The sequence below is a fragment of the Cupressus sempervirens genome, chromosome 6 (genome assembly GCF_028749045.1).
Source record: "Cupressus sempervirens isolate cs-2001-9-10 chromosome 6, ASM2874904v1, whole genome shotgun sequence".
Lineage (NCBI taxonomy): Eukaryota > Viridiplantae > Streptophyta > Pinopsida > Cupressales > Cupressaceae > Cupressus > Cupressus sempervirens.
Window position 1 is genome coordinate 139028859 of NC_143123.1, and position 127327 is coordinate 139156185.

Here is a 127327-nt window from a genome sequence, read left to right on the forward strand (position 1 = left end):
CATCCTAGTTTTACCTTCTCCTTGGAGGATTTCTAGGTAACCAAATATCTTGTGTCATTCATGTGTTGAATATTTTACTTTCATGTTATGGATGTATATGCTTAATTTGGTATTTTAGTTTATATGCATAGATTGTGAGATGGATGTGTCATGAATAGTTTTAGAGGTTGAAAGTCAAACTACATGTTTTAGTTGTTTGAAGATTGGTCACATAAGAAGAAATTGTCCAACAAGGTCAAGGGCACCAAATAGTGAGGTCAACAAAGGAAAAGGAAAGGTAGATGTTGAGAATGTTAGAGATGAAATGAATAAGACATGGAAGAGAGGAAGATTGTAGCACATCAAGTATAGAAGGGATCACTCCACCCAATGGGTCAGGTGATCACATCTCCTCCAATTAAGAAATCAAGAGGTATGTGGGACTAATATCTAAAATATATAATTTACATCAGTTCCAAGGATTCACTTCTAAAAATATTACATATGCATGAAAAAATATGCAAAGTATTGCTAAGAATCAAGAAGGAATCTTTAAGTTTTGTCAATTTTCATGTTATAGTCGAGCATGAAAAGTTTCACTATGGTTTCCATGTGAAATTTTAGTTGATGCCAAGCTATCAAAATTGTTAGTGTTGACCAAGCTCATAGTGGTTTCCGAGAGGAGACTTTATGGAAGTTGAGTGAGTTGAAATCTTTATTGAAGCCAAGCTTATAGTTGTGTAAGCATTGAGCATTAATTGCAAGGTTTTGAGTTCTATATGATCGATTTCTCATCATTTGACATCATTCAAATTTGAAGGAGAGCACGAAGAGCTAAAGAAAAATTGAATAAATTGTCCTAATCATTTGCAAATAGATTTAACAATTTTTTGACACCATCTTAGTAGGATTGAAAAGGTATTTATCATGTGTCAAGCTATGTAGTTTAAGTTTTTGCAAAACCTAGTTTTATGAAATGGCATCTAGTTCTTTAGAAACCAAGGTTGTAGAGGGAAAGGAAGTTTTGAATGTTCAATTGATAAGTAATGAGATTAAACAATCTTATTTTAGAGCTATTCCTAACATAGCTTATAAAGAAGATCCATCAGCTACATTGTTAATGATACCACCGCAAGTCTTAATGATTCAAGATGTTAGATGTTTCTATAAATATAGGGTTGGAAGCATGGGAGACATGAAAATTAGGGAGACAAATGGGAAATTGTGTGAAAATAGAGCGTTGAAGGAGGAATTCATAATTGTTGAGAAGAAAGGGTTAACCCATGTCCTAGATTTTTGCAATGTTTTCAAGATAGAATGGATAAAGATAGTTTTGAGTAGGATACATGAGAATTTTTTATGGTTAGAGAATGGACCAAGAAGATTGTGCATAGAGTTATAGTGTATCCAACCCTAAATCAGCCCAAGACAATGAGAAGTAAAGAAAAAGAGGTAATTGAAAGGAATACAGGGGCTGTATGGAATAAATAAGGGATGACAATAGATACAATCATAGATCCCGTGATTTCTTTTGCAATGAGGATTATAGAATGTAAGTTCTATTAATCTAGAAAACTTAATTGTGTTCCATGTATTGCAATGGATGTGGGATACGAGATAGTGAAGAAATATCATACTTATAATCTTGTTGAGTTGCAATTGCAACAACTGACTAAGAATTTGGGAGCCATAAGGAAGACCAAAAGTGCACAATGCAAATTTGGATCTATTCTTGTATGTATAGAATACATTTCCTACTTTTGGTAAAGTTGCATGGAAGGTAAATAAACCTATTGTAGTGAAAATAGGTGAATTCATTAAGCAGCTAGGTGATAATTTTGAGTCAGTCATGACAAGCTACTTCAAAGACTTCAAGAAGACAATGAACAAAAGACTAAGGATACTAATTTCACTAGTGGAGAAACATTTTGATGATGTTTTCTTACTAGCTGACACTGACTTTACATATGTCCAAGCAGCAGTTCCTAGAGTTAGATGGTTAAGACCATTGGGATATGAAATCAACATTGATAAAGCCTCTATAGAAATCAAAACATTACTTATAGAAGAAGTGGACAAGGAGGATACAAATTTTGGGAACTATGATGTAGCTAAGTAAAAAATCATAATGGACTTGAAGATTGCTTTGGTCATTAGGAAGAAGAATAAGATGGTAAGGAAACTGACAGGGAAATTTAGTGAAGGGGTAGAAGAAGAGAATACACCTATCCAAGCACCACTTGCCATCACCCAAGATCAAGGAGAGGACCAAAAAGAAGAGGAAGTAGAAATTATAAAAGGTTTTGAGGGAGAAGAAGCTAGCAAAGCACCTATGACTACTGAAAAGAAAAGCTAAAGCACCAGTAGTGAGAAAACTAAAGAAGGTTGCAAAACCTACTTAGCCTATAGCACCTGCAACTAGGGCTAGCACAAGAGCCACTATACAAAAGGATAAGTAAGTAGTCAAGCCAAAGGAGAAGAGAGCTAGTCAAGCTAGCAAGGGTGAAGAATCTTAGAAGAGACCAAGGAGAAAATATTTTTCTCTAGCTAAATCTGATGAAGAGAAGACTGAATCTGATGAAAACAGCTAGTTTCAAGTGGTAATTCATAGTTCTTCTTTAGATTTAGATTATCAATGTGAGAATATTATAAATAATGTTGATTTATCTAGATTATTGAAAATAATCAAGTTGAAGAGGTAGCATATGGCGTAATGGAAATATTTAAAAAGGCTCCTCTTTAACTTGCCAACCCCATACCTAAAAGTTTGTATGAGAGAGTTGAGTAGAAGTACCACTATTGTCTAGATACTAATAAATAAATAAGAGAGAGAACACTTGCCCAGGTAAAGCCAAAACTAAGTAAGGGTGCAATGGAAAAAGCCATTAAGAAAAATACTGGAAAATTTGCACCAAAATATAGGGCATTCAATATATTGTGGAATAACATTGAGGATGTTGTATAAAAGAGTAATTTGATGTGGAAATAACTATATGGTTTTACAACACCCTAGGCACTATTGCAGGCACCTATTGAAGTAGGTGAGGAAAAAGAAGGAGAAAAAGAAGAAGGCACTAAAAAAAATATAGTTGAGGGAGGCATGAACATGAACATAGAAACACACGCATCAGCTGAGGATGAGAAACAAATAGAACAAAGTGTGTTAGATACACTAGTGTCAAGTGTCAGTCCTTCACATAAGGTGAACATAAAAGATGATACTATAAAGATAAAGGATGTTTTGAATAATTCCACTCAAAACATCAATCCTCTCATAGAGGATTATTTGAAGAAAATACTGGTGGAATCCACCACCCAGACTAAACTTTGTGAGAATGCTATACTGGTGAGTGTTGATGAGATTGAGAAGGAAGACAAGGTATCTGTGGGGGAGGAAATACAACAACAAATTACACCTTCTACCCCTCCTCAATTGGAAATGATATAATCAAAATTACCCCTTGTGGTATATCAAAGGAAGGAGACAGCTACTTCTACCATCAATACATTAGCACAAAGTACTTCGATCTTAGTCACCATAGAGGAAAGTGAACATGGAAAGAGTGAGACAATTGGAGAGAAAAAAGATGAGATAGAAAAGACTAAAGGAACACAAATTCAAATAGGTTAGGATGTCACTCTTGCACCTCCAACACAGAATCAAGGTGTTACTAGTAATATAGAAAAAGAGAAGGACACAACTAAAGAGTCAACTTTGACAACAAAGCCAGAGGATCAATTATTAATACAAGCACTGGTAACATTACCAGAAATAATTTTCAAAAAAAATAACAACTAAGTAAGAAGAAAGAAACGGGTGGGATGGGAGCAAATGTTCAAAATTCAAATCTAGAGATGGGCGGGAAGTCACAGGGAAGCAGATCTCAAACACCAGGCACGTACGAGGGGATCCAGGTAGGTAGCAAAGAGGAGTTAGGTGATGGGGACCCATGTGAGGACATACCAAGGAATCTCCCAATGAAATGGGACTCACTCTTTGGTGTCAAGCCATCTAGTAAGTCCTCTTTCCCTTCGGTTAAGGTTGTGTCAAGTCTAGAAAAGGGTTCTTGTATGATTGTTATTCCAGATGAGATTGTTGACCATAGTATTGCCTCCATGGCCTCTACACTCATTGGGAATTTTTTTGGCCTGAGACCAAATATTGATGTGGTTTGGGCCTACACTTGAAAAAATGGAGCTTGAAAGGTCAAGTTAGTGTCACTGCAATGGGTAAGGGTTTTCTCTCTTTTGAGTTCACTTTTCAAGAGGACATGGCTGACATTCTCTGTAAAGGCCCTTGGAGCTTTGGGAGGGCCACCCTAGTGCTACAAAAGTGGTCATTTAAACTAGACTTAAATGAATCCTTCTTACAGCATGCTCCAGTTTGGGTCAGACTCCCTGAGCTGCCATTGGAGTTTTGGAATGAGGATGTCTTTAAGGGTGTGGCCTACTCTTTCATTGAGCTCCTCTCCATAGACCCTATTACAACTTCTAAGAGTAGGCTAACCTATGCGAAGATCTGCATAGGTGTTAGGGAAGGGGATGATATGGCTGAAGTGGTTTATTTTTAGTCAAAACTCGACATTCATATCCAGTAGCTGGACTTTGAGAGTGTCCATTTTGGGTGTTTTCATTGTCTTAAGATAGGTCATAAGGCTTATCAGTGCCTGAAATTTAAGACTGGTAAGAAGAAGAATCCTCCTTCTTCTTCTCAATCGAGAGTGAAGAAAGTTTAGAAAAAGAAGCCCCCCAATCAAGGCTAGAAGGGCCCTTCTCTGGTGTCCCTTAAGGTAGCAGATGCTCCAAAGATGATCAACCATGAGTCTTAGAGCATGGCAAGAATAGAAGAGGCATTACTCAAGTCAAGATCGAGTTCCTCTTTACCTTTAGACACCTCTCAATAGGTTGACGAGGGCCAAGTTGAGGAAAGGCTCCTCATGCCTAGAGAAGCGGAAGGTAAGGCTGCATCATAGATAGGTTTGTAGGAGTCTAGGATGGACAATTTCCCCAACAAGGAAGAGCTAGTTTTGGGTTCCATAAAGGAGGAAAAGGAAACAAAAAATATGGATATTATCATCTTTCAAGACCTAGAGGAAAACCTGGTCTCGAACAGAGAAGGAGGGATCAGAACAGGTAATAATGAGGACTTGGTGAAAGATCTGGACCAAAGAGTAGATCTTCTTAGCACCCCAAAGAGTGGTCACAAGGCATCTAGATCCTTGAAGTTTGAAAAGATGGGAGAGACATCCAGCAAGAAACAAAATAGAGTTCCATTTAAGGCTTCTCCTATGACAACCAGGAGTAGCTGCAAACCTGATGTGGACTCTACTACCAAAGTAGGTAGAAAATCAGAGAGGGATTCCAGAGAGGAGGAGACCATAAGAAGCTTGGCAAATGGGCACTAAAGTACTTTGAAGGATTTTCCTAAGAATAAATAATGAAGATCATCTCTTAGAACATAAGGGGCCTAAATGGTGCCCATAAATAGGAAATTATTAGGAATCTGATTAGAGACCAGAGACTTGACATTTTGATGATCCAAGAAATAAAAATGAAAAAGAATTCTTTGAGAAATATTAAGTTCAGTAACCTAATGAGTGCAGAGGCTTCAGACTCTGATGGAGCCTCTGGGGGTCTGCTAACATTATTCAAGACAAAACTATTCAGGGTGGAATCAGTTTTCAATGAAGGTAACATTCTTTTTTGTAAAGTGTTCCATATTCATTCCAATGAATTTTGGTTTTTGCTCAATATTTATGCTCCCAATAACAAGAGAGATAGAAAGTCCTACTAGTCTAGAGTAGAAGGGCTGGTATAGAATAGTAACATGAAGAAAGGAATCATTATGGGAGACTACAATACCCCTCTTCTAGACAAAGAGAAGAAGGGTGGTCTACCTCAGGACTAGGATAGCAAGCATGACCTTTCTGACTTCATCAATGGATTGGCTTTTCTGGATCTGGATCTAATGGGAGGTGACTTCACTTGGTCCAATAAATGCATAGGCAAGGATTGTATTCAAGTTAGACTGGATAGATCTCTCATTTCTCCTGATTAGCTACAGACTTCCTCTTCCAAATTGGCTCTTTTACCTAGAGTTGGGTCTGACCACTCCCCCATCTCCCTCTCGATTGTTCCTTTTGATCCCTTTAGACCTCCTCCCTTCCATTTTGAGAAAATGTGGACTTCCCACCCTGACCTTTTAGAAAGAATTAAGGTCTGGTGGAGCATAGATGTGGAAGGCACTGCAATGTTCAAGGTGGCTAGAAAACTCAGCAATGTTAAAAGGATGGTTAAAGCTTGGAATAAGTCAAATTTTGGTCATTTATTCTCTCTTAAAGAGGATCTCTCTACAAATCTCTCTTCTATCCAAGCCTTGATTCAGGTAAATGGGTATGATGCCTCGAATAGGGAAGAAGAGCTATCGATCCTATCTAATTTACATGACATCATTTGCAAAGAGGAAAAGTTATGGAGGCAAAGATCTAGAATCAACTGGCTCAAGGAAGGAGACTAGAACACAAAGTTCTTCCATTTATCCACTCTTAAACATAGAGCAAATAACAAGATTTCAGGCTTGAAGAAACACCAGAGTGTGCTGACAAAGGAAGAAGATATATCAATTGAAATTGTTTCTTTTTTCTCCTCCCTGCTATCTTGGGATCCTTTTCTCTCTAAAGTAGACTAGGATGACATTGTTTCTTGTATCCCTCATATCCTCAAACTGCACCATAATTATCTACTCTAGGCCATTCCTTCTGATTCTAAAGTTAGAGAAGCTCTTTTTTCTCTTCCTGCAGATAAATCTCCTAGACCCGATGGTTTTCCCACCTTCTTTTTCCAAATGTATTGGCCCATCATTATGAAGGATGTTGTAAAGGTAGTTCAAGAATTCTTTAGAGCCAGAAGCATATGGAAGAAAATTAACTCTACATTCTTAGTTCTTATTCCCAAAGTGCTAGGAGCTGACACTCTGGATAAGTTTATACCCATCAATTTATGCAACTCATTTTATAAGATCATCTCGAAGGTGCTCACTTCAAGGTTGCTCAAGCTTCTCCCCCTGATTATTTCTCAGCAACAATTTGGTTTTGTCCCGAGCAAATAGATTTTAGATTCAATTATTATGGTGCATGAAGTGATTCACTCTATGGAAGTTGGAAAGAGAGAAGGGATGTTACTCAAACTAGACATGTCCAAAGCTTACGATCGAGTGGATTGGTCTTTTTTGGAGTTGGTGTTGAAGGCTTTTGGCTTTGATGTCAAATCGTGTAAGCTAATCTCCCAGTTGGTCACCACCCCCTCTCTAGTTGTTTTAGTGAATGGATCCCCCTCTGATTTCTTCAAACCTACCAGAGGCCTACGTCAGGGGGATCCTCTTTCACCTATTCTCTTTATTATCTTGGCAGAATGCATTGGCAGACTCATGGAGAAGAAAAAGAAAGAAGGGAGTATCAAAGGTTTTAAACCTTCTTCCAAATGCACCCCCTTTACGCATCAGCAATTTTTTGATGGCACTATTATGGGTGGAGAGGCCTCAGTCAAGGAGGCAAAGGCTATGAAAGACACTTTGGACACCTATTCTAGAAGGTCAGGGCAGCTCATCAATTGGGACAAAAGCTCTATTTTCTTTATCAATACCCTGGAGGAAAGACAAAAGAGAATCTCCAGAATCCTAGGATGTCAGGTGGGGAAGCTTCCTTTTACCTACCTTGGACTCCTCTTGGGAATGTCCCCATCTAAATCCTTCTAGAATGGCATCATGGAAAGGTTTGGTAAGAAGTTGGCAGGCTAGAAAGGAGCCATTCTTAGCCAAGCTGGAAAATGTCAACTAGTTAAATCCATCCTCCAAAACTTGTCGATATATGCTCTGAGCCTTTTTACTATACTGGTGAAATATGTCGAGAGGATGGAGAAAATCCAAAGGGATTTTTTATGGATGGGAGCTAAAAGGAATAGAAGGCACCCCCTTGTTGCATGGGACAAAGTTTGCCTCCCTAAGAAGAAAGGAGGTCTAGGAATTAGGAAGCTCATTCACCTCAATAAGGCCCTCCTGGAAAAGCAAATCTGGCACATCTTTAGTAGCATAGGGGAATGGAGAGACATAGTGGTAAATAACTATATAAAAAGGCCCTCTATTTAGTTCACCCTATTCAGTGAGGATATCCCAAGAGGCTCTGTTGTTTGGAATGGTTTCTTAAAAGCCAGGGATTTGGCTAACTCAAAAGTCTCCTAGAAGCTAGGTAATGGGGAGAACATTATGTTCTAGTCTGACTATTGGCTTTCGCAGGGCCCCCTTATGAACAACCCTAGCTATGGTCTATGGGCTAATGATTGCATCAACCTTTATGGGCACAAAGTCAACAATTACAGGATCGAACTGGGGTGGAGGGACCTTTCCATTATCTCAGAGGACCTCAAATCAATCATGATCATGCTTAATTCCTTATCCCTTAGCAATAATAAGGATGAACTAGTTTGGAGGGATAATGCCAATGGGCTCTATTCAGTTGCCTTTGGGTACTCTACTTTATGGAGCTTAAAAGAGTCTCCCCCTTGGTCGAGGGCTTGGTTCCCTGGCCTCACGCCAAAAGTCAACATGTTTTTTTGGTTGGCTCTTTAGGATAAAACTCTCACCCAGGAAAATCTCATCAAAATAGGTCACATCATGCCTAGCAGATTTGTTTTGTGTAAAAAAGAGTAAGAGATAGGTAACCATATATTCGTTCACTACTCTTACTCTGGGATAGTTTGGGGCTTCCTCACCTAGGACTTAGGCCATAGTTGGTGCTTTTCTTCTAACCTTCTGGACTTTTTCTATCAATGGCATGGCATGTTCAATGGTTCTGCGTTGCAGGAGATTAGCTCCTAGATCCTACCCCATTTTTGTTGGAGCATATGGAAGGAGAGAAATAATCAGATTTTCAGAGATAGGGAGAAGCTGGCTTTAGTTGTTGGGAGAAAGATCTTTAGTAACTTAAAGGAAAAAAAATTTGTGAGGAAGGGGGGTGATTTTGAGATTGGAGTCAGGAAAAAGGAGAAGGTAAAAGGCAGAGAGAGGAAAAGACAGGAAGCCAAGTGGCTCCTCCCCCCTAAAGGCTAGCATAAAGCCAACTTCGACGGAGCCTCCAAGGGCAACCCTTGATCCTTGGGTAGTGGAGGTGTGATAAGGAATGAAAATGGAGATTTTATTGTGGCTTTTTCTCTCCTACTAGGATTCCAAACAAATCATTTTGCGGAAGCCAACACAGCTTGCAATGTAGTAAATCTAGCTTTTGAAATTGGGGTTACCAATTTATGGCTCAAAAGGGACTCAAATAACATTATAAAGTGCATCAATGACAACTCACATCCACCATGGATGATTGCAAATCTTATTGATGAGACTCGTGTGATGCTCACCAAATTTAATAGAATCCATGTCACTCATACTTTTCGAGAAGCAAACCCAGTTGTCGACAGATTTGCAAATATAGGGGTCGGTACAGACCAAAAAATGACTTGGATTCCTGAAACTTTTTTGCTGGTGGACATTAAAAGTTTGATCAACTTGGATAAAATCCAAGGAAGTACAAAGAAAATCAAGCTATAATTATGAATATGAAGGTTTTAAGAAATAAGGGTACTTTTCAAGATGGAAGCATGAGAAATCATAAATGCAGTTTTCCATTACTGATTAATCAACACTCTTTGTGGGTTGTTTTTCACAATCGCTTCTGGGGCAATAGTAGGGTTATTTTTCTCTATTCATTGCTAACTCTCAGAGGTCCATTTCAAACACAGAGCGAAGAGCACATGAGTAAAGAGGGTGTGCAGTGTGCAGAAATGGTAGGCGAGAGATGCAGAAAGGAGTCGGTGGGAGATTTTTAAAAATGGAGAAGTAGGCCACAAGTGTGGGAAAAGCTTGAAGAGGGTGGGGTTACCAATTATATCATGAAGCTACATGGATTCAATCAAGAGGTGACCAAAATTATGGTGGGGTCTTGGAAGGGTGGCAGGGTGAAGGTGAATGGTGTCTACTTCTGGATAATGAAGCAGGTGATTGCGACTGTCACCGAAATCCCTATCGAGGGTTTTAAATTCTTTAGGGATAAGAAGCTCTTGGCCAATGTGGTTAAGGACTTTGTGGAGAGTGAGAAGGAATTGAAGGCGCTGAAAAAGATTGACACCTACTATGTCCCTGACTCCGTGAAGAAGCAATGGAGGTATGTTTTGAAAGCTATTATTGAGTACATTACTTTGGACCCTAGGTTCAATAGAGCTCGTACCCACCACTTTTTTATATTGAACCATTTCTAAAAAAATGCCAAAATCTCCTTTCCTTTTTATCTGTTAACCTCTATGAGCAAGGTGGTGGACAGCTTCAAAAAGAATCCCACTACAAGCCCAGCTCTGCATGAGGGGCTACTGCTACTTATTCATGAGCACTTCAAGTCTCAGACTATAAGTATCGCTCCCCCTCAGGTAGAGAATGTGGAGTCTGGTAGTATCTCTCTAACTCGGATGAAATTTAGAGCCTCAGCTTTGAGAAAGGTGGGATCTTTTCTTCGGGGAAAGCAATGACTTACCAAGCTAAAAAATCACCCTCCCCCATTACCCTTAGCAGAAAAATCCCTAGGGATCTCAGGAAGAAGCCTCCTGAGAAGGCTGACGAGGGAGATAGTGATGATGAGGAGGAGCCAGAGACTAAGGAGGTGGTTAAGGAGATGCAAGAGGAAATTAAGGAGGAAAGTGGAAGGAAGAAACGCAAGAGGGAGAGTTTGGAGGAAGTGCACTCTTAGTTTGAGGATGTGTCTGTGCTACCCCTATCTCCTGTCCATCTCCAACCTGTAGAGCAGAAAGAGGAGAAAGTTGGGTATGCAGAAGGGGAAGTGTAGACCAATGATAGGAGGAAAGCTTGGATAAACTTCAATGTCAAGACTTTGAAGATGGGCATCTTTAAGGAGGCCATGAATCCCCAAATCCTCATGGAAAATCAAGAAGAACAACTGCTGGAATAACTCATTGACCTGATGATTGTGGCTATTTTGGACAGAGCCAGGGAGACAAGGATGAACCTCTTGAATAATGCTCACAACAATATGATTGATAATTTTAGATCAATCAAATGGCTTTTCCATGAGCTGGAGGAGGTCAAAGATCAGGTGAAACATTTTAAGGCAATAAGGAAAGGGATGGATGCTAACAGGAGTACGGATTTGGCTAATAGGCTTAGTCTAGCAAAAAAAAGGATACATAACCTAGAGAACTACAATCATAACCTAGCGAATCAGATGTTCTCTTTGTTAAGCTCCATTAACAACAACATCATCTCTCTTATGGGTTGGATCAAAGATAGAGAAATGCAAGATGATGAGGAAAGAAATGATAGGGATGAAGCCAGAATGGAGGATGACTCTGTAAAGGATAACTCCATTCCTGATTAGGACCAGGGGAACCAAAGGGTGCAACAGCTGGAAGTGGAGGAGAATCAACTGGCCTTCGAGGCTACTTAGGTTATGCAAGAGCTGGAGTGAAAGAACGAGGAATAACTCTCGCCTGTTCTTTTATTTCTCATTGTCTTTTGGCTTTTTGTTCTGGCTTTAGGCTGTGGTTTATCATTTTTTTTTCCTGGTCTTTTCTCAGAACTCTACTTTTTGGATGGGATTTATCTAATCAAAAACATTACCAGAATCTGCTACTCCTCCTAGTCAAATTCTTTAGAGGCTAAGCATAGAAGCTACACCATTACAATCTTGAAGGTCAAGTCCAAGCACATTCAAAGAAGCTAAAGTTACATCATTTTTCGATGTAAATCTGGATGAAGTAATTGAGTTGCCCAAGTTTGATTATGCAACTATTACTATTGAGCAAGTGGGCATACTCTAGGAAGCCCTAGCAAAGAAGAAGAAACAAGAATTACTTAGACAAGAGCATAGGCTGAAGTAATATTTGATTGATATCAAAGACATTTTTATTGATGCATTTAGTCTATTAGCTCCAGAGGAAAACAATCCAATAAGAGAATAGTTAACCAGCTTAGTGGAGAAGCTAAGAGACATGGACCTAGATTCTAATGTCAAACTACTTGAATGGTTTGAGAGAAAGTTCCAACATAAGGTTGATGAAAGGATATCAAGTGTTATTGCACTAATACGGGTTGAATTAGCAATCAAAATAGAGAATGTGAATAAGAAACTAGAGAATATCTTCTTTTTGTATACCAAATTGAATAATACTACACTCTTCACAAGAGAAGTTAGGAGTCATATCCTAAACTTGGAGAGAATTATGCAAACATTTGGCATAACTCTACCAAAGTCTCTAGCCCAAAGTGAGAAACATGTCGGCACCCTCCTACAATCCCAAAGTTAGTTAGCAACATTACATGTAGATGAAGCCAACATCAGGGCTAAACTAATATGCATTCAGTCTACATTAACTCCACACATGGAGATACTGCACAAGGAAGTAGCATATGTTGAAACTCTCATGAAGAAAGATTCTCATCTTTCTACACATGATGGCTTAGCAAATGTTGCTCCTAAGCTAGCCATCCAAATCAAGTCATTGGTGGTAGCTTGTGATAATTGGAATGTAGCTCTAAAGATTATACTAGAGATCCACAAACCATTGTTGAACAAACACACTATTAGTGTATAACCCATTGACATAAGTGTCAAAAAGGGGGAGTAAAAGAACAAGTAATGAGAAAGAGTATAGGGGAGATAAAGACAAAGATAGAGACAAACAAACAAAAAATCTACTTAATAGGAGAAAGATTTTGGTTTAGATACAAAGTATAGCACAAAAAAATTAACTCAGAGGGAGTCATGAAATTTTGAGGTATGACTGATAAATCATGCATTGGAAATTTTTGATATTTTGAATTTTTTTATAGAATTGAAATAGATAATAGATACCTAATTTATGCTCATAAGGATAAGATCATTAATGCATGACCAAGTATTTTTGACACTCATGTCAAAGGGGGAGATTGTTGATCTCATATTGGTTTTGACAAATGAGTGTCTATACACTTAAATCATTTACTTAGTTTATGTCAAACAAGTAACATATGTTGAGTAATTAGAGAGTGTTGAGCCACTCAAGTGTTGAGTCACTCAGATGTTGAGTAGATAGTATGTGTCAAGTGATTCAAGTGTCGAGAAAGTAGTGCATACTGAGTCATTCAGATACCAAGTGACAGCGTTGAAGTCACAATTAATGTTGAGCACTAGGGACTTTAGATGCTGAGTAATATAGTTTTGACATAGTTGATTGTATTAGCACAAACTACTATGTAAACCATTTTGAGCCATCTTAAGTATTGTTTTATGATCTTTATTGATAAGGATGAATTGTAATTGTGAACCTCTATGCATTACATGCATCCAATTAGACAAGAGGAAGGTTTAAGCAGCAATATGGGTGAACCACTATAGTTGATTCATAACTAACCCTAAATCATCTAGGTCTTCTTAAGGAAGACAAACCCTAAACTCTCTAATGAATGCTAAGGAGAATTGAAGAGATTTTTCATGCAAAAATATAGCATTTATGGTGATTAAGGTGTTATGAATTGAGTTACATTGTAGAATCAATTAAAGGAGAACATAGGAAAGGAATCAAAGGACAAAAAAGGTACATCAGATCAAAAAGGATCAAGTACACATTAGTATAGAGGTGATCTGACATCAAGCAACAAAGTGCTAACTGGAGGATCATTGTTGAGACATTTTAATAAGTGAACCAATTAAATCTCTTAACCAAGTAGTCTTAACAGGGTGCCTACTTCATTGTAAGTTAAAGTCCTCTTACCAAGCACACTTTTAGTAGGGTGTTTAAATCCTTTAACTGGGTACAATCTAACAATCTTGTAAGCTTTTAATAGGGTAGACCTTTTCATGGGGTAGATCATTTTTCATGGTCAAACATTGTAACCTTCATTAGATACACTTTATTACTGCAACAATGAAGATTTTTGGGTGTCATCCCCGCCCTAGTTTTACCTTCTTCTTGGAAGGTTTTTGGGTAACCAAATATCTTGTGTCATACATGTGTTGAATATTTTACTTTCATGTTATGGATGTATATGCGTTATTGGGTATTTTAGTTTATATGCATAGATTATGAGATGGATGTATGGTGAATAGTTTTAGAGGTTGAAATTTTTAAGTGTTTAATCACCCCCCTCCCCACCCCTCTCAGAGTTTACTTCCCTATTGTATTTCCAACACTCTATTTGTCAAATTGCCTTCATTTCCAAGGCAATCCCTTTAACTTCATTGCAGTCTTCTCTAGTTATACTAGATTCCTTTAAGATTGAATCAATATTTTTGTCAAATTTCCTTTTAATATCCTTTCTATATAGTTCTCTATGAAATCCTTTCATCTTTTCATCAAAGATACCCCATCTAGGACAATCCATGTCCTTCTCTAATTCAACTATGATCTTTGCATACCCTTCAATTACGTCTTTACTCATTTCATAACCCATGGGATCTATGAATTTGACTCTTGGTTCTACAACCTCCATACAAATACCATTTGTTTCAACCATAAAACATATAGCATTTTTGTATTTGTCATATTTGAATTATTTTCTTCATTGCTGATTGGAATCTCTTCATCATCCTTATTATATCAGTTGTTACCTTTTCTTATGATTTCTTTTTGTAGTAATGTATCACCAAGTTCATGGTACATTGATTGTTTTCCCATTCCCTATCTAGTATACTAGGGAATTGTATGATTACTTAAAGAATAGATATATCAGTAGGGCTTCAAATCTGAACATCACATTCTTTGTTTTTTTTAGTTTCTCAATGTTGTCCAAAATTTGTTGCTTCACTATCTCACAAATGTTCACCTTTTCTCTCATTGTTTTCATCAATTATGATGCATGGATAAATCCATCAGGTATAGAATTGGATCTTGAACTATGGTTCATCTTATATCCATAATCTTACTAATTACTCTTACATTTGTTTCAACTATAAGTTCAATCCTCATATTCCTTCCATCATATTTGGGTTTCAGATTAGTCTCTACCAATTTCTTCATGTTCATCTCATTCATTGGGTTAATGTCTTCATTGCATAGACCAATGACCTTGTGAATCATGTCATTGTAAATCATGATAGGTATGTCTCCTACCCAAAACATTCCTTAATGTATTCTACTTAAAATGATTCTACTCCATTCATGGTTATCAAACTCTATATAGAACATATAATTCACAATGTTCAAGTCCTTCAAGTGCATAAACTCTTGTTTCAAGGATAGCTCTCCATTACAAACAAGGTCTAGGTCCTTATGAATGTCACTATCACAAATTCTATCAAATTTGTGGTGTATATACAATCTAATGTCTTCCACATGCAATATGTTCTCTAGAACTTGTGAAAATGCTTCTAAAGGATCATCTATTAAAGATACAAATGGGTGCTTCTTGAATTTATACCTTGGCCTCTCACTTACATCACCTACAATGATATTTTCCATCTTTAACTAATTCAAAGATTTCAAAAACTTTGTAAAATACTTGGTAAAGCGTAATTAGGGATTTCTCAATTTTGCACTTGAAAACTCTTTCAATTTGTTGTCTTTTCACTCTCAATCACTTCTTAATTCTTAACATGATCGAATGGTACTCATAATCTAGTTTGTGTCCTTTAAATATTTTCAAATTGAACTTCACATTGATTATGCAACTACTTAATTCATAAAAGTTTTTGTTTGTTTAACCAGTAAACTTATTTTTCACTTGTACAGCCTAGTATGATCTCCAAATGACTTGCACTCTTAACTTGATCTTTCTTGCTATCTACTAATCCTATTTCCAACTTCACAACCTCTTACTCAATCTCTAACTTTTGATCTCACTTTCTAGTGCTTTGTCTTTAATAGAAAAGTTTCTAATTCAAATCAGATGAATCACACACAATGGCTGACTTGAACCTCTCATCAAGTGCATCGAAATACTATTCTTCTAAAACCAGATGTGAACTTGATGGATCTTTTGCCTTCACAAATACTTCCTTGAATTCTTCAACATGCTCTTTGAGTGCCTCCTTTTGACTACTATTACTACTATCATTTATTATGTCATTTCTATAATTGTTCCTTCAGAATTTTGGGATCATGTTGATGTTTCTCATATCCATTCTACAAAGTCTTGGAATGTGACCAAAGTTATTGCATAACTAACATGCAGGTGTACTCCTTCTTTGATTAGGTCCATTTTGATTGACTAGTGCTCTACACTTCCTAGTGATGTATCCAAAATTGTTACACTTATAACACATAATGTTTATCCTTATCTCATTAGCTCCTTCTCCATCATTAGATCTACTTAAGGCTCTCCTTCTTTCATTACCTACAAGGTTAGTATCCCTAAACATTCTACTATTTCCATTATTACTATCAAACTTAGGTTTCCTACAAACTATTGCTTTATGTCCAAGACCATGAAAATTATAATAATAGAAATTAGTAATAGGTTTGAAAGAATTACCTATACAATCTCTCTTTATATGACCAACTTCATTACATATAAAGCATCTACCTTTGAATTCATATCTTAATTCTTTAGGTGGTTCAACTTGATCTATTTGTTTAGGTTCGTCACATTTCTCAGCTTGACCTACTCACTTAACTCCTTTAGGTACTTCTGTAGACTTTCTTGGTTCAATCCTATTTTGATCATTCTCCTTAGGTTCAAGGGTTTCAATAACTAGACTGTTGGCTCTTTTCTATCTTCAAATTTCTTTATTGAATGTTATCCAATAAGATATCCAAGATCTATCTTATCATAAGAAGATCTTTCATAAAATATTTGTTCATTAATTTTCTCACTACTGGAATATAACTTATCTAACTATTGCTTAGCCTGAGTGAATTCTCCTTTCACATTAGTGTTGTACTTCTCTAATTTTGCATGCTCTATTTTGATAAAATCTAATTTATATGTCACTTGTGTCAAATGGGATCTTAGATCTACATTCTTAGATTTCAGATATGATTCAATCTTGCTATCATCTTTCTCAAGCTCAACTTTAGTTCAACAATCTTCAATTCATGTTTCAAAATCTCATTTTCTTTCTAAAGGGTTGCTACCTCATCACCATCACTAATCTACTCTCAAAGTTCTTTTCTATATTTGAGATGATCAATCTTAAGTTTTAGCTTTTCAATGTAGTCTTTTGTATCTTCACACCTTTCTTTCTAGTTGTCTCTTTCTTCAGTAGGAAGATCAATTTGGTCAAGGGCTTCTTCAAGATTCTTTTTTAATTGTTCCATGTTCATTGAGATCTTACTCAAGCTATTAAGCCTCTTCTAAGTAATTGGGCTCCAATACCAATTGTTAAAATGTAAAATCCACCAATATATAATTGAGAGGGGGGGTGAATCAGTTACACAAAAATTATAAGAATTATCAACCATAACAAGATACTCATACACAATAACACCAAATATGTTAACCAGGAAAACCCTTGATTAGAGGGAAAACCCCAGTGCAGATGATACCCATAAGATGATGTACCAATATAAATATTTAGTGTTAGAGAATGTACCCTATTAGGAGTCCTTGTTATGAGACTTTGAATCCCTATTAGGAGTTGTAGAAGATAGATGGACCTATTGTCCAAATAGCTTTAGGGGCAAGACTAATGAACCCATTATCCAAATGATCTCTATATTATTCTATGTAGAATAATAGAATGAATTGTACTTGTAGTTCCTTTTTCTTGTCAACCAGACATCCTCTTTTGATCTTGATACCAGATCACCAACTTTGCATCTAATAATCCCTTGGATCACTTACTCACATTTTCCAAACACTTTTCTCTTTCTTTTACTTACTCAATTGGAATGCATTCCTACAATCAAAGAAAATACCTTCCTTTATACTAGTCCTCAAAATAATTGTTTGAGTCTTCCTTGAGGCTTTCCCAATAAATTATAATAGGACCACATTAAGATAATTAATTATTTCACAATCATAAAACATTGTCGATTCGTTGTCCTTAAAAATTCTCACACATGTGACTCCAGGCCTTGAGCACTCGTTGACATCACCACTAGACTATCTACTATCACTATACAACTTCATATATCACAATTTGATCTCTATTAAGAGATATAATCCAACCATAAAAAATTTATTATTAGGTACTATGCCTGTAAACTGCTCTTTGTAAATCAAGCATATCTTCAACTTACTTGATGGACACTTAACCTTGTTATCAAGATACATCATAGAACACATCCCCAATCACACGTCACTTGATCTAGTGCAGGGCACCTCAATGACATGATAGGTCATCTCATCAAATTGAAGGAGATTCATGATGGGGCAATCATCCACCTCAATAGTGTATTGGTTTTTGGTTGTTGTAATAAGGTTGATCCTTGTTTGTGAGGTTAAGGAACTTAAGGTGTCATATAAGCCTAAGTTGCCTTAGTCCTAAGGATCTTGATGTTTGATTTTTTTAGCTAATAAATTGACTCTAAGAATGTTTTTTGAGTTATTAGACCTTATATAGGTCTTAAGTGTTGAAAATGATTAAGTTAAGAAAGCCAAAGGTGTGAGGTGTACGTTTAGCAAGTTTTTCATACCAAATATATAGATTTTCTGAGCATTTTGTTGTTGTACAGAATTATACAAATTGGGATACCAAATTCAATTTCATGATTTAAAATTTTTTTGAGTCTAGATTACATTGCATTTGATTTCATCTTGATTGGTTGAGTCTAAAGCAAGTTAGAGCATTTTCTTTTCTAGTAGGTTTTGAAACCCTTAAATTGAGGGTTTCAAGATAGATGTTGCCCTAACCTATGGTTCTAAGGTTGGTTTCTTATGGCCTTCTATGATTTGCAAGGTTAGGGTGTGTATTTTAAGATTTCAAAGTTATATATTTTTCTCAGGTGATCCAAGGGGTAAATGAACATGCCCTACACTAAAATTACTATATTTTTAGTCATAAAAATGTTGATTTTGTGGATTGAACTTGGGAGGAAGCTATGGAACTTGGAAAGTGGTCATTTCTTGGTGGAAAAGGTTAGAGGAGACATCCTGCAACAAAAAACTAGTCCTAAATACCCATCCTTGCTCATTTCAAGTGTTCTCGGCTTGATTTAGCTAATTAGGTTTGTGAGGCTTGCATAGGTTTAGGGGTGCTAGAGTAGGTTGGAGAGTTGGTATTTTAGGGATTTGTGTAACTTCCAAAAGGGTATCTAAAACCCTAAATTTTTTTCCAAGTCTAGGGGACAAAAACCAAGTTACTATCCTAAAACCTTAAAAAGGGCTACAAGGGGAATTACCCCTATTGAGAGCAAATTTGCAAAGTAGAAGTTGGTGGAACTTTCTCCAAAATGAAAGAGTAGAGGAAGAGAAGCAGCCCATTTCTACATAGAAGAGGATGATGGTGGAGATCATAAAATAGTTTGTACTTGAGGATTATGAGGTGATACTCCATAAGAAGCTACATAGTCTCGAGCAAAAGGACATGGATGTAAGTACCTACACTCAACAATTTCATACCTTAACTCTTAGGTCTAAATTGTATGAGAATAAAAAACAAAAGCTTGCAAGGTACATTAATGGGCTCAAATATAACATTCAAGATGAGTTAGCTTTGGTGTTAGTGGAATCAGTCCACAAATGTTACCAACTTGACCTCATGATTGAGGAAAAGAAAAAGAGGAAAGGTGAACAAAATAATAGAGGAGGAAGAGGAAATACTTTTAGAGGAAGAGCCAAATTCTTTGGAAGAGGAAACTATCCTATGAAACAAGGAGAGTCTAATAGCAATCAAGGGATAAAGAATGACACTAGTAGTAGAGGTTCCTTTAGGGGAAGGAGACCTAATCCTAGAGGTAGATTTGGAGGTAAAGGAACAAATGTGTTTACTGGAAGATGCTTCTCTTGTAACCAAGTTGGACATCAACCTTTTAGGTCTCCAGAAAAGATAGGTGCAGCCAACCAAGGTCAAAGGAGGATTCAAATTCTCCAAGATGAAGATTTTCCAAAGTACAACTTCATTCTATACTATTACATCTTCTTCAAAACATGTAGGCCCTAAGACAGGAGAGATTTTGATGTTCAATGGATCACTTTTGGTGCCACTTAACCAAGAACCTCCTCAAAGAAAGTCAATCTTTAAAAGAACCTGCACAGTGAAAGGAAAGGTATGTAAAGTCATTATTGATTTAGGCTCCACTAAAAATTTAGCTTCTAGTGAAATGGTGAAAAGAAAGTCAATCTTTAAAAGAACCTGCACAGTGAAAGGAAAGGTATGTAAAGTCATTATTGATTTAGGCTCCACTAAAAATTTAGCTTCTAGTGAAATGGTGAATAAACTAAGTTTACAAAGAATCCCACACCCTAATCCTTATAAGATTTCTAGGCTAAGTAAGGAGCAAAAGACCTTAGTAAATGAGTAGTATTATGTTGAGTTTTAGATTGGGGAATATAGGGATAAAGTACTTTGAAAGATTGTGGGTATGGATGCTTGTCACCTCCTCCTTGGCAGGCCTTGGCAATATGACCCAAATGCCCAAAAAGATGGAAAGACTAATGTATATACCTTGACCAAAAATGGGGAAACCTATAACATGACATGATTGGTAGGAGAGCCTAAGGATAAGAGTGTACCTAGTACACTCATGCTAGTAGGTGAAAAGGAATTCTTAAAGGTGCTAAAAGTGGACAAAATGTCATGCTTTTTTTTTTTAGTGAAACCTATGGATGATACATCTAGAAAAGAGAAGCTAACACAAGAGACTTTGAGGAAAGTTGGCACACAATAAGTTGCAAACCTATTGGATCAATATAAGGGGATAAGTGTTGATGAGACCATAGATACATTACCACCTAAAAGGGAGATAAGCCATTATATATACCTCATTCTTGGCTCCACTCTACCTAACAAGGTTGCATACAAATTAACTCTAGAGTAGAATGTTGAATTAACAAGCCAAAATCAAGGATTGTTAGAAAAGGGCTTCATAAGGAAGAGCATTAGCCCTTGTGTTTTTCTAGAAGTACTAGCTCCTAAGAAGGAAGGTACATGGAGGATATGTATGGACTCTAAAGCCATCAACAAGATAACTATCAAGTATAGGTTTGCAATGCATAGAAAAAAAAAGATCTTATGGATTTTTTTGGAAATGCAAAATACTACTCCAAGATTGATTTGAGGAGTGGCTACCACCAAATAAGAATTAGAGAGGGGGGTGAGTGGAAAATTTTCTTCAAGACCAATGAGGGATTTTTTGAATGGGTTATGATGCCTTTTGGCCTTTCCAATGCTCCAAGCACCTTTATGAGATTGATGAATGAAGTCCTTAAACCTTTCATAAAAAAATTTATTGTTGCTTATCTAGATGATATCTTGATTTTTAGCAAGAATAAGAATGAACACCTAACACATCTTAATATGGTCTTGAGGAGGCTGCATGAGTAGCAGTTGAAGATCAATTTGGAAAAGTGTGTGTTTTTGCAGGAAAAGCTTATGTTTCTTGGGTTTTTCATCTCCAAAGGCAACCCAAATATGGATCCTTCTAAGAATGAAGCCATATTGAATTTGCCTACTCCAAAGTCTACTGGTAAGGTTAAAGGTTTCCATGGCCTTGCTAGCTTTTATAGAAAATATATAAGGAATTTTACTGGGATAAGTGCAACAATGATTGATACTATTAAGGGGGGAAGGAAGCTATAAACAATAAACCAATCCTACATACCCATCCTTTCTCATTCCAAGTGATCTAGGCTTGATTTGGTCAATTAGGTCTGTGAGGCTTGTGTAGGTTCAGGGGTTTTGGAGTAGGTTGGATAATTGGTGCTTTGGGGATTTGTGTAACTTCCAAAAGGGTATCTAAAACCCTTTTTTTTTCCAAGTCTAGGGGAGAAAAACCAAGTTACTAACCGAAAACCTTAAAATAGGCTACAAGGGTAATTAGGCCTATTGAGAGAAAATTTGCAAAGTAGAAGTTTGGGAAGTCAAACAATTGTAGAAGTCCAATCCTTGATTGTTCCTTGAAATGTGCTAATACTGATTTTGAACCAAGGAATAGGTTGGAGTCCATTTCTCAGTTTTAGCCAAATTTACCATTGTTCATCCCTAGAGTTACTAATAGGGAAAGATGTCTTGAAAACTTGAAGAGTTGTGTGGAAGATTGTAATTATGCTAAAACCTATTGTGAGGAGTTTTTAAGGTATTCATACAACCTCAATCTATGTCTACTATTATCCTAGTCTTTACAGAAACCATACTATGGTGTCATCAATGAAAAACAAAGTCATGAATGCAAAAAGTCAATCATGCTAACAATCTCCACATGCTCTAGAAATTCTTAGGATACTCCCCCAAAGGAATATCCTCAGCATTCATGCTAACACTTAATATTCTTAGTATGTTGATGCTCTACTAGGTTGCAAGAAATGTGAATGACAATGATTATAGAACTAAAGCATAGTGGGACTATCAAGAGGAAACCCAAACTTAGTTATTAGTTGTCGAAGCCACAAAATCTCCTCACTAGCTAACACCATTTCTTGGTACTCAGCCTCTATAGATGATAATGTAATAGAAGATTGTTTTTTGAAGGACCATATGATAGGACTAGCTCCAAGAAAAAAATGAATCTAGAAGTAGACTTCTTATCATCAACACCACCTACCCAATCTAAGTCAATGAAGCTGACAATGTGTGGGGATCCTGCAATGTAGTAAATGCTAAATTGTGTAGTGCCTTGAATGTACCTCAAAATAAATTTGGTTTTATTCCAATGGATTCCATGAGGATCATGGGAAAACTAAGAAATAAGGCCAACCACAAAGGAAAGATAAGCACGAGTGTATGTTAGGTACAAAAAACTACCAACCAATTGTCTACATAATGTGGTATACATGGAAGTAGTAGTGCAAGTGGCAGACAAGAAAACATATGAATGAAAAGGTGTGGGAGCATGCTTATTATCAAAATCATACTTCTATTGATAGATAGAAATACCATGTGAAGTCTAAGTAACCTATAGGCCCAAAAAATAGTGCAAAAAACCAAGATCTGTAATCTCAAACTGCTCCATAAAAGTTCTCTGAACACTCTAAATCATGGAGGATGAGATACCTATTATAGACACCTAAAATTTTGAAAAGACCTAAAACAACAGAAATTTTGATCAAATGGCACAAATTAAGGATAAAATCAAAGGAAAACAACAAACTTTGAAATCAATCAAATCACCTATCAAATAAAAAAGGACTTGAATCACTTTTAAAAGAGGAAAAGAAATTCATGAAATCATAAAATAAAAGGAAAAAGGAAAAAGGAAAAGATGAAAGTTGAAAATAAATGGAACATTTAATAAATCAACAAAATCCATTTATCCTCTCACAAGTGAAAATCCTCATTTTTAGATTTAAAAGAATTGAAAAATCCTCATTTATCCTCACAAACCAAGTCTGTTGGACTTTTCCTCTTGGTGCCTTATGAGATATTTATAGTTTCACCATTACCCTCTAGTCAAAAGTGAAATCTTGATCCTTACTCCAATCCCTTCTAAAATCCTATAAATAGGAGGGAAATTCAAGAGCAAAGGGCCCAAGTTTTAGGCATCTATAATATAGGCACATTTAGAGTTATTATCTCATTTAGCATTGTTATTATAGTGAATTCATGTCATTTTGATATCATTTAGCATTCGTTTCATGTTATTCAGTATCACTTAGACTCACATATGCACATGTTTTTAACATTCTAGTTTACTATCTTCACATAATCTGCATTTTCATATAGATCTAGCCTAGATTTTGATAGATTTGTATTCATAAGCATACTCATGTTCTAGAACTATCACTGAGATGCTGGTCTGAGTGAAATCTTAGTGGTTATAATTAGGGAAATATGGGATGATCATGAAGTGCTTGTTTAATAGTGATTTCTTGGGTTTAGAATAGGTCATTTTTGTACACTTGATTTGTGTCACACTCTAAACCCTTCTATCCAAGTGATTCCATGAGTTTAGAATGCTTGGATGTCAGCTTAGAGCTCCCTATCCACAGAGTGCAAGAGAGTATGATTCAAGAATAAGAAGGCTCTTAGTTGAGCCTTAGAGAAACTCTTTTTGCAAGTAAACCATGCAATGGGAGGTTCCAAAGATGAGATGTAAGAATTCAAATGTCCACAAGAAGTTCATCAAGGATGCAATGCAAGTATGAAGTAAGCTAAGACAAAATGCAAAATGAAACTATAGTGATAAGAATGAAAGTGTTAAAAACCAACCTAGTTATGCTATGTGATCTTAGATTATTGAAAAAATAATTAAACTATCATGAAAGGTGCTTCTAAACTAGTATGAAATGGTGATGATAAAATGAGACAAGGGATGAGAATTTCTCCACAAAGCTCCAAGGAAACCTATTAGAAAACTTGCAGCATAACAATACTCAAAAGATGGATGGATCCTTTGACAAAGGGAGAGCTCTTTCTTTTCAAGTCATACAGACGGTAGAGATCAAAGTCAATATGATGGAAGATCAAGGGTGGAGTTGAAAAATAGGAGTGATCCAAGTGCACACACAAGTCAACCAATAAAAGAGAAGTTGACTTCCCATATAAGACAAAAGTCACAAAGCTTTTTCATTTAATTTGTAAAATAGTAAAAGGACTTTATACATGCACTTTAAGTGGGTTAGAGGAATGGGGTCTTTTATTTAATTAAAATGGGACATGTTCTTTTAATAAAATAATGAACTTGGGATAGCATAGTCAAACTATAGGTTATAATCAAATTAATTGATTATTTAGCAATTTGGTTTAGGTAAATGATTAATTAAATTAGCCAAAATGCTGAGAAGGGGGCTAATGGTCTAGATGATTAGTTTTAGGTGATTACATTTTCCCCTCTATGACTAATGTGTGATTGATTTGGGAACACATGACATCAAATAAACAGAAGCCAAGTAGGCAACAATTGATAGAAATGTCTAATTTCGAAGAACAAAATGCAGAAAGATATAGCAAATCCTAAATGCATAGTCTGATAGTGGTAGTACTAAACACTAGGGAAGAGATGATGTAAGAATTAAAAAGAATGCTAACATCAATAAAATTAGATAGATCGAGAGTAAATGAAAAGATCAAACATATGCTCCTGAGAAATAGATAGTTGTAGCAAGCAATGACGGAGTATTTCTAACCCCTTAGGATTGAAATCAAAATGAGATAAGGGAAATACACAAATGATCTAAATATGAGTAAATTGAGATATAGAAATGTCCAAGATGATAGATAGATGATTAAAACTAAAGTGTGGCCATAAGGAAATGATAGAATGCCCTAGTTTGACCAAAGTTGACCATGAAACATTAAGCATGAAAATTGGGTCAAATCAAGTAGAAACGTGATTTTAGACATGAAAATGTGAATTGGAGTGGATATGAAGTTTATAAATGATGAAGACACGAAGAAATGAAGATTCCCAATGATGATTTAAAGATTAGACCTCAAGGGGTCAACTAACTGCATAGAAGAAGATAGAATTTTAAAATGTGATTTTGACTATCAAGATGAACTCAGATTTCAATTTTGATCTCAAAAATGAATCTAGGACATCAAAATTATGGAAGAGGTAAAAAATTTATATAGATGTGATGATAGCAAAGAGATGAAGTGAAAGATCAAGAAGGTGAAAAGTAATGATGAAGAAGAATAAAAGAAGGTATGTAAGCAGTTAATCAACATGTCCAAAAAAGATGAAGAGAGAGCTCTCCCCATATGTAGGAATGCAAGACTAAAAATGAAGCTAAAATGCAAACTAATATGCAAAGTGGTTTACCAGAAAAAAATGCATAACTCTAATTTCATCATTGAGCATTTGTTAAGGACATCATGAGATCATACAATCATCACTAGTATAACTATGAAGAAATGAATATGATCTAAATCAGATAGGTATGTGGAAATCCAATCTAAGCATCATAGGCATGTAAGTCAAGATAACTACGTGATTAGATTCCTTAAGTTTAGTGTAGCAAGATTACACCTATATCAAGACATAAGTGTCAGGATAACCTCTAGTGTGGTCTTACAAAAATAGTCAAGGATAATTCATTGTAGGTCCAAAGTGTAATGTAGGATAAGCATGAATACTCTAAACACTTTAGACTAACAAAGTATACCCACAAGTAGAAAGCAAGAAAACATGTCCCCTACTCCTAATCTTCTAGTCCATGACATCCTCGAAAGAATATTAGGGATGGAACATATAGAAAATAAATCTTCATAGACAACACAAAATGTAGATAAAGCTCATCATAGCTTAGTCATTTAAGTGTTGGGGTGTGTGTGTGTGTGTGTGTGTGTGTGTGTGAGTCACTTGGCCACTTCTTCAAGACTTGATTCTGATAGTGAGAAATATTGTGACATCGGAGAATGTAGGTAAACTATCTAAAAAGTATTAAGAAACACTTGATGTCAAGTTGAGGGGTAGTGTTGAGAAACACTATTTGGTGAGTTTTCAAAGAAACCTTAATGCATAAGGACACCTCAAATAGGATAAGCAGCTATGCCCCTGAGATAAGGACAAGAAACAATATCAAGCTAGGAAATGTGTTGTGAAGTGAATGAGTGAGACTGATAGACATAGGTGCAAGGGTCTCAAGGTGCAAGGGTCTCAAGCAACACCTATTTCCAGGTTTTCACCACTTGGCAGATTTTTTTAGGACTTTTTTCATTTTTTTTGAATTTTTTAAATCTTTTGATTTTATTTTTTGTGATACATCAAAGTGCCTATTGCTAGGTTTTCACTAAGATGATCCTTTTTTCAAGACATTTTCTAATTTTAGGACTTTTTCAACATCAAACATAATTTTTTGAATTTTTTAGAATGATTTAGAGATCACTAGTTCTCAAGCAAGATATCATCATTTTCTCCCAATGTCTAGCAAGGTGTAGGAAATGATGGAGCAACAAGTTGGTGGATCAAATGGATAAGAAAGGAGTGTATGAAGCAAGTGAAAGTGATCATCAAGGACTTACTCCTCCAAAGTACCCAAGCTAGGGAAAGATAGTCATATAAAGTAGGTTTTGGATAAGCAATGGAAGTAATGAGAAAGATAGCATGAAGGATAAGAAGTGAAGCTAACAAGTGAGATAGCATATGGCATAAGTAATGGAAGAAAATAAGTGAGATAACATGAAAGCATGTAATCCAAGAGAGAACACATGTCAAGAGGTGTAAGAACCGTGTTTTTTCTTTATTGTGATCAAGGCCAAGGAGTGAACTAGTTAGGATAGTCATGGGATAGGGAAATAAGAATGAAGCTAGATATGAAGGCTATGAATGAATGAGAAAGAACAATAGGGAAGCTAATATATAAGATAGACAATGTGCTTGGATAGCTCAACAATGTCAAGATCAAAGAGGAAGAGGGAATGGATGGATTATGAAAGAATTACACATGATACCTATTTGCTAGGCTTTCATCATCGTACTTATCTAAGGTTCCAAAAGAAGTAGTTTTATCCATAGGATGAATTTTATTTCTCTTTACTTTCTCTACCAAGGTGACACAAGAAGTGGTTTTCACCAAGGCACATTTTCTTTTTTTTCTTTTTTTTAATATAAAAAGAGCTCAATTTTTTTCAAGTTAGATAGCACTCTTATAGGAAGGATAAGTCATTATAAGAAAATATCATAGAAAGATATGCTCAAAGATGCTAATAGGTTAATCGAAGGGAGACTGTAGGAAGAAGAGAGGTAGATGGAGGATAAGGTTTTAGATTTTGAATAGATAGATGAATGATGAATAATAGGAAAGTGTAGGCTTCAAAAGATTGTAGAAGGGTAGGTGTTAAAGCAAGAAAGGTCATCAAAGAAACACACCTCAAAGGGTCGTGGAATGATTGAGAAGTTATGGATGAAATAGCTTGAAGTTGAGATGTATGAAGTAGTGAAGTAATTTTGGAGGAAGATGGAGAGGAAGGCTTCAAAAGATTATTATGAACATGTTTAGAAGAAGATGAAGAGGAAGCTTTTGGAAGCTCGAATATCAACTTTGAAGTATTTTCAATATTCAATTGCTTTAAAAAAGACTTGGGAATCCATGTAGATTTAGAGTCTTCATTGGATGTTTTAGAGTGCATTTCTTTAGTAATGGATTTAGGAACTCATACTTTCTTTGGTTTAGCTCTCTGAGTAGTAGACCTTTGCAATCTCTTTTGCACATTTTTTTCTTAACATTCACATGTCAATTAGAGGAGACATAGCGAACATTGTAAGATGGATTCATGCTTTTTTTTTGAGTTGATAATCCAAATTAATTCCAAAAGACTTGGGACTTGTGGATGAATAAAGCCAATATGATTGGTTTAGATGGAAAGGTAAATGTAGAGAATTCAAGTATGCATGTCTTTGTTGACCTTGAGGTGTAAGAGGAGAGGTGGAAAATGATAAGATAGGAGAAATGGGTGATGAGCTAGAAGTGAAAAATTGAGATGAAGGAACATAATGTCATAATATGGAATGAAGTTTTGAAGGCATTGGTTTAGATGGATAAGGACCAAGGTAATGCAGGAGCATCCTAGGCTTGCTTGCAACCCTGCATGTTTGGAGGGATTTTGGTTAAGTGTTGAGGAGTATCGAGCTTGGATGTTGGTGGAGTTATACTTTTCATGGTTATGGATGTGTTGAAGACACATTGGATTATCTTTCCTCATGATTGCATAGAGATTGGATAGATTGAGGTTAAGTTTAAGCCATTTTTACCTTGCTTTTGGAACTGTGTTTTCTGGTTTTTGGGTATTTATTGCAAGCCATGTAACTAATTTTTTGAATTCAGTTATAGGATAGGAATTTCAAGGATTGAAGAGGACCTAGATTAATATCTTTCATTAAGTTCTCTATTCCTAATTCATTATAAGTTGGGACATATGGAAATTCTCTTGGAGTATCAATTTTTGGCAATTTTGCACAAAGGGGTTCTATGCATGACTTCCAAGATGAATCTAAAGTTATCCTTAATGAATCAGCCTTAGTGAGATTAAGAGGTTATAGAGGACCTAAATTTATAGCTTTAATTCAAAGAAAAAGTTCTACTTCAATCGAAGCTAGGAGATATCATGATTTTTCTAGGGTATCAATTTTTGAACATTTAATTTCTGTTGGAGGCCAACTTGTGGCTCTTCAAGTATTTAATGTTAGTTTTTGGCATTCTAGTAAAACTTGTGGCTTGGATTAGTATAAGAAGGGGTCTTTTGGATTATTTTATTCATCCACTTGGGGGATGGAATGAAGTATAGAGGCGAATTTGAAGAGCTAGAGTTGTTGCTTAGGAACTAGAGGATCCCTTGGTGGAGCTCAGGGTACAAGTGTGGATTCTTCAGGGTGTCCTTATCTAGTTGTGTATCTGGTCTAGCTGAGATTGGTTTTATAAGTTGGATCTTATTGGATCTTGTAGAACTAATTTTGTAATTTTTATTTGTATTTGGCTCTAACTTGAAAGACCTTACAGTCGGGCATATTGTATGTAATTAGTTATATTTTATGAACAAATTATTGTAATTTGGTATCAAATATTGCATTGTTTCTTCTTATTGTTGTGTTTCTATTATGTGGTTATGTTTTTGGGGGCTAGGAAATATCCTTTGGGGATTTTCCTACCTTGCACTACATCAAGTGGTATTAGAGTGAAGGTATTTCCTAAGTGTGTAGACCGAGTGTCGAAGTTGAGGCAGTTTGCACCAGGGTTTTATGAAGTGGATTTATTAGGGTTTGCAAAAATCTTGGAAGATGCCTCTAAGAATATTAGAACCTAGATCTATTGATGATCTTAATGATGCTATGGAAGAAAGGATCTCTGAGACGGTTTAAGTAGATTTTAGATTTGAATAGAGAAGGTTAAAGCCACTTTCAGATCTAAGATGGCATTGATGAAGAGTGATATGATCGCTGAGGTCATAAGTGCTATAGGTGGTGTACCTTAGAATATGGGTACTAAAGATGGTTATGAGATAGTTGTTGAAGCCTTTGAATTTTCTAGATCAAGTGGTGAGGCCAGAATTGATCGTGTAGAGAGACCTATGGGAAATAGGTTTTTCAATTTGCTAGACATGGATCTTAGTTGAAGTTGAACCATAAGATGGAGGTTTCTAATTTCTCAGGTACTTTGAATCTTGAAGACCTGATTGATTGGATTGGTGAATTGGAAGACTACTTTGAGCTTGAGGATATTGAGGATCCACTTAGAGTGAGGATGACACAAACTAAGTTCAAGGGACATGTTGCTTTTGGGCAAAAGGAATTGCAAAGAGACAGAGAAGAGGAAGGTGAAATGAAGATCTCTAGATGGAGATTGATGGTGACTAAACTAAAGGTTAAGTTCATTATTGTTGATTATGAACTTGATTTATTTAAGAAGTTGTAGAATCTAAAATAGAAGGATATGATTGTGAAGGATTATACCAAGGAGTTATACAAGTTGACTATTTGGTCTGGGCATAGAGAATTGTCAAAAGAGAAGGTAGCTAGGTATATAAATGGTTTGATATTCAATATTCAGAATAAGATTGGTATGCTAAATATTCCTTCAGTTAAGGATGCTTATTAGTATGCTTTGAGAGAAGAAGAGAAGTTGAAGAGGAAACATCAAGGAAATCCTCAAGGAAAGGAGAAGCAGGATAGTTTGGTACAAGCTAAACCAAAAGCAAAAGGTGAACCAAAACCTATTGAACAAAAAAGAAGGATACGTGGAGGTGGGTTCAAAGGTAATTATTTCAAGTGTGTTCAAGAAGGGCATAGATCTTTTGAATGCTCAATTGGTAAGATGGTTGCTATTGTGAATGAGGTTGAAGTCTAGGGTTGTCAACCTAAGCAAGGAGAAAGTTTGCTAGCTTGACGAGTATTGGTAGGTCAAATAACATTGGATTCTTGTCAAAGGACTAGTTTGTTCAAAATTTATTGTAAATCTGGTCCCAAAATCTACAAGGTGATTGTGGATAGTGGTAGTACTCATAACATTTTTCTGAAGAGATGGTTCAAAAACTTGGTTTGAAGAGAGTGATGCATCGTTATCATTATAGGATTGGTTGGTTACAAGGTGAGTATGCTTTGGAAGTAAGGGAGTAATGCCTTGTTGATTTCTAGATTGGGAAGTATAGCGATCAAGTGTTGTGTGATATTGTGGATATGAACAGTTGTCATGTATTACTTGGCAAACCTTGGCACTATGATTGTAGGGTTGTGCATGATTGTGTTAGGGATGTGTTTACTATTGAGAAAGGTGGTAGAAATTTTTCCCTGATTCCTTTATAGAATGAAGATCTCAATAGGAAGAACCTGAGTATTTGCAGCCAAATTGACTTGGCAGATTCTGAGAAGGTTGGAGATCGGCATGGAGAGTAGACCTATGGAGCACCTGTGGTGGATGTGAAGAAGAAGAAGAAAAATTGGAAAGTATTGGAGGACATGTATGTGAAGAACCAGTTTAGGATTTATGTGTTGAATCCTAGAAGATATTCTTCCAATTACTCAAACATCTTTTCAAACCTGGGATGTCTAATGTAGGAGCATCCTAGGCTTGCTTGGAATCCTACATGTTTGGAGGGATTTTGGTTAAGTGTTGAGGAGAATCAAGCTTGGATTTTGGTGGAGTTATGATTTTCATGGTTAGGGATTTATTGGAGACACATTGGAGAACCTTTCCTCATTATTGCATAGAGATTGGATGGATTGAGTAGTTTGAGTCATTTTTACCTTGTTGCTCGAACTATGTTTTCTAGTTTATGGGTGTCTATTACGAGCTGTATAACTAATTTTCTAAATTGAGTTAGAGGATGATAAGTTCAAGTATTGAAGAGTATGTAGATTAATATCTCTAATTAAGTTCTCTAGTCCTAATTCATTATAAGTTGGGAGATATGGAAATTCTCCTAGAGTATCAATTTCTGGCAGTTTTGCACGATGAGTTTCTGTGAATGACTTCCAAGATGAATCTGAAGTTATCCTTAATGAATCAACCTTAGCAAGCTTAATTGGTTATAGAGGACTTATATTAATACCTTTTTTTTGAAGAATGAGTTCTAATTCAATCAAAGCTAAAAGATATTGTGATTTTTCTTAGGTATAAATTTTTTAACATTTAATTTCTGTTGGAGGTTGACTTGTGGCTCTTCAAGTATTTAATGTTAGTTTTTGACATTTTGGGCTGACTTGTGGCTTTTATTAGTATATGTAGGGGTCTTGTGGAGTCTTTTATTCGTTTAATTTGGGATGGAATGAAGGATAGAGATGAATTTCAAGAGCTGGAGTTTCAGCTTAGGAACTAGAGTATCTCTTGGTGGACCTAAGGGTACAAGTGTGGATTTTTCATGGTGTTCTTATCCAGTTGTGTATCTAGACTAGCTTAGATTGGTTTTGTAAGTTGGATCTTATTGGATCTTATAGAATTTATTTTTTAATTGCTATTTGTATTTGGCCCTAACCTAGAAGGCCTCACAACTGAGCATATTGCATGTAATCAGTTATATTTTATGAATAAATTATTGTAATTTGGTATCAGATCTTGCATTGTTTCTTATTGTTGTTATGTTTTTCTATGTGGTTATATTGTTGGGAGCTAGGACATCTCCTTTTGGGATTCTCCTAACTTGCATTGCATCACTAGGATAGACTTAGGAGATGCAAATGGATAGCGAAAAGGGAAATCATCATCTTTAGAGTGAGCAACATGGTCAAAGTCATTAATAGACTCATGAGTAGCTTTGATAGGAGCAATATTTTTAATAGAAACACTTGAATCTTAAGCATAATTTTGAAGTGGATATGGAGAAGTAGAACATGAGGGGGTGCTTTGATCTTGAGAAGTATCTTTGGATAGCATAGGAAGAGAACTTTTCTCATAATTTTTATTAAGCTGAAAGGAAATAGTGGAAGTTGTGTCTTGATCATACTTAGGAGGTGGATAAGACATAGGATATGGAGGAGTGGCATTTTGAAGGAGATGAAAGGGTGCTTGATCTTGATCTTTCTTAACATTTATAGGATTTTCCTTTTGAGAGTCCTCTTGAGATGGAACCACTTCTAAGGATAAGGGAGAAAGTATGGATTGCATGCTAGGACCTTGAAGATGTAATGAAGGACTAGATTAGAGTAGGAATAGCAGGCATAGAATTGTATGAAGGTTGAGAATTTTCAGTTGTAGTAGCATGGAAAAGGTTTGTAGCCAAGTGAATATTAGCTTGAGTGTCTTTTGTGGAAAGAATTAGGTTCTTTATTTGATGGAGGCATTCTAGAAAGTTTTGAAGTGTTGGGAGATACATTAGTGTTGGAAGAAATAGGGGTGCCAAGGAGACCATTACTAGACATAGGTTCATCAACATGATCTTGCTCAAGAGAAGTATCCTCATCACATGAGTCATTAGAGGTATTAACAATCCTATCATCAATAAGATCTTAGATTTTATGTTTTAGCTCAATGCAATATAAAGTACTATGCTCATTATGTTAATGATAAGCACAATAGATATCCAAGAATGGGTTTTCATATGAGCTAGACTTAGGTAACATGATGAGCTTGGTGTCAATAAGTGTTAGCAAAAGGACATTGCAAGAATCTCCCAAGGGAGTAAAAGTTCTCTCAAAAGTATGTCTAGAGTCCTTTTGTTGTTTCTCAATCAAATAACAAGCTTTCATGTCTTCATAATATTGGTCAAAGATAGGCTTGTCATGAAATTTTGTCATATGCTCCAAGGATGTATCATTTTATAGCTCACTTAAAAGGCCTTTAGATCTAGTAGGAAAAGATAATTGATGTCTTGAAGTAGAGCATGTAGACCTAGAAGAAGAGGAAGACCTTAAAGAGGGTGACTTGTGTACATATAGAGAACTAAAAAGAGAATCATCTGATGATGTTTTTTGTTCCTCAACTATTTTCTCAAATCTAGCATATGTTTTTATCATGCCCTTAGTGAGACTAGTGTAAGTAGGGTTAGGGGTCTCTTCAATTTTATTGTATTGAGTGCATAGGGTTTGTAATTTCCTAAAGAGCTCAAGCAACTCAGGATCATCTAAACTTGGTTGAAATTTGATACCACAAGATTTAGATCCCATAGTTGCAGATGAAAGGCCAAGCATGAAAGAGGCTAGAAGATAACTTGATGTTGAAACTATAAGAAGTAGAGTATTCAATTGTCAACTAGAAGATAACTTGATGTTGAAACTATAGGAGGTAGAGTGTTCACTTGTTAATTAGAGGGTAGAAATGAGAAAATGACTTGTCAAACAATGTGTCCAAGAAATTTATGACATGAATTACTCAAGTCAATAGCTAGGAAAGAATCCTAAATAGCCAAGTAGATAGAGCAATCAAGAACAAGTGAACAAACTTCCCAACCTAAGAGTGTAGTCAAGAAATCAAGGTAACCATTTCAGAAAAAAAGATAACTAGCAAGTAGACATAGACCATGAAGATATAAAGACCAAGAGCATTAAGACCAAAGAGCCACTTTAAGCATGTTCAAAAACTAGAGACATAGAAAATCAAAGTCAAATGATGAAACTCCCCTTATTAAGCAACATAAGAAAATGTTTGCACTTAATGTTTTGACTTGGTTGACAAAGTTTGACAATAGTTGATAGCATAGCAAGTTTGATGTTCAAAAGCAATTTTTTTTTCCAAGAAAGATAATGACACATGGACTAGTCTTCAAACAATCAAGCAAGGGACAAAGAAACCTTGCATGATACAAGAATATGTGAGGTCTCAAAAGAAATCCCTAGAACTATTTTCATGTGTATGTTCAAGAGATTTTCAAAGGTCTAGCACATTCAAAGACACATCAAGAACATTCTACCTAAAGGACACAATTCATTACTCAACAACTTAGCCCATGCTAAGTTCTCCTTCACCTCACACAAAGTGATTTCCCATAAGATATATTGGCTTTGTCATGGAAATTCCATAAGCATAACCAAGGGAACAAAGATGGTGAGTATAAAATCTTGGGGTGATCCAAGTCATCCACGAGGATCGATCCTTGTACCAAGAAGTTGAGTGAAAAAATAAGGTAACTACTAACCTACGGTGTTTAGAAAGGATTTCCATTCATATCACTCCTCTTGATCTTGATACAAGACACCTCACCTTGCAATGAGTAAATGGTCTCGCGACCACAAGAGTACCTTAAGCATTCCTCCCTAGTGATCTCCTCATGGTCACAATCCCACAAGAAATCACACTAGGTAAGACAAGTGCTACATCTACCAAGTTTTTATGTCCTCAATAGCCTTGAGATTATAATGAGTTGGAATAGTCAAGTTTACTTGTCCTCACTTGGGTAGTTCCTCTTGATTGCTCAAGAGCGGGCCTGCTAAAGGATTCTAACTACCATAGATTGGATCCACTTTCAAGAGTCAGGATTTTTGATTCACCATGTGGATGATGAGCATACTCTCCTATCTTGATCATTTCACCAAAACATGCCAAGAAGTTTCAATTATCCCCTTTCTTTCAAAATCCAAAGGCAAGTTAAGATTTCTAATTCACCACAAGGGTGAAGAGCATACTCTCCTATTACCAAAGAATCTCAATCACAAGTTTAATGTGCCTAGAAAATGAAAGCAACTAGTATAATTTCACATATGGAATAAAAGAAATACAAGAAAGCGTTTGGTTTTTATGCATTGGGAAGCCCCTGCAAATAAGTGTTAGTAGCCCTTGCGCATATGAAGCTTTGACATGCATTCTTTTTTTGCTAGATTTTTATTTTTTTTGTCTTTGACATGCGTTCCCCACTAAACTATAAGTTAGAGAATAATAACCAAGAAAGACCTACAAGAAAAAGTGATTAGTTTCCTCAAAGATCCAAGTTGTCTTCCAATCAAGCATATGTAAAAATAAATTTAAAAAAATGCAAACTAATCACAAATACTCTCTTTTTTACTTTTTGTTTTTGAACTAGTCAACAAGATTTGATTTGTTTGCTATTATTTTGGCTCCAAAAATAGAAATGAAAAGAAGATACCCTTACTAAAAATCAAATAACTTTCCAAAAGTGTAAGAAATTTAGCAATATCTCTTCATTTGTGCCCTAGGGACCTATTTTTCAAAAATAGACTAGTTCTTGCAAATTGAGTTACTATGCTCTCATATGACCTCAAAATTCAAAACACAAAGAAAGTACCCCATATAGAATTCAAAAAAAAAATCAGAAAATGTAATTTATTCCAAAAAATTCAGTGATTTGTGACTAGAAATGACTTTTTATGAAAAAAAAAAAGAAAAATATATAACTAACGCAAATCAAGTCAAAATGATCTAAAAATTGGACTGAAACATCTTAGAAAAATTCTCAACCTATGAAAAAAAAATTGGAATAAAACTACAAGTGGTTTAGTAGATATGATCAAATCTTCAAAAATCTAGGGTTTTGGCCTTCAAACCAATCTGCATATGGGTTAGCCTTAAAACCAAAGTGATAACTCTACAAAACCACTTGATTAGATCTAATATGCTACTGTAAAAAAAACTAGAAATGAGAAATGAAAGAAAATGGAGCTAAAAACTTGATCCAAACCCCACAATGGACCCCCAAAAATGTACACTCAATTTGTGTCACAATCTAAACCCTTCTATCCAAGTGATTCCATGAGTTTGGAATGCTTGGATGTCATCTTATAGATCCCTCTCCATGGAGTGCAAGGGATTATGATTCAAGGATAAGAAGGCTCTTAGCTAAGCCTTAGAGATACTCTTCTTGCTAGTAAACCATGCAAAGGGAGGTTCCAAAGATGAGATGCAAGAATGCAAATTTTCATAAAGAGTTCCTCAAGGATGCAATGCAAGTATGAAGTAAGCTAAGATGAAATGAAAAATGCAGCTATAGTAATAAGAATGAAAGTGTTACAAATTAGCCTAGTTGTGCTATGTGATCTTAGATTATTGCAAAAAGAACTAAACTATCATGCATGATGCTTCTAAACTAGTATGAAATGGTGAGGATAGAAGGAGACAAGGGATGAGAAGTTCTCCACAAAGCTCCAAGGAAACCTATTAGAAAACCTGCAACATAAGAATACTCAAAAGATGGATGGATCATTTGACAAAGGGAGAGCTCTTTCTTTTAAAGTCATATGGACAATACAAATTTAAGTGAAGATCAAGGGTGGAGTTTGAAAATAGGAGTGATCCATGTGTAGTCAACAAATAAAATAGAAGTTGACTTCCTATATAACACAAAATTCACAAAGCCTTTGCTTTTAATTTGTAAAATAGAAAAGGGACTTTATGTGTGCACTTTAAGTGGGTTAGAGGAATGGGGTCTTTTATTTAATTAAAAGGAGACATGTTCTTTTAATCAAATAATGAACTTAGGATAGCATAGTCAAACTATAGGTTATAATAAAATTAATGGATTATTTAGAAATTTGGTTTAGGTAAATGATTAATTAAATTAGCGAAAATGTTGAGAAGGGGGCTAATAGTCTAGATGACCATTTTTAGGTGATTACAATTGTTACTTTGATAGCACTCTACATTAAGGTCTCATTAATACATGATCATACTGTGTACAAATTGGTGCCCACAGTGGGGCTCCATCTTAAAGCCTCTTTGTTTTTCAAATATTCTTATCAATCTTGTATTTTTCTCCTAGATTTGTATTTTTCTCTAGTTTTTTGTGCAGATCTAACTTATTGCAGGTTTTCCAACATTCGGGAAGATCTTCAATAGCAACAATGAACTTTTGAAGACATTCCCAATCTCATGAACACCGGATCTAAGACTCCTCTAATGCTTCGACACTTCTGAACATTGTTTTAGCACTTTTGCGTAGTCTTTTAATGCACTTAAAGTGTTTTGTAATGCATTTGAAGTGTTTTGTAATGCATTTTCTTTGTTTTATAGTGCATTTAATAGATTTTGTAGTGCATTTCAATGTTTCAGTAGTGAATTTGATAGTGCATTTACACATTTCTATAATGCATATGCCATTTTCTATAGCACATGTAGATCTTATTGTGGACTATTTGCAGATCTCTTTTGGGCTAATAGGAATTCACAGATCATGAAAACTTGCAAGAAGGGAATGAAGACACTCAAAAATGCACCTAGCTTTTGCTAGCATCGAATCAGGTAAGCCTAAACCCTTTTTGATTAGATTGTGGCATTTCTAGATTTATAACCTAGTTTAAGTAGAAAGTTTTGTTTTATTGATCCATCCAAGAGTAGGCCCATGCTCTCAACTCATCAAGTTGATTAGAATGCCAAACTTTTGTGAAGGATAGTAGCGATCAAGTGGGGAACAAACAAACATATAGAACTAACTAGGAGCCTCATGCTCTCCATAAGTAAAGGCTCATAATTGAACAATATTTGTTTGTTATGTTTGGGGAGATCAAAGTGGTAGCGATATGTTCTCACTCTTTTAGAGTGATCAAACTCCCAAACATATTTCTAATTCCTATTTTTCCTACTTTTTACTAGCTAGATTACTTAGCCATAGAAGGGCTACCTCCCAAGATTTTCCTTAACAGGGCCAGTGAGAGGGATTACCTTCCATCTTTCATTCACAATTGAATGCAAGACAATTGTGTTTGAAATATAGCCTTCCTCTAGTAGTCTTGCAAAAGATTGCACTAAACCTCCTTAGTATTGGTGGGAAACCCTCAATTACAAGAGAGGTAAATTCAAACATTTTTGGTCAAACATTAAAACCTTGTAGTCATTAGCTTTTGCTAGCCATTGTTAGGAAGCCATTTCTTTCATTTTCTAAGTGTGTGTGGTTTTATTTCATTGTCATTTTTGTTGTTATTGTGTCTAGATGTGTCTACTTTAATACATATTAATAATACTTTGAATCACAATCCTTCCAAGAAAACACAACTATAAATTGATACAAAATTGAATACAAACATTATTGTTTTCCTTGAAATAATGCATTCAATACTTGAAACAAAGCATTTGACCCTTTCTGTGATGCATTTGCCTCCTGTAATAATGCATTTGACTAGAACTACAATGCATTTTGAAGACTTAAACAACACATATATCCTATAGAAAAATACTTGGCATGCTATAAAATAGTGCATGCAAGAAAAAAAAATAGTACATTTAAAGTTTTCTATAGTGAATTTTAGTTAAACATTAAAATAGAGGCTATCTATACCCATAATATTCATAAACGAACAACAAATTTAGATACCCTTTTTCTTAGTCAACATTCTGTGCAACTAAAGATTTATGTCATTGACAACCACCCTAGACACAAGCCATGTTCCAACTTAATATCAGATATTTTATCCCATAGTTATCGTTTCTTCAACTTCACATATCAAGTCAAAAATGAACAAACACACACATCTATCCCCTACCTGACTTCGCAAAATTGAGTTTATCATCATCAACATTACTAAACACTTTCTTGTTGAAATATAGCTTGCTATTCCCATAAACTCTAGTCTAAAAGAAATCTTTATACCACTGAAATGTAGGAAGTTTAAGGGAGTCTCATCCATATCTCATGCCACTATGTAAGACTAGTGTAGCTGTGAAACAGAAAGATCCCAAAAGATCCCCCATATGGGTAAGTGCTAGGATAGAAAAAAACAAGGATCAAATCTGTGAACATTGTTGAGCCTGTTACACCCATTGACCACTCCTCAAATTCCACTACCAATGAATCACCTTTATCTAAATAGAACTCAAAGCCCTTTTTAAAAATGGGTTCATCTAACGTATGTACTGAAAGGAGTCTTGAAACTAAAATCAAGGATTTCCAACAAAATCTTGAGCTTGTTGATATAATGGGAAAAATACTCGAATGCCATAAAGAATGATACCTACTATCATTGGTACAACAAGATGCCAAATTATTGTCTGACTTTAACATAACAAACCTTAAGTGGGACAAAGAAGAATCACCCTTGGAAGTAGTAACACAAAAGCTCCAAGATTTAAAACTAGAAATGTAAAGAATGAAAAGAGGCAAGATCCAAACTACTGAATTCAGCCTTAAGAAGGTATGTCCCCTCCCATTTGACAAAAGTGTTATCTTCACACCCTTTCCATAGAACATGTAACTACCAGAATATGACAAGTATTTTGGCACATCCAATCCTCAAGATCATCTCAGATAGTTCTATACTTGAAGTATGGAATTTTTCCATGACATAACCTACCTACTGCAATTGTTTCCTAAAAGCCTAGGACGGAAAGCCATGGAGTGTTTCTCCAAGCTACCCTCCAACATTAAGTCATTTGATCAGCTAGCCTCAGTTTTTATCACACAATATTCATACAATATTGAAAGAGAAGTTACTATGATCAATTTTTGCAACACAAAACAACTCTCTGAAGAGTTCTTTAAAGTTTTCTTGCAAAGGTGGAGATACACTTTCACTAAATACCACTGAGACATCCCAAAGAAGGAGAAAATAGACATATTCATTAATAGCCTCTCAAAATCTATGAATTATTGGCTCCAACTTCAAGGGCCCAAATACTACAAGACTAATTTAGAAAATGTTGCTAGAGTAGAAGAAACCCTAATAAATAGTGACATCATTAAGCTATCAAAGGATGGAAAAGGTTTCTCGAATAACTTCTCATAGACACACAACTCATCTGATTGGTCAACTGATAAAAAAAAATTGTGGTGGTGAAACAACAACAAAAACATACTCAATGATGAGATGGTCGAGGCAAATCATGTTAAATCACAACCTCACCCTTATCCAAACCATCAATATCTGACTATTAACAATACCAATGTAAATACTAGACAAAACCTACCCAAACAAGACAAGATTCATCTATTTAACCAATGAAACATATATACTCCTTCAACTTCTAATCAACAAGTAGCCTACAATCAAGTTCCACCCCCGAGAGGATATCAATCTTCCAACATGTCCAAAGAATACACCCACATCTGGGTGTACTACAAAAGCGTGTTGCAAACACTCTTAGCAGTTTAACTTATTACCCTACTAGAATCTAAGCCCTACAAACCAAAGATTAAGCCTAAATGGTGGAGTGACAAAAACTTTTGCATCTACCACCAAAACAGGGGGCATTTAACGAATAATTGTCACACCTTTAAAAGGGCCATACCAAAATTGATTAATGATGGAACTATCAAAGTAAATAATCTTTGTAATAATGAAGACCCCATGACCTTCAAAAACCCTTTCATGAACCATATGAAGGGAAAATCCTCTAGAGCCAACCAGAACACATCTTCCAATGATAACGTCAATTACATCCATAATTTTTATAACACAATAAATATGATCTCATGGTTTCAAAATTTCATAAACATCATCATAATTAAAGATAAAAACAAGAAGCGGTCATTAAATGTTGTTACCTGGGGTCAAGCCTCCAAAGTCCTTCTACCAAGACTAATAACTAGTTCAGATCATGTAACCACGAGTTCCACTATACCCAAATACACTTTAGTCAACCAGTTATTGAAGACTCCCACCCACATTTCCATCTTTGAATTGCTTCAAATATCACTAGAACATAAAGGGATTCTTTCCAAAGCTTTAGTTCCAAATGACATTGATGTTAATAGGCTTCAAAAATGGTAAGTAACCTTGTTGCACCCCATTGAGTATCCTTCTTAGCCCAAGATAACATGTCTATCATACATCCACAAAACTCTCCATTACACATTGAGGTCTTCATCCAAAGAAATAGATTCAAAAGAACTTTAGTTGATGGTGGAGTAGACCTAAACATTTTCATTCTAAGTTTGATAAAAGCCCTAGGGTACATCACAGATGCCATTGATCCCAAAAAAAAAACCATTATCAAAGCTTATGATGATGAGGAGAGATCCTCTAAAGTCATGGTCATTCTACCAATAAGGATTGGCCGTGTAGTAAAAGAAATCATCTATCAAGTCTGAGATTTGTAGTTGGCATACAACATTCATGACATGTAAGTTGTCCCCTCCATCTACCATCAATGTTTGAAATTTTCATAGATGGGAAAAGAGGTGATGATACTAGGAGATCAAAACTACACACAATTTTTAACTCCCTCATACCTCACAATAACAAAGAGATCAACATTCCAACAAGTGTCATTAGGCAACCCCAATCAAAAGATACATCAAAATCCATAGGTTAAGACAACAACTGCTTATCTACATCAACTAAGGCTAAAGAGAAGGTAGGTTGTTCTATTTCTTCCTCTCCTTTACCATCATCATCAAAAGACTCTAAACAATCACATTATTAGAAAATGGATACCTTGATGATAGAGTTCAATCATAAGTATAAGTTAAAATGAAGAGTTTTAGCCAAGTATTCCATTTCATTATTTGATCCTCCCCTATCTCCAAGATCTCATGGAAAACCATCATCAACTGATAGACCTTATCATGACCATTTTGTCAAAGAAAGTGGTGTGTGTTCAAGTTTCATAGAGGAAGCAAGTGAGCGGATACAAAATATTGACATCTCCCCTCATATCTTTGGCAAAGGCTTTGATCTAATGAAGAAGATGGGTTACATAGGTGATGATCCTTTAGGGAAAGGTAAAGGTATTGTTGAACCCCTAGTAGCGCAATTGAAATCCAACAAATAAAAAATAGGGGTAGGATATCTAGAACAAGAAAATGAAAAATCCATTTCTAGATCTCTTTCTAAACATGGTGATTCATCCTCCTCCTCCACCTTGGTATGGGTACACAAAGAAAATGATGTCAACAACTAGAGAGTTGTCGATGGTAAGAATGTAAATCTATCCTTCCCTAATTTACGTCATATAAGAGAACTATCCACAAATGTCCCTAGTAAACAAGATGATGACAATTCCACCAAGTGGGAATTTGACTTGTTATCTGAAGAATCTATTCATGATAAAGAATGTGGTTTTTTCACATTCTAGCACTCAACAGTTCCACAACACAAGGATCTACTTCTCACCCAGACCTTACTTCACCATCAAGTGTCATTACAAAGTAGAATGGTTTAGAAGAGAACACATAACAAATACATGAAATCACATCACATGAGGATGGAAAACCTAATGATGGGTTCCAATTTCAAACATTATTTCTAGACTTATTTCTAGAAGAGGTCAAAGATCAGTATCATGAGCAACTTACAAGCTCTACTTTCCCAAACACTTTAGAGGAGGTACATGTTATAGATCTAATTGATAGGGCATATAAGTCATCAAATGAGATCATGTCTTTGAACCCTATTGAATCTCATCCACACTATGAGTCACTATCCTTAATCCATCTCGATCTCATCAGTTGGGACACAACTAAACCTCACAACATACCAATTTTTACCACTAACCAAGATATTTTTGTATATGTTAACATGGTTGAACCATCTCATTTGTAAAGAATAGGAGAAACACATATGGGTGGGTCTAATATCAATCATCTCAGTCATACAAGAAAGAGCCAAACATAGTAGAGAACCAATGACCCAAACCACCTAGTGGTCAACCTTGAGGAAAAAATTGAAACAAATACAAATGATGCATCCAATGATGAAAACCCAACTGTGGCACCCACAAATGAGATGATTGATACCTTACCCAAAAATTTAGAGGAAAGGTCATATATTCTAATTGAACCTATAGAGAAAGTTAATATTGGGATAGAACAAGAGTCCAAGATAATTCATTTGGTATAGTCCTTAACTAGACAAGAAAGAAGTCAATTCATTTGCTTCTTCAAAGAAAGGCAGATAAATTTTCCATGGTTCTACACTGACACGCTAGGGTTAGATCCAAATCTAATCCTCCACCATCTCAACATTTATTTGGACGCAAAGCTTGTTAAGAAAAAACTCAAGAAAATGCATCATCACATAGCATTATTGGTCAAAAAAATTAGAGAAACTACTCAATACCAACTTTATCAGACCATTGGCCTATGAATCATGGACATTAAATATTGTACCTATCTGAAAGAAATATGGTAGCATGTGGATTTGTATTAACTTTCGTGACTTCAATAAAGCATGTCCTAAAGATAATTTCCCCCTTCCAAATATTGACACAATTGTAAACTTAACAACGAGACATTCCATGTTCTCCCTCATGGATGGGTTTTCAGGATACAACCAAATCAAAATAATACTAGAGCACTAATAGAAGACTTTTACTTGTGCATGGGGCACATTTTGTTGGAATTTCATACCTTTTGGGCTTAAGAAAGTAGGGGCTACCTATCAGTGGGCCATGATCACCATTTTCCATGATATGATGCAAGCTTTCATGGAAGATTATGTAGATCATCTTCTTTCCAAATATCATACCTAGGAGGATCATCTTCCTATTTTGGATAAGATATACACCTACTTAGAAATCTTCAAAGTTAGGTTAGACACTAAGAAATGTGCCTTTGGTGTGAAATCCAAGAAGCTCTTAGGGTACATTATCGCAACCAAAGGAAACAAGGTTGATCCTAAAAAGGTACAAGCCATTATATCCATGTAGTGTAGGGCACCAAGGAAAATAGACAGGGATCCTAGTTGTAGATTAGGAACAAGGTTGCAAAATGATGTAATAAGACCCAAAATGTAAGGTTAATTGGACTCTAGGTGCCATTATAAGCCAAAGTGTCAAATTGAACCAAGGGGTCAAAATTAAGAAAATTTGGTGATTTTTCATCACAAATAGGATTTTTTAGGAGGTTTTAATGATCCTTGGGGTGATTAGGTCAAGTCATAGGTGTCTAGGAGGTCAAATGTCAAAAATTGCAAAAATTGCGAAAAGTTGTCAAACAAAATTGCAAAAATGCTGACAACTTTACAATTTTGTTGAAAAACCAAGTGAACGTTGCAACCACCCTTTTAAATGTGGTTATAACCATCTTAATGGAAGAATATATGTATGAGATGACCCTACAAGCCTGGGGGAGAGATGGTTTTATGGATTTGAGTTCTTTTGGAGCAATAAAAACCTAACTTTCTACCATTTTTCCTGTGTTTTGTTGTTGTACAGATGCGTATGGATTGGAACATGTGAAAAATTGATATGTTTGGATAGTTATTTTAAGTATCTTTCATTTTCATTTGGTTTGAGGGTTTTCTCTATTCATTGGTGTGAGATATTGCAATTTTACTGAGGGATGCCTCATTAAGTTTGAAATTTGACTAGTTTACACTTATGGCCCTCTAACTTGCAAGCCAACAATGGGATCTTGATGTATTTTGGAGGGAAGAAAGGTAGGGGTATATTCTTTTAGATGGTAGAGTTTCAGGGGCAGGAAAGTTGGTTTGTTATTTTTGCTTGCAGGCCCTAGGTTGAACATCCTCATGTGTTAAGCCTAGTTTTGAAGAAGAAGTGGCGTAAAACTCCCAAACTTGTTGTAATGACCTAGGTGAAGGGTGGAATGTATTTTTGGCATGGTGAGGAAGAGTCCCAGGTGGTTGTGTTGATTCTATGAACCCATCTCTTGACACTTGCTTTGGAAAGCCAACCTAATTAGGCCTATTAGGTCTATGAACCTAGTTGATGTTTGGGTATGCTAGAGTAGGATCAGCCCATGAGACTTAGGAATATTCAAGAGCCTTGAAAAGCGTATCCTAAAAGATTTTTTTTTGACACATTTTTTGGGGAGTTCGAGAGTTAACTTTGAAAAACTAAAAATAAACCTACTAGGATTTCTAGGCCTAGATTTGGGAAATAGGTCTTTTGTTGATGTTGGAACCCTGAAAGTGGATGGATCCTAGTGGGTTAGGACTAAGAATGACAAAAAAAATCTTTTTTTGAACCCTTGAATGCATTTTTTATAATTTTCCCTATTTGGCCTAGTTGAGGGCTAGTGTCCCTAAAGCCTTGTTTTGACCCAAGTTTGCTAATAGCCCAAGGGAGAGGGTGAGACCTTCGAGAAGTGGAGTTCACTTCGAGAGATAGAGGTCAAAATTGGGTAGAGGCCGGTAACCTTGCTTGGCATCTTGTAGTAGATTAGGTGCTACTAGGCACTTAAGAAGGTTTTAATGGATTGAGGTTTTATACTCTGCATCAAGTGGTATCAAAGCCACTAAGAACCTATTGAGGTGGAAAGATGTCTAAAAATTTAGATGGATAGAGGGAGATAACTCTTAGAATCACTAATGTGGAGTTGGCCAAGTTAGTCAAGGAGAAAATGACACAAAGTAGAGCAGTAAGGGAGGAGAATAGAAATATGAAAAGAGAGTTGGAAAAGTTGAAGGGCAAGATGACTAGAGGAGTCATAGATGACTCTGAAGGAGAAGAAGAAGGAAATGATGAAAGAGAACCAAGGCAAGAGAGACAAGATACCTACAGATCAAAGAGCCATGTTGGAGGCCCTAGAAAGGGTAGGGGGAAAAGATCAAAGATCAGACCTACCTATGTTTAGTGGCAAATTGAATCCAGAGGAATGCATGGATTGGATTGAAGCACTTGAAAAATCACTTTGAGTGTGATAATATGCCTGAGAGCCAAAGGGTAAAGGTGGCTAAGTCTAGAATGAAAGGATCTACCCTTAGCTTGTGGAATTTTCTTCAAAATGAAAGGATAGAGTAAGAGAAGGAGCTCATAGCCACTTGGAAGAGGATGAAATCAGAGGTCAAGAAATGATTTATACTAGAGGACTATGAGGTCCTAATGCATAAAAAGTTTCAAATTCTAAGGCAAAATGACTTGGATGTGGGGGCATATATAGAGGAGTTTCATAAACTCACTCTAAAGGCTCAAGTTCCTAAGAATGAAAAGCAAAAGTTGCCAAGATACTTGAATGGGCTCAAATATTCTATCAAGGATGAACTAGTTTTGTTCAATCCTAAGACTATCCACCAATGTTATCAAATGGCCCTCAAGATTGAGGAGAAACTCAAGAGGAAAAATTATTCCCATGGTAGAGGGAAATTAGGAGATAATAGATGTGGAGGAAGATTTGGGGGTAGAGGTTCATCAAATAGATCTCAAGGTGAACCAAGCAACAACTAAGAAAAATTAGATGGAGAAGCAAATCCAAGAGGGGGATTTAGAGGAAGAAGGCCTAATGGAAGAGGTAGATTTGGAGGGAGAACTCTAGGGGTCTTCACTGGTAGATATTTTAATTGTAATCAGACTGGGCATAGGTCTTCAAGATGTCCAAAGAAAATGGGCAGCAGCAGTCAAGATGGAGAAAGAAGAATTCACTTGGCACAAGAAGAGGATGCACAAAGTGAATAAGGGGCAAGAGGGAATGTTGATCTAGAGAAAGGAGAATATCTAATGTTTAATAGGACCCTACTAAATATTGTGGCAGAGCAAGAACCTCCCCAAAGAAAGACCTTATTCAGAACTGTATGCAAGGTAAAAGGTAAAGTTTGTAAGGTAATTGTTGACTCCAGTTCAACTAATAACATAGGATTAGTAGAGATGGTAGAGAAGCTTGGATTGAATAGGTTACCTCATCCTAACCCTTACAAAGTTTCATGGTTAAATAAGGACTAGCAAGTTGTAGTTAAGGACCAAGTTAATGTTTAATTTCAAATTGGGGAGTACAAGGACAAAATTGTTTGTGATGTTGTAGAGATGGATGATTGTCATTTGTTGTTAGGTAGGCCATGGAAATATGATGTCAATTCCAAACATGATGGAAGGATCAATTTCTACATCATCTCCAAAAATGGGAAGGAGTACACTATGAGACCATTGCCGGAGGATGGGAAGGAGACCCAACATGCATCTAGTGTGATGGTGGTTGGAGAGAAGGAATTTTTGAAGACCCTCAAGGTGAAGAATACACCATGATTTTCCATTGTAGTGAAGCCAAAACTTGAAGACAACGGGAAGGAAGGCATATTAGAGGAGAGGAATGTGGAACCCAAGGAAGTGAGGCAGTTATTGGACAAGTATAAGGAAGTTATTATAGATTGTACTACTGATACTTTGCCACCATTTAGAGAGGTATGTCACTTTATTGATTTTATACTAGGTTCTACATTGCCTAACAAACTAGCATATAGGTTGACACCAAAACAAAACAAAGAGTTAGTAAGACAAGTTGAAGAATTGCTTGCCAAAGAATACATAAGAATGAGTATCATCCCTTGTGCAGTCCCTGCTTTGTTGACACCTAAGGAGGATACATGGAGGTTATGTACTAACTCTAGAGCCATAAACAAGATAACCATCAGGTATAGGTTTCCAATGCCTAGGATGGAGGACTTGATGGATCACCTAGGAGGAGCAAAATTCTATTCCAAGATTGATTTGAAAAGTGTATAGCATCAAATTAGAATAAGGGAAGGAGATGAATGGAAAACATCCGTTAAAACTAATGAGGGACTTTATGAATGGATGGTGATGCCTTTTTGCCATTCAAATGCCCCAAGTACATTCATGAGACTCGTGAATAAGGTCCTAAAGCCTTTCATTAACCATTTTGTTGTTGTTTATCTTGATTATATATTGATTTTCAGTCATTCTAGGGAGGATCATCTCACAAATTTGGAAATGGTATTGAAGAAACTCAAGGAGAAGGTGTTAAGGATCAACTTGGACAAATGTAACTTCATGAAGGAAGAGTTGGTGTTCCTAGGCTTTGTAATCTCTAAGGCCAATCTCAAGATGGATCCAACAAAAGTGGAAGCCATTCTTAATTGACCTACACTCAAGAATGCAAGTGAGGTAAAGATTTTTCATGGCTTATCAAGTTTTTATAGAAAATTCATCAAGGGTTTCAGTAATGTGTGTGCTCCTATGATTGATACCATCAAGGGAGGAAGAAAATACAAGTTTGCATGGACTAGAGAAGTAGATCAATCCTTTTACTATTTGAAGAAGAAGGTTACAAAGGCACCTATCCTTGTTTTTCTTGAATTTAATAAGGTGTTCACCATTGAATGTGATGCAAGAAATAGGGCCATAAGAGGGGTCCTAAGCCAAGAAGGTAAACCGGTGGCCTTCTTTAGTGAAAAATTGAATAAGGCAAAATAAAAGTATTCAACATATGATTTAGAAATGTATGCATTGGTTCAATATTTAATGAAGTGGAGGCGTTATTTGTTGCCTAAAGATTTTGTACTTTATACTGATAACCATGCTTTGGGTTTTCTAAATAGACAAGATAAACTGAACCATAGACATGCCAAGTGGGTGGAGTACATCCAAGCATACAATTTCATTATCAAGCACAAGAAGGGAGTTGCTAACAAAGTAGTAGATGCCCCTAGTAGGAGGAGCTTAACCATTCAAGAAACTAGATTGGAAAGCATGGGAATAAATGCAATCAAGGATATGTATGAAGGAGATGAGGATTTCTCTTAAGCATTTCATGTATGTAAGGAAATGACTAATAGTTACCATACTAATTTGGTAGAATTTATATTGTAGGAAGGTTTTCTCTTCAAAGGCAGCCAATTGTGTGTCCCAAAGGGGTCCATGAGAGAGAATATAATAAAGGAAAATCACTATGGGGGGCTTGGAGGATATTTTGGTCTAGACAAGACCTTGGAGTTGGTCAAAAGGTTTTATTACTAGCCAAGAATGCAATTAGAGGTTAGGAATTTTGTTGAGAGGTGCATGGTATGCCAAAAGGAAAAGGGAATAGCATCAAATGTAGTTCTATATACACCACTACCTATTCCAAACAAGCCATGGGATTAGATTTGCATGGATTTTATACTTGGATTGCCTAAGACTAGACAAATGTATGACTAATTTTTGTTGTAGTGGACAAGTTTTCTAAAATGGCCCATTTTCTTCCTTGTAAGACAAGCAATGATGTTTCACATATTGTAGGGATATTCTTCAAGGAAATAGTGAGATTATATGGTTTTCCATTGTCCATAATATCTTATAGAGATCCTAAATTTTTAGGACACTTTTGGAGAACCTTGCAGAGGAAGTTAGGAACAAATTTGGCTTATTCATCAGCATACCACCCATAGTCAAATGGAAAAATAGAGGTCATAAATAGGTCCTTGGGGAACCTATTAAGATGTCTTACAAAATACTATGGTGTTACATGGGATGTGTTTTTGGCACAGGCAGAGTTTGCCTATAATGATTCAATCAATAGGAGCACTAGTTTCAGCCCTTTCCAAATTGTTTATGGAACTCATCCCAAGTGTGTATTGGAGTTGAGAGATGTTAGTAAAGTTGCAAGGAAAAGTGCACAAGCAAAGGATTTTTTTTGCAGTCATGAAGGAGTTACATCAAGAGGTCAAACATAGGTTGGAGAAGACCACTAAAAAATACAAAGAAAGAGTAGATAAAACTAGAAGGGATCTGTAATTTAAAGAAGGAGACATGGTTATGGTTCATCTCAAGGTTGAAAGGTTTCCTAAAGTAAAATATACTAATTTGATGATGAGAAAAATGGGACCTTTCAAAGTCTTGCAAAAATGTGGCACAAATGCCTACAAACTAGAGTTACCTATTGATATTGGTTTTTCCAATACTCTTAATGTTTCTGATCTTTATCCCTATAAGGGATCTTTTGTTTGTGATACAGTTCAGATCCATGGAGTGGAAGTACCTACAGAGCTTCCTAAATAACCCCAACTAGATGTGGAATACATCCTAGACACCACGGTGTTAAGGTGGACTAGAAGAAAGATCATATATCAGTATCTTGTCAAATGGAGAAACCAACCTATGGAAGATGCAGCATGGCTAAGGCAGATTTGCTCAAGCTAGGGCATAGAGTGAAGGATTTTTCAACTCAAGAGACTTGAGTTTTCTTGGCCTAAGGAGTACAGTGTAGGGCATCAAGGAAAATAGATAGGGATCCTAGTTGTATATTAGAAACATGTTTGCAAAATGATGTAATAAGACCCAAAATGTAAGGTCAATTAGACTTTAGATGCCATTATAAGCTAGAGTGCCAAATTGAACCAAGGGGTAAAAATTGAGAAAATTTGGTGATTTTTAATCATAAATAGGATTTCTTAGGAGGTTTTAATGATCCTTGGGGTCACTGGGTCAAGTCCAAGGTGTCTAGGAGGTCAAATGTCAAAAATTGCAAAAAGTTGTCAAGCAAATTTGCAAAAATGCTAACTTGGCAATTTTGTTGAAAAATGAAGTGAACATTGCAACCACCCTTTGAAATTTTGTTATAACTATTGGAATGGAATCATATATGTATGATATGATCATATAGGCCTAGGGGAGAGATGGTTGTATGGATTTGAGTTCTTTTAGAGCAATAAAAACCTAATTTTCTGCCATTTTTCTTGAAATTTTCTATTGTATAGACGTGTACATATTGGTACATGTGAAAATTTGATATGGTTGGATAGGTATTTGAAGTATATTTCATTTTCATTTGGTTTGATGGTTTTATCTATACATTGGTGTGAGATATTGCAATTTTATTGAGGGTTGCCTGGTTAAGTCTAAAATTTGACTAGTTTGCACTTATGGCCCTCTAACTTGCAACCCAATGGTGGGACCTTGATGTATTTTGGAGGGAAATAAGTTAGGGGTATAGTCTTTTAGATGGCATGGTTTTAGGGGCAGGAAAGTTGGTTTACTATTTTTGCTTGCAGGCCCTAGGCTGAACATCCTGATATGCTCAACCCAATTTTGAGGAAGTGGTGTAAAGATCCAAACTTGTTGTAATGACCCAAGTGAACGGTGGAATGTATTTTTGGCATGGTGAGGAAGAGTCCCAAGTGGTTGTGCTGATTCTATGAACCCATTCTTGACACTTGCTTTGGAAAGCCAACCTAATTAAGCCTATTAGGTCTGTGAACCTAGTTGGTGTTTGGGTATGCTAGCTTAGGATCAGCCCATGAAACTTAGGAATATTCAAGAGCCTAGAAAAGGGTATCCTAAAAGGTGTTTTTTTTTGCTACATTTTTTGGGGAGTTTGGGAGTTAACCTTGAAAAACTAAAAATAGACCTATTAGGATTTTTAGGCCTAGATTTGGGAAATAGGTCTTTTGGTGATGATGGAACCCTGAAAGTGGATGGATCCTAGTGGGTTAGGACTAAGAATGACAAAAAAAGTCTTTTTTTTAACCCTTGAATGCATTTTGTCTATTTTTCCCTATTTGGCCTAATTGAGATCTAGTGTCCCTAATTTGACCCAAGTTTGCTAAGAGCCCTAGGGAGAGGGTAAGACCTTGGAGAAGTGGAGTCCACTTGGAGAGACAGAGGTCAGCATTGGGTAGAGGATGGTGAGCTTTCTTGGCATCTTCCAGTGGGTTGGGTGCTACTAGGTGCTTAAGAAGGTTTTGGTGGATTGAGATTGTATACTCTGCATCATCGTGCCACCTCCTAAGGACTTGAGCCAGCTACACTCCCTCCAAGGGAGACTTCAATCAATTCACCACTTCATATCCTAGCTAGCAGAAAAGTGTGTTCCTTTCACCTATCTCCTCCACAAGGATATAATTTTCAAATGGGATGGTCAGTGTCAGATGGCCTTTGATCTTCTTAAAAATTACTTAATGAATCCACCTATGTTGGTATCCCCTGATGTTACACAAACCTTTGTTGCTCTATATTTCTCTAATAAAAAAATCAATAGAAGCCCTCTTGGGGCAAGAAAATCATCAAGGAAAAGAAAGAGCTATTTATTACATCAGTCGCACCTTCGTCAACTATGAGATAAATTAAAATTTTATTGAGAAAGCTTGCTTAGTCATAGTTTTTGCTTTACAAAAACTACGACACTATCTTTTGACACACAAATTTAAGCTCATTCCAAAAATTGACCCTCTCAAATATCTTCTCAACAAGACAACATTAGTAGGTAGATTGTCCAAATGGGTGATGATCCTGAGTGAGTTCAACACTAAGTACATTGATAGGAATGATATAAAAGGACAAGTCATTGCCAATCAATTGGTAGATGCACCCATAGAAAGATCAAATCCTATCCTAGTAGACTTTCAAGACACACCCATTCTCTAGATAGAACCGATCACATGGAAGTTTTACTTTGATGGTTTCTACACACACCATGGTTCAGGTTTCAGTATATTGTTCATCACACCTCTAGGTGTCACTATCCCCAATTCTTACAAACTACTCTTTTGATGCACAAACAATATGGCAGAATATGAAGCATTGGTTTTGGGTCTCAAGTTGGTGTTAAAATGGAAGTTAACAACATTTGAAGTCTATTGGGATTCTCAATTGGTCATCAATCAAGTCACAGACATGTATCAAACCAAAGATGAGAAACTATTACCTTACAAGCATATGGTTGATACACTTAAGGCATTCTTCTTGCATATCACTTTTGAACAAATCCTAGAGACAAGAATAAGGTAGTGGATTCCATGGCCACCTTGGTTTCCTTACTTTAGCTACTAGATCAACGTGAGGGATATGAGTTCTTAGTGGAAGAGACGGTTCAATGTGCATTTATTCAACCCAAATTCTACATTATTTTCCATTTAAACACCTAGACTCCCCTTGGTATGACTCCATTACCACCTATCTCCTCAATGACATTATGCCTTCTGACCTCTCACAAAGCCAAAAACAGAACTTCATATAATAGACCTCACATTACACTTTGGTGGCTGATACATTATATAGGAAAGGTCTTGATAGTACATTATTTAGGTATCTTGAAAAGGATGAGCCTAGGGTTGCTTTGCGAGAGGTTCATGTAGGTATTTATAGGTCACATTCCATTGGATTCACCTTAGCAAAGAAGATTCTTAGAATGGGCTATTTCTAGCCAACCATGGAAAAGTATTATATTGATTATGTAAAAACTCGTAAAAAAATGTCGAATCTATGGCAATCTCATTCATGCACCAGCATAAATGCTCAACCCTTTGACCAAACCATAACCTTTATATTAGTAGGGTTTTGATTTGATTGGTCAAATTCACCAACCTTCCTCTGGTAAACATAAATGGATCATCATTGTAACTAAATATTTCATGAAGTGGGTCAAAGCGGCACCACTTGCAGACTCTACCAGAAAACAAATCTCTTCATTCATATTGAACCATATCATTTGACAGTTTGGTATCCCTCATGCCATCCTAATGGATAATGCCTTATATTTTAAAAATCAAATAGTTGATGAGTTATGTAAGAAGTTTCACATTATACATCATTTATCATCAATCTATTGTCCCCAAGACAATGGCCAAGCCAAGGCCACAATTGAGAACATCATCAACATTCTCAAGCAAATCATCAATGATACCAGTAGAGATTGGAACTTACAACTAAACCTTGCCCTATGGGCCTATAGGACAAGTGTTTGAACACCTACAGGTGCAACTCCTTTCTCCTTGGTCTATGGCAATGAGGCCATTCTTCTGTTAGAAGTTGAGATCCCATCTTTGAGAGTTACACTCTATGATATCCTATTAGATGAAGAATATAGAGTGGCCCATTTAGAGTAGCTAGAACTCTTAGAAGAACATCAATGTACATCACATGATCATCTCAAAGTGTTTTAGAATAAGCTATCTAGACACTACAACAAAAAGGTCAAACCCTATGTCTTTCATATTGGAGACTTAATCCTCCAGGAAATCCCTCAGAATGAAGTAGCTAAGAAAAAGAAAGGAAAATGGAAGGCCAATTAGATTGGTCCTTACATTAGTACAGAATCCTTTGGGACTGGTACTTACAAAATTTTAGATTATGATGGAGAAGAACTAGCTAAACCCATCAAAAACATCCATCTCAACTGATTCTATGTCTAGAGCTTTAAGGAAACACCTCATTGATGGACCTCTAAAAGGCCATTATTTTAACTACTTTTTATCTTGTTTTTAGTATTTATCTTGCAAGAAATAGTTTAAGACTCTATGGTTTAAGAAAAAGAACTTATGTTTTATGAATATATTATCTATATGTTAAGACATGGATATTGAAGTATAGATTAATCAATTGTGTTTGCTTGAATCTATGGTTTTTTATGTTTTAATGAAGGATATTACATGTTGATAAATATTTCGTCATCCATGCTATGTTTGGGTAGGTTCCTTCCTACAGTCGTAGGATTCACAAGAGTGATAATTTGAACATTATACCATTTCTAACATTAATGATGAAATGAATACATGTATGTGGAAGTTATTGCATTTAATGCTTTGCAGGTGTTTGTTGCCACACATATTGGAGACAACATTTTAGTACCAAGTGAAAGCCAACCAAATGATTGATGAACCACCGTGTAAGCAAAAAATGGTTCAAATTTGGTTATGGCAGTGCATAAAGATAGCTTCTTCAACCTACTAAATTCCTGGAAGAGTTCAGACGTAGTTAATAATATTTCTATTATAGACTTTATAATCTGTAACTGATCCTCATTGATGGATTGATCATAGGAGTAGGAAGTTGTTAAAGTTTTCCTTTAATTAATTTCCATTATAACCTTGAAAAAGGGATTGATGATTGATTATTGATTTTGATATTTTCCAAGTTTTGACTAGAAGGAAATAGAGTAGAATCTTGTTTTCAAATGTAATTCCTTATAATGAATAAATAAAATACAGAGTTCAAGTTTCCACCTTCAGACTTGATTATTTTATGTTCACTAATTCAAGGGGGCCCACTTGGTGAGTGAATTCCTTTGTTAGAATAGATTTCCTTTCTTAGTTTGTTTCCTTGCAAAGTAGACTTTTTTTGTTCCTATAGGCATTGATAACAAAATCATTGAACTGTTCCTACAGTATAGATGTTTAAATAGACTTACTATTTACAGCATTACTCTAAACTTTAAGGTAGATGTTGTTTCAATTTCTAGCTTAGTTTCCTTTAGAATTTCTTTCATATTATAAGTTGTAATGACTTAAAGAGGAATTGGAGCATATACTTTGTAGCCACCCTCTCAAGCTTACGCTCACAGGTTGACAAACAAAATGAAGTCACTATGATATTCTTAGGTAAATACATGATTATGTCTAGTCATGGAGTCAATGTAAAAGGATGTCCAATCCTTTATTGCTAAGGTATTTAGCTGACCAACCATTTTGGTGTCATTGTCAAGGAAGGTGTCAATCTAATTCAACCCTGAAGTCGTTATGTTAGATTAGATTTTGCATTATTTTGTAGGCATAGAAGAAGAGACCCCTTTAGGAGATTTCTTCCATGTAATATTTAGGAAGACATTTTTAATCCTGAACCTGAAGAACCACACAACAAGAATGAAGAAGAACCTTTTGAAAATCCATTCACTATTGCTCAAGAAAAATACCATCATCCTTTGATGAATTCTTGCATCTAAATGATCTTTTTGCTGAACCTAAATAATAAGATAATCCACTTGGTCTTGTCATTTATCAAGCACCATTAGTAGTACCTCCTCCAGGAATGGCTAAGCCTCAACCAACATTTCCCTTTCCTATCCCTCCTCAACAAGGTAACTAAAATTTAAAAAATGTACCTATTGTTGCACTTCCCAAGTTTTATGGCTTGATCATTGAAGACCCTGAAACCTTTCTCTTTGAGTTTGACATACTATGTAGAAGCTATAACTATATAACTAATGCCCACAAATTGATGTTGTTTCCTTCTACTCTCAAAGAAGCTACTCTGAGATGGTTCATGGGGTTGGGTGCTAATACTGTAATAGATTGGCCTACACTGAGCAATTTGTTTCTCACAAAGTATAAGGAATATTGCAGGGGTTAGGATTTAAAGGGGGGTGACATTTTTAAAATGTCCCAAAATGATGATGAAACATTGCAAGACTATGTTTCGTGGTTCATATTCAACCTACAACGTAATACACAACAATAATTGAATGAGGAGTCAAAGAAACATCTTTTTCTGAGAGGTATAAATGAAGAAAGCATTAAAGCTCTAAACCTTATGGCAGGAGGAGACATTACTTAAAAGACTTGGACTAAGATATAGAGCATATGCCTAAACTATTACAAAGCTATTGTAAAGAAAGGTATAGGACTTAGAGACCTACCACATAAGTCCAATGGCAATTTAGGAGTATCCAAGATGGAGTTATCTAATTTGTTATTAGACTTCAAGAAAGACATTATTAATGATGTAGCTACTCAGCTGGACACCATGTAAGCCCAAAGACAGATAGATGAAGCTAATGCCATGTTGACTAAATTCTATCCACATTGTAGAGAAAAGAAAAAGCACTATAGATGTAAGTTTGTTGCAAGTATGGAGACACAACCAATGTCAACTGAGTTCAAAACTATTGATGAAAATGGAGAGGAACTCTATTTTTCTCAAAGAAGGCCATGGGCTTAAATACAAGGTATGCCACAAGATCCTCTTCAAAGTTATCATAATAATAATCAATGGCAAAAATTCCAAAATACTAGTTTTAGTGGAAATCATAGTTGACAACAACCCCAACAGGGTTGGCAACAACCTCAGTAGGGTTCGCAGCAACCTCAGTAGGGTTGGCAACAACCTTAGTAGGGTTGGCAACAACCTCAACAAGGTTGGCAACAACCTCAAAATTAAAGTCACCAATCTAGTCAACCAATCATATTACCACCAACTCAGTAGCAAGCTCTAATGCCTCCTCTTGTAGCCACTAATACTCCTTCCAAACAAACCCAACTGCCAGTCCAACCTAACCCATATCCAAACAATACTAGATAGTAGCCTCAATAGAAAAGCTATGCTGTCTCATTTAATGATATTCACTTAAGATCAAACATCAATCTTCCTACACCCCATAAATGTATAATAACTAAAATTGAGGATCATCCAATTGAACATACAGAGGAATGAAATTAGCATACTTCTCCTATAGATGAAGAACCTCCATTTCCCCATAGGTTGATAGAACAAGGCCAGTCCAAGGAGAACCATGTAGTCACTGATTTTCTTAATCAGCTAAAATGAATGATAGTAAAAATACCATTATTAGATGTTATTAAAGAAGTCCCTACCTATACTAAAGCTATTAAGGAAGCATGTAGTAAGCAGCTAGGAAGAAAGGGGAAAGATCCAAAAACCATTCGTGTCCTAGAATAGTTGTCTGACCTAATGTTGGAGAAATTAGTTGTACCCAAATACTCTAACCCTGGACTATTCATGGCATCCAAATTCAAAATGCTTTGGTTGACCTAGGAGAATCTATTAATATCATGACAAAGGAGGTATTGTCTTGGTTGCATATTACTGGCCTTAGAGAGACACCCACCATCCTTCAACTTGCTGATAGTTCTACCATTAAACCAGATGGGATTATAGAAGATATTATAGTCACCCTAAATTCATGGGAGTATTCAGTTGATTTTGTTGTTCTCTCTCCAAAAGCTAGTATGGGAGGATATCCTTTAATCTTAGGGAGGCCATGGTTAGCCACTGTAGATGCTTATATAGTTTGTTGATCAAGGAAAATGACAATATCTAATGGAGTTCATACCAATAACCTGACTTTATACTCCCCTACTCAACCATTGTTACTAGATGACCAAGTAGTTTGACCAAACTTGGGTGATGATGATCCAAAAGCTAATTCCATCCATTAGTTGATGATGATAAGAAGAGAATCATTCATAGCTACTTAGGAAGAAGATGAAATCATTTCATCCATTATTTTGAATGAATATGGAACACAATCTCCAATATGTCATCATGCTAAATGTGTCTTGGAAACTATTGTACCATCTTTGAATTCACTACATCATTCAGAAGCTTCATAGTCTCTCTATTCATTATTACCTTAGGAGATGGAGTCTTCTCCCATTGCTCAATTATTTATGGAAAATAAGGTTATTAAGATGGAAATTGGTCTAGGTAAGGAAATGAATGTAAACAATGCCTTATCACACTCCCAACAAGAAGTTATGTTGTAATTACTATAGGAAAATCAAAATGCATTTGCTTGGGATTACATGGACATGAAAGGATTAGATCCTATGCTCTATACTCACAAGATTTATATTAGCTCTAATTTCAAACCTATTAGACAACCTTAGAGGAGAGATAATCTTGTCTTAAAAGATATTGATAAGAATGAATTGCAAAAATTGTTAAATGTTGTTTTTATATATCCCATCTTTGATAGTCAGTGGGTCTCACCTTTGGCCATAGTGCCCAAGAAGGGAGGAAAATGATGATTTTGTGTAGACTATAGGGAGCTTAATTTAGCCACTATAAAGGACCATTTTCCATTATCATTTATAGACCAAGTCCTTGACAACTTAGTTGGTAAAAAGTATTTTTCTTTTCTGGATGGTTTTAACGGTTATAATCAAATTCAAATACCCTAGAGGATCAAGAGAAAACAAATTTTACATGCCCATGGGGAATTTTTTCCTATTGAGTATTACCTTTTGGCTTGTGTAATGCCCCAGCAACATTCTAATGAGTTGTTATCAATATTTTTTTAGATATTTCTATTGATTGTATAGAGATCTATATGGATGACTTCTATTTATGGTGTTACTTTTGAAGAAGCAAAAGAAAATTTAAAAACAATACTTAAAAGATGTTAGGACTATAACCTATCTTTAAATAGTAAGAAATATTTTATGATGATGGAGGAAGGAGTAGTCCTAGGCCATTTCATTTCATCAAAGGGAATCCAAGTAGATACAACAAAGATTGAAGTTATCAGTATCTTGCCAACACTAGAGAAGCAAAAGGATGTACAAAGTTTTTTGGGACGTGTTGAATATTACACAAGACTAAAAACTTTAGTCAACTTGCAGCACCTCTCTATAACCTACTCAAAAAGGATTTTGAATTTGTTTGGGATTCTAATTATGCAGCATCCTTCTTGTAGCTTAAGAAAGTTCTTACCACAACACCTATTTTGAGAGGACCCAATTGGAGCTTACTTTTTCACATTCATACAGGTGCCTCAAACTATGTTATTGGTGTTGTACTAGGATAGAAAGTAGACTCTATTGAACATGCCATTTATTTCATCAGTAAGAATTTGCAAGGTGCAAAATTTAATTACACAGTCACTGAAAAGGAATTGCTTGTAGTTATTTATGCTCTCAATAAATTCTAGCATTACATCACTAGGTATGAGATATTTGTTCACACTTACCATTATTGTATCAAATATTTGGTGAACAAAACTACAATTTTAGGGAGATTGGCTCGATGGCTATTGCTCATGCAAGAATTCAACATCATCATAGTTGATAAACCTAGTAAGGCCAATGTGGTAGCTGACTTTCTCTCTCACTTACATCTCCCTGATGATCTTGAAGCTATTGAAGATAGTTTTCCAGATGAACACCTATTTTTGTTGGCCACACAAAACTCATGGTATGTCAATATTTCTAACTACCTCACCAAAGGAAAAATGCCAGTATACTTCTCTGCTTAGGCCAAAAAGCTCCTAGCTAAGAAGAGCTTTAACTATTCATGGGTTGTTGGATTTATGTTTTATATCAGTCCTAATCAAGTCATGCATAGGTTTCTATGATAAGATGAAACATATGATGTCTTGAAGGCCTATCATGATGAACCATGTGGAGGTCACTTTGCAGCCAAAAGAACATCCTTCAAAATCTTAACAACTAGATATTATTGGCCAAGCCTACACAAGGATGCAGCTAGAAATACAAAGAAATGTGACAAGTTTCAACAAATGGGATGACTCGTTAAGTCAGATGAAATGCACCTACAGCCTCAAGTATTTATCACACCCTTTGACAAATGGGGAATTGACTTTGTAGGACCTATTGAGCCTACTTCACAAGGAAAATCCTACATTCTGGTGTGTATTGACTATGTCACCAAATGGGCAAAATCTAAACCTATAAAACACCCAAGGGATATCAACGCGCAAAAGTTTTTATATGAATCCATTTTTACATGATTTCGTGTTCCTAGACAATTGACATCTAATCAAGGAGCTTAGTTGACATCAAATTTGATAACTACTCTTATGAAGGAGTATACAATTAGGCATGGTAAATCATCATCTTATCATCCTTAAGATAATGGTCAAGTTGAAGTTTCCAGTAGGGAGCTAAAATCTATTCTCACCAAAAATGTAGCATGTCATAGGAAGGATTGGGCAATACGCCTTCCTGAAGCTCTTTGGGCTTACAAAACCACCTGGAAATCCACAACTAGTTTTACTTCGTTTGAGCTTGTCTATGGTAAGTCAATCATGATGCCTATTGAGTTCAAATATAAAACATTGAAGACTACCTTGGAGCTTGGAATAGAACTCAATATTTCCCAACACGAAAAAATCTTAAGTTTAAACAATCTTGATGAATGGAGAAAATATGCATTGAACAATACTGAGCTCATTCAACACCAAAGGAAAAAATAATATGATAAGTTTATCGAGTAGAAAATGTTTGTTGTAGGTGATTGGGTACTCCTTTATGACTCAAGATACTAGAATAATCTAGAAAAGTTCTAAATGCACTGGTTAGGACCCTATGAGATTGTTTTTGTATTTTCAAATGGTGTTGTCTAGTTATCTACCATTGATCTCATCTACTTCAAATTACTTGTCAATAGGCATTGCCTCAAGCTTTACCTTAAACTAGCCATCCATGAAGAGTTCTTGTCATAATTCCATCACAATGAGGATATTGTCATTCCTATAGCCACTAAGTCTGGGTCTTCTACCCTAACTCCTACTAGTTCTTGACTTTGATCAAGACATTCATAATAAACACTTCTTTTTGAAGTACTTTCTTTGCATCCATTCCACTTCCAATTTTCTCTCTTCCATCTTATGATTATATCCCATCACTCTATCAATTTTGATGATCATTTTAGAACATCTTTCCTGCAACAATTCCCAAGTACCTTCAACAAAACTCTGCATGCATTTTACTTTATTCATGCTTTGTTACAAATTTGGTATTTTTTATATTAATTCACTCTTGCTTATCCTAGCCTGGTGGGACCCATGCCTTCATTTAGTTGGGGGTAGGGAAATATTTAAATGGATGTTTTATTGTCTTTTTAAAATACATTGGGATGACTAGAAATAAGTGCATAGTTAATATCACATGATGGTGAATTATCCTCCTATGATTGCATCATTATGCAATTAAGGACATTGCAGTGATAATTTAACTTTTAATGATGGTTTGCAACATGTTTGGGTGAAAAACCTACACACACATGAAAATCATGAAAATTGATGCAATATGGTGCATTTAACTTTTCAAGTACACACCATTTTTCTAAAAAACTAGAGCCAACATTGTAAGCCTTGATTCACTAAGCTTTGAATATCAGAGTTTTTTCTACAATTTAGCTACAATTGACCATGGGTAGAGGTATACAGAGGAATGAGCCTATTTATCATCAAGTTCTTTTGAGAGATGCAACCAACTATGAAATGTTTCATAGAAGGAGATGGTTGGATTATTGCCTTAAGTTGAATGGATTTAATGAAGAAGTAGCTCTCCAAATTATGACCACCTTAAGAGATGGAGTTGTAGTGGTTAAAGGTATGAGAATTGAGTTCTCAAAGGAAGTAATAGCTGAAGTCACTGGGTTGTCCCAAGAGGGTGAAAATTGGGAGAAAGAGTTTGACTTGAAGATGGCTAGGGAACAATTTAGCATACACCAGGACCCGCCATTGGACATTGATAAGAAACAAGGAACTTTGAGGCTATACTTACTAATGAAGTTTACTCAACCTGCTACATTTATCATTTGATATTTCACATGTGAGGGACATTACAAATATCTCCATGCCTTGCATTTCAAGCTGTTGGATCACCTATGAAATGATTACAAACAGGTAAACATTCCCAACTTCTTGTTCAATATTATTAAGAAACATGCCTCTCTGGTATAATTGGGTAGTCATTGGTCAGTCTCTCATCATGGCCTAATAAACTTAATTGTAGAAAGAGAGTTAAATAAACAAGCAATTGGTTCATGGGAGGAATTCTTGTAGTTAAAAGAAGTGGAACCTAGGTTGGTTGGCCCTAGAGGCCAGGGTGTAGGACGTAGGGAAAGAACATCTACAAGATTCTGTAAAATTGTCCCTAGGGTTGAAAATGCTCCTAAGGCCTCTCCTTCTGGTCTTAAGCTAACTAAGAAATGGATTTATAAGGCCAAACTCTCCATGGTTAGCAAGAAGAAAAGCAAAGACATAGAAACTACTAGTGTTCCTAAAGCCCCATCATTTGTTAAAACTAGGTCTTCCACTAAGAAGGATAAAAAGAAAAAATTTAGAACCTAAAGTAGAAAGGCTACAACAATTAGATGAGGAGAGTAATCCTAATGAACCCTTGCATTCTCAAGAGGAGAAAGACCTACAAAAAGCTCCTAAAGCACCCATGGTAGAAACACCTGTAAGCAAGCAAAAATGAAAGAGTTCCCCATGCCTGTCAACACCACCTGTGAGGTGAAGTGCAAGAATCTCTAAGAGTAGGGTTCTAAAAGCCTCTATTTCCATAATTACCCTTGAAGTTTCTAAAAGTAAAAAGGAGCCCTCTCCGGGGGAAAATTTTCCACAAATTGAAACTAGTGAAAATGAGAGTAAAACTCAAAATCTACCACCTGAAGCAGAGTGTAGTATTAATTATGTGCTTATCAATAGTGATAAGGAATCTAATGAGATTAAAATGTCTAAGCAATTTGAAGAAAACCCTGCTATGCAATACATTACTAAAAATTCTGTAGAACACTCTTCAGAGAAATGTCCATAATTTACACCTAAAATCGTTAAAGAATATTAGAATAACTGGATCAAGAAGGGTTGGATACATTAGCTACAGCAGCCAAAAAATCTGGTAAGGAGGAAAAAGAGGAAATAACTATTGTCACAAGGAAAAGTGGGTGCTCCACATTATAGAATGCCAACAAAACTCATCAATTGGTACTTGAATGGATAGACCTCTTTCATCATGAGCTATTGCTACCAACAGACTTATCTACACCTTTGTTTATAGGAATTTTTTTGTTTCAACAATTATCATGGGAAAGAGCTCAATGGGACTTAGAGAGAAAGAAGTTAAAGTGTGTTATTGATGAGTAGATCTACCAGTTGAAACAAAGTTCAGATCAAAATTAAATTCTAAAGAGAAGAATTAATTAGATTATAGGATTGATTCCTGAGTTAATAGAATGTAGGTTGCCATCACTAGTATATGCTTTGTTTCTTAAAGAACAATTTTCCAATTATAAGTTAACTAGAACTGTAGAGGGACTAAACCCCTCTATCTCTACCCTACATGAATTTTATGATGCATTTTGATCTATTCCTATGGCCTTGAAAATTTTACTGTGTGAATTGTATCTTCACAAATTGGCTATGCCTAATGATAATGAATGGAACCCAATCTTCTATGTAGGGGATGTGAAATTAAGGGCAGCAATGTCATGGATTCAAAATGAAATAAGTAGAGAACATCAAGTCATACCCTACAGGGAAAGTGAGATGACAACACCATTGTTCATGAGGCCAAAAGTCCAATATTCTAGATGAACATATGTAGATTTATCTATTTTGGGCAATCCCATAGGACTTGGTAAGGTGAGTGCAGTTAGAGAAAGGGCTTTTACATATTGGGAACAACATTTTTCTCAAAATGTTGAAACAACAATCATTGCCTCAAGACAGCGATGGGTGAGGATGTCACATGATTTAAAAATTAGAGAACCCCACTCTCCACAAAATCTAAATCTTGCTACAATAATGATTTCTTGTGTAATGTCCCCATTTTAGCAGTTGACCAAGTGTGTGTGTGTTAGCCTTGTTCTACATGGTCTCGAGGGCTAACGAAGGGTTTAATGGGATCTTGGAGTGTTTTGGCCTAGTCATTTCCAGTTTGGGCCAAAACGAAGTTGATTTACTCAGTTTCAGGCATACTTACTATTTTTAGTAAGTCGGCAGGACACAGTGCAGGTCAATTTTGGTGATTGGATTCGATACTCCTCGATGAGAGCTTTCCAATGAGCTATCACTCACATTATTCGGAGTCTGATTGCTAATACATTTTAATGCCTGAAGTTTTATTAAAGTAACATCTAATTTAATTGTAAAATATTAAAGTGTTACTTTAATATTTATTTTATGGTGATGTGTACCCAAGGGAGACATAAGGGGTATTTTAATATATGTTTTATATTACACATCTTTTATCCCACATTTCCCATATGAGTTGAGCGGACCCGTGGGAATAGAATAAAAGGAAGCATTTGTGGCTTCATTAGACAGGTTGAATATGAGAAGAAATTGGTGTGTGAGTTGTAGCTTTGTTCTTGGCATTTGAGGACATCTATCCTCTCTTGTAACATTCTAGATGTCATTCCCTTGAGGTTTGGCCTTTGGAATTCTTTCTTATTGGCTTCATTATCAGGCAGTTTAGTTGCATTTCCGACTACAGGCAGATTTGATATTTTGCTCATATCTTCTTCACTACTTGTCTGACGCTTATGCCGCTTGGAGGGAATGGTATTATGAAGGTAGTGGACTGATTGGAGGACAAAGTATTGTAGCAGCAAGTTCGTAAGCATGGGCTGGAGTATTATGACAATATTGCTGAAGTAATTAGTGAGTTGATAAATCTGCCATGTATTTGGTTTTATAAATTCTGAAAATAACATTTTATTAGCAGCAGTTCATTTCCACTTTGCATATTATTGTAGTTTCTTTCTTGTTTATGTTTTATGATACCAATTCCATGCATGAAACATAACAAATAAATAAACGTTTGATTTTCGGAGTTATAAGGGGTTTTAAGAAGTTGAATGCAAACTGTTTGACATAATTCCTTTCAGCAATTTGGTTTAGTTTTTTGGGACATCCAAGGGTGTCCATTACAGTGGTGTCAGAGCTAAAAGTCCTACCATCCTGTGGAGGTCTTATAAGGAATTTGGAACAGCCGGATAGAGGGAAAAAGTAAGTAAAAAATATAGGCTAAGCATTTATGTTTGAGCATGCGACAGGGGTCTTATAATTTTTGCGATACCAGAGCAAGACAAAATAGGATTTCAGACTTGCAAAGCAAACAGTCTAGTACATCCGTGCAGGGGGACATTGAATCCAACCATACAAACACAGAGGAGATATTTTGTGATCAGGACAATAATATGGGTGATCGAGATGACAAGAATACAGGATTAGGCAAAGGCAGAAATGCTGGTCCAGATCAAGGGGAGGTACTGTTCCGACAGTTACTGGATACATTAGAGCAGGGGCAGCGTATGCAGCAGGAGCAGAATAGGCGAATGGACATGATGTTGCAGCTCATGGCTAGACAGATGGGTGTCAATATTAATCCAGGTGATGCCAACAACAGAAACAATTACAACGAGGGAAACAATAAAAACGGGGGAAACAATAACCATGAAGGCCAAGGCAACAACAATGGTCATGAGAATAATTTTAATGGTAATAATGGACACGGCAACAATGGGAATGAGGCTGATAACTTTAAACATGTTGCACGCCCAGCACGGACTGCGAGCTCGAGACCTCTTCTACCCACTTTCCTACCCAGAGATCCGGTTCAACCAGTAAACAAACCACAGATTACCAAGTTACAAGATCAGTTCGAGAGGGACTGGGAGGCTAGTGGACCAGAGTTTCAAGCGGATATTTCTCTTAGAGATTATATGGACTTGAGGATGAGACACATGCCTAAAGCAGGAGGGAGGAATCAAAACTTTGAGCTGAGGAAGAAAGTTGGAAAACTTTCTTTACCTTATTATGATGCTTTAAGGAAGATGACTGCACGAGCTTGGGTGCAGAAGGTAGATACATACTTGCAGCTAAATCCTATGCCTGAGGAGGAGGCTATCAAGTATGCGGCTATGCACTTGGATGGTGTTGCACATGAATGGTGGTATCATTTCATGGTGACTTTGGGGCATAATCAGATTACATCCTATGAGGAATTTACCGAAACATTGATTGGGAGATTTGACACTAAGGATCCCAAGTTACATTTCAAGGAGCTAGCACAGTTAAAACAGTCAGGTTTTGTGGATGCTTACATTGCCGAGTTTCAGCGCTTGTCTGTACTTGTTACTGATATCTCTCCTAGGAGATTGGTGGTGTTATTTTTTGATGGTCTTGCTGATCCATTACGAGGTTGGGTGAAGGGACTTGATCCACTCATGTTAGCTGAAGCAACTAAAAAGGCACGAGATTTAGCCCCTTCAGTATACAAAGAAAAAAACCATTCAACAAATTCTTCCTATCGCAAGGACAAAGACAAAAAATCATTTCAGAAAGAGTATAGCAAACCCAAAGAAGGATCAAAAGGACTAGACAATGAAACCTTGAATGAACTTCGAAAGAAGAAGTTGTGCTTCCATTGTAGAGAGCCTTGGGACTTATCTCATAAATGTTCTCTCAAGGCTAAAGCAAATCAAATGGAGTATTTTTCATCAGAAGAGTCAGAGTCAGAAGGGGAGGATCAAAACTCTAATTTAGATGAGGGTAACACTATAGAGGAGAGCAACATTCCTAAGGATGATAGATCGTTGGCACGCTTGACAGGGGCCCAAAAGGCAATCACATTTAAGGTCAGGGGTACTATCCAGGGGCAGAAAGTGATATCTCTTATTGACACTGGGGCTACACATAACTTCATAGATGCACAGTTGGTAGCCAGGAGAGGGTTATAGACAGAGGAGCATGATGGGTTTAGAGTCATGGTGGCTAACGGTGATAAGTTATTATGCACTCGGAAGATATCTAATCTTCGCATCAGGTTTGAAGATGGCTACGAGTTGGAGGATGAGTTCTATGTTGTAGACATGGGAGATTATGATGTCATCCTCGGCATGACATGGATGGCTTCACTAGTTGAGTTCACACTCAATCTAGCAAAATTGGAGATGAGATTCCAGCATGAGGGTAGAACTGTGGTACTTAGAGGGCTTTCAGATGGAGGTTGCAGAGTAGTGTCCTTGAGGAGAATGCAGAGACTTTTTCGTCATGATGACATAGAGTGGGCGGCAGAGTGCCACATTATGCCAACTTCACCAGAGCCACAAGAAAAGAGTCATCCACTAGATGTCCAGAAGATACTTGATAGACATGCTAAAGTATTTAGCGATATTCCTCATGGGGTTTCTCCTAACAGAGGGATGGAACATGTTATTGAGCTCAAGGAGGGAGCCAAACCAGTTATGATTACTCCCTATCGTCATCCTAAGAAACACAAGGATGAGATAGAGAAGGTGATTAAGGATTTGTTGGAGATGGGGCATATCAGGCCCAGTAAGAGCCCCTTTTCTTCAGCAGTAGTATTGGTAAAGAAGAAGGATGGGACAATGCGCATGTGCATCGATTACAGGGCACTGAATAAGAAAACAATTAAAAACAGGTATCCCATTCTTAGGATTGATGAGCTGATTGATGAGTTGCATGGGGCATGCTTCTTCACCAAAATTGATTTGCGATCCGGATACCATTAGATCAGGATGAGAGAAAAGGACATTGAGAAAACAGCCTTTCAATGTCACTATGGCCACTTTGAGTTCATGGTTATGCCATTTGGTCTAACCAATGCACCTGCTACATTTCAAAGTTGTATGAACCAGGTATTCAGGAAGTAGCTGAGGAGATTTGTCTTGATCTTCTTTGATGACATCTTGGTCTTCAGTAAGACCTAGGAGGAGCACTTACATCATCCAGAGGAGGTGTTATCTATTCTGGAGAGAGAGTCATTGTATGCCAAGGAATCTAAATGTGAGTTTGGCATGACTGAGCTCCTTTACCTGGGGCATATCATTAGTGCAGATGGCATTCGAGTTGATCTCGAAAAGATTAGAGCTATTTTAGAGTGGCCTACTCCCACAAACCTTACACAGCTTAAGGGATTCTTTGGTTTATGTGGTTTTTATAGGAGGTTTGTTAAGGGATTCTCACAGATTGCTACACCCTTGACAGATCTTACCAGGAAAGGAGCCTTCGTGTGGACAGCGGCAGCACAGAGGTGTTTTGAGCATTTCAAGCAGGTAATGTCTTCATGTCCAGTTCTAGCTCTACCGGATTTCACGAAGCCTTTTGAGCTTCATTGTGATGCATCAGGTGATGGGATTGGAGCAGTATTGGTGCAGGAGAAGCATCCCATTGCATTCGAGAGTAGGAAGCTCCGAGGAGTTGAGAAAAGTTATTCTGTCTATGACCGGGAGATGTTGGCCACATAATGCATGCATTGGCCAAATTTCGATCATATTTGGTAGGTGGACGTTTTGTGATCAAGACTGATCACAACAGTATTAAATACTTCATGAGCCAGCGTGATCTTAATGACCGGCAACAAAAATAGGTGACTAAATTGCAGGCTTATGACTTTGACATAGAGTTTGTCAAAGGTAAGAAAAATGTGGTGGCTGATGCCTTATCTCGGAGACCTCACTTATGTGCTCTGGCAGAGATTTTAGGAGATTGGAGAGATCGGATTATAGCAGAGTATGTCGAAGATGCTTGGGCTTCTGGATTGATTTCAGGTACCATACAGGATGATCGCTATGAGGTGATAGATGGATTGATCAGAGTTCAGGATAGGGTTTATTTGATTCCGTCATCACATTTGACAGAGGCGATACTAAAGGCATTTCATGATGCACCCACAGCTGGACATCCGGGGGTCTTCAAGACCTACAGGCAGATTCGAGAGCGGTTTTCAATGCAGGGAAGGGATTGCATCTATGTGGTGGTGGACCGCTTGATGAAGTTTGCTCACTTCTTTGCTATTCCGTCCACTTACACAGTAGCACAGGTGGCAGATCTTTTCTTTAAAGAGATATTCAGGTTACATGAGCTTCCCAGATTCATTGTCAGCGATCGGGATAGTAAGTTTATGAGTGTTTTTTGGCAAGAGTTGTTTAGGTTGTGTGGTACAGATCTTACACCTAGCACTAGTTATCATCCACAAATAGATGGGCAAACAGAGATTGTGAATAAATGGGTGGAAGGATATTTGAGAAACTATGTAACTACACAACAAAAGGCTTGGATCAGATGGTTGCATATGGGAGAGTATTGTTATAACACCACTTATCATATGTCCATCAAGATGACTCCTTTCATGGCACTCTATGATTATGAAGCACCTAGCTTCATGGATTTAGTTTTGGGGGACAGTAGAGTGCCCAAAGCCAAAAACTTATTGCAGGATAGTTAGGACATCCTGAAAGTGCTCAAAGAGAATATACAATAGGCCCAGAATCAACAGAAATTATATGTTGATCAGCACCGAATAGAGCGTAGCTTCGAGGTAGGGGATATGGTTTACTTGAGGCTACAACCATATAGACAGTCATCGCTCAAGAAGAGCGGAGCTAAAAAGTTGAAACCTAGATTTTATGGTCCATACAGGGTGATTCGCAAAGTGGGCAAAGTCGCCTATGAGCTTGAGCTTCCAAAGGGCAATCGAGTGCACAATGTGTTTCATGTGTCTAGGCTTAAGAAAGCCATTGGTCAGAGTGTAGTGCCTTCTGTAGATTTACCCCCTTTGGATGAGGAGGGGAAGCTTGTGTTAGTACCTGAGGCTATTCTGGATACCAGAGAGAGGAAGCTTAGAAACAGGATAGTGAAGGAGTATTTGGTCAGATGGAAAGACCTGTCGGAGGAAGATTCTACATGGGAGAGTGAGCAGGTTATTCAGCAAGCTGGACTGAGATTGCTTGAGGACAAGCAATTTCAAGGGGGGCGGACCGTAATGTCCCCATTTTAGCAGTTGACCAAGTGTGTGTGCGTTAGCCTTGTTCTACATGGTCCCAAGGGCTAACGAAGGGTTTAATGGGATCTTGGAGTGTTTTGGCCTAGTCATTTCCAGTTTGGGCCAAAACAAAGTTGATTTACTCAGTTTCAGGCATACTTACTATTTTTAGTAAGTCAGAAGGACACAATGCAGGTCAATTTTGGTGATTGGATTCGATACTCCTCGGTGAGAGCTTTCCGATGAGCTATCACTCGCATTATTCGGAGTCCGATTGCTAATACATTTTAATGCTTGAAGTTTTATTAAAGTAACGTCTAATTTAATAGTAAAATATTAAAGTGTTACTTTAATATTTATTTTATGGTGATGTGTACCCAAGGGAGACATAAGGGGTATTTTAATATATGTTTTATATTACACATCTTTTATCCCACATTGCCCATATGAGTTGAGCGGACCCGTGGGAATAGAATAAAAGGAAGCATCTGTGGCTTCATTAGACAGGTTGAATATGAGAAGAAATTGGTGTGTGAGTTGCAGCTTTGTTCTTGGCATTTGAGGATGTCTATCCTCTCTTGTAACATTCTAGATGTCATTCCCTTGGGGTTTGGCCTTTGGAATTCTTTCTTATTGGCTTCATTATCAGGCAGTTTAGTTGCATTTCCGGCTACAGGCAGATTTGATATTTTTCTCATATCTTCTTCACTACTTGTCCGACGCTTATGCCGCTTGGAGGGAATGGTATTATGAAGGTAGTGGACTGATTGGAGGACAAAGTATTGTAGCAGCAAGTTCGTAAGCATGGGCTGGAGTATTATGACAATATTGCTGAAGTAATTAGTGAGTTGATAAATCTACCATGTATTTGGTTTTATGAATTCTAAAAATAACATTTTATTAGCAGCAGTTCATTTCCACTTTGCATATTATTGTAGTTTCTTTCTTGTTTATGTTTTATGATACCAATTCCATGCATGAAACACAACAAACAAATAAACGTTTGATTTTCGAAGTTATAAGGGGTTTTAAGAAGTTGAATGCAAACTGTTTGACATAATTCCTTTCAGCAATTTGGTTTAGTTTTTTGGGACATCCAAGGGTGTCCATCTTGGTATATTGACTTGGGGAGAAATCAATGCAAACATTGGTTACCATCAAGGTACCAACCTCCAATTCTCCTGCAGCCACTACTAGCAGTAAATGATAATGTAGAAGATTATGATATGACTGTTGAAGTTTGGCATTGGAAGAGGCTCAAGGCAAATTATGGTTGCTTTAACTATGTGAAGAATGAGCCAGGAGAAAGGACACTGAGTGATTGGGGAGTGTGGACTAGGATCTTTAACTTCATGATTTCTAGGGACCAGCAATAGTTTAGTTGTGAAGAATGATGAGCCTCTAAAAGACCATTATTTTGATTACTTTTTATTTTGTTTTTAATAGTTATCTTGCAAGAAAAAATTTAAAACTCTATGGTTTAAGAAAAAGAACTTATGTTTTATGAATATGCTATCTATATGTTAAGACATGGAGATTGAAGTATAGATTGATCAATTATGCTATGTTTTCTTGAATCTATGGTTTATTTTATTGTTTAATGAAGGATATTACATGTTGATAAATATTTCCTCATCCATGTTATGTTTGGGTAGGTTCCTTCCTGCAGCCATAGGATTCACAAGAGTGATAATTTGAACATTATACCATTTCTAACATTAATGATGAAATGAATGAATGTATGTGGAAGTTGTTGCATTTCATGTTTTGCATGTGTTTTTTGTCGTGTATATTGAAGATAGCATTTTAGTACTAAGTCAAAACCGACCAGATGATTGATGAACCATCATATAAGTAGACCATGGTAAAAATTTTGTTATGGTGGTGCATGAAAATAACTTCCTCAACCTGCTATATTCTTGGGAGAGTTAAGATGTAGTTAATAATATTTCTATTGTAGACTTTATAATTTATAATTGATCCTCATTAATGGATTGATTGTAGGAGTAGGAAGTTATTAAAGTTTTCCTTTAAATAATTTTCGTTATAACCTTGAAAAGGGGATTGATGATTGATTATTGATTTTGATAGTTTCCTAGTTTTGACTATAAGGAAATATAGTAGAATCTTGTTTTCAAATGTAATTTTTTATTATGGATGAATAGAATATAGAGTTGAAGTTTCCACCTTCAAACTTGATTGTTTTATGTTCACTCATCCAAGGGGGCCCACTTGGTGAGTGAACTACTTTGTTAAAATAGATTTCCTTTCTTAGTTTGTTTCCTTGAGAAATAGACTTATGTTGTTCCTATAGCCATTGATAACAGAATCACTGAATTGTTCCTATGCATAGGTGTTTAAATAGATTTGTCCTTTACAGCATTACTCTAAACTATAAGGCAGATGTTGTTTCAATTCCTAGCTTAGTTTCCTTCAACATTTCTTTCCTATTATAAATTGTAATGACTTAAAGAGGAATCAAAGCATATACTTTGCAACCACCCTTTCAATCTTACGCTCCTGAGTTGACAAATAAAATGAAGTCAATATGTTATTCTTAGAAAAATACATGATTTTGTCTAGTCATGGAGTCGATGTAGGAGGATGTCCAATCCTTTATTAATAAGGTATTTAGTTGACCGACCACTTATTACTAAAAAAAAATCCAAAAGCATCCAATAACCAAAAAAAAACAAAAAAACAAAAAAAACTAGAAAATATTCAAAAAAAAAATCTTGTATAAAAGGATGGAGAACTACCACCTTGGGTTTAAAAGAATTGAGATATACCACCTTTGGTTTAAATAGAGGAGAGATAACACCTTTGGACTTTCCTAAACAACACAAGTCCTTCAATGTGGAATAACAGTAGGGCATGGCCCAAACAACCTTCTTTAAGACAATTTTTTCTTGTTTGTGGCCTTTTTACTTCATCTTCCCCACTACCTTGCACAGTTGAGTTAATTTTACACATACCCAATTGAGAAACACTTGTCAATTATAGTTCAGTGGTTTCTTGGCATCAATGACACTTCATAGTAGTAGAGATAGCCAGCAAAATAATGATATAGGGAAGACATGCAACTCAAAGGAAATGTGGAGTCAGATTATGTTCTAAGATATCACAGGCATGAATTACAAGAAAATCAGTGCACATCTTAAAAAAATCTATCGCAACCAATCATTCCCAACATCCATTTTAGCCTTCATAAAATCCATTAGAAGTCCCAAAGATCCATTTTTTCCTCCACTGTCTCAAATATAGCTCTCCAAGTCCACTCTTAGCTTTTTTAGCCCACTTTTGATCTCCCTAACTCTTTATGTGTTCCAACAAGGCCCTAGATATCTCTGTATTCCAAAAAAGCTCACTCATGTCCACCTTTTCCTTTCACCAAATCAAAAAGTATCAATAATTGTCAAAAAAAATCAAAAAATATCAAAAATCGTCAAAATAGTCAAAAAATATCAAAATTATCAAAAATCATAAAAAATTCTCAAAAACAGTCAAAAAATCTTGCAAATATTAAAAACAACCCAAAATAAAGGCCAAAAAATGACAAACTCATCCCGAATAGGCCATTTAATTTTGCATAAATTATTTTTGTATTATTCAAACTGATGATCCATTGATTTCATGTCGAACTAGTGTCTGTCTATAATTGCTACTCCTTTGGGATAGGTTTGCATACCTTGACCAATTTTATGTGAAATCAATGGTGAGGCCCACTACATTGAAAAAGATTTAAATATTTTATGGCATATTTTATTGCCTTATTACTTTTGGAAAAAATAATAAACAAGAGCATCCATTAATTAAGAAGCAGTGTAGTTATGTCTTTAAACATCTCACTGGGCTTTGGAAAATCTAGCACAACACAGATAGCTGAAATGGTTCTGTCAGTGTCCCTTTTCTTCCCCCCACCATCAAGAACAACAACTCCCAATGGATTTCCAATCTTATTTATGGTACAGAGACCACGATTAATCTAGCAACCCTTTCCACAAATATATCAATGCTATCCCAAAAGGCCCAAATATCTGTTAGACTCTTTCATCATCATCTAACAAGGGCTCAAAATAACTAACTGTATGTTTGAGAGACCGCAAGGTCCTCAAATGCCTCCATCAACCCCTATCACCTTTTTTAGGGTCCCATAATGCCTTTTTAGGCTGAAATGCCTTTTTAAGGCCCCGTTAACACCTTTTTAGGCCTCAACGCCTTTTTCAGGCCCTAGTAGCGCCTTTTTGGCCTAGATGCCTTTTTCAAGGCCCCTTAGCACCTTTTTAGGCCCTAATGCCTTTTCCAAGACCTTGTTCCACCTTTTTAGGCCTAAATGTCTTTTTCAAGACCATGTTTTTACTTTTCAGGCCCAAATGCCTTTTTCAAGGCCCTTCTAGCACCTTTTTCGACCATCAAAGCCTCCCATAGGCCCAATGCCTTTTCATAGGCATCGTGGATATCTATCTCAACATATAGCTAGAGAAAAATTCTAACTTTGGCCTTAAGCTTATCTGTAAAGACTATCAATATATACAGAATTGTGCCTTGCAATTTGTGGTTTAGCACTTCTTGCCTTTTTCCATCTTGAACACCATAGCTCTCCAAATGTTACACAAGTTTATACTCATCTTTTATTGAGAGCCCACATTGACATTCAGTTCCCACTCATAAGTGAAGGTCAATCTTCCTCTACATACCTCATTGATCCCACTTTAATGGAGATTGACAACCTTCTAAATATTCCCAAAAAATTCCAAAAAAATCCAAATATTCCCAAAAAAAAATTAAAACATCTAGATATTCCCAAAAAATGCAAAAAAATCCAAATATTTCAAAAAAAGACATTAGAAACATCCAAAACCTGTCAATAAAATATCAAAAGATATTTTTAAAAATGGAAATGACAATGTTTATCGCCAGCATTTTCAATCACATTGTTCATTAATACGAGCCACAATTACCCCTTTTTCTTGCCACAAAAACAACACTTTTTATTATATTATGATGGCAACAACAATATTACATTCAAAATAACACTTGGCAAGTTATTTATTTTAGCCTCCCTTGGGGAGGTGGCAGGACAAAATGTCTAATTACAAGCATTTCCGCAAACCAAGTCCCAAAGGATGAGGCCCCTAGTATCAATACTCCTCACACCCAACAACATCCATGACAATTGGAAATATCCCAATGCGCAATTGAGCATTCAAATTTTGTGTAAATTCCCTATCTACAAACTAAGTCTCATGTCACTTTTCATTGGGAAGTGACTAATGATAAAGCCCCATATAATAGGTGGCTTCCTGGTGCACTTTTGTAGTCCTTTACATATCCACAAATACATTTTCCACCATCTTATTTATGCCCAATATAGTGATCACTCATTGGGCCACATCCTACTCATGTTGCATCTTATCAGTTGTCATTCTCCAGTGCTCCACATCTACTTTCACTTCATTCAATCACTACTGTAACTACCTCACCTCTGACTCTCTCAATGCTAACCGCTCTTGTAACTATAGTGATAGGGTGTTCGATTCTTCAATTGCCTCCCTAAAAGACTTGGACTGCACTTGCAACAACACTAGTTAATTCTATGCACTTTCCAAACCCAATTGCACCATTCTTAGTGACTCTTACAATCTTTGTGCTCATGATCTCTCCACCCATAGGCCCGCATCATTTCCCTCTACTCATGATTGTTCCACTCACAGTTCCACTTCCAATGATCACACTAGAGACTATTCTAAAGTCACCACCTGGAGTCACCTTGCTTCTATTTGTGCTCCATCCTCGCAAGTTTTCTCCATCAATCCCAAAAAAATGTGATTTCCTACTCTGTATTTTTTGCTCAAACACTCTTCTTGGCTAGCATTTTCTGTAAATTCTCTTCATTTGACACTTGTGCTTCACCCTCTACCTCTAGTTGTGGATCCACCATGCTCAATCTACCCCCTCCTTGTTTGACTTTTGTCCCAGAATCCTGAGGCTAATCAATTGAGTTACTGTACTTGTCACCTTACCCATGTTGATGTCCTCTGTCTCTCTCTGAGATTTTCCTATGGTCTTCTCTAGAGAGTCCATCTCTATTGCCTCTTTCGCTACTCCTGACATGCTCTTCACCACCTTGAGAGGATTACTCTCCATCTACATCATAGGATCATCACCCAATACCACCTTCAATGCCTATTGTGTTGCACTCCCAAACAACATCCTCAATACCGATGATGGTGTTTCTTCCACCCTGACTCCCAAACCTTCAAGTCATTCTTACATCAATCCTGCATGACTTGATTCACCCCACTTGGAACTCAAGTTGATACACCAATTCCTCAGAGGTTTGCCAAATACATTTTTCCCTTAGTCCTTGCACTCATCCTCCCTGGCTAACATTACCCTCCTGTTGTGACTGATCTAGTGAGCCTGACATGCTTTTAACCACACACTTACTAGACCTTTCAGAATAACTAAACATTTTCTCTATCTCCTTCAACGTGCTTCCTTTCATGGATATGTGCCTCATCTATTTATAGTCATCCCTCACCACACCTTACATTTTTCCTACCTTGCCATGCATTCACTCTATACATCTCACTGCACCAGTACCATGTACACTTGCCACTCAGCTTGGAAATTCAGACACCCTGATCCCCACTGACACATATCTTTTACCACCTACTGACACATCTTCTGCTTTGTTACCAAACTCATACAATAGTTACATCCACCAAGAATTGAACAAACTTGACACTATTGCACACAACTATTAGCACCACTGTTCAAAAAATAATGATTTTTCTATTATTCTAAGTTTCTATTACCTTGATGATGTATTTGACTAGAGATACTAGGATGAAGCCATGATCTTTTATTTTGCCTTTGGTTTTTCATTGTTTTACTCTAGTGATCCTTTGATTTTATGCATTCCAAGTGTCCATTTGTAAGTGCCTCCTCTTGTCTAAAAATCCATGTGTACCTTGATCAATTTTTCATGATATCTTAGGTGAGGTTCTTTATCTGACATGTATCTATTTGCATGCTTGTTTTCATTTACTATAGCTATAGTTTCTATTCTTAATGGTTGTCCTATCTTTCATATACATTGTTTTTGGTCACAATTCTTGTTGTGATATGGAGCCTAATCAAACTTGAAGGTTTATTCAGCACAATTTTCTCCCCATATTATTTCTATAGGGGTTGGAGGTAGAACCCTCAAGATGGGGTCAAGGGGCAGTGCCCTGTGTGTGCTCTCTATTGTAGTACAAGGTGGGGTCGAGGGGCAATGCCCTCATAGGGGTTTTTGAGGGTAGCACCCCCAAAGCCAAAAGTGACCTTATATTGTAAAAGGTGTTGACTTCTATTTTCCTATTAGATGACTTATTCTAGCCATAATTTTGTAAGCGATAAAAAGCTTGTATAAAAAGGCTTAGGTTTAGGGATTTCATAATGTAATGGTGATATTATAGCTTCTTGCGGTGGTATTGAGCTATAAGGGATTGTGGATTGTAATCAGTTGATAATAATAATATTGGACTTGTTGTTGGTAGACGTAGCCTAGGGATTGGGTGAACCACGTTAAATCTCGGTGTCTTGTATTCTCTTATGTGTGATCTATTATTTTTTGATATTGTTTATATTTGCATGTAACTGTTATTTATGTCTAAGGTATATTAATCCTAACAATTCTTAGCATGATACAGTATTCATATCACCACAGCTAAGCTAGTGGTGGTTGTACTATGTAACTTTTATTTAGGTGCTCAATGATGACATTTAATTTTGCATCTCTTTACAAAAAATGACAATTAGCTACATTCATCTAGTTTGTATTTCATCTTGGGTACCTTAAAAAAAATGGTTGGCACACAAACAAGGATTACACAAGCAATATTGCACAACATCATTCAAATCGAGAACACAATTTAGGATTGGTTATCAAATGGTAGGCAACAACATCGACATCAAGGCAAGCTTTTAACATTCAACTCTTTTGGACTTTGCCTCATCACAACACCACCACCATGCATCACACTTCGTTATCCCATTATATCCATTCCACCTATTGCATTGCATGACCTTTGAATCTCAAAAAAAATTGGTCACTATTTACTCTTAACATATTTCATTCCCTCATTATTCTACGTCCCTCATCTCATCCATTGCATTGTGTGACCTTCAAATCTCAAACAATTTTGGTCACTGTCGCACTTCTTTTTCTCCCATTTTTCCTCATATTCTATGTATCCACTATTTCACCCTACTCATTGGGATCTTGAGGTTCCTTTGTGGCTTTCGAATCTCAAAAGTGGAATTACATCTCTTCACATCATTTCACCCCTAGCATCATTATTTCTATGACATTTCTCATTACATCCTCATTTCATTCATTACAATTCCTCATTTATATTTCATATTCATTCTTATTCATTTTCATCTTTATTTCTATATCATTTCATATCCACTTCATTAATTTATTTTTTATTTTTCATTTTTCATTTTCCTTTTCTTCTTTCATCACATTTCATTTTTCATCATGTATCAAACATTAAATCTTTGCTCTCTCTTCTTATCATTTCCTTCCATGTTTTACCTTCAACTCACTCAACCATTTTCAATCTTTTGTTTATTTTATCTTTGGTTTTTATCCCAGTCCATTATTATCACCATATCATTTTCCTATCATAAGTCCATATTTTCATTATATTTTTACCATTTTCATTTTCATATTCATTCTTCCTCACTTACTCATTTATTAAACACATTTCATCATTGTTAGTTTCTTTTCATGACATCATTTAAACCATTTTCATTATCATCTATTCCATTATTCTATTTTTCATATTAGTCCATTACATCACATTTCATTCATACACTTCATTACATTTCATTTATACACTTCATTAAATTTACTCATTACATTTACATTACATCTCATTTCATCATCACATTTAATTCTCATCTATTCTGGTATTTTATTTTTCATATCATGTCATCACATTTCATTCTCATTACATTTCATTTCTACACACATTTCCTTTCATTACATTTCATTGATCTACTTCATTTCTACATTCACTTTCCACACATCATACATCTCTATGCTACATTAATCATTCATGTTACATCAACATCTACAACTATCATATAACTTAAATCACAACATCACATACATGCACCCATCCATGCAATTAGATATATAAAGTCCATGATATAACAAGTACACAATTCCAAACATCAAAAGGCTCGAATAATCATATATCAAATTATCAAATCATCAAGATCAACATCCAAAAATCATCAATATCGACATCAAAAGTTCATCATAATAAATGACACATATGACATGCCAATAATAGTGCAATACGACATGATACACAACTCAACCATGTGTCTCACCACCTGCATCATTTGTATGTGTCTGATTGGGAGGTCTCTTCTTGTTGGGGGCACTCCTCTCATCTTGTGGTGCCTACTATGTCACATCTATCACCGGTGTAATAGGAACAACAGTCACCATCTGACTCATGGTAGCCCCATCTATCCTCAGTAGTGCTCAGAATCACCCACCATATCTCTGTCATATCCTCGCTCCACCTCTAGCTCTACCTCTAGCTTGATGTCGACCCCTGCCTCTCCCTTGTGCACCCTCATCATCCCCATCATCCCCTCCACTCGATTAATCCTCAATCCCAAGTATGAGCTCTTCCAAATCTATGTATCTCAGGAATGGATGCTTGCACAACCATCGTGCATAATCTTCCTCCATCCCTACATCTCCCTCCCCATCTCTTAGTGCCCATACCTGCAGTGTCTAGGAATGCCTTGCAGAAGGCCTCATACTCCAAGGTTGACCCCCACACTGGCCTCTCTAACTACACTCATGCATAATATTTTGATCCATGTAGCATGCCCTGCCACTGACCAAACTATCTCACTACCCTTCTGAAGAAAAATTTCTTGATCACTGAGGGAATCCAACCAAGAAAAATTTTTAGAAAAAAGAAATATACTAGCTCATCATCATCCACAACCCATGCCTTAGTAAACATGTATGTCTTCCATACTACCTCAATAATGTCATTCAACATCTGTCACCAATACTCTGTCTTGTCCAAATGGGGTTAAATGTTCACACCTAAATAAGTATATATATATATATGACATCTCATGAGGCCATTGTTGCACACATATCAGGTAGGTAATGGGAAGATGCTCCCATATCCATATTTGTAATAAGACTACACATGTTGATAGTGATGAGGCATTAGAATACACAACCTGATGCAAATCATGATATAAATGGGCCAATATGCAGTTGCCCCATGAAAACCTATGGATGTTCAATCATATCCTATACAAGGAGACCCCATCCAATTGGACATCCCCGTCCTCATTTATCTAGTAACAAAAACCCTCCTATCAGTGTAGCCAACATAGTAGGTAATAGCTTGTACTGTAGCATCTGAAACTAGGGTACACTGTCATCCCCAATGCTGTCATCACCAAATACATTCTGATCATAGTACACAAGATCTCCCACTATAGGGATTTGTAAAATCTGATATACATTGTCAAGAGTAATAGTCATCTCCCCCAAGAGCATGTGGAAGTTGTTATGGTATGAGTGTCACCACTCAGTCATAACCATCAATAAACATATGTTCACTTAGAACTAAGGCATCTATAAAAGACAAGTGAACCTGCATCTGTCGATCACCTAATGCTCTATCGCAAACAACTTGCTTATTGACTCAATCCCCTAACCATGAGCTTGCACCCACATACCTATTTCATCAAACAACAAACTAGCAACGTCAACTTTTAACACAAGTGATCATTCCACATCAACCATTTTTCATCATCTATCTATTCAGCTAAAGGTTCTATTTTAGACCAATTATTTTTCCTACTCTATATCTAATTATTTGTGCTACAATATTCCATAGTGCTATTTTATCAATCATAAGCGCTCTTCTATCACATGGTTGTGCTACAAAAATCACATGCGCTATTAAATTTATCGATCGTGCTAGTATTCCCTACAAAAGTGCTACAACTGCCATATGTGCCTTTCCACTACGCACACATGCCCCTATAATCAACGAGTGCACTATACTAGGAAAAAGTGCTACTACATGCATTGCAGGCACTATCCTAACACACAGTTGAGCTACTCCATTCAAATGTGCTAGGAAAACTATCATAAGTGCTATAACCCATCCATATAGCATGATATTTCCCATTGTCTAGACTCAATAAACCCTGAATATTAAATGTGTTATTTCATGCTTCATATGCACTACAAACTACCTCATATGCACTAAAACATACAAAGGTGTTATGGAAGCTACATATGCACTATTGTTTTTGTGTATGCATTGATTCACTAGTCAACTAGGGTTTTCAAAGTGTGATTCTACCTTGTAGATGTTGTAGTAAATGTTGCAAATGTGCTGCAATATTTTACATGCACTAAAACAAACATCAAAAGTGCTAAACTAGTCTCATCTACACATTCATGAAGAAAATCTGTGCAAAAATTAAAATACATGCAAAATTCACAACTCTTCAATGACAGAGGATCTAGATGACTCACTAGGGCACCGTAGTCTATCAGACACTCATATCTGTGACCCTTCTTGAACCTATGCTCTCATAATGGGACCACCATCATTACTAGCTCCAAGCTGTAAGTCACCAAAAGTAAAAAGGGGGTGTACAAATGAAATGGGAAAGAGGTCTTTTGACCTATTTAACCCTCCCTTAGGAATTTTATGACATTTTCAAACATTATAAGCCCTTTTTTAAGCCTTGTGACCCATTTTCACGAACTAGGTATTATTCAAACATCACTTAGCTGACCTACATACACTCAAATCTCCTATCAATTGTTTCATAAATAAAATTGGACTCTCCATATTTTTCAACATCCATTTTTTCCAATTTCATTTCTAAGGGGGCAGTATACTCATATCACACTGGGGCATCAAAATTTTTCCAAATATGAAAAATGTTCTACCCCAGCCAAAATTCCAATATCAAAACAAACTAGGGCATCCAAGAAAATCATCAAAAACAAAGGATTTTTAATCATCAACAATCAGACATCAAATTATTAGCAATGAGAGATCAAATTATCAAAAATGAGACATCAAATTATCACCAATCAGGCACCATATCAACCTCAAATCAGCAAAACACTATTAATTAGACATTTAGTCATTAGAATTTGACCTAAAATTAGAAAAATCAAGCAATCTTTGAATTAATATGCTTCGCATATTAGCTCAAAGAGGGACATTTGTAGACACCTAAAATTGGCAGACCCAAAGCAATGCAAATTTTGATCAAATGATGCAAATTAAGGATAAAATCAGAGGAAAACAATAAACTTTCAAATCAATCAAGTTATTAATCAATCAAATCACCTATCAAATCAAAAAGGACTTAAATCACTTTAAAAAGAGGAAAATCAATTCATGAAATCATAAAATAAAATAAAAGGAAAGGGAAAAGGAAAAGATAAAATTTGAAAATAAATAGAACACTTAATAAATCAACAAAATCCATTTATCCTCTTAAAAGTGAAAATCTTTCTTTTTACATTTAAAAGAATTGAAAAATCCTCATTTATCCTCACAAACCAAGTCTGTTGGACTTTTCCTCTTGGTACCTTATGAGACATTTACAATTTCACCATTACTGTCCAGTCAAAAGTGAAATCTTGATCCTTACCCCAACCCCTTCTAAAATCCTATAAATAAGAGGGAAATTAAGAGCAATAGACCCAATTTTTAAGCATCTACATTATAGGCACATTTAGATTTATTATCTCATTTAGCATTGTTATTATAGAGAATTCATGTCATTTTGATATCATTTTAGCATTCATTTCATGTTATTTAATATCACTTAGACTCACATATGCACATGTTTTTAGCATTCTAGTGTTACTATCTTCATGTAATCTACATTTTCATATAGATCTAGCATAGATTTTGATAGATCTACATTCATAAGCATACTCTTGTTCTAGAACTATCACTGAGATGCTGGTTGTGAGAAATCCCAGTGGTTGTAGTTAGGGAAACATGGGATGTTCATGGAGTGCTTGTTTAGTAGTGATTTATTGGGTTTAGAATAGGTCATTGTTACTTTGATAGCACTCTGCATTAAGGTCTCATAAATACGTGATTATACCATGTACACCTATAATGATGAGATTATAAACATAGAGAAAAAGTGTCATAGTACCAACCCCCTGACATTGAATGTAAATTGTATAATTATAATGATAGTGTGTAAATTGTATAATTAGAATGATAGTGTGTAAATTGTGTAGATATCAAGAATGAATCCATCTTCTCACACCAAGCTTGAGGGGTTTTTTTAAGACCATATAATGAACATCAAAGCCTACAAACTAAAAAAGTTTCATGAAAAAATCCCCAAGGATTCCCCATATAGATCTTTTCATGAAGATCCCCATGTAATAATGCACTTTTCATATCCATTAGATAGACTAACCATCGTTGTGAAGCTGCTAATGAAAGTAGAAAGCAAATGGAGCTCATCTTGGTGATAGGAGAAAATGTCTCAAATTAATCAATATTTTTGACCTGAGAGAATCTCTTCACAGCAAGACACACCTTATACTTATCAATAGAGTCATCTACAACATACTTGGTATGATACACTCACACCAAACCAACTTTCTCCATTTTGAAAGAGAAGAAAGTTATCAAGTATTATTCTTCATCAAAGAAGAGTACTCCTCATCCATAGCCAAATCCTACTCTGGGTGTTCTATCACCTTTGAAAACTTTTGAGGATCTATGGAAGTAACATGACTTAGAAGAATGGAATCAGATATTTGAGCTCAAGTATGATGTGTAACAAATCAAAGACCTGTTAAAGAACTAGTTGCCTCAATTGCGACCCATGCCCACTTAGGAAAATATAAAGAAAATGGTCATGGGGGTGGATCATCATCTTTATTATCATCAATATATGTGAAATCCTCAAGACATGAAGATGGAGTAGGCAATGAGGAGAAATTTTGTGATAGAGAATCTGTAAGAGGAAAGAACTCATCAAAACTAGACATGTCACTGAAATAAGAACTCCCTGGAATTAGGATCAAACAACATGTTCACCTTCACATCCTCATAGTAGCCAACAAATATGAGTTTTGACTCTTCTTCTCCATATATTTCCTTTGAGCATTTGGAATAAAATCGCATGCCTTGCTACCAAAAACTCAAAATGTATAAATATTAGGCTTGACATGAGACCAACCCTCCTCAAGTGTCATATGTCATAATGCCTTATGAGATATAATGACTGCTTCAACCCAAAATGAAGACTACATGTCTTGTGACTGAATCATGCAATTTTCCATTTCTTATAGTGTTTCATTTTTTTCTCTCGGCAACACCATTTTGCTAAGGAGTATGAGAAACTAAAAAATGGTGTAGTAAACCATGCTTAGTGCAAATGTCTCTAAATGTATGATTCACATACTCCCCCATTATCTATGTATATCTGTCTAAAAGAAAAACTAGGTTGATTCTCCATAACCATCTTAAAGATTCAAAAGGAATCAAAGGCATCAAATTTGTACTTAAGGAAGTTACACCCATGTACATCTGGAGAAGTCATCAATGAAGGTGAATATATAGAGCCCCCCTAAAAATGAAAGAGTGGGAAATGACATAAGATCATTATGGACCAACTCCAAGGGTGCCTTAGCACATGTGCCTTTCTCCATAGGAAATAGATGTCGATGATGCTTTCTAAGAAGATGCTTTCTAAGAACACAACCATGATAAGAATCATTAGTGCAAGAGATCTATGGGAGCTTAATAACAAGTACATGTGTGCTTATCTATTGTAAATATCTATAGTTGGCATGGCCCAAATTCTCATGCAAGATATTGCTCACAAAGTCTACATGAGCAATAAGAGAACCACCCAAATTGTCTAAATTATCAAAGCCATCAAACTGATATAAGTAAGAATAAGGATCAACACTACCAGTAGCAATAATAGAATTAGGATCATTAGGGTCTTGAATAACCACATGATGTGGTGAGCATTGAAAAAAATTATTCAATTTTATATTTTCATTGATGTTACACAAATGTTACACTCTAACTGAGCACTGCTAGTAGTAACCGAGCTCAGAAGACTTCAGTATCAGCTAAGAAAAAGTTTAGAAGAAGCCAAGTTCAATGATCAAGTGCAAATTGAGCTAGGTTAGTCATTGAAGGATTCTTGTATAAACTAAGTCAAGTCAATTACCAAAGGGATTTAGTGTAAGCCAAGTCAAGTTAGTTACCAAGGAACTCAGTGGTAACCTAGTGATCCAGTTTCAGTATCAGCTAACTTACAATAGAAAATTTTTGTTTATTATTTTATTTATGTAAGTTGACTTAGTGGATGTTAATTGTTTATTTGTAAAAGTATTCAAGCTAACTTGACATTGGGATTCATATATATAAAAGGTCAATTTGTGGATTGAAATATGGAAGTTGTGGAAGAAGATAAGATGTGAATAAAGAAGGATATCTGATTAAGAGAAGAGCATCCAAAGAGCTGCAAAGATTATTCTGATCAGGGAGGATCTAGAGCATAAGCCAAAAGAGTGATTTGAATCTAAAAATCAGTTGCTTCATTAGTTAGGTCAATCATTGTTACTCTCTAACAATTGTAGCAGCAAAGAAATCTCTTAACAGAGTTGACTTAACGGTCATTTTGTAAATCCTCTAACAAGGTGGTATATCTAGATTGAAGTGTCTTAAGACCTCTAACCATGCCACTCCTAATAGGGTGATTCAAATCAATTAACATGGTCACACCTAACAATGTATTTTTTAACCTTCAATACGGTTGGCTCTTAATAGGGCTCACTTCATAAGAGTGAAAAATTGTAAGTAGTTGCATTGGTGGTTTTCCCAAATTGGGTTTCCATGTTAAATCTTGGTTTCTCATATATTCATGTTATTTTCTTACTTATTTATCTTTCTATAACTAAGTTACTAAAGATTAATATACATTCATATCTCAAGATTGCTTTGTTGATCGAGTTACAGTGGATATCTAGTTCTAACTGAGTTGTGCAAGTATTTGAGTTAATAAGAAGTTTGTATTGACATCTAAGGGATTTGGAATTGTTTTAGTGGTAACTAATTCACCCCTCCCCTCTTAGTTACTCCTCTTATATTTAAAATAGTGAGAACTCTCACTAGTACATTTGACCTCATTTTTCGATGAATATTGGTCAAAATTTTGACCCATGTTGGTCAAAATTTAAACCAACTAGTTGGTCAAAATTTTGACCAACATGTTGGTCAAAAACTTTTAAAATTCTTGCTGAAATTTCTACCAAGCATTGGTCAAAATCTTGACCAATGCTTGGTAGAAAACTACTAGGCATTGGTCAAAATTTTGACCAATATGTTGGTTGAAACTTTCAAAATTCTTGGTGTGGTTTCTAATAAGTATTGGTCAAAATTTTGACTAATGCTTGGCAGTTTTCTACCAAGCATTGGTCAAAATTTTGACCAATGCTTGGTCAATTATTATTTTTAGGCATTCTATAAAACAGTTCACATGCCTTGCCTATGATTTCACATTTTTCATGCATCCTACACTCTCTCATCCTGATAATGGATTACACAGAGTGACCTAAAATGATGATGCTAAAAAATGCACACAATCAAATCCAAAATGAGCTTGCATTACAAATGGATTGTGGAAATCTGATATTGTTAATTTTGCATGCATGTCTAGCACGACAATCACAACTTGTGTGTGTGTGTGTGTGTGTGTGTGTGTGTGTGTGTGTGTGTGTGTGTGTGTGTGTGTTTAAGTTTTGATTGTCCTGGTAGACATGCATGCAAAATTAACAATATCATATTTCCATAGTCCATTTGTAATGCAAGTTAATTTTGTATTTGATTGTGTGTTTTTTAGCATCATCATTTCAGATCACTCTCTGTAATCCATCATCAACTAGATGAGAGAGTGCAGGATGCATGCAAAATGTCAAATCATAGGTAAGGCATGTGAATTGTTTTATAGAATGCCTCAAAGAATCTAAGAATATTGAAATACTTACAAGGGTGTGAGGCACTTCATATTTGTTGATCACACAATATGGTTTAAGAACTCATCCTCACTGATTAACTTGCACCAAGACTAACAATCTTCATCTTTGTTGTGGACTCATATCCCCTATGTGAGTATTGATGTAGAAGCTGAAGCAAAAAAAAAAAAGTGAAAGTGTGTTGAATAAGGTTTCTAATCTCAACTTGGTCAACATTGTTTATTTAAGGGCTATGGATTGGGCAATTCTTCAATGTCCAGCAATTAGGGGTAGCATTGCATGATTTCTTAAAGAAAATAAATGTTGAAGAAAGTTCAACAATGGATTAGAAACACAAATTGATGCTTTTAAAATAGTCGGCCACTAGATTTGACAAAAGATATGAAATACATTGCATTTCATAACCAAAATTATACTAAAGATGCATCATTTCTTTGATTTTGGTCATTTTATTATTTGGATATATTCTCGAACTATCTTGATTAGTAATTTCGCAATGCTTTAGAAATGAGTAGGAGTTTCCGTAACATATTTGCAATACAGACTATAAAATAGATGATCAAATCAATTATATAGCAAAGATCATTATGTATCAATAAAATTTTCATTTACAAAAAATAGATTTATAGAAAACATTAGAAGATGATCATGGAAATGATTCAATTACATAGAAATACTTATCCAAGGTCTTTTGAAGAAGCTACGGACAAATATGAATATAATCTGTACTACCTTTCTTTAAGAAATGTTTGTCTATAGGGATTTTATAATTTGTAATCATACATCAAGAATTTCAGGCCGCTCCTCTAGACTGATTTTTGAGGTCCTATTAGGTCCAGTAAAAATGGCCAGATTTCAAACATTAAATATAGGCATATCCTAAAGCTCCTAGAAATTAGTACTTTAGTTAGATCATTATGGTCTATTGATTTTTCTTTAAGGATGCATATACCTGTCGAATCATTTCTTCAATCTTCCGTTGTGCATCAATATCAAAAGGATCCGCATTAAGAAGTGCCTACTAGATACAAAGCCCTTATAGAATTAGAAAAGAAAAAAAAGGCAATACCTTAAACAAGCGAAACTTTGTGTGTCTGAAGCTAAAGGTTAGAATTAATATAAGTATTGATTACAGATTGCTACACATTCTAAGTAAATATAAAAATCAAAAGAGGATTTTCATGATAAAACAAATTCTTCAACAAACAAAGAAACAAACAATCAGTATCCTATTTAAGTGACAACATCACTTATTTAATTCATCTACAAGAATACATGAAAACTTGAAATGAATTCATTAAGTACAATAAGCACTACCATGGAAAATCTAAATGCCAAAGCAAGCAAAGAATTAATTTTTCCACCGGGAAAACCTTCATTAAGACAAGTACAGCCTAGAAGTTCAAAACCATAAGTAGAATGTGCAAGGTCAATAAAGAATAAAAAATTTACTTACTGATTCTTCTTCTTGCATACATTGTTGCTACAACCTTTCTTGATAGTGTCTTCTAAGAATGTTTTGAAAATCATCTAAGTTATCCCCGAGAATAGCCTCTGTAAATTTTGATCTTTCTACAAGATTTTAAAGTTAAAATGGGAACTAAAAAGATAAAATTTCTTTCAAAATGCAATGCAAGGAAGGCTCTGGGACTTAACTTCCCACTTCATAGCTGCTTCCAACTATAAATTAGAGATCAATAACATTTTCCTTAACAAAATACCATACACAAACCAAAGAATACAAAATCTCTATGCAGCACATGCAGTATGTGCATAGCCTCTTGGAATTTAACTTTCAAGTGGTAAGATTTTAGAAATGGCATTATAGGCTGAATGAAAATGCCTCGACCTAGACGAGAACACTTATCTCAGTTCTCTATGATAAGTCCAACACTAGAAACAACATTTAAAAGTGTTGAATTCAACAAGAAGAAGAAACCAAGTGTAGCTTTACATTATTCAAAGACCTTACAAAAATTGATTTGCAATAATTTTAAGCCTCTCGATCAAATAAACATATAGTAATTTATTTATGGAAGGAAATTTTATCTTGAAATAAATGTTAATTAGATAAATCCATGAAAGACAAAAAAATGATTACCAAATGTGGGGCAATAAATTAGCCCAGAAAACTACTAGGTTCAACATTACATGGGAAAACTGTGAAAATAATAATTAAGATTGATTCATATCTACAATCATGAAATTATATTCAAAATCAATACAGTTTGAGCATAATAGCTGCTAGCAGTAATAGAGAAAAATTGTAAGGTATCAACTATATATAGGCTAGACTACAACATACACAACCTATTTAGAAGACCTCAAATGACAAAAGGAACCCAATGCTGACCCAGCTTCAACTACCTTCATCCTCCATATTAATTGAGAAGAAACATTGCCCAACTTTTCTTAAAATTTTAATATATCCCTAGCTTCTTCTCTTGAACAATCATCCAGTGTGGAAAGGATGGAGGACTACAACTACTAGTTTAAAGTACATTTTTTTGAATTCATGAGGATAAATTGTACTTAAATTCATCAAAGATTGTTAAGTCATGGGCATGGACTACTAATTGCCACATTATCTATTGATCTAATCTGATATAAGCCATGTGCATTCCATAAGGGAAGTCTTCTTCAATTGGAGATCACCCTGGTTAGATGAAACTACCAAGTTTGTTGCTTATTTAGATTGTTTTACTTCTGCAAAAGATGGTGAAGCTACAGTATGCCTATTATAGCATTGCTACATATTCCCCTATTGTTGGGTCATTTGAAATCATTAGATAACTTCATTGTCTTATGCTTCACCCTCAATTGGTAAGCATGTAATCTTGGTGAATTGTTGCCACCTAACATGTAGCTCTTGATCCTAGCTTTAAGAATGATACAAATAATTTTGGGTGTGCCTAGCAATCAAACACTAATGGTGTTAATAGCCTCAATGGAAGCAAGGTGTTGTCGACCTAGAATCTAATAAAGAGTACAAATCAAGCTCATGATTATTTCTTAGCTCATTTGTATCAAACTCCTCTTACATTGACTTCTAATGTAGACTATGAGTATGTTGATAAAAGGTTGCACTACAGGCTTTGGTTTCTCACCTTGCAAAAATTGATTGAAGTATTACTGTTGTTGGGAAGAAAGTGTTTGACATTATTTTCAATGGCATCAATTTACACCGAATAGATATCTTCAAGGGAGTAGGAAGCTTCACTATATTTTATTGGCAACAGACTACTCACAACTTTACCAAACCAATAATGAGCATAATGTTAGCATCTCTTACTGGAACTCTAATAATTAGTGGTCTTGAGAACTATGCATTGATTCCAATGGATTTCACAACTAAAACATCAGAGGTTTTAACTATGAAAGCATTGAAAGAATCTTTTCAAAATCCTAATTGAATGTGATGTAATGGAGATCCATCTACTCCTTCTACATAGAATGTATGGCACTAACAAGAATAGCTTTGCTCTTGTTATAATGTGCTTTGATCTTGGGAGTCAAGGTTTAAAGATTTAGATTTTCATTAGTGAGAAAATCACCACTTTCTCGACCTTGATAAGCCTGAACTTTAGCTCTTACAGTTTGAAAGGTAGTATTTTTTTGGAGCTTGGATAGGTATCTCTTAGAAAAGGGGATTTGTTGAATAAACACAGGCATGATTCTGAACAATCTAGGCTTTTGACAACTTCAGTTGGTATTACTTAATGGCGATGAGATGGAAGGATGAGTCCCTATGGCTTTGTAGGTCATTTAATGATGGATCCATCATCTCACAACACACTAGACCAATCAATCTTAAAACATTGCATGATTTGTGTTTTAGTAGTTCTAGGCATATTAATGCATGAATCAATAGAAGTGGCTATATTAAAAGGCATTTCAAACAGCTAGTTATTCCCTTTGTGTAATTGGGTGTGAAAAGCAAGAAATGATGATTATAGAGGTGCACTTCACAATGAGTAGGGCTTGTGTCATGGTAAGTGCTTAGTCATTGCAGTCAAATTTATTGCAGGATTTTTTTGGTAGGGGAGGGGTTTTTTCGCTCTACTGGGGTTTCTTGCTTCATGCAAACTTGCAATTTTCTTGCATATGACTCTCTATCTGAGCTTTCCTTCTATAGTCTCCACTTGTCACACCGCATTTACTACAGGAGCTTTTAGGCTAGGATATAATGACCCTGGCCAGCAATGAACTAGTTGTTTCTAGTGTTCATGCTACTATTTTAGATTTCCATGGCATTGCCATAGAACAAATGCCCTCACAAATTTGTCCCGAAGCTATCTCATGAGGTAATCTTGATATTATCCTTCCTTTACAAGAATTTGATGTTGCATGTGACTGGTTAGAACAACATACCTTGATAGGATATTTTGTGGGTAGGACTCCTCCTGAAGCTATGCTTCGAGAATGGGTTAACAAGAGCTAGACTTCTCATGGAGTTTTCTTTGACATTGTGCAAAACCTTACCGAAGGTTTTTTTTTATTTTGCTTTGCTAACCTATCGCAAGTAGACATAGTCTTTAACAACAGACCTCGGTATGTGCATTTGTCAGGCTGCTTGTTTTTCAAAAATGGTCATGAGACTTCACAGTCTCTAATGATAAAAAGCTTAGGGTTCCTGTGTGGGTCAAGTTCCTAGGTTTACCCTTGTTGTGCTAGCCTTTCATTGATTCCATTGCCAAAACCCTTGGCAAAGTCGTCACAAAGGAGCCTTAGAATTTTTTTAATGCTCACCCATAGTGACATGTTTGCTTCAAGGTTGATCTTTCCAAGGATCTTATGGATTCTATGGAAATCCAAATTGGGGCTCAAACCTTCTCTTAGAAGGTGCTCTATTTGAACCTCCCCAACACCTGTTATAGGTGCTAGTCTGCGAAACACAAAATTAGCGATTGCCCTTTGGCTATGCCTAGGGTTAAGCCCACGCCTAAAGAAGCAATTTCCAAGCCAGTCGAAGGGAATAAGGAAGAGAAAAATGAAGAATGGGTTATTGTTGGGTGCAAGGGCAAGGCTACCTTGAATCCCTATCCCCCTAAATAGTCTTACACAGTGATCATCATGGCTCCTCCTATCCCTATAGGAGCATCAATTTTAGCCAGCATAGGGACAAAAGCGATTTCCACAACACCTATTTCAAGGGTATCGCAGGTTTTAAACCCTACTAGTATGCAAGGGATTAAGGTAGATACCATCACTTCTACCTTGGTTGTGGTTCGTACCCCTCTTGATGCTTCTTCCATAGTGCCACAAGTGATGCAACATTCTCGCAGTCCTCCTGGACGTGCAGAGATACCAGAGATGAAATGGTAGGCTGTAAGTTTAGAGGATTTTCCTTTTGACTTCCACCAAGTTTCTTTCTTCTTGAAAAATAGCAACTCCTCTCTTGAGGATGAGGATGATATAGAAGAATTTTTATGAATTTTTTTATCATGGAATGTTCGAAGTCTTATAGACCTCTCCAGAAAGTACTATGTCTAGGATACCCATCATAGACTTGGTAATTTAGATTTTCTTTGTCTACAAGAAGTTAAGATTTTTGGTTTCATGCTCTCTTCTGCATGCTTCATCATTTGATAGGATGGAGTTATGTTTTCCTCTTAGCAAGATGCTAGCCGAGGTGGTGTAGTTACTCTCTTGTCACCTTGTCTTCATTCTTCTATTATTTCATATGGTTCTAACCCCACACATAGAATTATTTGGCTTTTACTTTCCATTAGCAATCATTCTTTTGGAGTCATTAATGTTTATGCTTCCAATGATGTTGTGGAAAGATCCCAGTTGTGGGCTGGCAAGCTGACAACTTGCCTCTAGCTACTTGGGTCATGTATGGTGACTTTAATATGGTTGAAGTGGCATCTGACAAAGATGACATGCTGCCCTTTCACTAGAAAATTGAGGAAAGGGAAGCCTGATACTACATGCACAATAAATTGGGCCTTTTTTATCCCAATATCAACTACCACCAGGATAGTGGGGTTTGGCACACTTGGTCCAACTTTCAAGCTGACTCTAACTGCATTTTAAAGCATCTTGATCGTGCCATAATTACTACACAATCTTTTTTTCTTTTTTTGAGGATCAAGATATACCTATCATTCCCCTGCCATATGTGATGTTATCTAATCACTATCCCATTTATTTTGTCATTTCATGGCAAATAGCTATCCCAAAAGTTGCCAAGTCTCAATTCTTCCTCAACATGTTTGTGTTGATGCATGCTTCTACCATCACACATATCCTACATGTCTAGAATTTGGAGCCACGTCTATATTCTCAGAAGGGATGGATTCAATGGTGGAATGATGCCAATTTCCAAAACTACTCATTTTCTATGCATCTATAGGTGCCAGTTGGTAGTTTTTAGAAAGTGATCATATGAAGCCAACACTTTTGCACTCAAAAAAGCCTTTGAGGCTCTCAACCTTAATCCATTCGATGTGGATTTTCAAATTCAGTTGGCCAAACTTTTCCATGACAAACAAGTTGTTGATAACTATGTCACTCGAAGAGCCCAAATCAAAGCCTGTCTCCATTGGTTGGAGGTTGGTGTTAAAGCTTCAAAGGAATTCTTTCAGGCTCTTCATTCCTATCATACCAATGTTGGGATTAAAAATATCAAACAAGGAACTATTGTTCTTTCCAGTCTCCTTCATATCCTACAAGAATTTGTTCATCACTATGAGAACATTTATGCTTCATAGGGAAATTTGGTTGCTCAAGAGGAAGCTCTCAAAAAGTGTATCTCTGTTACTCCAAACCACCTAGCAATTGAGAAAAGTGCTTTCTGTGAGCAACTTCTTTCCCTCTAAGACCTTAAAGAGGTAGTCTACTCTATGGCTAATGACAAATCCCTTAGGTGTGATGGGTTTCCTTGTGAATTTCACAAACACCTCTGGGAGCATACAAGTCCTGATTTGCATAAATTTTATCTTGAAGCCTATCATTCTAAAAGCCTAGAGCAATTATAAATAATTGAAATATCAAATTCATACCTAAAGCCAGAGGAAATTTCCAATTAGAGACCCATTACCCATCTGAATGTGTCTTATAAGATTATTTTCAAGGCACTTTCTCTCAAAATCTTGCACATGTTGCCTTTAATTATGTGCCCTAAGCAAACTGGCTTTATTAAGTCCAGATATATTCTTGATAACATTATTGATGTCTAGGAAGGCATGGAGTGGGCTCGCAAGTCCAACCAGAAGGCCATGTTTCTAAAGATTGATTTTGGTAAAGCTTGTGATCACATTTTGGCCCTTTATTTTGGCTATGCTTCAAGCTCTAGTTTTTGGTCTCCATTTTTTACAGTTCGTGGAGATGCTCTTTGGTGATGCTAATGCTTGCATTACCATCAATAATTTGCAATCAAAGGCTTTTGGCCTTTTTTGCTCAATCAAGAAAGGTTGCCCTTTGGCTCTAGTACTTTATGTCCTTGTTGCTAAAGGTTTTGGCTATTTGCTAGCTCATTCTATGTCTTTTGGACTGGTTTGTGGCATTTCCTTTCCTGAATCATCTTCCCAGTTAGTCAATGGTCACTTTGCAGATGATTCCTTTCTCACTCTTTTAGAGGAAAAAGAAAATATCAACAATTCTTTAAGTTTCCTAGACACATTTTGTCAAGCGTCTAGATCTGCCATTCAATGGCATAAAATGCTCTATTTCTACCAATCATTCTTGCCAGCTCCACCTTGGCTCAACAAGTTTGAATGGAAATGAGTTACGCATGGGGAGATTTTCCACTTTCTTGGCATTCCTTTTGCTTTCCATGCTTCACTTGTTCAACTTTGGAATATTGTGCTTGCCAAGATTACTAAGAAGCTTGATTATTGGATTATGAAACCACTCTCCCTTACTGGCAAATTTTAGATTTGCTCAAAGGTTCTTGCGGCTACTCATGTTTATTATTCTTCTTGTTGGGCTCCCTCCAAAGCTTCTTACAATAAATTAGAAATATTTCTCAAGGATTTTCTCTAGACTTTTAGTTCTGATCATCATGGGTTTCACAAAGTTGCCTAGGATTTTTGTTGTCTCCCAAAAGAATCTGGTGGTCTTGGCCTATTTTCCACATAGAAACAAGGCCTTGCACTTTGTGCTAAGTGGATTATTCATGCTATCACTGGAGATGAAGCTTGGAAGATTTTGGTTCGACATTGCATATCTTCTGGCTTTCCTATCAACAAGCCTGCTTGGAAGGGGATTGGTTTCCCCACCCTTCTCATCAGGCATGAGCTAGTGACCATATAGGGCTCATTTTTCATCAAGAGCATATGGAAAACCTAGGAAGTTATCAAGCCTTGGCTTCAATGGGATGGGGATGAGTTCCACAATGGCCTCTCCTTAAATCAGCAAAACATTTGGTGGTTTCCCTTGTTTGCCATTCAGGGTATTCCCCTTGCCAAGACTCAAGGTGCTAGTGCTTTTCATTTTTTCAAATGGGGCATCAGAACTCCCAAGGACCTCTTCTCAAGGGTTTCCATGAGTTTTAGGTCTTGGGAAGATATGCAAGTCCAGTATCACCTTATCTGTTCAGATTGGCAGACTTTTGACCTATTGCTTTCTTCAATTCCAGTCCACTTAATTCATAAAGTGGGTATTCAGTCTATTTAACCTTGGTGGCATGATTGGAAGTGGTATCCTACGACTCCATTTTCCAATTATAAGCCAAGTCTGAGATATCGATGGCTTTCGCCCCATCTTCCAATGGTGGACACGCTCAACCAGAGATGACATTTGCAATCTTCTCTTTCTCAATGGAGAAAATGCTTTGATACCATTTGGAGCGTTATAATAGAACCCAAGATTGTTGATTTTGCTTGGTACCTTATCTTCCAAGGTCTTCTCCTAGGGCCTCAACTCAAGCATATTGGGGTTCCAAATCCCAAATGCCCTTTTTGTGGACAACCAGAGTCTTTCTTGCATATCTTCTAGTTTTTTAGACATGCCCAAAATTATTGGCATTGGATTCATGATTTTTTCAAGCCTTTCAGGCCTAAAACTTTTTCTTGGCACATGATTTTGCTGGGTGATTCTCCCAAAATCCCTTGGAATTTCACCTCGATTTGGCATACTTTCAAGATGCAAATTTTGTTTACTCTATGGATAGATAGGAATGTTGTTCTTTTCACACACAATTTTTTGGATATCAATATTGCCATATACACTAAGGTGTGTATTTGTAATAATGTAATTATGCAGATTCAAGTGCAAGCTAACAAAGTTTCCCTTGAGGTAGCTCACTTGTAGGAGATGCTAAACCACTAGAGAAATACCCCCTACACTATTGCCAAAGTTCCTCTTGATGCCTCAACAGAAACCTTGACGCCTTGTGGTCATCATCTACGGTGCCATTCCTCAAGTCGCCACTCACACACCCCACACTCCCAGGCTTCCCGCCATCAATCTCCCAGTAGTGGCGATGGTGGATGGAGGTGCCACTCAGCTTCCCTACCCTATGGTGGTTCTAGTTGGTCCCCAGCTCCTCCTCCTAGTGCTTGTTGGGCACTTTTTGGGAAATGGCCTCACCTAGATTTGATGATTTCTCCTCCGCGGCTAGAGATCAAAGATGTAGAGGTTACCACTATTCCTCTTGCTGCTGCTATTGAAGATGGCTAGACTGTTCCTAGCCCACCCCCCAATCCCAAAGATGATTAGAGTTCCATGATAGAGATGAACCACCACCCTCACCTGGCACTACTTTGGCCACCTGAGGTTTCCTTATATATGTTTTTTTCTTATGAATAGTGTCTGATTCCAGCTGTGGCTATGTGTTTTTGCTCTAGCTACAACTGTGTGAACTCATTTGCGAGGTGATCTTGTATCCCTTGGCCCTTTTTTTTTAATTGTATTCTTAGTATATTTTTATTTATAGAAAATGACTATTCATCAAAAAAAAAAATTATTGTAGTACACCTTAGGAATGAACCCCTTGGTCAACCAGTGCCAGAAGAGGAGGTCCTACCCTCCTCAATAATTGGTCCTAAAGGACACTACTTGGTCATAATGTGGCAAGTATTGGACCTAAGTTTGACATCCCCAACACTCAAGAAGAGACCTACCTTAAGAGATTTGGTACAAATACCCTCAACTCTCCTTGGGTTACTGCCAAAAACACCCCACTCTAATTCTAGGGAAAAAAAAAAAAATCACTGTTAGGCCATCCCATAATTGAAAAGTAGCCACTTTTTATTTCCTAAATTTTTTATAGTAATATTTAATATTTGAGAATGTTTAATAGTAATATTTTATAGAACAACTTTCCATCAGTTTAAATCTACTTTTGTACACAATTGTCTGATATATGCTTGTGTATGTGATCAAGGTAGCGTGTAATTCTCTACATTTTTCTCTCTTAAAGCTTATTAGGAGAAGTGTACACAGAAAAAGCATTTAGTTCACTAAAAATCCTCTATATTTCATGATTTCTTCAATCTGCCAAGTGTTTGCCAAATCAAGGTGCTAACTCCAAGTCTGGTTTCAAACTCAGCATGCCACATATGTTCTACAGTCAAATCCAGCAAGTATGATCATGACTAATTTTTCGTAGGGATTACACATGTTTCAAACTCATGTCTAAACTTTAATCTTATTATACTAGTTATTTATTTCCTTTTTTCATTTAGTTTAGGATGGGAGAATAAAGCGTCGATTGTTGGAGGGGGATAGTGCTTGGTCACATAACTTATTTCTTATTCTCTTGTACAGACCATTCCTGTGCATAGAAAGTGAGTTCAACCATTTTCACTTAAAAGAACCATAAAGAAGTTGATGATACTATCATCATCCCACCTGGCTAAATGAAAATCAAAGCTAAATAGTGAAATGATAATTAATATATTTAACGTAAAGCATCCAAGTTGAAATCACCATATCCAAATTGTATAGAAGTTATTACTACTCTCTGATAATTATAAATCCAGTTCAATAAGCTTCTTTATGATCAACATTATACGATTCTTAGGTTTAGAAATAGTTGTAGGCTAGTGCTCATAGTCAAAATGATGAAGACAGATTTCAGTGTGTCTCTATCAGATTACTCTAATAGAATAAATTAATCTATGTAATAAAGTTAACAAGATAGAATGCAAAACAAGTATTATTTAGACAAAAATACACAAGAAGGTAGGTATGAGTTCTCCTTTCAGAAGTCTATTGATGAATCAGACAATCAAGGCAAATATTACAAAAAGCTAGTCCACGAAGCTAGCATGAGAATCTCTTGCAGGTACAATCTTGAATTTATAAAGGAAACATAAGCAAACAAAAAGTGTCAATTAAAGCCTCAATCACATACATATACAACAGATAATTTTATAATATGGTAATGTAATTTTTGGCACATAGAATTATATACCTGTATGTAAAAGTAGAGATTGGATAAGAATAACCACAGAAATAAAATGCATAACAAAAATAAGTTATTTTGCAAAAAGTGATGAATTCCAATATTATTTAAAAAGACATAAAGTACACATATACAGAGCTTCAATACCTCTAGTATTAGCTCTACTTTCTTTCCAGCTTCCATTTCAAAGGCACAAACCTTCATGATAGCAATGACAACATAACCCTACAGTAAATTGACAAAGACAAATCAAAATGCATTAAATATTACTGTCAAAATTTGGAAAACATGAGAACATTTGTATGGTTCTCTACTAGAGATATTCTTTTATTAATCTCAAAGCTTACACACATAAATCTTATTGGAGAGGAATATCAATGATCAAATAAATTGCAAACAACCAATATAATCCTATCAAAAGTTCCAAAACCAAATATCCACAGTTTTCCCTTCAAATTCTATGTCATCTCCAAATCTTAGAAATTGGATGACCCTAATTGCACAAATGCGTACCAAAATCAATAAAAGCATGTATGGGAAAGAGCTAGAATCATTTTTCTTTACCTCTTTTGAAATGTTTATTACAAAAAGATAACTAATGACTAATTTGAAATTTTATTGCTTAAACAACTAGTAACATCTAAAGTGGAGAGAAGAAATTTAGAAAAAATAAATATTCTGAAGGGCTGTAGTTTTTCAAGGTTTTGGCTCTAGCCACATGGGCACCTGGCCTAGCTCAATCTCTTCACATCCCTCACATTTTCCCTCTGCTTACTGATAGCAACTATATCACTTTGCTAGGCCTATGATGAGACTGCAAAACTAAGTGAATGTTTGATTAGAACAGATTAAGTAAACCTTTTTTTTGTTACAGTAGAATTTTAGGGTTGAAGATCATTTTTTATCCACTTTAGCTCAAACTACAATAGCATTAATTTCATACCTCGTGAATATTCCAAAGAGCACCATGCCAAAATTTTCGATTAACCTAGTGAGCCCAATGCTCCATTCCAACCTGTATACACAAAAATGAACTTAGCAAAAATTATGTCAAAGCCAACCGCTATCATAGGAAGAGATTCCAAGATTCATATTAGATAATCTTGTTGGAAAATGGGGTCATATTTGAATCAAAGGTTAAGTGGTGGATTTCTTGTATTTGTATTCAATAAAAACTAAGGTATATAGGACTAGGAATGACAAAACTAGTCTTTGTTTGAAGCCTTGAAAGCATTTTGCGTAATTTTCCATATTTGGCCTAGTTGAGGGCTAGTGTCCCTAAAGCCTTAATTTGACCCAAGTTTTCTAAGTGCCCTAGAGAGGGGGTAAGACCTTAGAGAAGTGAAGTCCACTTGGAGAGATAGAGGTCAACATTGGGTAAAGGCTAGTAACCTTGCTTGGCATCTTGCAGTGGGTTGGGTGCTACTAGGAACTTAAGAAGATTTTGGTGGATTAAGGCTATAGACTCCGCATCAGTTGAGGCAAGATATGAGCACATATTTTGGGCACCTTACAAGTTACACTACATCAACTTGGTGATGCAAGAAATTGGCATCAAAATAAATTGGGTGAAAGAAATAGTGCGCATTATTCAAGCACATCATTCTTTTCTTTGGAGCATTATAATTTTAGGATATGCAGATGATGAATTGATCAGGCTTTAGACCCTTCCAAATAAAAGTGGCAGAAAAGATGACTTATTGGGATGAGAAGATGAGAGGTAGATGGATTTGGGTTTTGTGATTCCTTGGTATGTTAGTTTGAGCTTCACTTGGTTTCAAGAATACTATAATATTCTCTACTTAACAAGGCCAACCACATGAACGTGGAAGCTCATCTAGCCTCACCCCCTCCCCCTAACATCAATCTATGTTACCCATTATCATCTAATTACATACTTCATTCATTCATTCATCCATTTATGAACTATAACATTCAGTCAATACAATCACTTAACATTCATTAATATGATATAAAATTCATTAATACACAATACTAATTAAGACTTCATTAACACATAACAATATTCATTAACATAAAATAAAAATCAATTTTAATATGCATCATTCATAGATAATTACTTAAAACAAAGTTCTTTCATTATCCAACAAGGTTTATCAAAGAGCATTTTTAAAACATCATTTCTTCTTCTTGTTTTTCTTAGCTTTCTTAAGAAAAATGCTCATAGGATCATCCATATCTTCTTCATTCTCCTCTTCTAGCACATGTAATGTCAAATTATGATGGCTCCTTCTCTTTGGAGGAGCAGGAGGCTACTGCACTAAAGGGGGCTCTATTGCAAGAACAAGTAAATGGGATAAATTGGCATACTCATTTTCTTTTTTATTAACTATTACAAGTCTATAATTAAGTACTAGTACAACATAACATGCATTTTTCTTACCTAACAATGCCACATCATGTAGATTAACATTTTGATCTGCCACCACGTCAACATGTTGAACACTTAGAACATGCTCCACTCCTTCACCATGATGTTCAACATGCTTTGAAATATTCAAAAAAAGGATACACATCAAATTGCAATTGAAGATATTAAATTGTATTCATAATTTCATAATCAATTTCCAACAGTAAATTAATACCTCCACCACTATAATGCACATCATGGCCTTCATCACGAGCAGGTTCTATGATAGGATATGAAGGTTGCAATAAAATGTTATGCAATCAATTTACATTCAAAACTAACACCAAAAAAGAATCTTCTCAACTATTCAATTTAATTTACTTTTCATCTAACCAATTTACCTATAAGATATCATTTGCTGCACTAGATTCTTGCACAAGGCTTTCAGATTCTTTGCGTAGGCATGTAACCATGACTTTATAGCCTTCCTTCAAGGCAATTTTTCTATCTTTATCAGTGAGCTCCACATTGAATTTTGTGCCCTATATTTTTTACTTAATATCGTCAATTTTCCATGTATGGTTTCATTAAATAGTATTGTTTGCAACATTATATAAAAAAATTAAGATGAAATTTCATTGCTCCTACTTATAAGTCGAGACTAGAGATTCATATAGCCACCACAGCCAAGTTTGTGTTGGCCAACCTTTTGTAGTCTCGCTTTTGTAGCCATGGATGTGTCCTGTAATCTATGAACAATTTCAAACATATTAGATTATATATTTACAAATATCACTAATTAGTGCATGACTAAAATCATGTAGTTAATACTATCATGACATACCATTTTTTTCCCTGTGTTGCTTCATTTACTCTATTTTCACATAGCCTTTTCTCCTTTGCATCTTCTATTATTTCATTCCACTCCATCGGTAGAATCATAGGAGGATAGTCGTACTTTGGGTTCTCCTTAAGACCCCTTCTATATTGATCCCTCACAATCGTTATATGCTTTGATGCTCTTTTTAGAAGTAGGCCAGTGTCAAAACTATTTTTTTCCAAATTTCTCCTCAAAAGATGTAATCAGCTGATTTTTTTAATTCTGCAGCTTGTTAATTCCACCTTTAAAAAATAAATAGATTATTAGATCAATAACTTTAATATAGTAAAATAAATGGAAGAAAAGAAAAATTATGTAACAATTATATGAAACTACGTACCTTTTATGTATGGTGGGTCCAAATAGTCTCAATGTCATATCAGAAAGATGATCAAAGAAAACATTATTACCTACAAAAGCATAAAGGGATTATCAGTCCAAAACAAGTAATGTAAAAGTAAACTAAATTTACACTTTAAATAATAACAATTTTAAATCACCTAGAAGCTTTTGTAATTTTAACGAAAAAATAGTTTTCTTGTTCAGCAACAATGTCCCTGCATATGAACCAGTACTAATCACATAGACTACTCCAAAAAATGGATCAGCTTTAGTAGTACTACTATCTATTGTTCTATTAACTAAAGCTCTAACTATTAGTGCACAAAATAGGACTACAGTAAGATCTATCTGGCATAACTTTTATCACTAGTAATATCTGTTGATGAATTAGGACAAACATTTACAAACCATACTATTCTTTTACTATCATTCCTCATGACGACTTTGAAGATTTAAAATATTTTACTTCATTGACATCCAATGACCCTTAAAGTGGAATTAAATGACATGGTTTTGTAGCTAAAATGACATCTTATAAGATAAAATGCATGGTTTTGTAGCTAAAACAACATGTGAAAACACATTCTAACCAACATTTTACCTACATTGACATTTTCTCCCCTAGCTTTTAATTTGTTTATAGTAATTTAATAGCTGCTCCTGCCAGTTAGCTCATCGAAATTTAGGAAACCTTTTGCAGGTTGTATCACTACATCCCCTCATTCTAGAATTTTAGATAAACATTGGTGAACTTATTTAGCAGTAGTGGTGAATAAGTGCTAATATTGATTAAACACCCCTTTTGGCCCACTCAAACCAAACAAACAAAAGGTTGGAATGTTTAATGAATCTTCTATTATGTTTTGACATTTAATTTTTCCAATTAGTTAAGTAAAATTTGTAGGGTGATTAATATTTCCTATCACTACTCATTCTCCTTGTGTTGACACGCAATAATGCTATTACTTCTCAGCACATATATTATGGAAAAGAAAATTTTCTTGAGTAGAAGTGAAGCAAACCTCATTATGTTGAAAATATGTTCCATTGAGTGGAAAGTTGCCTCGCATTGTTGTTCAGCAAGGAATCTGACATGTGACCAGCAAATGTAAGTTTCAAATGCCAAGTAACCTTCGAGGCAAATAAATGAGTGACCAATTTGTGAATTAAGTTTGAGATTAAAAAATTATCCAAGTCTCAAGTTATCTGTTCATTACTAGTATTGTAAATTAAAGAAAGTTGTCATAACTAGTATTGTGAATTAAAAAAAGTTGACAATAGTGGAATAATTTAATCTACAAGGAGATCAGAGCAACTTGATGAACTGGCTTAAGTCTATGTTTTATTAGCAGTCTAGGTGAGTGGAGGTTATGAGATTAGCTAAATACGAATGTAGGTTGAACATGGGCTATCCAATGAGTATGTTGTTTGCAAATTCATTTTTATGGTGGCAATGATTCAGAAATCACTGCTTTGTGGTTTTTACAAATTGAATTATTTCATATTAATACATAATTATGATTATTTATGATGTAATATGTGACTTCTTTGAGTTTTATTGTTCTATTCGAGTGGTCAGCATTGAGTTGCACATCATGGTAGCATAGCATGTAATTTCCTTTGGAATGCCCTTGGTCAAGAGCTTCTATGTTAGTTGGCAATTGAACTTTGGAGCGATCAGTTAAGTTGTGTTTTGATTTGCTACATTATAGTAGAATTGAATATTTTAGCATGAGTGGTCAGAGTAGTGATATAGGTAGAGCTAGAGTTGATAAAGATCGTGATTGATCATAGATTGGCATTGGTGGATGCATGTAGTATAACAATTCTAGATCTGATATTGACATAGTTCATTTTACACATACAATAACATATAATGGTTTCATTTTTAACTTCTATTTTATGTGTGATAATAGTTTTTTCCATAAGCAAAGGGCAACTAATTCTGTGATGGTTTTGTTAGTAGAGGTTTGTGATAGATCATTGGAAATGAGCCACTTATTGTGGGGTTAAATACTTGTAATGTTAATCGGCCTCATTAGGCGTACACTTTAACATTTATACAAAGCAATGAAGTGCCAATGACAGAGTGCGTACACTAACAATCTATTGTCAATTTCTCTAATTCAGGCATCTATTATTGTTTACAAGTATACAATAGTCATGTAAAATAATGTTTTGCCTACTCCCTGTACATGTAACAATAGTAAAAGTATTCTAAATTGTTCAATTGAACAGGTCTAGCAGTTCACATAGGTCATGGAATATAGAATCTATCATTGCAAGAACAATAGAAGGCAGTACACAAATGGGTGAATATAAATCATCATTTTAATAGTGGGCATGAGCTTTGCACAATTCATATAGCATGTGCAAGAGTTTCATAGAAAAAATTGTATATGTATTTTGAATTGATTGTTTGGTTTGCAATCACTGATCCATCATCAAGAAGGGAAAAGTTGATTCAAAAAGCATATACAGTTTTTCCCAAAAACTGTTTCGCATAATTTGAGTTTTATACCTCAAGCATGTCACTATAGGAGACAACATATTTAATGTTTCATTTAATATGACTTTTCAAGAATTGAAACAGTTGATTTACATTGCATCTAGAGTACTTGGGTTCCTGAGAAACATCCTTTAAGCATCATTGTTCTCTCTAGTTTGTGACTAGAGTGCAGGGATAACACACAACTTATGGTGAATTTTACTGTATCTCATTTTTTTTTAGTGTAGTTTCTTTTGTCAACATCCAATACTAATATTGTTGGGAGAAACCTACTTTGGTACTTTTTTTTTCCAATAGATAGATTTGACTAATAGTGTGCATGTGAAAGAAAGTAATTTAATATGTGTTGATATCCATACTATGAGGCAGTGGAAAGCATCAATGATCTATAGGTTTACAAAAGTTCAATAGGATTTTAAATGCATAAATGAAAGCTACCATTGAAGATACAAATGAAAAGCCAAAGAAGTATGTTCTGCATGCAAGGCTTAATAGCTCAGGTTCACAAATCCTAATGTCTTAAATACAATTCACCCCAAGCTCTTATCTATGGTTATACATAGTGATATATACATAAGGCTAAAAATTATAGTGATGAGGAATGCTTTTTTGGTGGTGGAACTAAAGTAATAATTACACAGACTGCTCCAAGAAATGGATCAATCACATGTACCAAAGTACTAATCACTAGATTTTGTACTCTGGTACATATGATAGGTACATGAGTACAAAATCCACACAAAAAAAAAAAATGCATGATTAGCACATTACAAAATATAGAAAAACAAGTTTTTACCAGTTGTAGTGGGCATAGATGAGGATGTTTGCATGGATCTTGTTGCCGACAATGCACAAGGCAATATTGGACCACCGATCGAAGGAGGCGTCTGCACTTCATAATGAGTTGAAGAATACAATATTGTTAGCAAAGACATTTGAAATGGATAAAGATCGAATGGGATACTAGCTAGAAGCATCCACAAAAGAACAAAAGGTAAGAGTTATAATGTTGATGAAAATAAACAAACAAAGTGTTACTTACATGAAGGTTGTGCACTACAACCCTCACCATGTTTACCATGTGATGTCACAACTGTCACATATTTCTATACAAGAAGACATAAAATTAGAGATCATCATCCATAAAATACTATAAAATATTAACATCTATTGAACTTCTATTATTGCTTTAGTCGAATTACTGCTTACCTTCAAAGATTGGACCCTATGGTCCAATTCTTTTCTTAGTGCCTCTTTCTCCTTGCTTATGTCACCCTCAATGATGATGTTAACAATTTCATTAGTGTATCTTTGTTTGAGTTACTGGTCCATGAACATAGGGTCATCACTAAGGGCAATGCCATGCAGAAATGACACCCGTATTTTAGATCACATTTGATCAGCTATCATTCTAGCTTTTTCCTATCATTTGTGACATCAAATATCAGTAAAATTTCATCAAAATAACTCCAAAGCCATAAAGAAAAGAACATAATAATACAACTTTTTTTCTATATTAACATTAAAATTTACAATAATTAATGTTTAGCTCCACTAAAGGTGTGTGAGATGGTGCATCCATGTCACCTTGTGAAAAAAATTAGTAAGTCTTAGAAATTAGCATCAAAATTAAAGTAATAGACTTACCAAAAAAAAATATTAATAATAAACTAGATTTTATATGTAAATTATTTGTCTTAAGTTAGCCAAAAATTTGGTGTAACTAATGTGTATATCTAAAAATATATTTGACATGCTCTACTTAATGTTTATATCTACACATATGGTTTGGAAGAAAAAAATTGGTTGTACATGACCCCATCATAGTTGGCATTGATCATTGTTCATCATGATCTTCATCCATGTCATCATCATCATCATCACCATCATTATACTTGTCACTTTGATCATCGTTCTCACTGCCACCATCTTCATCACCATCATCATCATCTTCATCACCATCATCATCATGACCATCATCTTCATGATCATCACCATCTTCATCGCCATGATCATGATCATCATCAGTATCATCATCATTATTATCACCATTATCATTAGCATGACCAAAATCATCACCATCTTCTTCTTCTTCATCATTGGGTAAGTGTCGTTCTTGATAATCATTTACTTCATCTTGTGCTTCTTCAATATCTTCTTCTTCCATCATATTATACTTTACCGGCCTTCCTCTTGGGTCATGTCTAACAACAAATGACCAACCTGATTTGTGTGAAACACCAAAGTAAAACACTTGCTTGCATTGGCTTGGAAGAACATAGGGCTCATCTCCGACTAGCTCAAATGACCTTGTATTAATCATAGTAAATCCACTATCATGTTCAATAATAAACCTATCAGAATCATTTTGATTCAGTCATAGCTTGTACCATTTGATGACTAATAGAACTATTTTGAATGAATTAAATTCACACTGAAATATATCATCCAAAATGTCAGAGTATCGATCTTTAGATTGTTAAGGATGTATGTCAGTTCTAGATGAAATATTGGTGACCATGAAGACAAAACTTATCCGAGAATCGCATGTTTTCTTCATTTCATTTGACTTTTTTGTGTGAAATTTATACCCATGGTAGTACATAGCTTTGTGGTGTTTGACCTGCAATTATTCAAACATGTCAAGATTATTTGCATTGATCTGTGAGTTGATATTAAACTTATGTCTCATGATTAGTAATCTTATGCATACCTTTTTATCTCTTAAGTCATATACTAGATCAAGTACCATTGGCATACCATTGGGATCTCCATTACGATGGGCTTCTTTAACCAATGATGCAACACCATCCCATGTTAATGAGCGACCATTTTCTTGACATTGTTCAATCCATACTGTCATCCAATCAAGATTGTTTGCAATATACAAATGTAGTGCATCCCACTCATGACCAACTATAAAGAAGACAATTACACCAGTTAGAAACAACTTATATATATTGATGATGGATAAGAATTATTAAACTACAAAAAAAAAACTTATAATTACCTCTCACTCTGCTCAATCTACCTTTCCCTGTCAAGTACTCCCCTTTCTAATTTGTCATTAGAGTTGGGATCCCAAATGCGATCTACATGGATATTTGTTGCAAACTTTGGAAGATATTCACTAATGTGCACCATGATCTAGTATACCATATATCCCTCTACCATAGAACCCTCAGGATGTGCTCTTTGTTGAACCAAGCCCTTCATAAATTTCAAGTGCCTCTCAACCATCCACATTGACCTAATTTGTACAAGTCCACACAATTCAATCTCCTCAACTTGATGTATGAGGTAGTGTTCTTGAGCATTGAAAAAGGTTGAAGGTAAACACTTTTGCATTTCACACATAAGCTGCAAAAAAAATTTCTTTCAATATTTTATATTTTTTTAATCAATTTCTTTAGATGATAAACACCTAAAAGAGATTCAACGTACAAAAACACATAAACGAGATTTTAAATAAAATTATAAAATAGATTTTAGATAAAAAGCTACAACTCTAAGAAAAAATACATTCAACCTCATGTATTTTTCATGATCATATATAACTTGTTTAATATTGTTGTCAAACTAGTGTGGAAGGGATAGAGATAGAACGTACTACAATTATTAAAAAATGATCCTTTCAATATATTATTAAATAATGTGATAGGTAGTAGATTCAATTTTACAAATATATTATAAATAGAGAACATAACTTACCTTGAAGAAGGTATGCCAATCATGTGTTTTCAACCCTAGCCCAAAATCATCTTTCTTTGATAGAAGAGTGCTTATATTTGCAGCAAATCCTATTGGAAATTTTTCTTTTTTTATAATTGCTTTTAATGCATCACTTTGTTGCTCTGTTAATAACAAAGGAAGGGCATTTTTATTTATAAGGTCTCCATTGCTATTTGATTCAATGAAACTTTTTAGTGCATGATTGGATTCATGAATGTCAGTACAAATTTTGGCAATTTGTTCTCTATCACGCCTTCCATCCAAAATTTTCCATAGTGTCTCTATTACATTCTTTCCAATATACATAGCATCAAAAAAATACATGAATGGGTGATCCTTGTAGTATGGTAACCTACTAAATTGAGTAGGATAACTTTGCATTCCTCTAGGAAGTTTCTCATTGATGCCTTGACGACCTTCATGGGCATCAATTACAGCATTAGTAAATATAAGACAATATCAAAATATAAATTTTAAACTTCAGACAATAAATTGGGCATTACCTCGATGATTTAGTCGATTGTATTCCTACTTCCATAGATTATATGTCATTCTTCGTGGCCTTGATGATGTATCTTCTTTCCCATTGAAAAGATGTTTTTCAGCAATTTGATAACTATGATTATTGTGAAGAAAGTACCTAAACTCATTGAACACTTGCTTTCCTAAACTTCTTGAATGACGAGATTTCATCTTTGGACCACAAACTTGACATGCAAATTTTCCCTTTGTCTAAAGATGTAAAAGATCATGTACAATTGGATCATGGACAATTATCATGCACAACTTAAGCATACAATAGTAATGTGTAAGCACTATAATATACTAAAAATATGTGATCTTAACAATATAACATACCACAAAAATGAGTTAGCCCAGGGGCATCATGTATTGTCCATACAAGCATTGCATGGAATTGAAATTGTCGATGTCCTATTGGTTTAGAGATGTCATACATAGTGATGCCATTCCATAACTTCAACAACTCATCAATTAGGGGCTCAATATACATGTTCATATCTTTAACTTGGTACTTACCTAGTAATTGAATGAACATAAAGATTACATAATTATTATGACCATTTTCATGCAATATTTATAAATTAATTTAGATAACTATAAAATGAAAAAATGCTTGGCACAATCATTGACAACATTATGTGCTCCCTCTTTATGGATATCCAAGGAGGAATGTTATTGTTAATGGCAAAAATAGGCCACACTTAGTAAACAGATCTCATATCTCCATATGGATTGACACCATCCACTGCTAATGAAAGCTTCAAATTATGAGGTTCTTCTTTAAAGTGTGACCATGTTTCTTCTATCTCTTTAAATGTAGAACCATCGGCAGGCATTCACATAATGGCATCTTGACTTCTATTACATGCATGGTAATCCACAAATTGTGTCAAGCTAGTGCACCTGAATAATTTTTGAAGACGTGGAATAATGGGAATGTACTGAAGAACCTTGTGAGGTATCTTTTTTATTAATTGATCTTATCGATATCTACTAATATGACAATCAAGGCATTCTATTGCAAATTCATGTTGTTTATTATATAGAATGTGATCATTGGGACATGCATGTATTGTCTGATACTTCATTCCAATCTGATTCATAATAGTAGATAATTCTTGGTATGAATGAGGCAAAATGTTTGATGGTGGTAACAGAAACTCACCTATCAACCTAAAACAACAAATATGCATTGTTAATATGATGAATAGTAATTGTATGCTAACACTGAAGATGAACAAAATGGCATATCTTAACATGCGTGATATTGCTACATTGGATAAACCATTCATAACCTTTAAGTTCACCAACAACACTATAGTGAAGAGTAGAGTTGTTTGGGAGCTTTCATATAAGGTCTCATGTGCCTTCTCAAGTAAAGGTATATCAAGACCATCTTCATCGTCATTATCAGATTTGGTAGTACCATCATTGTGAGCTCTTCATCACCTGCTCCAATACCATCTTCTTCAATCATGTCCTATGGCACATTATCATCTTCTTCCATGGGAGTGTTATCCTCAACTTGGATATTCACACCTCCATGTTCCTCCAGTAGGAAATCCACATTCAACAATGGATGAAAATCATGGCCCCCTCCAATGTGACCATGTTGCCTACAATGACTCTAGGCTGTTGTGATTAGAATTCTTCAATTTTTTAAGCCCTTACACTTTTTGCAAGGACAATAACATTTGTCAGGTTTTCTTCGGAACTAAGACCACAATGTAGACATTTTCTCATTATTTTGTTCTGGGTTTATATTGTCAGGTGTGGTCTTTCTTCATAGGAAAATATATCTGCAAATAAAGTAGACATGTTGCAATTAATGTTTATATTTGCACATATGGAAATTGTTGACTAATGTTTTCAAATGTAACTAAAATGATCCTATTATTTCTAGAAGGCTGAGATGTTTGAAAAATGTGGAGTTATAGACAAAGTATCTTAATTATTTGCAAAATGCCTCAAAGAGATGTCACAAGGTGAAAGTTACTTAGGTGCTATCAGCAGCATGCCTTGACTAATCTTGATAGCAATGACTAATGTGATTAATGCATCAACTAATGAAGATGACTAAAAGATTGAAACATATTTATGTATAGCAATGTTTTCCTCCAGGAAATATATGCTCTTCAGTAAGATATAAAAGGAAATATGAATTAGATGTGATCCATGTGTGTTCCAGGAAAATGGACATTAACTTTTGAAAAAATTTCAACAGGGGCATCATATTTTCATCAATTTATTAAGAGGTTTATACAACTTGAGACTGGAGTAAGAGATAGTTATCATTGTTGCTGAAGACTATTATCCTAAGGACTGCAGACTAAGTGTAATCAGACATTTCATTATTTATGGTTTTAAAAACCTTGGGAGGGTAGCTAGGAATAGGAACTACTCTAGGAACATTTTGTGGACAGGCTTTTGGAATGAGACAATTCAATATGCTTGGCATTTAAATGCATCAATCTATTGTGATACTTTCAGCAACTATAGTTCTCTTGTTTATACCAAACATTTTTTCAAATCCTATATTCAAATTATTGGGACAATCCACTATCATTGTTGCTACGTCTAGAGTTCTCTTGAACTGGATGCTTCCTCAACCATTTGCATTTGCCGCAAATTTATTTGTCCAAAAGTTTTTACATGAATAGGATTTAATTTTACCAATAGTCTAGATTTCTGGAAAAGTGCTAATCTTCAATTTTGTGGTTTGTTGGATAACTTCTTTCACATATATATTAAGTCTCCCTAGTACTGTTATTGCAAGGAATATATCATGTTGATTTGGTGTTATCGGATCCTGTTATTTGGTGGGACTATTGCTAGGCATACTTATTTGTTTCACTGAAAGAGTATGCCTGAAACCTCACCAAGTTTTTTGCAAAGACTCAGCATGTTTGTGGAAAAATCTTGCCTGCATCAATAAAAAAGGCTAGTTACTCTGCTATCAAGTTTTTCACCATTCATTCAACATGTACTGACATCTTCCAACATGAAACAAACCCCTTATTAAGGCCGGTTGGCTTCAAATTCATTAGCTTTCCTTGTCAATTCTCTTGGTGTACACCAGTCAAACCACACTTCCTACATATATTAGGTTAGTAATATCTTGTTTATGTTATAGATGGACTATTCTAGGTGAAATGGAGACAACATTCAATGCTAACATTAACATTAACATTCAATGGTAGACCATCTTTGTTGTCAACTTATTTGAACCAAAATGTGGGTGGTGTTGGACCCACATTAGATTCAAACCAGAATGGAGGACCTACATCATATTTGAACCAGCAACAATAAGAATATCTATCTCACCCTAATTATCAAAAGATTGAGACATATCCATCCCTTCCTTACCATGGGAACAACAATCTACAGATAGGATCATCTCTTTGTAACAATTCTTGGAATAGCCATTCACAAATAAGAGATTTCACTTTTCCAACTACTCAAAGAGGAAATCAAGAACCTGTTGTGAATAGATATGCATATGAGCAACAACAATCCTCTTTTCTAACATCACAAGGAACTTTTCCAAGTACTAAAATAGCAAATCAAGATCCTATAGTGAATGAGTATGCATATGAGCAATAACAATCCTCTTTTCTAACAATAGGAGGAACTTTTCCAACTCCTCAAGGAGCAAATCAAGATCCTATTGTGAACAGATATGTATATGAGCAACAACAATCCTCTTTTCCAACAACACAAGGAGGAAATCCAAATCTTCATATGAATGAGTATGCAGCAGTATCAACATCTGTGCAACAACAACTTTCTTTTCCAACTTCACAATGAAGAAATCCAGATCTTCATGTGAATGGATTTGTAATAGTACCAACATCTGAGCAACAACAACCCTATTTTTCAACTTGACAAGGAGGAAATCCTGATCTTTGTGTCAATGGATCATTTTCAGTAGTATCAACATTTGACCAATAGCGACCCTCTTTTCCAACTTCTCAAGGAAGAAATTCAGATCTTGGTGTGAATGATTATGCAGCAACATCGACATTTGGGCAACAACAAGAGTTTTTTAGTGTGGATCATTCCCATCAACCATGGTACATGAATAACCACTAAAGAGGCTCATTGTGACTTTGGATTATATGATTCATTCGACATTTATGGCATTATCCTACATGTTAAAAACCATGTATGCTATATGGTGAAGATATCTTTTCATTTCCTTTTGGTTACTATGGTTGTGATTTCATTCATATACTTTATTAGCTTGATTTGTGACTATGGTTTGATCTAGTCTTTAAGGGATTGCTATGGCAATTGATTGGCCTATAAAAGTGAAGATACTAGTTATGCATCCTAGCACCTTGGGTCATATTATGTAAAAGGATTGATGGTAGTTAGAGACTTTTGCTTTGGTTTCATGTTACTATTGAAAAAGAAACATATATTAGGAACAATGTATTCATTAAATTATTAAACCATTGAGGCTAAAATGGCTATTATTTTTTGGTATATGTTTGTTTCTGATATTCTTGTATACTTAGCTTACTATTTTATCACATGTTTTCAAATACTATGATTTCAATTAAGATTAAGCCTATATATCAGCTTCTATGTTCACTTTTAAAGAATTTTTAATTAAAAGTATGTTAATTTAATCATAATTATTTATTTATATTGCCCCTTTGCACTCTTAATAAGAATTGAGACATTTAGGACATATTCATAGGCTTAGGGATGTACCCAAGGTATATCATGGCCATGCCCAAACTAAGATCAGTATCCAGTATGAAGGTGGTCCAAATAAGCAATATCAAAGCCATGATAGAAATGGTTATGGGTCACTAGACAACATTTACCATAGTATATTCTATAAGTGATTTCAACATTTTAATTTTGTTTATGTCAACAATAATTGATTGGCAGATTTAATTTCATTATAAGATAATTACTGCAATCCCTATTTAATTTCAATTTAAGATAATTACTGCAATCCCTAAACTTAGAATATTTGAGTTTTCATTTGCTATCTTTGGTATATATATATATATATATATATATATGCTAAAAAGAATTAATACTTCTTGCACTTAGTGGAATGATCCTTGCTATGTCAATTATGTCAATATAAACTATATGCAATGGAGATGTAATGGCATTGCTTCTACCAATGCAAATTGTTGTCACTAGTATGACTTTGATAACATGCAATATCTAATCCTTATTTATTGCTAATGGTGATACAATTGTATTAATGTTGTTTCTAATATAATCCTTCACTATTTGCAATCAAATCTAATTATTGTTTAAAGTGAGATTTGATGTTTCCAATTTGCTAATAGGCTTATGAAATTCTAGAAATGTTGCTATGTCTGATATGATCAAATAATTCTTGCAATAGGGGTGCTATGTCTTATATGATTGAATAATTCTCGCAACAGGGGTGCTATGTCTGATCTTTCTTTAAATGTGTGCAACTAATAATGCCAAAGGTAGTCGTTCAACATAACATGTTTATTTCAAATTGATGTTGAAATAAATAATAAAAAATGTCCTTTTATACCATGCACTTGGTGTGAGAAGTCATGTAGGATAAAGAATGCTCTTTGTCTCTTTGTAATGTCACTCTTCATAACAGCTAATTGTAACACAACCTTGTAATTACCTCCTTTCATTATTAATTACTTATTAAAACATATCATAATTCATTGTCTTAATCTAGATCAGGCTTGATTACCATCATCAAGGTACCTATTCATGATTAGTAATTGCTGAGAATGGATTAACATTTTGTCTTTGCATAATGACATCAGTTTGTTAACAACTCAATGCTAACACTAACATAAACTATCATATTATGGATAAGGTAGTCTTTTTTATTTTTATCGATCACTATTTATGATATTGATTATGGATGTTATTCAATCATTAATATTCAAAAACATTAGCCTGTAATGTAATTGGTTCATGCCTTAGCCAATACTAGTTTCCAATGGCCATCATTGATTCTTGAAAATGTTCTCCATTAATTATTTTCTTTGATGGCGAACATGGATCCTCCTCTTAGTCAATCTATTAATCTTTCTCTTGCTTTGTGATTGTTTAGTTATTACATAACTAAATAGATATACTGATATTTGCATTCACTTTTCAACCCTTGATATTATTTGTTGTTCCTTATCAACCATTGATGCTTCTATCAACTCCCTTAATCTTGTTTGTGATTTCTAACACTTGTCTCAACTGAGGTTCTAATCTTGCTCATTACTCTGCAATGCATTTGTTTCGAACAGGTATCTGATCAATATCTTCAATTGATATTGATCAATGTAATCTTATCAGTATCTTCTTTTTGATGCTCACTGACCTTCTCTATTGGTTAACTCCCTCACAGTATTAATTATATGATCAAACTCAGTAGGATTCAGATGAATCATCAATATGCATTGATTCTGACTGTCCTTTGCAATTGTTGATCAATTGATCTACACAATCATAGTCTATAAAATTCATGATGATGACTTGAATGTGTCAATGACAATGAAGATACATACTTGGTATGATTGACATGTTGCCCACTTTCTTGGAAAAATCATCAAAATCTTGGACTAATCCTTATTTCTCTAATGCAACTAGGAAAAACATCATATTCATAAGACTTCACAGTTTTCCAAACATCTTATTCTTCTACTAATACATATGTACATCTAATTTTAACTATTAATGTGCTATTAGTGTCAAGGACTACCACTCCTTGTCCACAAAAGTACTTTATTCTTTGGATGTTATTAGTCCAATAATGGGTACACCATAGCAAAGTAGGTATGTCAATGTCTCTATTTCTTTTGGTATATGGCTAGGCACAGAATCTGTTAGTTTTCAGTTTTGTTACACATAAGTGAATATTGTTATATATGGAAACATAGGATTTTGTTGTGTAATAAGCCTTAGTTCCTCCTTCTAATTATCTTTCATTGCATTACTCTTATATAACTTATGAAATGAAGACTTTGCACTATTGATGTTTCTTCTTTCAATTTCTTGGTTATATTCAACTCTATACTACCATGACTATAATGACCACCCTTGATTTTTTTCCTTTATGATAAATGAAAGAAGATATATCTATTGCTAATTATTAGCTTTAGATTGCATGCACACTAATTAAACTCGCATATACAAATACTTTAAAAGATAAAAAATTGGTTGAGTGGGGAATGTCTGCTCCAACTCAATCAGTGCAATAATATGAAACTCACAAATACAATGCTCTTGAGTCCTAAAGATAAACAACTTGATGAGTGAAGGATATTTTCTCCAACTCATTTAGTACAATAACATGAAATAGGGACTAAGCATGCAACTATCTAATTGAGCAGGGGTTGGTCGCTACTTTGAGAATGTTTATAATATAAAATAAACTTGGAAATACAATACAAGGATCACACTTGAAATACTCAGTGAAAACCAATTAAAATCGTCTACCTAACATACCTAGTTGTTGAAAAATAAATTGACATACATGCAACAAAAAAACCAAAGAATGGGTTTCAAAGCCCTAACCATCTATTGTTGGTCAAAAGAATACTCTTGACAATTGAGTGTCAACACACTTAACCATTTTCACTATATATGCCAAGTACACAATGGATGTCGAGCTAGAATTTCAATAAGTGTCGAGCCACAATGGGTGCCGAGCAATACAAAACATACATGTGCCGAGCAAACTAGGAAAGTTTATGTGCTGAGTAATCTAGAAATGTTCAGATGCTAAGCAATACAAAATATACATGTGCTGAGAAAACCAGGAAAGTAACATGTGTCGAGTAAACCAGGAAAGTAACAGGTGCTGAGAAAATTAGGAAAGTAATAGATGTCGAGCAATCTAGGAATTAGTTTATGCCAAGCATCAGTAATGAATGAGTGTTGAGTAACTCAAGATCAACATAAGAGTTTGTGCCATCACAAAATAAGATGTAAAATAGTTTTTGCATGACTCATGAAGGGATAATAAGATAAGATTGAATCCTTATAATTACCTATGAAATCAACATGCAGCCAATCAGGAAATTGGAGACAACATGCAACTGATAGGTGAAAACAAAGGATTTGAGCAGGAATTTGAGATTTAATATGGATTGTAGAGCCATACCTAACCCTAAGTCTTCACATTCTTTAAAAGGGGGTCAAAAACCCATTGCATGTGTGGATGAGAACAATGTATGGGGAGATTATAGCAAAATTTTAGTGTGAAGAAGGAAAGACTTAGAGGAACAAAGCAGCAATTTCATATAAGTTGATCAGAATAGTACAAGGGACAAGGAGCACATACAAATATCAGATCAAGCAAGGATCAAAATGAGAAGAGTAGATCTAGTACCTAAATCCAGCAATTTGAGATTGCATTCAATCAGGTCAAATGTTCTAATACTTTCTCATAATTGTATTAGATGTTGAAATCCTATATTGATAGGTTAGCTTAACAACTAGGTAGGAGAACCTTTAGAGAAGGTGATTGAAAAACCTATGTATTAGGTGGGTTTAACAACCTATTGTAAATCCTTTAACAGCGTGACACTTCATGTAAGTGTTTGTAAATCCTCTAACCAGGTCACTATTGACATAGTGTAAAGCCTTTAACAAGGCAGGCCTTTCACAGGGCAAACCATCAGAAGTGGTTGAACATTGATTGCTATAGTGATTTTTGTGGGTATCATCCCCACCCCAGTTTTACCTTCTTATTCATGGAGGGTTTCTGGGTTATCAATTCTGGTGTTATGTGTTATTGCATGTGATGGATTTTATGTTCTTTTATATGTTTACATGCATGCAATTTGTTTTTCAATTATGTGTTAATAAGGACATTAAAAAAGGGTTCAAAGTTGGTACTTCTAATTCACCCCCCCTCTCATAAGTACTCTTCCCATTTGAATATTCCAACATCTACACCAAGAACTCTAAGATGAATGACTAGAAATGTTCAATAAAGGTAAATGAATCAAATACCAATGAGGCAAACTCTACCTCAATCTGAAGTGCTCTAAACTCATTTATGGTACTAAAAATCCCCCAATTTTTGTCCATATAGCTCGAGAAGTGAGATAACCATCTACATGAAAGATTAAATTGTTAGTGGCACACAAAGATAAAAATCCCATAGCCTAATCCATGTTGTTCATGTACTATATGACCTCAAAAGCATGTGTCAATTGAGGTTGAACCACATCCAAACAAGACCATAACCCTTGTGACCTTAGAATTTTTGTCATACAAGCTTTCTAGAGATGATAATTTGTGGAGTTAGAGATTCTAATGAATGCTATTTTGGAAAGGTTTAAAAGTGAAAAGTTTTAGTTTTCTTATGTAAATTACAAATAGTAAGAAAGAAACTTCCCCCACAATGAAATATCCCAACCCCATAATTAATTGAGACACTTAATTATGAATTAGGAGTTCAAATTGTGATTTCCTAGTTTACTTAAGACACTTCAAAGGAGCCAAAGCATTTGAATCAACATAAGATCATGGCCCTTCAATTTCATAAATAAGAAATCATCCCCCAAAATGCACAGTTATGACACTTTATAATAGAGTATGGCTACAATTTCTAGTTGTAAAAAAAGAAAAGTGGGATTTGTTTTTGTTATGATTACAACTTCCAATATGAAGTAATGTCAGATTCATTAAAAAAACACTTAGATCACAAAAGGACCTAATGGAGCACAAGTACCAAAGAGGCCAAATAAGGCAACTTTTAAAAAGTGATTTTTTTGCTCAAAGAAGACTATCATTTGAAAGTGGATCTGGATAGAGCTAAAAAAATTAAGCACTTACAAAAAAGGAACTTAAAAATATGCTTGTATGAGCCCATATGGAGCTTTGTAAGTTACAAGAATGAGAATTGGGAAAGTATAGTCATAAAAACTATTAATAACTCAAAATACGCACTTCAAAATGTAAAAATAATTTAACCATTACAAAATTTGGGAAATTCTACCCCAAATTAAAAAAGAATGCATTTGATTTGGAGTCTAGATGACCAAGTTACGATCTCCCAAATTCAAACTTCCAAAATCTAAATGTAATTGGTGAGGGTGCAACCAAAAAATCATGAGATTAAAATTTGACATACATGTGGCTATCAAACATAGCAAAAAATAATACTGACAACATGCATATGCCTTTCAAGTTTAACATAGAAAATATGGGTTGGAAAGTGGAAACACTTAGTCCCACATGCACCAAATAACAAGTTTTTTATCACTTTATAAGTGGTTAATTACAACATCAAAGTAAACAATTCAAAGTAGGTTTTCTTTGAGCTTGATGTGCAGGACCAATTAGGTGACTTGGCAATGTGGGTCCATGTGGCAAAGGTGAGGTGATATTGTTAATTTGGCAATGTTGACCTTGGTGTGCATGAAAAAATGCCCAAACCAACCTTGATTTGTGTGCCAAAGTGTAGTTCCCTATTTAGCATGCCAACACCCACAACTGCCTTGTAATGCATCCCAAAGGCCTGTGGGCTAAAAATATTTCCTCAGATTTTGACAACATCCAAATGAGATCTATTTTATATGGAAATGGGGGGTTTTGGGTTCTCTGAATCCAATGACGAGGTCCTTTGGGGCTCAAGGTGCTCCTAAAAATGAGACCCCTCCAAATCCAACAAAGATAAGGTTCCTCTAATTGCAACTTTATTCGAAAATGGACAAACTATATATGAAAATGGGGGTTTTTGGGTGCTATGAATCCAATAGTGACATATATTTGGACTCAAAGTACTTTGAAAAATAACTCTTCTCTTGATCCAAATAAAAGGGATATTCAGAACTAAAATCCTTCTAAAGCTTCAAAAATATTCAAACAAGAACAAGAATCTATAGATGCATGGCTTTGATACCATGTAGAAGTTGATAAAAATACAACTTCACAAATCCTAGAAATAACCTACAAGTAAATACCTGTTAGATTATGGTGACTGATCAGGAAAGTACTGTACATAGCTGACATATTATGGCCGACATATGGCCGACATGTTATAACCCTAAAGCGGTTTAATACTTGTATAAAAGGGCTTAGGGTTGGGTATTTTTCATTATGTTGTGATGCAAAATTGGTTCTTGCGGCGGTATTGAGCTGTAAGGGATTACGGATTGTAATCAGGTTGTAATCACTGGATTGTAATAAGATCAGACTTGTTGTTTGGTGGACATAGCCCAGGGATTGGGTGAACCACGTTAAATCTTGGTGCCTTGTGTTCATTTCTGTGTGTTCTATTATTTTTCCTTTTATTGGTTATATTTGCATGTAGTTTTTATTTCTGTCTGTGGTTTATCCTAACAAGTGGTATTAGAGCGAGGTTGTTTTTCAGTTATCCTCTGCAAGAAAGTCTCACAGTTAAGTGGGAGTCTCACGGTTGAGTGGGAACGATGGCAGATGAGGGTAAGCTGAGGGTTGACAGGTTTAATGGGCAGAACTTCCAGTTATGGAAGATGCAAATGGAAGACTATCTATATCAGAAGGATTTATGGAAGCCATTGGAAGGCAAAGCCAAGAATTAGGGAACTATGTCAGAGGCTTAATGGGATCTTTTGGATAGAAAGGCACTTGGAAGCATTCGCTTATGCTTGGCACCATCAGTGGCATTTAATATTACAAAAGCAAAGATGACAGAAGATTTGATGAAAACCCTAGCGACACTGTATGAAAAGCCCTCCGCTTCAAACAAGGTATTTCTCATGAAGCGTTTATTTAATATGAAAATGGCAGAAGGTGGATCTGTTGCAGATCATTTAAATGAGTTTAATACTATTACTAGTCAGTTATCTTCTGTGGGTATTAATTTTGATGAAGAAATTAGGGCTCTCTTGATTTTGTGTTCTTTGCCTGAAAGCTGGAATGGCTTGGTAATGGCAGTGAGTAATTCTGTTCCAGGATCTAGTACCCTAAAATATGATGATGTGATCGGTGTTGTTTTGAGAGAGGAAACTCGTAGGAAATCCTCAGGTGGATCTACATCAGGAAGTGCTTTGAATACACAAAGCAGGGGCAGAACGACTGAAAGAGGAAGTAACTCTGGAAATTGTGGGAAATCAAGAGGAAAGTCAAAGGGGAGGAGGTCTCAATCAAGAGGACCAAATGATTGCTGGTACTGTGGGAAACCAGGGCACAAAAAGAAAGATTGTTGGAATCGAAAGAAAAATGAAGGAGATAAATCAGATGGAGACAAGGAGGCAAATGTGGTAAGTAACAAATCCGAAGAGGATGCTTTGCTTTTGTATTTAGAGAGTGTTGATGATTCATGGGTTTTAGATTCTGGCGCTTCATTTCATGCTACACCTCATAGAGGTTATTTCATTGATTATGTCCAAGGGGATTTTGGGCTTGTTTATTTGGGGGATAATGAACCCTATCAAATTGTTGGAAAGGAAAAAATTAAGATTAAGTTGCAGAATGGGAATCATTGGCTACTACATGAGGTAAGACATGTTCCAAAGCTGAGTAGGAATTTAATTTCAGCAGGGCAACTCGGTGATGAGGGTTGTGTAGTTACTTTTAATGATTAAAATTGGAAGGTTTCAAAAGGTTCCCTTGTAGTAGCAAAAGGTGTGAATGTAGGCACCTTATATCTTTGTACAGGTCATATTGTTCCTTCTACTTTGATTGTTTCAGAGAAAAATGAATGTTCAGGAACAATTGCTGCAGTTGAGCAAGGAGAACAAATAGCTGCTGTAGATTCTGATACAACGCTGTGGCACAATAGACTTGGGCACATGAGTGAGAAAGGTATGAAAGTACTTCATTCAAAGAAAGTTTTACCAGGTCTGAAATGTGTGAATATGGATTTCTGTGAAAGTTGTGTGTATGGAAAACAAAAGAGAGTGAGTTTTGTAAAGATAGGGAAGGAAAACAAAAAGGAGAAATTAGAGCTTGTGCATACAGATGTATGGGGACCGGCTCAGGTATCTTCCCTTGGTGGCTCTCATTATTATGTTACATTTATTGATGATGCAGCTAGAAAAGTATGGGTTTATTTCCTTAGACAGAAATCTGATGTATTCCAAACTTTTAAGAAATGGAAATGCTTGGTTGAAAATGAGACTGGTAAGAAATTAAAATGTCTCAGATCTGATAATGGTGGTGAGTATTGCAGTCATGAATTTGAAGATTATTGCTCCACTAATGGTATTCATAGACAAAAAACTGTTCCAAGGACTCCACAGGAAAATGGAGTGGTTGAACGCATGAACAGGACTATAATGGAGTGCGCAAGGAGCATGAGGTTGCATGATGGGTTGCCCTTACACATGTGGGCGGAGGCTATCAATACTGTAGTATATTTGATTAATAGAGGTCCCTCTACTCCTTTGGGTTGTGGTATTCCAGAGGAAGCATGGACTGGTAAGAAGGTGAGTTATTCTTTTCTCAAGACCTTCGGTTGTGAAGCTTTTGCTCATATAGGCTCTGAAAATAGAACCAAGCTAGAAGCTAAATCAAAGAAATGTGTCTTTGTTGGATATGGCATTAATGAATTTGGTTATAGGCTTTGGGATTTTGAAAATCTTAAAATTGTTAGAAGTCAGGATGTCATATTCAATGAGAAAGTGTTGTACAAAGATCTATTGTAGCAACATGAGAAGAAAGAAGATGATTATGTAGTGCTAGATGATACTCCAAAAGCTGATGTTCCAGCCATTCCTCATGATGTGCAACAACTGCAACAACAAATACCACACACACCAGTAAATGTTAGACAGTCAACAAGGCAAATTAGACCTCCACAAAGGTTTTCTCCCTCTTTGTATTCTATTTTACTTACTGATGCTGGTGAACCTGAAAGTTATGATGAAGCTGTGCAGGTGGATACTAAGATTCAATGGGAGTCTGCAATGAAAGATGAAATGGACTCTTTGCTGAAAAATAAGACATGGGATTTGTGCCAGTTGCTTGTAGGTAAAAAGGCTTTACAGAATAAGTGGGTTTATAGGTTGAAAGAAGAGGAAGGAGGTAAGAAAAGATTTAAGGCCAGGTTAGTTGTAAAAGGATTTGCACAGAAAAAGGGAATTGATTTTGATGAGATATTTTCTCCTGTTGTTAAAATGACTTCTATTCGTATTGTTTTAAGTCTTGTGGCTACTGAAGATTTGCATTTAGAGTAGATGGATGTTAAAACAGCCTTTCTTCATGGTGATTTGGATGAAGAAATATATATGGCTCAGCCACAGGGTTTTGAGGTCAAAGGCAAGGAGAACTTAGTGTGCAAATTGAAGAAAAGTTTATATGGCTTGAAGCAAGCACCTCAGCAATGGTATCTGAAATTTGACAGTTTTATGCATGAGCATGGATATAACAAGTGTCATTCAGATTATTGTGTTTATTTTAAGAGGTTGGATGATGATAGCTACATTATTTTATGTCTATATGTTGATGATATTCTTATAGCTGGGTCTAACATGCATCATATTAAGGGCCTAAAACGCCAGTTAGCACATGCATTTGCTATGAAGGATTTGGGGGCAGCAAAACAAATCCTTGGTATGAAGATTTGCAGAGATAGGAAGAACAGAACCTTGACGCTATCTCAGGCTGATTATGTTGAGAAGGTGTTGCAACATTTCTGTATGGAGAATGCTAAATCTGTCAGCACACCTTTACCTGGTCATTTGAAATTGACTAAGGAGATGTGTCCCAAGACACAGGAAGAGGAGGATAAGATGTCCAAGGTACCCTATGCTTCAGTTGTAGGAAGTTTGATGTATGCTATGGTATGCACTAGGCCGGATATTGCACATGCAGTGGGAGTCATTAGCAGGTATATGAGTCATCCAGGATTTGAGCATTGGAATGTTGTCAAGTGGATTCTCTGATATTTGAGAGGGACATCCAATAAGTGTTTACACTTTGGGGGCTCTACTACTGATTTATAAGGCTATGTTGACTTATATTTGGCAGGGGATATTAATACCAGACGGAGTACTACAGGTTATGTCTTTACTATTGGTGGGGCAGCCGTGAGCTGGGTTTCTAGGTTACAGAAGATTAATGCTTTATCCACTACAGAGGCAGAGTATGTTGCTGTTTCTGAGGCAACCAAGGAGATGATATGGCTTTAGTTCTTCTTGGAAGAATTGGGACATCCTCAGACGGATAATTATTTTTTTAAAAATAGTCAAAGTGCCATTCATCTTGCTAAGAATTCAACTCTGCATTCTAAGACCAAACACATACAGTTGCGGTACCATTTCATTCAGTTAGTTTTGGAGGATGGACAGTTAAAGCTAGAGAAGATACATACCAATGACAATCCAGCAGATATGTTGACAAAGGTTGTAACTAGGGAGAAGTTGAACTCCTCTTCAGCTTCAGTTGGTCTTTTAGACTAAACATGAATAAAAGAACAGCAAAGTCCAGGGTGGTTTGATCCAGTGGGAGCCCCATGTGGTAGTTGTATTGCTACAAGATCAGTCTCCAAGTGGGAGATTGTTTTTTAGTATGGAGCCTGATCAGTCCCCAAGTGGGAGATTGTTAGATTGTGGTGACTGATCAGGAAAGTACTATACATACTTCATAAATAGTGGGGTTCGGGGCATCGGCCCGAAAAAAATTTTTGGGCCGTGGTCGACATGGTAGCCGACATATTATGGCCGACATATGGCTGACATGTTATAACCCTAAAGTGGTTTAATACTTGTATAAAAGGGCTTAGGGTTGGGTATTTTTCATTATGTTGTGATGCGAAATTGGTTCTTGCGGCGGTATTGAGTTCTAAGGGATTACGGATTGTAATCAGGTTGTAATCGTTGGATTGTAATAAGATCAGACTTGCTGTTTGGTGGACGTAGCCCAGGGATTGGGTGAACCACGTTCAATCTTGGTGCCTTGTGTTCATTTTTGTGTGTTCTATTATTTTTCATGTTATTGGTTATATTTGCATGTATTTTTTATTTCTGTCCGTGGTTTATCCTAACAATACCCTTTACAAGGAAGATGAAGCAAAGGAGAAAAAGATTGCTCTTAAAATAGAAAGACCATATTCATGAGAGTGAAAATAAGAAGTGTTTTCATAAATGAGAAATGAGTTCTCAAGATTTAAAATAAAGGAGAGATGATCTCCATATAAAGGAGATCATGTAATCTTTGAGGAGGATAAGGTGATAAGAGAATCCTTGTCATCCACTCCTAAAGAGATAAGGGGACCATGTAATCCTATCATGGATTCCCTAAAGAGATAAAGATATTTAATAAATGAAAACATTTCTTAAATGTCAACTATGCACAAAGGTGAAATATTAAAAGAGGATAGAATATAACTTAATAAAGTAATTAAAGTTAAGCCTTTTACAATAGCATGACCTTGTGACAATGAAAACATGCAATGCTAGAAGTTTTCCTCTCATGTGCACTCTTTCACAATTCGCTACAATATGACCATATCTTCCACAAGTTGTGCATGTAATCCTTATGTTGTAATCCTAGTTAATTGTATTTCTTTGTCAGTTTGGTACTCAGTTAGATTTTTGTGTAACTTATTGTCTTGTGATTTGTATACATATGTATTGTATGTCTAGAAATAACCATCAAGCCTCTATTTCCCTAAAAAAATTTGAAATTTGAACCTGCACTCAAATTCTTGATAACCATACTTGTTGCAGTTATAATAGTAGCCATCAAATTTAGGAATGACAAATGACTTACCAACTTTGCTCTTGTATACATTTTTTGTGTGGCCCAATTTTACATAGTGATAACATAATGGCTTCTTAGGTTTTGGAGTGGCATAAACATTTCTCTTTTCTACCTAATTTGTTGATTCCCCTTTTTTAGTTGTAGAGTTTTCAGTAAATCCTAATCCATTGGTATTTCTCAATTTTCTCTAACTTCTCAAACATTCATATAGTTTTTTCAATCTTTCCTAATATTTCTTCAACCTTTCATTGGTTTCTTTTACAATTTTTAGCTCATTCTTCAATTGTTTATTTTATGATCTCAATCTAGTAATCTCTTCCACCTCCCTTGCAATCTCATGATTAGCACTGAGTAATTGATTTACCGTATCATATTGATTTGGGTTAACCCTTATATTTCCGCATCTTTTCATCCAATCTTGCACTAATTTTCCTTTTCTCATCTTCTATCATTTCTTATCATCTTCATCTTCTTTAGTGACTTTACCTGCTTAGTTAGGATTTTGTTATTTTCCATCATATCCAATATAATGACTTGGGGATTCATCACATGTGGTTCCTTCAAATTATTCTTCAATCAATTCAACTTGATATTGAGTATGTTTTAGTTGATGTGATAATTGCTTTCTCTTTGTTAGTAATTGCTTCAACTTAATCTTTCAGTTCACCAACCCAGCCATTTGCAATTCTCAACCCTAAGTTCGAATTCTCAATCACATATTCATACTTATAGCTTTCTATCTCTTCAAATATTTTCTCTCAAGTTGTTGAACTTCTTATAAGAGATTTGTCTCTAATACCAATTGTAGGAAATTTAAGGTGTTCAAAGAAGGGCGGGGGTATAGAGGGAGGTAAATTAGTACCTTCTAAAACTTTTGACCTTTAATGAAACTATCATTTGAATATATGATCCCAGTTTAAATGCATAAACTTAATAACTTTTGTTGAATAAAAGTAAGTTCTCAAGTAAATAACTTCAATGATAAGTACATTTTTAGAAATAGGAAATAATTAGAGTTGGGGAGGGGGGGGGGGGTGTGGTGAATCCATATTTCACAATTTTTTCCCAAATTGGATATCAATAATGACTTTATAACTTGCATAAGAAAGTAAACTATGTTGAATAGTAAATATAACCATGCAATAAACTCATAACACCATATTTTCTGCTAGAAACTATAATTGGAACAATTGTTATGTTGTCATTGATGTCAAACCTTATTGGTGAGATAGTTTGCTATTAGATCTAAGTGTCATATCTATTTGATTGATGAAGAGGATTTGAAATTTTGTTCATAACAAAAGTATCTAGAGGATAGGTTGAGTTATGAAGATGAAACTACAAATAGAAACTTGATTAGTTAGACTTTGATAAGATAAAGTGATTGT

At 35.6% G+C, this 127327-nt stretch overlaps 1 pseudogene; it reads left to right on the forward strand.

The window, feature by feature from the left end:
* The first annotated feature begins 5530 nt into the window (after positions 1 to 5530).
* LOC149551618 (receptor-like protein 4) lies at positions 5531 to 91322 on the forward strand (annotated as a pseudogene).
* The last annotated feature ends 36005 nt before the right edge of the window (positions 91323 to 127327 follow it).